This window comes from Pipistrellus hanaki (genome assembly GCF_964339955.1).
Source record: "Pipistrellus hanaki genome assembly, chromosome: 5".
NCBI classification, from domain to species: Eukaryota; Metazoa; Chordata; class Mammalia; order Chiroptera; family Vespertilionidae; genus Pipistrellus; species Pipistrellus hanaki.
The window spans coordinates 88,198,553-88,342,731 of record NC_140507.1 but is presented as its reverse complement, the minus strand read 5'-3'; the positions used below and the strand labels follow the sequence as shown (position 1 = coordinate 88,342,731).

Genomic DNA, 144,179 nt, shown 5'->3' with positions numbered 1-144,179 from the left:
AGGAGTTTCAAAAAATATTGACACCTAAGCTGCATCATCAACAACAATAAAAATGGAGGAACAAGATTGGTCACTTTAGATATATACACTGAGTGGCCAGATTGTTATGATCTCTGAACACATAATAATCTGGCCACTCAGTGTATATCCTATATAATAAAAGGCTAATATGCAAATTGTCCCCTCAACCAGGAGTTCAACCAACAGGCATATCCCCTCCGCCTGGGAAGGCTGGCTGGCCCCCATAGTGAGAGGGATAGATAGTTAGAAACATCAATTAAATAAGAAATTCTGGGGGTAAGGCCAGGCATCAGTGTCTTTATTTATTTATTAAAAAATTAAAAAATATATTTTTATTGATTTCAGAGAGGAAGGGAGAGGGAGATAGATATAGAAACATCAATGATGAGAGAGAATCACTAATTGGTTGCCTCCTGCACACCCCCTACTGGAGATTGAGCCCACAACCTGGACATGTGCCCTGACTGGGAATCAAACCTTAACTTCCTGGTTGATACATTGAGAGACTCTGGGTGGAATTAATTTTTATTTTTAAAAAATTTATCTTTATTGTTGAAAGTATTACAGATGCTCCCCCCCCCCCGCCCCGTTTCTTTCCCCCATTGACCCTCTCCACCCTACACCTGCCTTTCCCAAACCTTCACCACACTACTGTCTGTGTCCATGGGCTATGCATATATGTTCCCAGTTAATCTCTCTCCACCCGCCTCCTCCCCAATCTGCCCTCTGAGATTTGTTAGTCTGTTTTATGCTCCAATGACTCTGGATCTGTTTTGTTCATCATTTCATTTTGCTCATTAGATTCCATATATGAGTGTGATCATGTGATGTTTATCTTTCTCTGACTGGCTTATTTCACTTAGCACAATACTCTCTAGGTTCCTCAATGCTGTCTCAAAGGGTAAGAAATCCTTTTTTTTTTTTTTTTTTTTTTTAGCAATAAACTTTCCTGGTAATTTTAATGTGCAGCTGAGTTTGAAAACCAGTACATTACCCTGTCCTTTCTGGAACACTGATGTCTGTCAAATTCACCTTCTTCTGCATTCACCTTTTAAAGTGACTTTTACTGTAGTTTAAAGGGGAAGATGACCCTCTTGGGAACCACTTTCTTGCGACATAGATGTCAACCAAAAAAAATGGAGGAACAAGATCAGTCACTTTAGATATATACACTGAGTGGCCATAATAATCTGGCAACTCATTGTATATCCTATATAATAAAAGGCTAATATGCAAATTGTCCCCTCGATCAGGAGTTCGATCAACAGACAGACCGGCCAATTGCCTATGTCCCCTCCCCCGGCCAGGCTGGCCAGTCCCCACCCATGCACCCATCCATGCACAAATTCATGCATTGGGCCTCTAATATCTATACATATATACTTAGTGGCCAAATTATTATGCGTTCAGAGATCATAATAATCTGGCCACTCAGTTTAATTTTCTCCCAAGCTTCTAATTGAAATTTCTATATATGTAATGATCAAAAGATAAAAGTTATCCAAAAGGTATATAGTGTTATTTGTAGGAAGTATAAAAATGTTTGTACCTAACTCATAGGTTTTCACACACCATATAGATATTACATTCAAATTTACATGCAAATATCTCATGTATATCACCATCTTCTTATTCTTTCTAAAGGAATGACAAATGTGGCTCTGAGTATTGGACTGGCCGTTTCTTTACTAATAGCTGGGGATAGCATTAGAATGGTTTGAAAAGGAGCTGAAGTAACACTTGTTCTAGAAAAGTACCCTACATATATAAGGCCGGAGAAACCTCGGTTGTGAAATAACTTTTACATTTCTCCACTTGGCTCTGAGGCTAAATCGGATAATGACAATTATTCTGCTGTGACAATGAAATGGCTCTTCTCCCAAGCATGCACTGGGGAGGGGCAATGGTGACAAAATGTAAACTGGTGGCACACTGCAGTTCTTCAGTTTTTAAAAGAGCATTTTCTTGCGAAATTGGGCTACAAATAAAAAATAAATAAAAGAGAAATATTCCCATAGTACAAGTATATTCCAAGACTGGTAGAATATTGAAAAAATATAACAATGGAATTAGAAAGGATGATTCTTACATCAGTTCTTAATACCATATGATTACATTCTTATATTATCATATCCTGAAATCATTGCCTCTGTTTGTTGAATGAAAGAATGGGAATATACTTCTGAAATTCACATAAAGCCTGGAGAGTTTGCTTCTTAATTTTATCAGCACACCATGAGCAGAACAAAATAATTTTTTGTTAATATTGAATTAGTTTCCATTGCTATACTGCAGTGAAATATAATTATGATTGTTTAGGTGACTAATTATATGGGAGCCATTGAACAAATAAACAACTTTTCCTAGAATGCCATTTTCATTCGATAAATGCTCAGCTCAAGACCTTGGTTTCCTGTTAATATTGCATGAAGTCTAAGTCCTTCACCTTATTTCTAAGGTGCTAGCTACATCTACCTATCTTGTTTCTTCCTGTTTCCCAGCATGCATTCTCTTGCAGTTAGATTGTTTTCTCCTGTCACCCCACCTACTTCCTCATGCAAATCTCCAGACGTGTGTCTCTGTTCTTGCTGCTCTCCCCATCGGATTACCTCCTCTCTCTTGTCAACTCAGAAAAGCACAGATTTTCAAGGCACCACTAGTTCATATCACTTCCACCTACTCAGAACCATACTGATCTTGCCATTCTCTAAGCTATTCCCCATAGGTAATGAAGAAGTACTGTATAAGAGATCTGATTTTTCCATATCCTAGCACTTGTTATTATATGACTTGGTGATTCTCGTTGCCCTAGTGCAGTGATCGGCAAACTCATTAGTCAACAGAGCCAAATATCAACAGTACAACGATTGAAATTTCTTTTGAGAGCCAAGTTTTTTAAACTTAAACTTCTTCTAATGCAACTTCTTCAAAATAGACTCACCCAGGCCGTGATATTTCGTGGAAGAGCCACACTCAAGGTGCCAAAGAGCCTCATGTGGCTCACGAGCCGCAGTTTGCTGCTGATCATGGCCCTAGTGAATGGGAAGTTTCTCATTTTGATTAGCAATCTGGTGGCTAATGATATTGAGCATATCTTTTTTGTGTGCTTATTGGCCACATGCTTAGCTTATTTGCAGAAGTGTCTATTCAGGTCATTTGCCAATTTTTTTATTTAGTTATTTGTCTTTTTATTATTGTATTATAAAAATTGCAAAAAATCTTTAACATATTCTAGATACAAGTCCCTAAGTGGGTATATGATTTGCCAAATATTTTCTCCCATTAAATATCATTAAGAGTTTTAATGATATTAAAACCTGTGCCTACTCCTGAAGATTTAGATTTATTTGACCTGCTGGCTACTTTCACTAATATTTTTCTCAGTGTGCCAGGTAGAGAACTAATACTACATCGAGATACATGCCACCTCAGAGCCCCAGAACTGACCTCTTTTAGCTCCAGAGCAAGGGCCAGCCCACTGGTAACAACTATTTCCAGACCCAAAGTCATTTCATTTAGGGATTTTCTTGCCCTTTGCTGCCCTGGAGTTTTAATCAGGGTTTCTCAAGTTCTACCAATTGGTTGATTTAACTTTGAATCTGAGAAGAGGAGGTTAGGAGAATTTCATGCCCTTTTCTCCCTCTGACTCTTTTATGCAAAATATTTGATGATACCCCCACCCTAACCCTCATCCAGTTTTCTGTATCTCAAGCAGTTTGGGGAGAAACATAATTTGCCAAATCTGAGAGAGAAAGACAAAAGCAGAGGGTCCTCTAACACCCTTCCTCAGAGAGTAAAACGCCTTGCCGCGTATTTATAAACTTACAAAAACAAACCTATTGACATTTATCATATTAAAGAATGTGCCCCCAGACGACTTGCTGTTATTACCTATGGATAGACATCGAGTTGAAAATTTTTAATTGGCAGTTTCCCTTACCTATAGCATTGCTAGACAGACAGGTAATAAATAGAGACAGATAGATAGAGCAAGCTCATGTCCATCTTCTTGCCCAGGCCCTTCGACTTCATCGCTCCTATGCCTTCGCTGGTCTACGCCAACTCCAGTCACTTGGATGACAATGTTGCTGCGCTGTGGTCAACAACAGTTCTGACATGTGCAAACCTGTCTTCTTATGATGATGCTCCCAGGGCTATTATTACATCCATGGAGGGCACCCCCAGAGCTAGGGTGTGAGGGCAGGCATGGGCCAGAAGGACTCCTATGTGGGCAATGAGGCCCAGAGTAAGTACCCCACTGAGCATGGCACCATCACCAACTGGAACAACATGAAAAGGTTTGGCATCACACTTTTTACAATGAGCTGTGTGTGGCCCTTGAGAAGCACCCCAGCCTGCTCACCTAGGCCCCCTGAATTCCATGGCCAACCATGAGAAAATTGCCCACGTTCCTTTCCCAGACTTACAAAGGTTTCAGCATTCTGGAGAAAGGGGCTGCACATAGATGATTAAAGAGTCCAGAGATGAAAGATAATTTTGAAAGGCATCGGAAGTCAGAGGGCTTCAGCTAAAGGGAGTTGAAGACTCTACCTTGTCTAAGGACCCCGTGGTATTTATTAAACACAATTTGTCCCAAGGAAAGTTGGAAATATACTCTTCAAAGGGTAAGGTTTCAGAGGATATATAGAAACCTTGTCAGTTTGGGGAATAGCCTACAGCTGTTCAGGTGTTTGGCCAACAGGAGGCAATAAAATGCCCTGAGCTTTCTGGCAGTTAACAATTATTCTATTCAGGTTTGGGGGAAGTGCCGTTTAGCTGTTTCCAACAGGTAAACTACATGTGTGGCTCACCCTTGTTGAGCCGCCCAAGTCCCATCAACCTTTTGATGGAACTCTTGTAATTATTATATGCTGGATTGGTTCAATGTAGAAGATAATCCAGATCATGTTTGAGACCTTTAACACCCAGGCCATCCAGGCTGTACTGTTCCTGTACACCTCTGGCCATACCACTGGCATTGCGATGGTCTCCAGTGAAGGTGACAGCAATCTGTTGGAGTGAGCATACCCAAAGTTCTACAATGTGGCCAAGGACTTTGATTGTACATTTTTCTTTTTAAATGGCCATTCCAAATAGCATGAATTGCATTGTTAAAGAAGTCCCTTACCTGCCCCAAAGCTACCCCCTTCTCCCTAAGAAAGGCCAGTCCTTGCCCAAATTCATATCAAGTAGGGTATTAGCATTGTTTTTATGTAAATTATATAATATAAAATTTTAATCTTCTCTTAATATTTGCTCTTTTTGTTTTGTTTTATTTTGAGTTGTCAGCCATCATGAACCCCGATTTTGTCCCCAACTTGAGGTGTGTGAGGGCTTTTGGTAGCCCTGGGCATGGGTTGAGGTGTGCAAGCAGCCAGGGCTTACCTGTACACTGACTTGAAACTAGTACAATAAGGTGTACACCTTAAATAAAAAAATAGGTAGATAGAGTTCGTATATTTCTACACAGGTTTATGGTTTCGTCCACCACATTCAGTTTTTCAAGGGAGTCCTAATTGCTATTTAGATGTTTAATACCTCATCTTTTGCTTTATAAGTTAGTCTAGCCCAGTTGGTGTGGCTCAGTGGTTGAGCATTGACCTATGAACCAGGAGGTCACGGTTTGATGCCCGGTCAGAGCATATGCCCAGGTTTCAGTCTCAATTCCCAGTGTGGGCATGTAGGAGGCAGCCAATCAATGATTCTCTTTCCTCATTGATGCTTCTATTTTTTTTCTATCTCTCTCTCTTTTCCTCTCTGCAGGCTTTCCTTTACCAGAAAACTTACAGAAAGTTTATTTATTTTAGGCCACAAGATGGGATATTGAATTCATCTAGTCCTCAATTATCCATTCAGCAAATATTTAGAGTACTATTATGTTACAGACCCTTAGCGACAATGCTAGCAAGTAGCTCCTTCCCACATAAAGTGTAGACTTTAATAGGGGAAAAAAGAGCAAAAACTAAGCAATAACATCCAATGAACTAAGTAATTATGAATTGTTGTAAATATTAGGTAAGTGTCACTATCAGCCTATCTGAGAAGATGACATTTGAGCTGAGACCTGTAGAGTAAGAAGCAAAACCAGAAAGGGAAACCTTTTATATCAATAGCCCTGAGGGAAGGTAAGCTTGGAGGATCTGTGGAAGTGACAGGTGACCTGTCACTGGAGTGTAGGGAGGCATGGTGAGGAAGGCAGCCAAGATAAGCTTAGGATGGTAAGAAAGGCCCTGTGTGAGTCATGGTGAAAGGTTTTGATTTTTAAAAAATAATAAAATGGAAAAAAATAGCCTAAGTGTTTTAAGCAACTGATTCAATTTACATCTTAAAAATATAAATCTAGAGAATTCTACTTTCAGTATAGAGGAGTAAGCTCCTCATAATCCAATCTCCCTCAAATAAAAATACCATATTGGCCAAAACAGAATAGGCAACTACTTGAGGTCTGTGTAAACTTAAAAGCAGACAAATTCAGGGCCCCACATGATCTGGTTCCCACCACCTTTCTGATTTTATTTCTTTTCACTCTTCTCTGGTTCATTCTTCTCCATCTACTCTAAGCACACTCCAGGCACTTACTGCCCTGTCCACCTGGAAGCCGCTTTGCTAATCATGGTTGGCTCGTTCACCTCCCCTGCACACCTGCACAAACCCCTTTCATGACCCTCTTATGGAAAATAACCCTCTAGTCCTCTATCCTGCTGGGACATCATATCTACCCCCTTATCCCACTTTATTCTTCTCCATAGCACCTATCACATTTGACACACCATATATTGGTTTGTTTATTTGTTGTCTCTTTTGTTCATGCACTAGAGGTCCAATGCATGAAGATTTGTGCAAGAATGGGCCTTCCTTCCCCTGGCTGCTGGCACCACCTTTGCTTGGCCAGAGCCACCTTTCTGCCTTCCCAAGCTGCCCAGAGGACTAGAGCTACTGGGGCAGTGCTGACCACCTGCATCGTTGCCATGGCTATGATGCAAGCATCCCATCCCTCTCCTGGCTGTTCAGCATTTGTGTATGCAAATTAACCCACCATCTTTGTTGGGTTAATTTGCATACTCACTCCTGATTGGCTGGTGGGCATTGTGAAGGTACGGTCAATTTGAATCTTTCTCTTGTATTAGTGTAGATTCCCACTAGGATGCAAGCTTCATCACAGCAGGGACAACCCCACACCTACTATGCCTGGCATAAAGCAGTTAAGGACAAAAATATACAGCATAATTGAATGGATTGACACATGCAAGGTATTCCGATGGGAGGGACCTTGTTTGACAGTGTGATAACAGGAAGTTCTCTTAGACACAGTGATGTCCATGGGCAGAGGAACTATGGCTGAACAAGGGTAGCATGCCTACAGGGTGATAGGTCACGGACCTGCCTTGACAGGCTGGAACATGTCTGATGGTGGTGGGAACCATAAAACCCTGGAGGGTCAGGCTGGCAGGAGCCTTGTGATTTCCTCATGCAGGTCCCTCAGATGAGATAATTAAGACTCAGAAAGTGAAATGACTTGTTGGATTCCCATAGCAACCAGGGGAAATAAGGAGTTTTCTGATTCCTGGTCCAAATTTCTCCACATCTACCTTCGTGCCCCAGTTTACCTACCATGGATTAAATTGTGTCCCCACCCCAAATTCACATGTGGAAGCTCTAATCCCCAAATGTAATGGAAAGTAGGGCCTTCCGCAAAGGAGTTAAGAGTAAATGAGGTCCTCAGGGTGCGGCTCGGTTCTGACGATATTAGTGCCTCTCTTGCTCTCTTTCCGACACACACACTGAGAAAAGGCCACATGACGACACCATGTAAAGGCCAGGAGGAGGGCCTTCCCCGAGAGCTGAACCTTGCCAGCACTTGTGCAGAACAGGGAGAAAATAGATCTGTTGTGTAAGCCGCCCAGTCTAGGGAACATCATTATAGCAGCCTGAGCTGACTGCCCTTCTCCTTCCGACTGCTTCTATGGATAACACAGGATTCATAGCCACTAATCTGTGTGACCAGGTGGTCGTGTCTATCACTAAGAAGAGAATAAGGAATAAAACGGAAAAGTGGATTATAAATATCTTCCGTGTGCCTAGCCATCGTCAGCCAGCTCACATTTTCAGACGTAGCCTTCACAGGTGACTCACTCCTCTAATCCAGTGGCTCAGTCTTGACCTTTATAACAGCTATTAGAGCTGCGTTTATGTGAACATTTCAGAGGAGATTTAAAGTGTCCTCCTGTTGTCTTGTTCTTTGGGTACAAACTGAATATGAAGGTGGGGGCAGGAGGCGTCTGAGGGAGACAAGCTGCTGTTTTCGTTTTCAGTCTGTTGGCTTCCATGGGCAACTCTCTCAGCGTGAAAGCAACGAAGCATCGGATCTCACTTGTAACGAGGCAGACCCTGCCTTATTAATCCATTTATTTTATTAAACAGCTCACAGAAAATTTGTCTTATCTGCTGGGCTCCTATTACCTTTTTATTCCCGACACTGAAAAAGAAAATTGGAGACTCAATTCTTATTTTAGAAGAATCCTTTGCAGCAAACATATTGATATGTAAAGCCTGGGTGTGGGAGTGAAAAAAAATGGGTGGAATTTATTGGAATTCAATTCAATTTCCCCAGTGTTTAGAAAATTTAACTGATATACAAAGCATTGGTTACGCTGTGGAAAACGTAAGAAAATCTATAGCCTGCTCGGTGCTGTGTTGTGAGAGGTAGGTATGAAGCTCAATAGAAAGCATTCAGAAGCAATGTTGGAGACCAGGCAAGATGATATGTGTACAAACATCAAATTGCTCCTCCCCAATTCCTACGGAAATGATTATAAATGTTATGAAAAAATATTCAGTGCTGCAATTCAAGGAAAGAGCAAGTATATGCCAGAAGCAATGAAGAAATCATTTAGAGCCCAGCCTGGCTGCCTGACCTGTGTGGCTCAGTAGTTGAGCGTCAACCTATGGGCCAGGAGGTCACGATTCTCGGTCAGGGCACATGTCGGGATGTGGGCTGGATCTCCAGTAGGGGGCGTGCAGGAGGCAGCTGATTAATGATTATCTCTCATCATTGATGTTTTTATCTCTTTCTCCCTCTCATATATATATATATATATATATATATATATATATATATATATATCAATTTACATACAGTGGAATGGGATTAAATGAAAAGGAAGAACCATTTACTACTGTGCTATCTGCTCAGAAAGTAAGTGGAAGAGAAACCAGCAAAACTGCATTAAAATCCTAGGATGCAAAGGAGTAAGGATAAGGATTGCTGGGATGTGGGGTCAAGTGCAGAGAGATGGAGGTGAATTACCTCCAATATCTAATATTCAGTGTAAAGCTGAATAGCTGGGTGAAACATTTTCACTCCATCAGCTCCAATGGGACATTCTACCAAGCTGGAGCCGAACAGAAGCTACACATCAAGGACAAATATCAGGGGAAGTGTGCCCCTGGGGATCAGCACAGGGAAGAAGGGCCCCTGCTGAGATACCTTGTAGCCCTGGCTCAGGCTTCCAGATGCTGTACAAGGATTGGCGTTGAAGAGGGGCTGGAGTCCTGGTAGCAAGGAACTGCCATGAGGCAGACCAGAGAAAAGCTGATCTGTTCTGTCTCCCTCCCCCTAGAGAAAGATTGAGAAAGAGATAGAGCCACCAACTCTTAGATAAAGCACACACACACAGAAAGAGAGAGAGAGAGAGAGAGAGAGAGAGAGAGAGAGAGAGAGAGAGAGAGAGAGACCCACAAAACCGTAACTCTAGAAGCCAATCTGGAGAAAACCCAGATCTTCCTCTGGAAGGGAGAATAAGCAGAAAGCCATTGAAACCATTGTATTTCATAAGAAGAGGAAGAAACATCATTTTCTGAAATCCACAGTTATTATCAGAAACAGTGGCATTTTAAAGAAATTGTGTAATTTTGTTCTCAATTTCCAAAGGGCACTGCAAATATGAGATTAAAGTGTGTGCTAATAAAAATTATTTGAGATCAGGAAAGAGAATTGTGTTGAAAGTTAAAATTTCTGAATTCAAAGATTCAGTGTAATAGCTGAGTAGATACTAACAGGGGTCTTCAAACTACGGCCCGCGGGCCACATGCGGCCCGCAGAGGAGTCTGATCCAGCCCGCCAGGTTTTTTGGGCAGTGAGCGCAGCCGAGGTGTTACAGTAGGAATTAGTAGTTCATATAGTCCGGCCCTCCAGCTCTCTGAGGGACCGTGATCTGGCCCCCACTTTAAAAAGTTTGAGGACCCTTGCTATAAGAGATCTAATCAGTAAATGACAAGCTTGAGAAAAAATGCAAAGACAGAGGGATAGAAATTTTATAGTTTACAATCTCCAACTATAAAATAACACAATTTAACTTAATAACAAAAAAAAAATCATACAAACAAAAATATTCTCAAATGTCTCCTGGACATTAAAAGGCAGTGTTCTAAATAATCCTGGGCTGATTGAAGAGATCAATACCACCATTACACACTACTGCATGACAATAAAAACAGTATCTACTCGTATATCCCAACTTTTATGGGATGCTGCTAAAGATGTACTCAAATGTGTGTTCTCCAAAAATTTTAAAGAACAAATTATTTCCATGTGGTATAAATTGTTCCAGAACATGGCGAAGCATAGCAAGCTTCCCTGTTTGTTTATAAAGCTAGCATACTCTGACATCCAGTTCTGGAAATGATAGCACTGGAAAAAAGCTCAGTAAATGCAAGTAAAATATATGCAGCAGTCACTCAAAAGAATAATAGAGCATTACCAAGAAAGGCTCAACCAAAAAGCAAAGCTAAACCCATTAGGGAACCTATTCACATAAATCACATCAATAAAACAAAAGAGAAAATTTATATGGTGGTCCCATTAGAGGCAAAAACAAAAATTGATAATATTCAACATTTGTCCCTGATATGAACTTTAAATAAAAAGGCACAGAAATATTCATTAACATAATAAAAATATTTATCTCAAACTAACTGTTATTATAAAACCATTCAAAACTGTAAAGAATTTTTGTGAGTTTATTTGAGCCAAACTCTAAGACAATTGCTGGAAAGCAGAATCTCAATGGATTAGAATAATGGTCCAGAGAATGGCAGTTTTTCACCTGTTTTTATACATTACAATCAAAGGAGAAGATATAAGTGGGTTACTCGGGCTCTAGGATTGGATAAGAAGTAAAATGATAGACACATACTTCTTTTACTTAGGTAGGTATAGGATAGTTAACAGTTAACAATTCACATGATAACAATAACAATGAAGGGATTTATGGTCTCTGTCCTGGCACCAGGTGCATTTGGTTGTGCCCTCAGGAGTCCAGAAAAAAAAGGGAAGTTATAAGTTAACCAGACATTTCAATGATATGTTAGCACAGATGCCAAAAGACAATAAGCTCAGTTAAGGTAAAGATTGAGCTTGTCAGGGAAAATACCGGCCTGGGAAGTGACTACCCACCATAACTGCTCTTAGTCCAAGTTTATTTTCAGACCATCCTTTGTGGTTACTTTAGGTCTTTGAATTTGCAAGACCGCCATGCAGGCCTCCCCTGAGCTTGTCAGGGTAGCATGTGGCCCCTTTTGTCCACATGGCTTATATAAATTTATTGGGATACACTTGTTGTTTTATTTAATATATTTTTATTGATTTCAAAGAGAAAGGGAGAGGGAGAGAGAGAGAGAGAAACATCAATGATGAGAGGGAATAATTGATTGGCTGCCTCCTGCATGCCCCTTACTGGGAATCGAGCCTGCAACCCAGGCATATGCCCTGACTGGGAATCGAACCGTAACCTCCTGGTTCATGAGTTGACATTCAACCACTGAACCACACCAGCTGGGCCACTACTTTTAAAGAGAAAAAAAAAATGTAAATGTGAAACTTATACCATAAGATTACATTTTTGTGTTTTTATATACCACATGTTAATACCTACACTATGTATTACTGTATTACTCTACGGGTTAAAAGCTCCAAACTCTGCAAACATATGTTCTGAGTACTTTAAAGAATTTTCAAGGTTTAATTTTGTTTTATTTTTGTCTTGTGTGTCCAATTTTAGCACTTACTGTCTCCACCCCCATTATAAGTGATTCCTCTTGTATTTTTGCTTCTTCTAGTAATCCATCTGTTCATCTTTCACTGGTTTCCCAGGAAACTTTCCCCAGAGACTCAGCTCCTAGTAGTAGTATAATAGTAGTAGTAGTAGTAGTAGTAGCAGTAACCCTTTATATTTACACCAAAACAACAAGCAAAACAATAGAAACCTTTAACCAAAACATTCCATCAAAGTAGAGCATCACAAGCATGCACCTCTTGGGGGTCTGTTATTCTACTTCAAAGGACAGATGCTGCAGGACTCCTTTTCAAGAAGTTTAACCAGGGCTGGATTACATACCTAGGGTGGTGCCACCAAGGTGGGCCCAATGCCCTCATAAAAAGGGGAAGAGAAACAAGATTTCTCTCCATGTGAAGATTCAGCAAGAAGACAGCCATCTGCAAACCAGAAAGCAGGCCACCATATCTGCCTGCACCTTGACCTTGGACCTCCCAGCCTCCTGAACAGTGAAAAGTAATGAATGATGTTATTTAAGAAGTAAATGTATGTATGTGGAATTTGTTATTGCAGCCTGGATGGGCTAAGACCACGTCTAACACACAGTAAGTGCTGAATAAATGCTGGCAGCTACTCATATGCAAATGTTCTATTTCAGCACCTTAGAGAATGTCTCCAAGATCCACTGATTATCTTTTCTCCTGCACTTGGTTTGTCTCACCAAGTCCATTTGTAGCTCCTCTGGTTTTACTTCTCCTCAACCTTTTTGGCAACCTATTTGGTTCTTGGTTCCTGTTTGCCCTTGGCAGCAGTCTCCTGACGCCAGGACCAGGGGCTGTAAGACTTGCTCTATTCCCACTTTCACCCGCTGGCTCCTGAAACCTGAGCCTTAGTCACATCCAACCTCCCAGGAGAAAGTTCAGGCAAAATATTTTGTACAAACTGTTTGTTACAACATTCATTTTCTAAGAGGACATTGGAAAAATGTAAATGCCACACATTGGAGAATATATGAAAAAATCATGAAGCATTTACATGGTAGAATATTCTACAATGTATAAAAATACGTTTAAAGCTTTTTAAAAATAAAATTGAAAAAAAAGCTACAGTTATGGTATATTAATAGCAGGTGTGCGTGTGAGTGTGTGTGTGTGTGTGTGTGTGTGTGTGTGACAAAGACCTGTGTGTAATTCTGGATCCACCATTCATTCACTATGTGACATACAGAGACTGTTTAACCTTTGTGAGCCTCAATTTCCTTATCTGTTAAATAGAGATAGTAACAGCCACTTTTTAGGGTCACTCTGATGATTAGACTAGATAATATATGTAAAAACTTTAGCAATTAATATATTCCAGTGAAAAACAGCCTCAAATTCTCAGTGGCCTGAAACAGCAAAATTTTATGTTTTGCTCACATTACAGGTCCATCAGGGGCTGGCTGGGTCCTTCACTAGACACTCTGGCTGCTGGAGCTGCTGGAACATCACCAGCCATCATGGGAAGGAACTTAGCAAATCACATATCTGATTCTAAGTTTCTTTCTGGAATGTCTCATGGCTACACCTAATTTCAAAGGACAAAGAATTGCAATCCTACCACATGTGCAAAAGAAGAAAACCAGAAATATTGGAAAGCTAGAGTCCCGGTGCATAAATTCATGCACAGGTGGGGTCTAGCCAGCTTGCCCCGATGGGGGCCAATTGAGCCCTGCCAGGATTGGGGGAGGGGCTGCTGGTTGTTGGCCAGCCAGCCCTGCCCCCAATTGGGGTATTGGGGCCAATCAGGGGCCAGGTCAGCAGGAGTGTGTGTGTGTGTGTGTGTGTGTGTGTGTGTGTGTGTGGGCGGGGGGGGGGGGGGGGAGGGGGGGCCTGACTGGAGCCCAGATCAGGCTGGTTGGCTGCCACAGTGCATGTCATAGCCACTGGTCGTTCTGGTCATTCTGGTCGTTCCACCATTCCAGTCGCTGGGATTTTATATATAGAGATATCACAAGTCACTATCACAAATACCTATTACAGTGCAGGCACCTAGAGGCTTTCAATAATAAATGTATGTATATAACATGCATTTTTACATATAAGCATTTTCAACACACAAAAATTAGAACAAATATGTTACTATTTTAACAGCAATAACTTTAGACGATCAGATTGTTTTGTTGTTGTGTTGTTTTTTGTTAATCCTCACTCAAGGATATTTTTTCCATTGATTTTCAGAGAGAGTGGAAGGGACTGGGAGAGACAGAGAGAGAAACATCAAGGTGAGAGAGACATATTGATTGGTTGCCTCCTGCTCATACCCTGACCAGGTTTAAGGTCAAGCCTGTAACCAAAGTGCATACCCTTCACTGGAATCAAATTCGAGACCCTTTGAGATAAATGGGCTGAAGTTCTAACCACTAAGCCAAACTGCCTGGGCAGTAATCGGATTATTGATGGTCCTTTTCTGCATCTATACTTGTGCTGTAGCTATTAACTGTACATAATGTGTCTATATTACTTTTTAAATAAAGATAAACAAATAAGACTAATAGGTATCACTGTTTATATTTAGCTGTTTTCATCAAGTTTTTAAAGGCATAACTGAATTTAAAAATCATCCTGCTCTCTTGGTTAATCACAACTCTGGGAGGTCAGCTGTTTGGAGGATGAAATCATAACCAGGTCACTACCTGTGGAGATAAAGGATATACAAATTGTAGGAAGAAGAGCAAAGAAGGATGTAAGCTACACTAACAATTCAAATGTTTAATAGCAAAAGCCAAAATAAGGGAGTTACAAACTGTGTGGCAAATAGCATTGTCATAAGGTATCATTAATCTTGGAAATGAGCAGCTTCATTCCAAATTGTTTGATCAACATTTGAAATTCTCCCAAATCTCATCTTATTTGTGGTCAATTAAATAAAAAAAAACATGTAGTCTTTGGTTAAAATATCTTAAAGAAGCATATTAAAAATTATAGCTTTTGCCATGAAAAAAAGTAGCCAAATGGTTTTAAGAATTCTCCTAGGACTGAAGAAACTCAAAGCTTTCATCTAATAACACAGAAACTACTTTAAGTGATATTGCAGATTTTAATGTCCATTAAATTTTTCCCTATTCAGCAAGGAAAATATTTTCTTTCTGTCTCCTTTTACAGTTATCAGCCACTAACTCTGCACCCCAGTCTGACTCCCTGAAGAATGGTGACCCCAGAATCTGAGGGTTGAACTGAGTTACAGCTGCCTGAGCCAAAGATGTCAGTTTTGCTCTCTTTCTTACTGAGAATAGAGTTATTGGAACGGGGACTTTGAGTTAAATGGTGCTTACAAACCAATCCAAAGCAACATCATATTACACCTATACTAATGAAGAGAATGCAGGCTAATGGCTTATTTGTCATTAAAAACTACATTTTCTTCAAAAAGTTAATGTCATGGAAAAAAAGGTAAAAGATTGCTTTGTATTATAAGAGCATTGGAAAGCATAAAAACCCAATGAAATGTATGGACCTTAATTGGTTCAACCAAACCAAAGGTTGTAGAATATCTTGGGGACAATTGAGGGAAATTTAACCGAATACTAGGTATTAGGCAATGTCACAGGTTTTTTAAAAAAATTATTTGTTGTGATAATATTATGTATAGTGTTTATGTAGGCAAGTGCCATTATTGAGAGGTAAATGTCAATTTTCATAATTTTTAAAATTAAGAAAAAATAAAGGAAATGTAGAAAAATGTTAATAGCTATTGAATGTAGGTGAGGAGTATTTAGAGGATTACTATTATACTTTTTCTGCTTTTCACTATGCTTAAAATCTTTTTCATCATAAAAACTTTAAATTTTCTAAGTGTAGGAACAATATAAGGAGGCATGAGAATATGGCTGTCATCCAAGGCCACCAATTCCGCTTCTTTTGGGTTATCGGCTATGGCCTTGGGCACCGTCATCGTAGCTGCCTGTGTAACTGTTATAAAATGACAGAAACTTCAGTAAGATCATCCCTATGCCAAATCATACCTCAGTTGCTACTTCTACTTCTCCCCCCCCCCGCCCCCGCCACTTGCTGCCAAAGGAACCACTTAGTGGCATTTTAGCAGACCTGGATCTGAGCAAGTTGGGTTTGCTCTGGCATGGCCACCAGACCCTTGAGGCCTCCGGCCAGGCACTGCAGAGGTTCCAGGGCAGTGTCAAGATGCTACTTCTTCCCCCAGAAATCCAGCAATGAGAAACTAGTACAGCCTCCTTCCACTTCCAATCCTCACATGTCTTCCTCCTCTCGCTACTTAAGGATGGAAAGGTTCGTTGTCATTTTTAACAAAGGTTTCCATGAAAAAATGCTTTATTCCTAAGAGATTCATTAATTAAGCTATATCTGCATTTCTCTGACCACAATAATTCTACTTTTTATTATTGTTTAAGACATGAATCTTTGAAATGTATTAGCAATGGACAGAAGAAAAGACAAGAATGTGTGTGTGTGTGTGTGTGTGTGTGTGTGTGTGTGTGTATGTGTGTTTAGCAACAAATCCCTTTAAGCATTAAGGCAGGTCATAAAATTACAAAATGCCCAAAATTATAAAATCAGAATTGGTTTCACAATTTATATTGATATAGAGAGTTTAAAGTTGTAAACTCAATTCACATTTATCATTCAAGATTTATGATATGACCTTCCTTCTCCTCTCTTCTCTTCTCTTCTCTTCTCTTCTCTTCTCTTCTCTTCTCTTCTCTTCTCTCCTCAATTCATTCATTTTTATAGTGAGAGTTTCTAAAGGTAAAATAGTTGAAAAATATGCAAGACATTGGAGAGAGAAGAAAGAGAGAGAGAGAGAGAGAGAGGCCCAAACATTACTTTTATGGTGACTTTTTTTCACCAGCCTATGTTGTCTTTTGGCAAGGAATTTTAGCTTCCTTGTCTCTATCAGGCATTGCTTTCCACTGTGGGATTTTTTTGTTTCTAGTTCCATTTAGTTTCTGTCCTCAGACCTGTGACATCCAAAAGGTAGCACTGACTATAAGAAAGAATAAATGGCCCTTGGTCTCATAGTCATTCAACAATGCTGAGGAGTCTTGTTCTGGATTGCTCTCTGAGATGATGTATCTGAGCCCCATTTTCCTGCTCTTTCCTGCCTGAAAGCCTCTTGGGACTTTGTTCCTCAGCTCTCAGAACTTGCACCAGCTTCCAAACTCCCTCCCATCTCCTGAACTTTTCCTGGACTTAAACTTTCTTGAGAAACTCTGTTCTATGGCTCCTCATAGTCCAACATAACAATAACACATCATAGTTGAAAACATGCCCTCCCCCCAAAAAAATTCTAGAACAGAAAAACATAATAATAAAAATTAAAATTTAATCAGTTTTACTGTTATTTTAGTGGTTACCTTAGAAATTGACTCATTTAAATTAATATGTTTAACAGTAGATTATATGCTGTTGAGAAAAGAGAATTAGTAAGTAGCATATAAGCCAGAAAAGCCTTTCAAGGAAAAGCATAAGGTGACAAAGGGATGAAATGAATGAAGAGTGGATTAAAGATGAGTGAAATTCAGTAACAAGATCTAATATATAGTTGATTAAAGCCCCAGAATGAGAATGAGAAGATGATGCTGACACAATAATTGAAAAGATAATGACTGAGAATTTTTCACAACCAATAAAAGAGATCTACAGATTTAAGAAGCCCAGTAACAACAAATATTTGTTTCCTCTTGGGAATTTGGGTGTAGCTCAGTTGGAAATAAATAAAAAAGAAACCCAAATCTAGATGCATCATAGTATAATTGCAGAAAACTAAAGATAAAGAGAAAATCTTAAAGGAGTGACAATATATCCTATCTTTCAGGAGTAACAACAGAAATCAGAACACCTTCAAAATACTGAAAGAAAATAACTTCCAATCTAGAATTTTACGTGTCTTGAAGGTCCATCAAAGACTAAGTTGCATTAGTGATATTTTGAGATAAATAAAAATGAGACTATTTGTCCCTAGTAGATTATACTAAAAGAAATCCAAAAAGATGGTCTTCAAGCAGAAATAAAATAATCTCAAACAGAAGGTGGGAGATACAGAAAGAAAGGAGGAACAAGAAAAAAGATAAATATAAGGGTAAATCTAAATGAATATTGATGGTACACAATAATAATGCCTCATTTGAATTTATATGTATGTTTAAAATAAACGGTAACAATAATATAAAAATAAAGAGAAAGTAAAAAGAAATCAAAGTGTTGTGAAGTCTTTTGTTTCAGAGGAAGATACAGCAATCAATATTAGACTTTGAAAGGTCAAGTATAGATGCTGAATTTCTGGCGTACCTTTTGGCTGATTACCAACCTGAGTGGCCTGATCAAGCTCTGGAATTTCAGTGTAAGAAAACTTTTCATGACTCACTTTTGGTTGCCATTCTCTGAGATTATTAAGGAACCTTGTGGGAGGGAAAGAACCAAAACCATCAAGGTTCCTCAAGATTTGAACTTAGGGGCCCTCCTATGTAACTACTTCCTAGAGACAGGGAAAGACACGAAGTCTCTGAAATACAAGTTCATTGGAAAAGTGGGAGTCCATGCTGAAGAGGATTCAGCATAAGGACCTAAGCTTCCATGTAAAAAGATTGGTTTTTTTAAGTGAGGCTGCTAGTGAAAGCTCCTCCATACCAAACCCCTTGCCACAGTGCTAAGTGGGAAAATACTAGTAGCTGAGCATGACAGCATCAATGAGCCAGAAGCCCAAGTGGGCACATCTTGGGATGAGCCTGGCACTCATGTATCCTTAAAGGACTATGTATTAGTTATTTATTGCTTCTTAACAAATTACCCCCCCTCTCCCAAATTAGTGGCTGAAAACAGCATACATTATTGTCTCTTGATATCTTTGAGTGAGGAATCTGGGTGTAGCTCAGCTGGATATCCCTGGTTCAAGGTCTCTCATGAGGTTGTAGTCAAGATGTCATCGGGGCTTTGGTGTCATCCTAAAGCTCCACTGAAGGGCAGAGAGAACTGTTTCCAAGCCAGTTCACATGGATCTTAGCAGCCCCCAGTTCCTTGTTGTCTGTTGTCTAAAGGCCTGGCTCAGTTTCCTGATCTGTGGGTCAGTGCACAACATGGCAGCCCAAGACCTAAGCCACAGTTATTTTACACTTTAATCTCAAAAGCACCATGCCATCACTTACCATATTGGAATCATTAGAATGGAGTCACTAGATCCCATCTCACACTCAAGTGAAGGGATTTCAGCAGGGGGTAGATACCAGGAAGCAGGAATCATTATGAACCTTCTTACAGACTTTTCACCACAGGGCTAGGCCAATAAAATCTCTCTACAGAGAGAACAGCAGCCTCTGACTGTAGCGAACAGACTCTCAAAGTGATACCATGACACTGTGTGTCAGAGAGAAGCAAAGAAAATGGTAATAATAAGAATCACTGTTTATTGAACACGTACTCTAAACAAATACTGATCTAATTAATTTGCAAGTTATGAGCTGAATGTTTGCATGCCTTCCCCAAAATTTATGTTTAAGTCTTAACTGCCAATGTGATGGTATAAGGTAGTGGATCTTTGGGAAGTAATTAGGTTTAGAAGAGGCCATGGAATGAAGCCTCCATGATGGGATTAGTGCTCTTACAAGAAGAGAAAGATAGACCAGAGCTCTTCCCCTCTATCATGTGGAGAATCAGCAAGTAGGGGGCTGTCTGCAAACCCAAAACAGGTTTTTTTTGTTTTGTTTTGTTTTTGTTTTACCAGAGAGCAGATCTGCTGGCACCTTAATCTTGGACTTTCCTGCCTCCAGAATTGTGAAAATAAAGCCTGTTGCTTAAGGCACCCAACCTACAGTATTTTGTTATAGCAACCAGAGCAGACTAAAATATATGTATTAACTTTAGTCCTCACAATGACCTAATCACAATGTGTTGTTAGTATCTATATTTCACCATTGAGGAAAATAAGGCACAGAGAAGTTAAATAACTTGTCCAAGATCACATAGCTAGTAAATGGTGGAGCTTGCATCAAAACCCAGGCAGTCTGATCTCAGAGCCCATGCTTTCATCCACTACATTCCACTGAGTGGATGTCAGTGTGAGCACATTGGATGGATGATAAAGTCCTCCCTTAAGACTTGGGTTCTGTAAAAATTGGAGGGGGAATAAAGGAAAAGTTATCTGATGGAAGCTTGAGCAAGTGTTAACCAGAAAAATTGACATGTCTGCATCTTTGACTTTTAAAATTTTCATTTTATTGATTTTTTACAGAGAGGAAGGGAGAGGGACAGAGAGTCAGAAACATCAATGAGAGAAAAACATTGATCAGTTGCCTCCTTCACACCTCCTACTGGGGATGTGCCCACAACCAAGGTACATGCCAAGGTACATGGAATCAAACCTGGGACCTTTCAGTCTGCAGGCCAACGCTCTATCCACTGAGCCAAACCGGTTAGAGCTGCATCTTTGATTTTTTTTTTTTTTTTTTTTTAAGTTCAGAAGCTGACTCTGGGAGTATTTATCTTCTTTGGATTGACCTTCAGATCCCTCAGCTATTGACTACTGTGGTTTATCTCAAGTGGTAGAGATTTTGAAAACTCCAGGAAAGGCATCTATGGAACTCCACAAAGAGTGACCCAAAGAAAGTCCTCAGAAGACAGCCAACTTTCCTCAATAGCTTTTGGTGGCCCATAATCACCAGGATTTCTTACATTAAAAACTTTCCTTACATTAAAAACTGCCATGAAATGAGTTAGAAAAACTTGACTTGAGTCAGATCTAATCTAAAAGCAAAGGAGGCTTTTCACTTAGTACCTTCCAATTTCTCCCTCTTCAAAGAACATTCTCTTCCAGATGTCTCCACAGCTAAAGTCATGGTCCATCTATCAGCTGTCTCCCCACAATGCAAACCATTTGCAACACAGCATGGCATAAGCTTTCTCACAAACGGGGACTGACTGGAACCTATTTGCATTTCTTCCTAAAAATATGAAAATTCCAAAATGTCATAAATTCATTTTGCTTTTACCTTCGAAACAGAATCTACTTACTTTTCTAACTTCCTTAGTACTGTGTGGTCCTTCTTGCATGGAGGATATTCTTAGTGGGTACCTGCTGCACCCAGGTATGCATCCATACCTGGGTGATAAATACCCCTTGGGTGATACAGTGAAGAAAGGCTTCCTTTGAATGCTTTGCACAAACCCAAGATTTCATTAGCCTAAAAAGAGAATGACTATTTCCATTTGAACTTGGCCTGGCATCTACACTTTTCTGCTTTTGGTACCACTGCTCCCTCTGCCAATTTCTCATAATTCATCTGGAGGCCTGCTACCACTCAAAGTAACTCCAGCCAAAGTAACTCCAGAGCGTGAGAGAGTAAGTCTGTGAGCACCAGGCAGCAACATCCAGGGACTTGAGCCAGTTTAGATTCAAGCAAAGGTTCCTTTTGGAACCATTGCTCACAGAGGAAAACAAATCACAATGGGTACATTTGTTTTTGGTGTTGACTATTTTGCTCCGGTATAAAGTGGAAGCTGTGCCGAAACCGGTTTGGCTCAATGGATAGAGTGTCGGCTTGGGGACTGAAGGGTCCCGGGTTCGATTCCAATCAAGGGCATGTGCCTTGGTTGCGGGCACATCCCCAGTAGGGGCTGTGCAAGAGGCAGCTGATCGATGACTCTCTCTCATCGATGTTTCTAACTCTCTATCTCTCTCCCTTCCTCTCTGTACAAAATCAATAAAAATATATTTAAAAAATAAAAATAATAAAAGTAATGACTTGATTTCATTTAAATTATCTTAAAAAATAAATAAATAAAAATAAAGTGGAAGCTGTGACTCCTGAAACTGGCCAGTGAAAAAGCAGAACCATTCTGCCATGGCTGGAGGTAAAGTTTGCATTTGCATGTTATTTGAAACATTAAGGACAGAGTCACCCCAGGCAGCTGCCAGATAAATGAATCAATGTGCCAGTGTCCCCATGACTTTCCTCTACCAAACTCTCCCACCTTTCCAAACTCACTTTGATGGCTTCATGTGGGTTACCCACTGGGATCCTTGAAACTTCTCAGGATGACACAGCAAAGATTCGATGGCTGCCTGCTCCCGAGTTGCCATTAGGCAGTGGTGGTATTATTGGTTCAACACTTAATTGGAGACTTACGTGATTCTTGGTGTTGGTGAGGCTTGCCATTTTATTTGCAGAACTTTCTTGGGTGGGAGGAAAGAAGCCTACTTCATACTCACTATGTTTCAAGTAAATGTTTGTAGAATTTTCTGGACCTCCATTGACCAGTCATTAATAAAGGGCTACTTCTAAAATCCATTTTAGCAGTAAGCAGTTGTAGATGTTATCAAGATCTAGGCATATTCAGCACCAAAAATGCATTTACATATTCCCATTAAATTTCTCTTTACTGCTATGATAACATACTCATGCAATTAACATGTCTACTTCTCTGGCTAGTCCAAGATGTCCTGAGGTCTAGTGTTATTCATCTTTATATTCCTAGCTTCAGCACAATGTCTCTCACATAGTACGTATTCAATAAAATTCTGTGGAAAAGCCATGTTTAGCAGCTACACCTTTCAATGAGTCCCATATTAAATCTTCTAATTGACAGATATAATGAGCTCCATAAATATTTCAAAAAGAATGAAACCCATTCAACTTCCTGATCCCCTCTACATTCTCGAAAACCCTTGCTCTGAATGAGAAAGTGAGAATGTGAAAGCCACCCTCTTCTTGTGGTCATTATATATAAAAAAAAAAATGTTCCTTAGACTACCACCTTAATGTAGAGTTCTAAGCCAAACATCCCAAACATTATTAGGGGAGTTTGAATATATAGAATGTCTCCAAACTTGCTCACATATACACTGTACAAAAGACAGAAGCCTAGTGGAAACTGGGACTGAACAAAGTACTCTTTTCTGCTGGGGTCTAGCTCTCCAGCTTTAGAAACTACATGGGCCAATTCTTAGCAATGTTCTGGGAGACATGGGCCAGAGGTGTCCTGAAAACAGCTAAGATGATTCTCTTCTCAAATGCTTTAGCCACGGGAGCATTTGCCATCAGAGCAAATACCTCCATGTGTTCCACAAAGCAGGTATCAGCAAAATTGGTCTGTAAAAAAACAAATTTTAAGTATTTTTAGGCTTTGCAGGTCACGTATATATCAGCTGCATGTTCTTCTTTGTTTTTTGTCTTGTGTTTTCAAACCTTAAAAATAAAACTAAAAACTAAAACTAAAAATTTCTTCATAAGAAATTAGGCAGGGCAGCTGGATCTGGACCACAGCGAATAGTTCACCAACCCCTGCAAAAGATCATTAATATGATCATTAATATGACAGGCATTAATATGATTCTTTCCTCCAACCCACCATACATTTATTTTATTTTGTTCATTTCTTATTGAAAAGAGTAAAGGACTTAGGGTCAGAAAACCTAGGTTTCTACCTCTAAGTCACTGTGTGATTTAGGCCAGCTCATTTGATTTCTCTAGGCTTCAGTTTTGGCATCTTAAAAATGTGGGCAATAAACAAATATCTTATATATTTGTTCTAAGACTCCAATGAGATAACATATGTGTAAGTTCTTCGTAAACTATAAACTCTACTTAAGTGTTGTCTGTTATTAATGTTATTTAATTCCTAGGGAATAGAATTACTCTGATAACATTATGGTTTACTTTGTATATATACAGTTCCAATGATAGAGTGTGGGAAAATCCCAAAGAAATATTTGGTTTGAATCATAAATTATTAGAAATCTCCAATCTTTTCTTAGAACCTTTTTTTGCTTGTATGGGAAATTACTTGTAAGAAAAAGAAATTGTGGTTTTCTGACTTTCCACATTCTCAGAAGAAAAAAAAACTACAAAAGAAAAAAATTATTTTTGTAAAAAATATTTGTAGAAATCCATTTTTAAATGCCAAAGATTTTGTCCAGAAGTTAAAACAAGTGAGGACTCATTTCTTTAGAAAAAGAGAAATTGAGATTAAGCCAAAAATTAATATAACATTCTTTGGTGAGAAAAAAAAGGCGTGTTCAATTAAATACTTTTGACTGATTGTGATCACCTTATCTAATACATTTAGGAATTGAACAGATATTAAATATTGCCCAACTTTGGTGACAAACAAAACAAAAAATGAATTTACATTTTACCCATTAGATTCTTAAGGTATTTCTTTTAAAAAAAGTTATTTAAGGATGTCAAATTGTGGTAAACGATGATAGCAAATAGTGTCCACTTCTACAATGTGCATGACAAATCATCTCTAGTTCCTCAATCTTTCTTTTTTTAATTCTTTACACTTGATATCAGCCCATACACTTCTTTTTAAAAGCTTTGAAAATTTTTTTTTATTGATTTTTCACAGAGAGGAAGGGAGAGGTATAGATAGTTAGAAACATCGATGAGAGAGAATCATCAACCAGCTGCCTCCTGCACACCCCCTACTGGGAATGTGCTGGCAACCAATGTACATGCCCTTGACTGGAATCGAACCTGGGACCCTTCAGTCCGCAGACCGACGTTCTATCCACTGAGCCAAACCGGTTTCGGCTAAAAGCTTTGAAATTTTTGACATTTTCACGTTGCTAGTTCTTTGGCTCCTCTTCCCTGAAAACATGAGTATTTCTACCATTTTCTTCATCAACCTCAATTTCCCTCTCAGCTCCATCTCTCAGACAACAAAATCATTCAGACTTATAAATAGTTGTCTGATGTACCTATTCCCTTTCAAGTCTAAGTTCCATGAGAGAAGGCATTTTGTCTTGTTTCCTGTTAAATCCCTATTTAAGGAATATATAACCTGGTTCACATGAACTAATTCCCAGGGCTTTAATCACCAACATTCTGTATATGACTCTGTATCTGGCCACACAGCACACTAACAACCTCAAATTCAACATATATCCAACCCACACTTACCACACTTACCAGTCACCTCACAAATCTCCTCCTCCTCCTGTCTATTACTTTTCTTGGAGGTACCTCAGTCCATCAAACATCAATTTAATTGCTAAGTAATTGCCATCCATTCTGTTAAATAATGTTAAGATAAAAAGGCATAAATAGCTATAGACTAAATATATATATATTATTGATTTTCTACAAAGAGGAAGGGAGAAGGATAGAGAGCCAGAAACATTGATGAGAGAGAAACATCTATCAGCTGCCTCCTGCACACACACACACCCGCCCCCCCCCACCCCCCCACTGTGAAAGCACTCGGAACCTGACTGGAATCGAACCCTGGACCCTTCAGTCCACAGGCCGATGCTCTATCCACTGAGCCAAACTAGTTTCAGCTAGAGTAAATATTTTTAAAATTATAAGACAATATCATGAAAATTTATATGCTATTAAATATAAAAATAGATTAAAATACTGGAGTGGACTATAAGCAATCAAAGAAATAGAACTGATAGATAATACTTTCCCTTCTAAAATGACATTAAGTCAAATATTTTACACTTGAGTTTATACAACTTTAAAATAAAAGACATTCACTTATTTAAACTGTCCCACCCAGGGAACAGAAAGAGAACTAGACATCATTTCCCCCAGCTAGTACAATTATAATTTTAGAGCAGAACAAAGACCATATAAGAAAATAAAATAATAGTCCAATCTTACTAGTAAATATTGTAAGGGGCAGAAATAGAATATTGGGGACCAGCTACAATTATAAGAAATGTTAATCATGCTCTGTTAAGCGTGATGGTTCTGCTCTGATTAGAGAAAGGACACTCTAACCTGCTGGGAGTTGTATTTCCCTGGAGCATGGGAGCTAACAGTGGAATGCCGTTCATCCTCCTGTCCTGAGAACTGCCTGTCATTATGGAAGGATTTACAAGCTCGGAACTCTTAGCCCCCATTGCCTGTAATCCGGTCCCAGAGCACCAGGAGGTCCCGGCCCTCTGTGACACCCGACACCCGCTCCCCAACCCGCACAACTTGTAACCTGTAATGATTATTCCGTGTCTATTTTCCCATGCTGTAATTCCTACTTTCCCATGTAATCTTTGACCTTCGATATAAACATCTGGTTTATGGGGAGAGGCAGAGCAGTGGATGACCTGCTGCTCTCCCACACTGCTGGCATTATTGGGACAAACACTCAGATGTAATTCAAACCTGTCTCTGCTTCATTGGCTCAAGTAGTGACTGGTGGCTTGGACCCTTCGTTGTCTGGTTACAATAGCACTAGAAAAAAATAATTTAAATAAATGCAAAAACTAAAACTAAAAGTATGTAAACTGATATTATATTAAGACCAAGTAGTGTTTATAGCAAGACTGGAAAAAGTATTTAATATAAAAAAATCATTTCTTATCATTTATCATATTAATAATCATTTTAAGATATTATAAGAATAAAAAAATCCTGTCAAAAAACTGGAAATATAAAGAAACCATTTAACTAAGATTATTATCAAGTAAATACAAAAATCATAGTAAATATTGGCAACCTAGAAACATTAATATGAAGGTTAGGGCAAAAATGCCTATCATCCCTAAAATCTACCAGTATAATGGAGCTAAAAAAAAAAAAAATACAAAAAGAACAGGAAATAAGAGGTATCAGTATTTGAAAGAAAGACATAGAACTGTCATTGAATATAGATGTTGTCTTTGTGGATTATCCAAGGTAAACAAATTTAGAAATCAGTATTAACTTCTAAAAAAGAAACAGGAGTAAACGAAATTCAGCAAATACGATCAGCATACAAATAAATACCATTTGTGTATGTCAACAAAAGAATTTTTCAAAATTTAATAGGAGAAAGACACCATATATAACAGGAATAAAAACTATAGGGTATCTAAAAATAAATCTAACCAAATTCATGCAAGATGCTGATAAAATTGTTTAAATATTATAGAGTATATATTATGAGTAAAAGGAGAAATATATTAAAATATATTGTTGTAGCTGATAGGACTATCATACAGATGTTAATTCTCTACACATTAACTTTGCAATTACAATTAAAATTCTGAAAAGGTTTTTGTTGAAAACTGAGAAGCTCATTAAACATTCAAATGGGATTTCTAGCTTCTGGTATTTTTCTCATAGCAATCCTTCGGAACATAACAATTATAAATCCTGGATTACGTGTGTGTGTATGTGTCTGTGTGTGTGACAAATAGTTTATTCTCATTCATGATAGTTATGTTCTAAGAAGTCACTGCAAACACTGAGTTTGCAAATATTGAACCATTACTCCTACAGGAAAAAATGGGGTTAGATCTCTGAAATCATCTGGTCACAACATTTTCATCAACTGCTCAATGCATAACTTTGTTGTATGTGTATTTCTGTGTAAAATCATCTTATTTATTATATACCACTATTAATATTCATTAATGTTGAACTCCTGGTCAACAGTATTCATGACTTACAAAAATTTATCTAGCACATGTTTGTTCTCTATAAGCCACGTCACAGTTTTTTTGAGTTTAGAAGCGCTAGACAGCACTTTAACACTGCTTTGAGGACATTTTAAATCATAAAATCAACAGAAAGCACAGATATATGGAAGTTGTGACATTATATAGACCACATATTTACTGTATGAGAGCCGAGACAAGAGGGCAGACCTCAACTGAGAGTGTGCATAGAACAACTCAAATTTTTGTCTGTGCAAGTTAGTGAATGACTGCAAAATCATAATGAATATTCATTCATTTAAGGGCTATAAATAAATTTTAACAAGTAGATGAATCTGTAAATATGAGGACTGACTGTACATGTATACTCTATTTGAAGGTATATAGAGACAAGTAAAGGACTGAAACTGTTGAAAAGTTCATCTTTGAAAGATGAAAAGTGTACCAGGTGAAATTGTATATCTTTGCTGTTTGCCTCGGGCACTTCCTAGTCCTAGTCCTTGATATAGGAAGACAGAAATCTCCAACTTTACTTGTTGGAGATGTCAGAGAACAGAATTCAAAGCTGACAGAGCAACTGAAAAATTACATGGGGAAATCACCAAAAAGAGGTAGTTACAAAGAGCATGAGAATAGAAATCTGCATATAAAACCTGCTCAACTCCTTGACTGAATGCTGAATTCTTGTACCCAGGGGAGATTCCAGGGAACTCTGAAAACTAAGATGGAACCTAAAATACCTGAGCGGAAATTTCAGCTGCCACATGCCACAACAGAAACAGAGCTTAGAGTTGGAATCCTGGCAACTTATGGTAATCGTCTGCTGGAACAAAATTCAACTCCTGCCCTAACCAGTTTTGCTCAGTAGTTAGAGCATCAGCCCAATGATGGAGGGTCATGAGTTCAATTCCAGTAAAGGGCATGAACCTGAGTTGCAGGCTTGATCCTTGGTTCTGGCCTGGGCATGTGGGGGAGGCAACCAATCAATGTGTCTCTCCCACACAGATTCTTTCTTTGTCTGTCTCTTTCTTAGCCTGTCTGTTTCTTTCTGTCTGTCTCTCCCCTTCCTTCCACTCTGTCTAAAAATCAATGGCAAAAATATCCTCAGGTGAGGATTAACAACAAAAAACAACAAGATTCAACACGTTTCAGAAAAGTCTTTAGAAATGTGGCAGCACAATGTCCAGTATATAATAAAAATCACCAGGCATATGAAGAAATATGAAAATGTGACCCGTATTCAAAGGAAAAACGGAAGTGTTATTTCAACACTTGGGTCAGTGAATAATGACCCAAGTGTTGAAATAAGCAGAAAAGATTTAAGACAACTATAGTAAATATATTCAAGCACTTAAAGGAAAATATAGTCACCATGGATGAATAAGTAAAAAATCTTAAAGAATTTAAGACTACACAAAATATACAAATGGGATTCTAGAAATGAAAAAAAAATACACTAACAAATTAGAAATTTTTGTATGGTCTAACAACATACTGGAGATGGCAATAAAGAAGAGTCAGTTAACATACAGGAAAGGATTGAAGAAAATAAATGTAACCTTGGAGATTAGTGAAACAACACAAAATGAAGTGGTCTAACCTACATGCAATCGGAATCCTAGAAAGGAAGAGAAAGAGAATGAATCAGGAAAATATCTTTGAAGAAATTTTCCCAAAAGTAGTGACAACTGTAAGTTTACAGATCCAAGAGGCTCAGAAGGATAAATACAAACAAAGCCATACCTAGACACATCATAATCAAACTGCTAAAATCCAAAAAGAAAGAGTGAATCTTAAAATCAGCAAGAGAAAAATTATACATTATCTACAATGAAACAATGATATAAATTTGACTGACTTCTTATAAACAGTGGAGGTTAGAAAACAACAGAACATACATATTCTGGAAAGTAATCTTGATCTATTATACATTTTACAATATTTGCTCCCAATTAAAGTTATAATGTAACCTTATTTTCTGATCCCTTTTGTCATACTGAAAAGTATTGAATGTTTATGTAGCTAAATTGTTCTCAAAAATTATATTTTTGTGTCTTAAAAAACCCATTTCTGGAATCCCAGTATGAAAATATGTTATCACATATTTCTTTTTATTTGTTTAAATTTTTATTTTTATATTAGATCTTTATTTTAACTTTATTTAATTTTGAGTGAGATGGAGAACTCAAATTTCTAATTTTGTTTTTCTTTTTCCATATGGAGAACCAAATGTCCAAGCACCACCAAGAGAGCTTTCATTAATCATTCTTTGTTAAACCCTTTTTGTTGTGCAATCTTTTCCTTACTTAGATTTTGACCAATACAGGAAGTAACAAACTGAGTATATCCCTAAGAAAGTTAATCAATATCAACAGTCATTTTGATTTCCCAAATGCTCCCATTGTAAATTTATTATACATTTTGCTTTTTCTGTCATAGATGGTAGTTACATAATTTCTATATGTGGGAACTGGGAAATGTAAATCTAGTTGGAAAAGAAGGCTAGCGTTCTTTGCCTTGAACTTGAGTTTGCATAGCAAGTACATTTTAAAATTAAGATTTCCTGTTTTGAGGAGAAGCATAGAAAGAAGGCTAAAGGGGATTAAACCCTATACACTGGTCTATTTGGTATTTAGTTTGCTTCATTAGAAATTTACTTGCTTTCTCATATTTGAAAACTAATTTGTCACTGAAAATATCAAATAGATATTCAGGATTCTCAGCATGCCAATCCCCTCTACCCTCCAAAATTTTATTTTTCTGTTGATAATTTAACTCTTCTTGACTAAGTGAGGATGCAAGGTTGGTATAATATTCACAATCAATAAATGTGATATATCACATAAACTGAAAGACAAAAATCACATAATCATATCAATATATGCAGAAAAGGCATTCAATAAAATCCAACACCCATATTTGATAAAAACTCTCAGCAAAGTGGGAATAAAGGGAACATACCTCAACACAATTAAGGCCATATATGACAAACCCACAGCTAACATCATACTCTATGGCCAAAAACCAAGTATTTCCCTTAAGGTCAGGAACAAGACAGGGATGTCCACTTTCACCACTCTTATTCAACACTAGAGGCCCAGCGCACAAAATTCAGGCATGGGTATGGTCTGTAGGCTTGGCCTGCGATCAGGGCCAGCTTCCCTGGCTGTGCACAGATGGCACTGCCACCCACCCCCGGTTCCCCATTTGCCATTGGGTGACTGCAGCCTGACAGCCAGGCGATAGGTCTGAGAGGTCGGCCATTCCTGCCCTCATGCTGGCCCTGCCCCCACTATGTGGGGCAACTGGTGGGGTGGGGGCCTTGGCCTTGTGTCACTCACATCCCCTGCCACCCACCTCCGGTTCCCCATTCACCATTGGGCGATCGGAGTCTGCTTGCTGGGGAAAAGGACTGAGAGGTGGTCAGTAAGCCTCATAGTGAGTGGTCAAGTGGTCATCTAGTTGTTCCACTGTTACGGTCAATTTGCATATTACCCTTTTATTATATAGGATAATACTGGAAGTGCTACAGTGATCAGACAAGAAGAAAAAACAAGATATCCAAATTGGAAAGGAGGAAGTAAAACCGTTATTATTTGCAGATGACATGATATTGTACATAGAAATCCCTAAGGACTTCCCTAAAAAACTACTATATTTAATAAGTAAATTTGGCAATGTAGCAGGATACAAAATTAATACCCAGAAAATGATGGTATTTTTTATACACCAATAACGATCTTTCAGAAAGAGGAAGTAAAGAAACACTTGCATTTACCATTGCAACAAAAAATTAAAATACTTAGGAATAAACTTAACCAAGGAGGTAAAAGACCTGTACTCAGAAAACTATAAGACATTGAAAAAAGAGATAGAAAATATATATACAAGAAAAGAATATACTGTATGCATGGATTGGTGGAATTAAAATGTCCAAACTACCCAAAGCAATCTATAATTCAATGCAATTCCCATTGAAATACTGACAGCATATTGAAATACTGACTGGAACAAAAACTCCAAAAATTTATATGGAAGCAAAATAATACTCCACATAGTTGCAGCAATCTTGAGAAAGAAGAACATTGAGGGAATCACAATACCAGATACAAATTATACTGCAAAGCCACTGTAATCAAACAGCTTGTTCCTTGCACTAGAATAGGCATATAAATCAATGGAACAGAACAGAGAACCCAAAAGTCTACCCAAGCCATTATGTTCAATTAATATTTGACAAAGGAGGCAAGAACATACAATGGAGTCAAGACAGTCTCTTTAATAAACGGTGTTGGGAAAATTGGACATGTACCTGCAAAACAGTCAAATTAGACCACCAACTTATACCATACACAAGAATAAACTCAAAATGGATAAAAAAGACTTAAGTTTAACCTGTGAAACTACAAAAGTAATAGAAAAAAATGTAGGTAGCAAAATATTAGACATCTCATGTAGCGGAATGATCACAGATACATCACGTAGGGCAAGAGAAACAAAGGAAAAATAAACAAATTGGAGCACATGAAACTAAAACACTTCTGCACAGTAAAGAAAACCAGGATCAAAACAGAGCTCACTGTATGGGAGAACATATTTGCCAATGATACACCTGAGGAGTGGTTAATTTCCAAAATATATAAAGTGAAAGAAGAGGAACAATCCCATTAAAAAATGGGCAGAAGCCGGGACCGGTTTGGCTCAATGGATAGAGCGTCCGTCGGCTTGGGGACTGAAGGGTCCCGGGTTTGATTCCGGTCAAGGGCATGTACCTTGGTTGCGGGCACATCCCCAGTAGGGGGTGCGCAAGAGGCAGCTGATCGATGACTCTCTCTCATCAATGTTTCTAACTCTCTATCTCTCTCCCTTCCTCTCTGTACAAAATCAATAAAATATATTAAAAAAAAAATGGGCAGAAGACCTGAATATACACTTATCCAAAGAGAACACATAGAAGGCCAAGAGACGTATGAAAAAATGCTCAGTCACTAATTATCAGAGAGATACAAATTAAAATGATAATAAAGTACCACCTTACACTTGCCAGAATGGCTATCATCAATAAGTTAACAAGCAAGTGCTGGTGAGGATGTGAAGAGAAAGGTAACTTAGTTCACTGCTGGTGGGAAGGCAGACTGATTCAGCCACTGTGGAAAACATTGTGGAGTGTCCTCAAAAAATAAAAAATGGAGCTGCCATTTACCCAGTGTTCTCACTTTTAGGAATATATCTTAAGGAGCCTGAAATACAAATCAGAAAGAATATATGCACCTCCATGTTCATAGCTAAGATCTGGAAACAGCCCAATTGCCCATTAGTAGATGAATAGATTAAAAACAACAACCTGTGGTACATTTACACCATGGAGTACAGTGTGGCTGTAAAACAGAAGGATCTCTTACCCTTTGTGACAGCATGGAGGGACCTGGAGAGTATCATGCTAAGTGAAATAAGCCAGTCAGAGAAAGACAAGTATCACATGATCTCACTTATATGTGGAATCTAAGTAACAAAATAAACTGACAAAAAATAGATCCAGAGACATTGAAGCATGCAACAAACTAACGTATTTCAGAGGATATGGGGTGGCAGGCGCAGGAAGATATTAACCAAAGAACATATATGCATATATGCATAACCCAGACAATAATGAGCTGAATGCCTGGAGAGCGGGGAAGAGTCGGGTTGTGGGGATCTATTGGGATGGGTGAGTAGGGGACATCTATAATACTTTCAAGCAGTGGTTGGCAAACTCATTAGTCAACAGAGCAGCAAACCTTGGCTCACATGCCACAATTTGCCGACCAGTGCTTTCAAGAATAAAGGTAAGTTTTTAAAAAAGTAAAACTCAAACAAACAAAAACAATTTCTACATTTGGTATAGATATTGATTCAGGTGTCAAAGATAATCTTTGACAAAGGTATAGAGAGAATTTGATTGCTATGCCTCAACTGATATTTGCAACAAGAAGCAAAGTTTTATTGTTTTAAAGGAATAATTTATCTGACCCAGTTATAGGATGACTTGAACCCACATTCCCACCATAATATACATTGTAAGGATGGAATGCCACAACTCATGAGATTTGATTATTTTCTCAGAGAGATAAGAATGAGCAGGAAGAATAACGCTGAAGATAGAATGATCTCATCCAAAGCTTCCTTCAGCAGCATCTGTGCACTGAGCAGTTTTCTGAAAAAGAATTAGAACACAGCGGCTGTTTGGAGAAGTGTGATGAGACTGCATCAATATTGTCCTGAGCCCTGTTTTCATTTTTCTCCCACTTTAACTTTTTAAGCCCAAGCGAATTTGTTGAAAAGCTAGGTCTTTTGGTGGATAGTAACATTAAGCCCTCTACTCTGTCATTATAAGTCCCAGAAATAGCTCTTGATTCCATTGTGTGTTGTCTTCCAAGATAATAATTAATTGATTCTGAGTATTTTTTCCTCAACGCCTTCTACACTTGCTGACTTTCTCACTAATCACAGTCTTGCCAATCGAAGGCATTGAGTGTATGATTATTACAAGCCTTTCTTCTCCAATTAAACTGGTACACACACACACACACACACACACACACACACACACACACACATATTCACACTCACACCACTCTACTGTACAGCAGTTGCTGGTTTGCCTTCCTCACTTTCGTCTGGCAATCTAAATTGCTCAGTGCATAGAGCATTGGCTCTTGGACTAAAACGTCCCAGGTACAATTCCAGTTGAGGCACATACCTTGGCTGTAGGTTCTATCTCAGCCGAGTTGGGGCATAGGCTGAGGCAAACAATCGATATGCCTCTCCCCTCCCTTCTACTTTCTCTAAAAAATTCAAAGGGAAAAATATCCTTGAGTGAGGATTAGCAACAACAACAACAACAAAGCCGCTATACAGATATACAACAGGGCTCCATGGAATGTGCTACTCAGAAGTTGGGGAAATATAACATACATATAAAACGTGGCCCATATTAAGGAGTTTGACAAGTACAATCACACCTGGCACTGCATCATGGGGAGAAATTTCAGTAGTTATGTGACACATGAAACCAAACACTTCATCTACTTCTGCCTGGACCAAGAGGCCATTCTTCTGTTCAAATCTGGTGCATGAATTTGTGCAAGAATGGGGTTCGGCCAGCCCTTCCTGATCATGCAGGGCCAGCTGGGGGGAGGGGTCATGGGTAGTTGGTTAGCCAGCCCCATCCCCAATCGGGATGGAGGGAGGCAATTGGGGCTATGGCCAGCCAGAGGGAGGGGCCTTGGGCAGTTGGCCGGCTGGCCCTGCCCCCTGGTCTAACTCCCAGTTGAACTCCCAGTTGGGACATGATCGATGGGACAATTTGCATATTAGCCTTTTATTATACAGGATTTTCTACAGGGCATTCTCTGTACTCATTTGTTGAGATTGTAAAAACAATTAGCAAAACAGCTTACATTTGTATTTACTTTCTATTCCATATCTCTCTGCCCTTTGTTTTTCCTCCTCAAAATCCATTCCTTTCTCAAAAGAAAGAAAATTTGTTGAACTGAAAACAACAACAACAAAACCCCTTTCAGGACCTTTAGACTTTTTTCCTGGGCTCATCAATGTTTCTCTCTGTGTCTCTCCCCTCCTTCTCAGGGAAGACCACATCATAGTATGTGCACCTGCAGGCCAAAGGTCAAAAGGCAGCTGCCAGGATGATCTGACTGCAGTGTTCACACATATATGCATGGCCTTTCAAGATGTGGGACAAGGGGGAGTAGGGAGAAAAGGAGGAGGAGGTAGTGGCCAGGACCAGCTCACCCACTCCAAATGTAATTCTCGGGTCATTTTGCATATTTTCTCCAACTGAATACATTGTGCTTATGTCAGGTGTGGAATTTGAACCACTCTGGATTAGAAGTGTGTTAATGAGCAGAAAGGGAAATGGCTAATATTTAAAACGAGAGTTTTAATAAGCTTCACATAATATTGTATAATCTCACTCAGTCCTAATAACCACTCTGGGGGTTTTTATTGTCTCCCTTTAAAAATTATGAAACCAAGGTTCAGAGAAGCTGAGTTTTGCCCTGGTCTTATAGGATATCAGGGTGAGCATCTTTAAGATTCTACAGCCAACTCTTTCTTTACTCCACCTCCCCCTGGGTCTAACTCAACATCTTCTGGAACATCCATGTCAACTGTTGACAAACAAAAAGTCAGCCAGATATTTCTCCAGCAAATGGGTTAATTCTGGAACAACAATGAATTGCATTCCAGAACATGCAACCATGGCAGGCCATATGCAAATCTACTATAACAAAAGAAAGGAAACTTTTATGGGGAGAGGGAGAAATTGGGAGGGCTATTACAAAGGGTTCTCCCTGCCCTAGCCAGTTTGGCTCAATGGATAGAGTGTAGGCCTGTGGGATGAAGGTCTCGGGTTCTAGTCCCATCAAGGGCATGTACTTTGGTTGCAGTTTTGATCCCTGGCCCTGGTTGGGGCACATGTGGGAGGAAACCAATCATTGTGTCCCACTCACATCGATGTTTCTCTCTCTGTCTCTCACCTCTCTTCCACTCCCTTTGAAAATCAATGGGAAAAATATCCTCGGTTGAGGTTTAACAAAAAAAAGACAGGACTACTCCAACCATGAAGACAGAAGAGAACCAGCCCAGAGATGGAAGACGCTGCCAACACCTTGCCATATTAGCAGACAGCAGCTGTGTATCACTGCAGGTTGCCCAGGACCAAACCAGAGAGGGTTGGACCTGTATCACCACCATTTGCTCACCATCCAGAGCTGAAATATCATTGCTGACATGTACACAGAAGGAACTGTTTGACATTGAAATTGGGTCTCAAAAGAACTGTTGGGCCAGAAAGAAACTCACCACTGACTGATTCATATGCCTTTCAGCATAACCATTATTGCTTATCTCATTTTTTATTCTTATATTTCCAGTAGGACATGATCTCACCCATCCAGGGGAAATGGTGAACAACATAGACTGATGAACAAGAACAGACCCAGAGATAAGGAGCCATGGGTCAGACTACTGGACCTCAGAGGAAGGGTGGGGATAAAAGGGAGAGATCAACCAAAGGACTTATGTGCATACATATGAGCCTAACCAGTGGTCAAGGACAATAGGAGGATGGGGGCATGAGTGGGGAGAGGTGGGGGATTGGAATGGGGGGTTGAGGACAAATATGTGATACCTTAATCAATAAAGAAATTTAAAAAAAATAAAATAAAGAAATTTAAACAAACAAAAAATAAAATAAATAAAAAGAGTTCTCCCTGTTGTGCTTGGCAATGATGGTAGGACATGAGAGCTCCCCCTCCTGGCCTGCTTACTTTATTTTAAATGTGGTTTTTGTTTACTATTTATTTTTATTTTTTTACTCAACTAATCCCCAATAAATGGATAGTTTCCTGTTTATGGGTCTATGATTATTGAGGGGAAAATGGTTAATTTTGACTTAATTTCTCAAAGATTGATGTTTATAGGCTGAGAACTAACTTAAAAGACTTGCTTGCTAGCATTTAGGCTAGAATTAAGGAGCCACTCCTCCCAGTCTTGGCACTAGCTAGTTAGTTGCCACAGCAGGAGAGGATTTGTGAGCATGCTTGTTCATTGCGATGGGGACTGGGAGTTCCAGAGACTTTTGTACATACTGACCTTGCAGAGCTGAGCAATTTTCAGTCGCTTTTCTTGTCAATAACACTATTTCCCTTGTGTGCCATGGAACAGATATTAATAGGGCACACAAATTCATGGTAGAAGGCTAATGAATATGAAACGAAACCATAATATATCCCTCTGATGGATGAGGTTTCTGAACAACAGACATTATATGCACATTTGATGAAAAAAAAATGTAAGCGTCACACAGCATTGTAGCCCAGCCTTCTCCAACAGAGGGGACTGAATCCCAGAGAGACAGCACGTGATGTGGTAATGAGAGTGAACCTGGGTTTACTGGCTCCTCACCCAGTGTACTTCCTGCACAATACAAAGTCCAGTTTATGGACGACCTAGCTATTTGTGTATATGTTTTAAAATAGCATTAAAGAAATAAAATAATATTCAATCTAAATATTAGGTCTTCAGTGAAGCAGAGCCCCCTGATCCTCCTATGACATTTTGAGGTAAATGGCTAAAAAAGAGGGAGCCTTCCAAATATCTCCTTTGGAAAAGGTAATCATATTAATAAACTTCCGTTCAAGGGAAAGAATGCAAGTGCATAACAAAGTTGTCTATTTGTTATAGGTTTAAGGGAACATAGTAAATCTTTTGAAAACAGTGTCTTATCTGATGAAAATGAAAGATGACATAGGGGGTGGGAATCAGAATGCAGAAAACGTTAGCATTTTTCCATCGTTACAAAACTTATATAGCTTTATTCAGTTGTAAGGTAAGCAGAACATGGAATTTACCAGAAAAAAGGTAAACAAGTCTGGTGATGCCAGCTTTTTATGCTCCAACTATTAATAAATCCAAGAGAATTAAAGGGAAGTAACTCTCCTTTAAAGGATTTATTTTATGAAAACTGGAAATTATTACGTATGTGGCACTTCAAAAACACTAACCTATGTAAGAAACTACAGTGAAACTATACTGCTTTCATTTTTTATTTTTAAATATGTTTTTATTGATTTCAGAGAGGAAGGGCGAGGGGGAGAGAGATAGAAACATACCGCCTACTGAGGTTAGAGCCCAGAGCCCAGGCATGTGCCCTGACTGGGAATCCAACCTGGTTCAGGGTTCATGGCTCCATGCTCAATCGCTGAGCCACAACGCCAGACTATACTGTTTTTTAAAATCTATAGATATGCCAACTTTATCTTCCTGGGATTAGAATTTTATTACAGGTTTATTTAATTTTATCTGATTTTACTTGCATCTTAAAACATCTTCAGAGAATATAATTTGCTTGCCTGTTTGGCATAACTACATGCTTCTTCCTGATTTTAACAGACCTCAACCCAAGTGTCAATCAAATCATATACGTTCCCAGTGTACAATGTTATCATGCATCATCTGTATATTACATTGTGTCCTCATCGCCCAAAAAGCAAGAACCCACGCCACGCGAGGCAAGATTTTAAAAAACACGGCTGTGCGCATGTGCCTGGGCTGCAGAGGACCGGGAACCGGGAACAGCAGGAGATCGCTCCTCGCTGGGGCTACTGCCTTGTTACGTCAGCGAGATCCGCAAAGTTCCTGGCCAGCTCTTTGGCTGGCTTCTGGGAGCTTAATAGTAAAAGGGTGAATGTGCAGCTATCGATCGGCTGTATTTTTTTTTTCTTTGCTATTTTCACTCTTTATTTTAATAAAGTCCCCAGGTAAAGGACAGCGAGTCGGGCGCTGAAAGACATCAGCGGTGGAGGGGTGAGACAGCGGGGACAGAAAGACCGGGAACTGGTTCCTGGAAGAGCGGGTCCCTCCTCCCCAAGAGGAGGCGGCAGGGCTGCTCCCGGACAGAAACCCCGTCCGCTCGCGGCTGGGCCAAGGCGGCTCGGCGGGGGCTCCAGGTGAGCGAGGAGGGAGGGAGGTGGGGGGAGCGGGGCGCTGGCGTCCGGCGGGCCGGGAGGGTGAAGGCAATGGCCCTCGGCCTGGCCTCAGCGGGAGCGGATCTCCCGCTTTCCCGCGCGCCCCCGGCATCTCCCACCGGCTCTGACACCTGTATCCCCACCCGCCCCGCTTTCCGCATGGACACCGGGAAGTCACCTCCTGGTTCCTAAGTGTGTTGGAAACCCCGCATTGAGGACCCCGAGGTGTGCATGGGGGGAAGGGTTTCTGCTGCTGCTTGTTTTTATTGCCACCTGTGAGCTCTTCAACTTGGGATTTCACAGTGGCCTTTGCCTGGGGTCCCGCCTCAGCGCCAGATCCCAGAATCCTTAGAAGCCGAGATGGGTCCCCCCTCCCCGCACCCCTGCCTGATGCCCGCGGTGGGCTGGTGGCTGTGGGAACCTGGGGTTCCTACCCTGACCCCGCCCCGCCCCCAGAATGTCCAGGACGTCCTCTGTCCGCTGGTGTGCGGGCTTGGTTTTCACGCCTCTTGCAAAGCCTCTTCACCCCTATCCCCCCACCCCTCCCCGCTGCACCCCAGCAGCCCCCCTGGGTGTGGCTCGAGGCTCGGCTCTGGTCCCCCGGGGCCGCTGACCCTGCGGATTGGAAAGGGATCCTGGACTGACCTAGGTCGCGTTCAGCCCTGGGGACACATCCAGCTTTGCTCGTGACCGGACTCCCAGGCCGGCTCGGCTGGTGGACAGACCCGGGCGGCTGCTCCGCACGTCCGAGTGCGAATTCCTCCGGCGCGAGTGCGCGCGCGGCACTGCGGGCCCCGGGACGCAGCGTCCCCCTCCCCGCCCCCCCAGGTGGCTGCGGAGCAACCTGTTCAGGGGCAGCCGGGTGGATGCTCCGTTTGGGGAGACGCACTCGCCAGCTGCAGTAGCGCCTCGCGGGCTCCGGGGGTTTTAATGCCGCCGGAGCTGCAGTTTGGGGTGCATTCGCTTCGGATGTGAGCCCCGCGGTGGCGCGGAGGAGCGCGGCGGGGCGGGCTCCCGGCGGCGGGGGCCCTGCGCGCGGAGCCCCTCCCGCGGGTCCTCCGGTGCCGCAGAGTCCGCCGCGCTCCCAGCTCCCAGTCGGGTCCTCCTCGTGGAGCCCGGCACGACCTCGATCCGCCGGGACCCCGATCCCCTCGATCCCCGCGCGCCGGGCTCACTCCGCCTGTCTCTCTGCGCTCTTCCAGGAGGACGCCGGCCGGCGACCCGGGGCTCGGCTGACCGTGCGCCTCCGCGTCCCCGCCCGCCCGGGAGCCGGGTCTGCACCGCGGGGAACTGCGTGTCCAGATGTCACCGGTCCCCGCCTTTCAGAGTCGACGGCAGACCGCTCCTTGCCGGTGGGCGGCGGGGGAGACTGGCGCCGGATTTTAGAATCCCACACGGTGTGCAGGATGCGGAATCGTCTCGCCAGGACGCACCAGACCGAGCAGAACCGAGGACTCGCCTAATCCCGGGACCGCGTTTTGCAACTTGTCTCCCCCCGGAGCTTGGCGCCCAGCCTCCTTCCTGTGGGTAGGGAGCTGGGGGGCCTGGGTCCGAAGCAGCGGGCGGAGGGCGTCCGCGGACAGCCCCGCGCGCCCCGGCCATGCCGCCTCTGATGCCCTGCCCCTCGGCGCGGCCTTCCGAGCGTCTGCAGGGCGGGCTGGGGCCGCTTCCCATCGCCGCTGGTCTCCCGGGCACCTCCGGCCAAGCCCGGCGGGTAAGGCTCCCCGAAGCCCAGACCTTCTGACTCCCGGCGCCCTCGATCCCGCCTCCTCTGCCCCCGCCCCCGCCCGGGGGTGGCCGTCGAGAGCCGGACCTCGCCCGCCCGGCCGGCCGGCCAGGACCATGGTGTTTCTCTCTGGGAATGCCTCCGACAGCTCCAACGGCACCCACCCGCCGCCGGCGGCCCAGGTGAACGTTTCCAAGGCCATTCTGCTCGGGGTGATCCTCGGGAGCCTCATCCTCTTCGGGGTGCTGGGGAACATCCTGGTGATCCTCTCCGTGGCCTGCCACCGGCACCTGCACTCGGTCACGCACTACTACATCGTCAACCTAGCCGTGGCCGACCTCCTGCTCACGTCCACCGTGCTGCCCTTCTCGGCCATCTTCGAGGTGCTGGGCTACTGGGCCTTTGGCAGGGTCTTCTGCAGCATCTGGGCGGCGGTGGACGTGCTGTGCTGCACGGCGTCCATCCTGGGGCTCTGCATCATCTCCATCGACCGCTACATCGGTGTGAGCTACCCGCTGCGCTACCCGACCATCGTCACCCAGAAGAGGGGGCTCCTGGCGCTGCTGTGCGTCTGGGCGCTCTCCCTGGTCATCTCCGTGGGGCCCCTGTTCGGCTGGCGGCAGCCGGCCCCGGAGGACGAGACCATCTGCCAGATCACCGAGGAGCCGGGCTACGTGCTCTTCTCGGCGCTGGGCTCCTTCTACGTGCCGCTCGCCATCATCCTGGTCATGTACTGCCGCGTCTACGTGGTGGCCCGCAGGGAGAGCCGCGGCCTCAAGGCCGGCCTCAAGACCGACAAGTCGGACTCGGAGCAGGTGACGCTCCGCATCCACCGGAAAAATGCCGCGGTGGGAGGAGGCAGGGGCATGCCCAGCGCCAGGAACAAAGCGCACTTCTCCGTGAGGCTCCTCAAGTTTTCCCGGGAGAAGAAGGCCGCCAAGACGTTGGGCATCGTGGTGGGCTGCTTCGTCCTCTGCTGGCTGCCCTTTTTCTTGGTGATGCCCATAGGTAAGTCTAATTCGCCACATCTCATCTTAGTGAGGTAGGGTCTGCGCCCTCTTCTTGCTCTGCTACCTCCCTCAGCCTCACAGCGGGGCTGGGCCAGAGGGATCCGCATTTCAAACAGCAAAGCCAGGGGTGCAGTTTGGGAAGGCTTCCTCCTTCCTGGAAAAGTGCATTTCCATTCCCTTTCTACTCCAGTCTCATTCATATTATGTCCCAGGGCACTTTTTCAAGGAAGGGGAAGTGGTTTCCGAGTGATTAACTGGCCTCTTTAATAAGAATGTCAACTCTTCTCTGCACCTTGAGGCCCTCATTCAACCTGAGTACCCCCCAGCCAGTAGGCAGTATCTGTGAAATGCCGTGTCCACGTCTGCTGCGAAGGTCTGCACATTCTCTTCACCTAAACATATGCCCATGCTTATCTCGAACAAGTGTGTAATTTTATTATTAGGTTAGACTATTCCTAAGGGTTCATTATAATGGTCTGCTTATACTACATATCTTGTGTTAATTTTGTATTCTGGATTCAGTATGGAAGAGTGTATGGTGAGTCTCTGACAAGGAAAAAAAATAGTTTTATATCTAAATCAATTTAAGCTTTAAAGAGTTCCTCATAATGTTTCCGGTGATAAAATACTTGTCCCTTTATTTTAATAGTAAGTATTTAAGCTACCATCACTCTTATCCAAAGCATTCGGGAAGTTACAGGAGACAGTGTTTGAAAATAATAACAGTATTGTGACAAATCCAGTTTTTGCAAATGCTAAATTGGCTGTTGTTAAAGCTAATTAGCTCGTTAGAAGTATCAGCAAGTGGGTCCACTTGGAATAGTCACTTATCACTGAAAAGGCCTTCCTGAGATCCCAAAATGGTTGTTTGCTATTTTTAGTTTGTGAGCTCAAATATAGACAGACCTACACATTGGTTATCCACTAACTCTAGCAAACAAAAAAATGACAATAACAATTATTAAAAGCCTGTTTCCAGCGCGTTAGAGCCAAATTTAAATGGTGTGAACTTGAAAGTACTTTAATTTGCAATGCTGTAATAATAGCACCTATAAATTTTTTGAGGTCCACGTCTGTCTTAGACACTTAACAAGGCTTTTTATTGCATCAATCCTCTCAACAATTCACAGTGTGAACTATGCGTAGTTACCCTGAAGTTACCCTGGGGGGAAAGGATTCTTCAGGTTCTGGAGCTTCACTCTCTAATACCATGGCCACCAGTCACATGTGACTACTTAATGCAAATTAAAATGAAAGAAAATTAATATTCAGTTCCTCAGTCCCACTGACCACATTTTAAGTGCTCGGTAGTCACCTGTGGCCAGTAGCTATTGTTTTAGGACAGCAGAAATAGAGACTATTTCATCATGGCAGAAATTTCCTCCCAACAGAGGCCCTTCTGAGTCCTCTGCCTCGTCTTCCTTTGTGTCTGTCCATCATTATTGCTTACTCTGCTCCTGGAAGTACTTCCCAGCTTTGAATTTATTTAAATAACACTCATTACCTGAGCCTCTGCCAGCTTGCCTACCTTTCTTTTCTTTTTTTAAATTTCTTTATTGATTAAGGTATTACATAAGGGTCCTCATCCCTCCATTATTGCCTACCTTTCTACATCTCATCTCTTACTTCCTCCAGAAGTTTGCGCACTTACTCTTGCATCCGTTCACTCAGCAAAGTATTTATTGAGCACTAGTTCTAGATGCTTAGAATGAACAAGGAGGAAAAGTCCTTGCCAGTAAGATGCTTGCATCTTTTGGGGGGGAGTTAGACATGAACATATAAATATAGGCTAAGAATTCAGGAATATACACCTGAAATTAATATAAAATACTATTGGAAATTATCTGTAATTGAAAAATTATAAAACAGAAAGCAAGCAAGAGTAGAGATATTAATATCAGACAGATCAGACTTCAGAACAAGGAAAGCCATCAGCGGTTTCCAGGGGTTCAAGTGGAAAGGGGGAGGGATGAGTCGGTGGGGCACAGGGGATTCTAGGGGCACTGGTCTGTATGACAATGTAATGTGGATACATGACATTATTCATTTGTCAGAGCTCTCAGAACTATGAGGCACAAAGGACGAACTCTAATGTAGACTATGGGCTTTTGTTGATAATGATATGATAATATTGGTTCATCAATTGCCACTCAGATGTACCACATTAATGCAAGGTATTAGTCGTAAGGGGCACTTTATGGGGGAGTCAAAGGCTCTGTGCTCCAGACTGCAATCGGCTCCCCACCTGCCCCAGTGCCTGCAGACATGAGGTCACTTTCTGTTTCAGAGCAGTTAGGGGAAACTGTTTTCTAGAACCCTTAGAAATCTTCCCCTCCCCCAGCCCAACTGGTCTTCCCGGGTTGCTGGGTATCTGTTTACCTTAGTGACGGAACCCTTGGAGGGTTCTGAGTGGCCAATTGTGGCCCACAAGACACTGGCACTTGGAGGCAGAGCTGTGAGCGCTACCAGCCCTGGAGACCTGCTGTCTGCCACGCATCCACCTCCCAGCAGGTCCTGGAGCTCCTGTGCGATGCTCTGCTGGAGACTTCTGAGAGCTGGAGACATGTCCCGGGTCTCCGTTTCTTTCCCGGGGAGATCCCGGTCTGAGCTGTGTGCAGGTGTCTTTGGTCTTAAGGAGATGGCACACTTCAGGAATGTGAGGGCACTAGGCTAAAGGTGTTCTGCCCCAATGAAGTCTGTGGGAGACGTCGTGAGAATATTGAACCCATGACATGTGCCCAGGACTCCCTCAGGCTGCCTGCGTGGAGGCCAGGCCTTGTGCTCCTTAGCACTGAACACAGACCTGAGCAGGTTGTCACTTCAAGACAAGGTCCACTCTGCAAATGCATGGAAGAGCCGGTCTCCTAAACTTTCCCAGCTGACCTGAAAAGCCATCTCAAAAGCATCAGAAATCCATGGAGAGCAACTTCGGAAGAAAATACTTATTTAATGAAAACATCCATTTTTTCAGAAAGTCCACAACTGCTCCACCAATATGAGGTGGAGTTAGTGAGTCCAGTAAAAGGAGCAGGAGAAAGACAGGCTGAGGCAGCCGAACACAGAAACAGAGCAGGTTCTGAAGGATAAAATCAGCCAATTAATATCAAAGGCTGAAAAACTGCCACAGGCCGTCTCTTTGCCTGATTTCCTTAGAGGTCGCCTAAGTCACATGAAATGGCAGGTCCAACAAAAAAGGGAAGTGGAAAACCATGATCACCCTGTTCTTTGGTCGCAAGTTGATCTGCAGGGTGTCCCTGGTAATGCCGTCTTCAATGTGTCCCTTCAAAGTCCCGAAGAGGAACAACACAAAGTAGCCAGGCAATTGTGGGAAGAAAAGCAAGTGAATGAAGAGCTCCGGGACAGATGGGACAGATAACCAATCTCCAATTTGAGAAAGCTTCTTTGCAGCATGAAAATTCAAACCTAGAAAGTGACATTCAGCAGCAGAAGCTGAAGCTTCAAATTCTGCCCAAGTCATATGAAGATCACTTAACACAACTTTAGAAAAAAATGAGGAGGAAATGGGCTGCTTAGCAATGGACAAGAAACTTCTCAACGTGTCTGTAGATACATGGACTCCGCATATCAGATTTGCAACCTACAGGAAGATGGCTGAAGACCTGGGCAAAGAACTGGAGAGAAGCACTTTTTACCAAGGGAAGAAAGATGGTCTTCTATGCAAAAGGGCTGAAGAAAACTGGAACACAGCCATGTGGGTTGGGAGAAAGCTCATGGAGGTGAGGAAAGAAAATGATCGCAACAGGCAAATGCTGGCCAAGGTCAAGTCCAAGGTTCAGCCTTTCCCAAGTGGCCCTGTTGCTCCACACACAGCCCATAGAGACCCAGAAGAGTCAGGGGATCCCATGGGTCATTAGGCCACCCACTAAGGAGGAGGGTATTGCAGTAAGACCTCAAGAATCCAGGGTCACCTGCAGGTTTGCCTCAGTCTCCACAGCAGCTGGGTCCTGGACATCCACAACCACTCCGAACATCTATTGATATATTGTTTTCTCTTTAAGGTTATTTTGATGATTTCATTTTTGTGTAGCTACTGTTATTTAATTGATGCTACAATTCCTCTTATTCAAGTAGATACAACATAATTTTAAGTTAATATTTTAAAATACGTATTCATTAAAAAATAAAGATAACAAACTTCATTCAATATTAAAAAAAGAATTCAGGATTAATATGTACTATTTAAAATGTGAACAGAATAAGAGGCTAGGGAGTAGCAGGACAACGTGGGGGTTGTCTGGGAGATCAGGGAAGTCCTCTCTGAAGCGGTGATGCTTGAGCACACACCTGATTGAAGTGAGGAGCAAGACTGGCAAAGTCTGGAGGAAGAGCTTTCCGGGCAGAGCTAACAGCCAGTGCAGAAACTGGAAAGAACCTGACCTGTTCAAGGCAGAACAAAGAGGCCAGTGAGGCTGAACTACAGAGAATGTCGGGGAAGACAAGTTCAAACAGAGGCTGAAGAGATAGATGAGGTCAGAGTACTGTAAATTTGTGAGAAACAAAGTAGAATTTGCATATCATTCCAATTATGATGGGAAGCCGTTCTATTGGAGGGACTTTTAGCAGGTGAGTGGCTGGTCTCGTATTGAAAAGATCACTGGGTGGAGAGAGAACTGTTTGGAGTGAGAGTGGGAGCCAGGAGATCAGTTAGGAGGCTGTTGGAGAAGTCAAGGGGAGGGAGGTCTTGATGCCTTCACTCAGGTGAAACAAGTGGAGGTGGTGAGAAGTGATCACGTTCAGTGCTCATTTCAAAGTAGAGCTGACAAGTTTGCACATATGTACACGAGGAAAATAGAGGTCTTAAAGATAGCTTCCAGGTCTAGGGCCTTCATAACTGGGTATATAGTGCATTTTACTGAGATTGAGAAAACTGGAGAATGACAGGGTTGTGCGGGGCTGGTAGGAGTATGGAGAATGAATGCTTATCTTGTTAAGACCATGTTGAGGATGGTCCATTAGACATAGAAGTAGAGTTGCCCAGTAGGCATTAGATATATGAATTGTAGTTAATAGGAGAAGCTGTGCTGCTATATAAACCTAAGACATATCAATATATTTAAAGTCACAGAAATGGAAGGATCTACAAGAGAGAAAGTATGAAGAGAAAAGGCAGATGAGGTCTGAGCTGAGCCTTGGGACATTCTGAGGTCTGAGGGTTAGAAAAAGGAGGAGAACCTACCAGCAAAAGAAACTGAAGAGTGGCCAGGGAGGAGAGACTGTGATGTTCCCCAACACTGAATGGAAATGTTTCAAGAAGACAAGAGTAATAAGCTGTGTCCCATGCAGCTGCCAAACCAAGTCAGAGGAGGACTGGGAATCAACACTGGGCTTGGCCAAGTGCAAGTTTAAGTAGATATGAAGAGGTCCTTTGAGGGCAATAGTCTCAGTGGAGTGATGGAAACAAGCCTGATTGTGTGCTTTCTAGGGAGAATGGAAAGTGAAGAAGTGGTGACAGTGAAATACACAACTCTTTGGAAAGATTTTGCTAGACAGTGGAACTGGGAAATAGAGTGTAGCTGAAAGGCTCTAGAGAGAATTTTCAAAGGTCGGAAATGAAATATGTCTATACTCTGATGGGAAGGATGGAATAGAAAGATGCCGATGGTACATGCAAGGGAGGAGATGGGATTCAATGCCCAAATGGGTTTAGAAGTGATGTACCCAGAAACCACAGGGAGGAAGAAATAGAAAATGATGGTTGTTTGAGGAGCAAAAGAAGATGTGAAATATTAACCTTTGAAGTGAGAAAGTGAGTAGATTATAGAAATTTAGTAGAGTCCTGATTTAAAGCCCAGTCAAGAAAGTTGTATGTTGCTAAACAGCTAAGTGGCTATTAATAGGGACTGTTGCTGATGACTAGATCTAGGGATCACAGCGAAGAGGAGGTGGTAGTGAAGGGACATAAACTGGATCGGATTAGGGGTCATACAGAGTCAGATGGTGGAAAAGGCTCAGGTGATGATAGGTGACTGGGAGCTTGGGGCTTCTAGTGGTGACCATGCTCAGCACGATGGGCTGGGTCCTGAGGTGCCCTAGGGGAAGGGGGAATCTGGTCTAAGCAGAGTCTCCCTCTTGTATCTGAAGTCTTGGGGAGTTAGTAATGTTAAAGTGAAGATGCTATGATGGAAGGGAATTATAGTAAGAGAGGAGTCCCCGGAATCACTGGGCTTCCTTTGAATCCTAATAATGTGGTGTGACAGGAGGAAATTGAAAATATATAGTTAACAGTATTCAACTAAGTCGCTCAGTAGGGTGAAAGAGTCCTAAACCCACCAAGTCTGTGGAGCACAGTTTCTTTTTGACACCAAATAAGTAAAATACTGTATCTTCCAGGATTTATTGACTGAATAGTAAATAGCAGGCACGGAGTTAAACAGAATAAAAAGATAAATAAAGCACATTCCTGGCCATCAAGGGCCTCACAATCTATTTAAGGAGACAAATTAGGAACAAATATCACAAGACTGTGAAAGTGATCCTCAAAGCACTATTACCAGGGCTGAGAAATATAACAGTTAACCATGACTGAAGGTTGCTGTGGAAGCTTCTAGAAATATTGCTGTTGATTAAGCAGGAATTTGAAGGCTAATTACTTCTGTTGGGCCACCAATGAGATGTTATTGTTTTGTTTTGTTTTTTAGTACATTTTTCATGCAAAATGTGTACAGAAGAATAACTATGTCATTACTGTATATTATCACACACAAGGGACATAAGCTCTTAAAAACAAGTATTCTCTTGGGAAGAAGAGTTTATCGGTCTATGCTAGGCTGTCAGAGAACAGTGAGATAGAAATTAAAACCAGGGCACAGTTGAATGTGATATATAAAGCTGAAAAGTGAAGCACCCACGTGCAGAGGACCATAAAGGGTGAGTGAGGACTCTCCATTTCATCACCGAAGGTCTCTATATTGAAAAGCTCTGTATCCTCACTGACCCCATACTCCCACCACAGCTGTCCTCCACCCCGCCCCCCTCGTCTCTTCCCTCTACCACCTCCCTCCCCTCCCCAGGGCTGGGCTGGTTGCTGGACTGAACAGTGTGATTACAGCAAGGAATCTGACTTGCCTGCTCTCAAGTCTAAGTGTTACTAGTCTTGTTTTCTTTTTGCATGCTAAGTGTTTGGTTGAAATTCAGAACCCCTTCATGGGAGGGGAATCATGTTTGAAGTTTCTACCCATCACCGATACCTTAGAATGAATGTTTTTTAAAAAACAAATTTGGCCACGGAAGCGAATACAGAGAATATGAAGGAAGAAAGGGTGAACAACGTGCCTCATAGGGAAGATCAGGCCCCAGGAGTGTGTGTATCATCTCTGCCTATTTCATCCTCTGTCTGGAGACCACTGGTCCCAGGGGAAGTATACCAGGTGGAGAAAGTGTTAGCTTGGGATTTAAACTGCAGCCTTCTTTTTCATGAAATAGGTGATGCTACACAGGTAGCTGGTAATCTTATCAGAATTCATAAGTGTGCTGCGCCAGCACCGCCAAGGGTTTGGTGAGCCTGAGGGAGGGCGGTGAAGGATGGAGAAAAGACAGACAGAGAGAAAAAGCTGGGTCTACGTGGATCTTCTGTGCCTGGCTGAGGCCACAGAAAGGATCCAGACTGCAAAGCTGATGCTTTATTTATAGTCAGGGGCTAACAAGGTAATTTACAATGTTCTTGTAAGTTCCACTTGTTTTGGCAGCACTTGCTGCCCCTCCCACAACCCACTAGCCACCCAGGAGAGATCTAGGGAGCAGTTACAAGATCAAGATTAATTATCCTTAGAGAACTGTACCTCCAAGCTGGGACTTGTTTGTGACTTTGCCAGCAGGTCAGTCTGAGGCTTAACCCTATAACCACTTCCTACACATATGGTTCACAGGCCATTACTGACATATGTCAATAGAAGGATATCACCGTGAGCAGTGGGTGCACCTGGCGGTCTGAGAAAGAGAGAGCATCAGGGAGAAAGGGATGAAGGGGCCACAATTATTGAATGCATAGTTATGTGTCTGAACTCGACACACATTAGATACAAATAGGCACTATTATTGTACCTGGCCATTGCAATTATGTCAGAAATCAAAGGAGGCGGTGTTGGGCTGAGCTGTGGTCCATGTGGACCTAGAATGTTGGAGAACTATGTTAAAAAGGAGGGAAGACAGCACAGTGTGAACACGGAGATTATGTTTAAAGTGGTTGGTTGGGGCCTGACTGGGTGGTTTGGGGCCCTGACAGGGTGGCTCAGTTGGTTGGCCAGTCGATCCGTGCGTGTGCGCACACACAAAAAGGTTTGGGTTCAGTTCCTGGTCAGGGCACATAAAAAGGCTGTGGGTTCTTTGGTCTCCAGTTGGGGTGCATACAGGAGGCAGCTGATCAGTGTTTTCCCCTCCCTCTCTTCCTCCCTCCTTCCTCCCTCCTTCTCTCTTACCCTCCCTTCTTCTCTTTCTCTCCCTTCCTCTCTGTCTCTAAAATCAATAAACATATATATCCCCAGTGAGGTTTAAAAAAAAGGGACATTTGGAGGAAGGAGAGCTGGCAAGTGGCTTATCAAGTGGAGGCAGCGAATGATTCATTTATTTAGCAAAATTTTATTGAGCATCTACTATATGCCAGGCAACTAGAGAATCACCGAAGATAAAGACCAACAAATCCCTGCCCGAATGGAGCTGAAAAGCTGCACAAATTTATAGGAAAGTTTCAGATGGTGATAAGTGAGAAACAAGTACATATAATGACATGTAAATGATATATCGATATAAGGATGCTGACTCAAGTGGATGTCCAAGATAGGCAGAGATTGTGTTGCTTTACAGCAGGTACAAAGGGACCAGGCCACCGATTCTTATGGAAAAGGTTGATCTTTTGGAAATAATGATGTGGAGAGAATCTAAGAACCATTATAATTTTAAGATCAGAGACCAGTTTTTCAGTTACTCTTGCTGTACCACAAATCATCCCCAAATGTAGAAGCTTAAAGCAATCCCATTTTACGGTTGGTGATTCTGTGAGGAGGGGACGAGTCAAGGCCCGATCTATCCAGGTGTTGGGGCTGGCTGTCAGAACTAGCGGCCTGTCTTGCTCCAGCGGTCTAGACCAGCTTTCTTACAACGTGGCAGTTCTCTCAAGGAGAGTCAGGGCAGATGCTGCCAGACTTCCGAAGAGCTAGACCTGGCGTTACTGCTCCTCATTCTGCAGTGAAAGCAAGTTACCAGGCCAACACATCAGTAGGTTTAAGGAAATATGAATGCATAATAATCTGGCCACTCAGTGTATATCCCATGTAATAAAAGGCTAATATGCAAATTATCCCCTCGACCAAGAGTTTGGCCAGGCTGGCCAAACAGCCCATGTCCCTTCCCCTGGCCAGGCTGGCCAAACCCCACCCATGCATGAATTCATGCACCAGTGGCCAGATTATTATGCGTTCAGAGATCATAGTAATCTGGCCACTCAGTGTATACTGTGGATAAGCCTGATCCTGGGCAGGGAGGCAGAAAAGGCTTGTATGGAAGGAAGGCTTGGCCTATGAGCTGAGATCTGTAGAATGAAGCGGTGTTCGGTGGCTTATAGGAGGAAGGCGGGAACAGAGTTGGCAAAGACTCTGACCTGGCTGGCTGATAGTCCTGAGATTTTCCAGAAGGTAAGAGATAACTGGTGTCCAGGGAAGCTGGAGAGAGAGAGGGTCCAGGCCAAATGAGCCTTGAGAGCCATTCTGTGAGTTTTTATTTTTATCTGAAGATGACCAGGAACAGGGATGACATGACCAAGCCTATATTTCAAAAAATCAGACACTTAGTGAAAAGAAGACTGTGGCTAGACCAATTGGGAGACCTTTACCTGGACAGGGAAGAGACATCCTGCCAAGACAACCCTCACGTGCGGTTGAAAATATGTATTTCCGTGAGCTGCCGCGGACTTCTGGGCTTTCGCTGATAAGTCGTACAACCAGACGAGGCTTTAAATCAACTGTGGCTCTTTCCACAAGACAAATCTGTCAATGAAGATTTACTATCGTATCCAAAAGAACGTGCTGCAGGCTCCGTAGACATCTACAATGAGTCTTAACAGCGGCTGCAGCAATAGCCAACTCTCTCAAGCCAGGCTGCAGGCAGGCAGGTCATGACTTTGAAGACAATGCTTAGTGGCTAAGGTATTGCTATGCTTTGTTACTTCAAGTTTCAGTTCAGATGAGGACATTTTTCTAAGGCCTTTTCCTGGTCTAGCGGGTTCTCTGTCTTTCAGCCCTGCTGTTTGGCACTTGCATAAACCCCCTTCCATATTTTATTAGTCATTTATATGTTGACTTTGGGGATGTGAAATTGCTTGTCTGGGCTTCTTGGCCACGTTTTATAAAGTGGTATGTTTTTAAAAATTCCTTTTCTATTTGCAAGTCCATTTTCCCCCCTCCCATATTTTTCTTTATTGATTAAGGTGTTACACATGTGTCCTTATCCCTCTTTACCGCCCTCCTCCCCATGCCCTCATCCCCTTGGTGACTGTATCCTTTGGTTAGGATTATATGCATGCATACAAATCCTTTGGTCAATCTATTCCCCTTACCCCCACTCTCCCCTACCTACCTCCTGAGGTTTAACCCATTTTATAGTGAAGATATTAATCATAATCTATCATATATATACTGTATTGCCAGTTTTCTCATACTACATTCAGATGTAAGAAAAACGTAGCTTGTTTATTTTCCAAAAACCAATGTAATCTTTTTCATGAAATTCCACAGAAAAACACACATGCGCGCGCGCGCACACACACACACACACACACACACACACACACACACACACACTCTCTCTAGCTAAATCCGAGAAGCTCAGTCAGATCCGATTATTCAGCCTCTCTGGGCTACTCAGCTTGCAGATTTGCCTGCTAGGTTGTTGACCAGGCCCAGGGGTTCACATTGCCTCGTGGTAGTTGGGAGGGGGCAGGAAATTAGGACCCTTGGCTGACCCTTCACTGTGGTTTTTAGTGCCCGGCACTGGGGACTTAGGTTCGGTCTCTCTGGCGCTGGTCCCAGCCATCATGCTCTTGTTCCATAATGAGTCTGAGGATGCTCCATGGGGACTGTGGTCAGTCTGATGACCCGGCTCCCTCAGTCCTCACTGTGAGAACAGACCCTCTGGGTTTGTCTGTGTCTCCATGTGTTTCCTGGCTGGGGTGCCCCCTGTTCTGTTGCCATTGGTCAGGGAGCCACTCTATCCCACGATCACCTTTCCCAAGCTCCTGAGTCAAATCCTCAGCAACATTCCCTCTCTGTCTCACGGTCTGGAGAGCCCCTGGGCTCCTTTCACACTGTGTCCCCCCCTCCCCCACACCATGCAGACGTGCCAGCCCAGGCTTGCTCTCTGCCCGGCCACAATGGCTGCCACGTTAAGAGATACAGTAAACCTTCTGTGTCATCTCCCAGAGTGGAGAATGGGAAAAAGCATGTTCACTCTCACCTTCATCTTCTTAAATGCCGCTATAGTCCTTGTGCTGTTTTTGTGGCTTTTACCAATATGTGGACATTTACATTTTTTTGGTATGTAGTCACATATTTTAATGCCTTTTTCGTGGGTTGGCCTTTTTCAGGGATTCTTAGAGAAATCTTCCATGATGTAAGTCAGATAACCTCTATCTTCTAGTTCTCTCTCTTTAAAACAAAACAAAACAAAACAAAACATATTTTATTGATTTTTTACAGAGAGGAAGGGAGAGGGATAGAAAGTTAGAAGCATCAATGAGAGAGAAATATCGATTCAGCTGCTTCCTGCACACCCCCTACTGGGGATGTGATTGCAACCAAGGTACATGACCTTGACCGGAATCGAAGCCAGGACCCTTGAGTCAACCCTTGAGTTTGACTCTATCCACTGAGCCAAACTGGCTAGGGCATATCTTCTAGTTCTCTTATAGCACCATTTGCTATATCCACCTGTAATTTATTTTTGTATATTGGTAGGCGATGTCTAACTATATTTATTTTGAAATTGTTAATTATTCTTAAAAGACTTATTGAATATCTTTTATTTCCTGTCTTATTTGAAAATAATAGATTACTATGTTAGAATCTTGACTCTATTTTAGGACTCAATTTTTTTTTTTTTTTTGTTCCCATTTATCTGTCTCTCTAGTATTGGTGCCACATTATTTTAATTACTGTGATTTCATTGCACATTTGAATATTTTCTCACTTAAGTTCCTGGATGAATATTCTTTTTCAAAATTGTCTTGTCCGTCCTGCACATTCATTCTTCCAGGAAAATTCTGAGCTCATGCTGTTAAGTTATACCTCTGCCCCCACCAATGCACCACACACACACACACACACACACACACACACACGATAATCATGTTTTGGAATGTGTAGATTAATTTGAAAAGTGACATCTTTATCACACTGAAACCTCCTGTTAAGAAATATGACATATTTCTCCATGTGGTTTTCAAACTACTTTTTTTTTAAACTTTATTTTTATTGTTGACACTATTATAGGGTCTCCATTCTCCTCTCCATTGTCCACCTCCACCTGCCCCTGCCCCTTTTCCTTCTTTTGAAGATTGTTTACACTTTTAATCACACATACTACCACCCGCTGGAAAACTGATTATGATAATGAAATTGGGAAATACTGTTTGGTATTTTGACATTAGATATGACACTGATGATTCAAGACACTTCCTCATATCAAGGAAGTATCTTTCTATAGTTTATAGGACAATTTAATAAAAAATGAATTTTTAGTTTTATCAAATGCTGCTTTTTTATATCAATTAATATTAAGTTTTTGTTGACATTAATTTGATAAATGTGATTTTGTAATATTATTCTATACATTATTGAATAAAATCCTACCTGTTAAGTGGCATTATTCCTTTTTATGTTATACTAAATATTTTATTTCTGGTTTACATCTATATTTTCTTTTTGCTATTATTTTTTATATTTATTCTTATGAATATATTTCTATGTGAAATGACTATATTTTATTGTATTGTGCTATTTTTGTCACATTTTGGTATCAAGTTTATTTTAACTTTATGAAGCGAACTGTGACACTTTTTTCCCCCTACAATCTGGAACAGTTTAAATAACTTGAGAATTATGTGTTCCTTGAAGGTTTGAAAGAACTTGCCCATAAAACATTTGGGCATAGCTCCTTTTATGGATGCAATTTTTGGAGACTGGTTTCTATTTCTTCCATGGATAGTGGGTTATTCTGATTGTCAGATTTGATAATCTTTGTTTTCTTATTTTTCCATTTTCCCTTTCAATGAGGTTTAACAGTTTAGCTTAGAATCTACATGAAACTCTGAAACATTTTCTTTTCTATCGTTTGCATTTGCTACATCATATATTCGTGCACTGGTGGGGTCCAGCCTGCCCACCCCTGATGAGGATCATTGGGGGCAGGGCTGGCCAGGGCAAGAGGCCACAGGTGTTCTGGTCGTTCTGCAGTTCAGTCTGTTTGCATATTACCCTTGTATTATATAGGGTTGATTTTAGAGAGAGATAAAGAAGAAGGGGCGGGGGGAGATAAACATCAGTTTGTTGTTGCACGTATTTATGCATTCATTGGTTGCCTCTTGTATGTGCCCTGACTGGGGATCAGACCTGCCACTTTGGAGTATCAGGACAGTGTTCTAACCAATTAGCTACCCGGCAGGGCTATTTTATTGGCTTTTTGTTTTTTTCCAAAGAACCTATGTCTCAGATTTATTAATTATTTTCATCTGTTTTCTAGTGTACTAATTTAATCTCTAGATTTTTTTGAATTATATTTTGTCCTTTTATATTAGCCTGAGCAGAATGTATGGTTGGTGTATTCTAATTCTTTCTTGTCTAAGATTAACAAGAAAGAATTAGAATACATCAATTGTACATGCCTCTCTAAGCAAACTTGAGTTCCTACCCTTATTGTTTTGCTAGGTAATGCTCTCATCCAGTTGATCTGTGTTTCTACTCTGAATATCTCTTTTGTTTTGTTGTAGACAGGAGAGAATTTGTTATTTTGTTGTTGTTTGTTCATTTGAAATAGTTGGTAATTTCAAATTTACTGCATTGTGGTCAGAGAATGTGGAATTTGTTGAGATTTTTCTTTATGACCTAACATATGATCAATAAATACCATATTTAATGTATTTCATGTTTAATATATACATGTTAACTAAATTTTAAATGGTGGTGTTTTTAAGATCTTCCTTTTCATTATTCTTTACCTTTATCCATCATCTACTTTATTGTCAAATATTGAAGGAGGTATGGTAACTCTTCCCATTGCTATTAGAAATTACTCTCTTAAACATTTCTAATCATTTTAACAGGTTTTGTTTTATGTTTATGTTGTTGCTTGATACTTAAAATATTGAGTAGTATTATCTTTATTTATCTTTTTGTTCTATTTTTCCTTAATAGCACATTTAAAAATATATTATTGTAATTGCTAATATATTTTTTATTTGAATTTGTCAACATGCCTTTGCCCATATTTTTATATATCTGCTTGTGTATTTTGCATCAAATAGATTTTTCATAGTCTGTGTATCTAATCTGGCTATTTGTCTCTCTCCCTTTTTAAATTTATTCATTGTCTAAAGTTTTACATATGTCTTTTTTTCCCTGCTTGACCCTCCCCTCACCAAGCCACTTCTACCCAGGGCAAGCCCCCATCCCCCACCGCCCAGTGTCTTTGTCCATCGGTTATGCTAATATGCATGCATATAAGTCCTTTGGTTGCTCTCTAACCCCCTACCCCCCCCCCTCCATTTGTCTCTGGATCTATTCTTGTTCATCAAATTATGTTGATCATGGCTATTTGTCTCTTAATAAGGATTTAATTAATTCCCAATGACAGATACATTTGGTTTGATTTCTGTCTTCTTGTTTTATGCTTTTAGTCTTTTGCAAAATGGATCATTTTTCTTTGTCTTTAAATATTGTAACATTTTGAAAAGATTATCTCCTATTTTTAATTCTACTAGAGGTGTCCTTTGAGCTTTTCAAATGCATTTTTTTTTTAACCTTCATTTATCTCTTACCACTAGCTTACCACCCACCCACCATTGCCCATGTAAACTTCTATTTTCTCTTCTCTCTGAAACTTACATCTTTTGGTTAACAGCATTTTGCACTATATATATATATATATATATATATATATATATATGTAAAATTATCATTAAATGTTTATAGTATCCTATCTTTTGTATCTTTCTATAATTTAGTTTATTGTAATACTAATTGCCCTGTTATTACATTCTGTGATTTACTCACTCATGAGCTCTGGATTTCATTTTATCTCCTATGTGAACTGGGGCCAGCAAACTGTCACCTGTTTTTGTAAATAAAGTTTTATTGAAACACAGCCATGCCCCTTTGTTTACAAATCATCCATGGCTGCCTCCATGCTCCAGTGGCAGCGTTGAGTAGTTGCTGCAGAGACTGCATAACCCACAAGGTTTAAAATATTTACTATTATAGAAGTTACTGTATAATGCCAAATAAAAATTTACCAATAAAGGCATAAGCAAAACACATTTTCTAAGCCTTACATGCCCGAGCTTAAGCACATGAAAGATAACTTCTCTGAGCATAGAGGTTGAGTTAGGCTTTGTAAAAATATTTTTGAAATACTGCTGTTACTCCTTTCTCTCTTGGTATTTCACGCTTTATAAATGATTGAGGCCAATTTGCTTATTGTTGTGTGTGTGTTTTTTGTTTTTTTTTTTTTTTTTTTTTTGGTCAAGTATTATTTATGTATTTATTTTCTAGCCAATATGCTTATAGAATGGTTTCCCTAATCAAATTAAAAAAATGTCTCCTGGAAACTTCTAGTTTGGGGTATTATGTTTTCAGGGCTACGTCCTGGGAACCCAGTGCACATCTTAGCACCCAATGCTAAAGCTAATCCTACAGGAATACCCTTCTCAGCTCACTCCCTCTTGGAATTCATACTACTTATATATTGGATCTCTTATACCTGCCCTCATTTTCTTTTGCTTTTATCTTATATCATTCATCATTTTCTTATTTTCTTTTGACTTCCATTTGAATTTCTTGCTTGTGTTGTATTTTACTTGTTATTCACAGTACTAGAGGCCCAGTGCATAAAACTCATGCACTGGGAAAGGGAGGTGTCCCTCAGCTCAGCCTGCACCCTCTCCAATCTGGGACCCCTCAGAAGATGTACAACTGCCAGTTTGGTTCGATCCCTGTGGCAGTTGAACATCCCTCTCACAATCCGGGACTGCTGGCTCTCAAACATTCATCTGCCTGCCAGCCTGATCACCCCCTAACCACTCCACTGTCAGCCTGATCAGCACCTAACTGTTCCCCTGCCTGCTTGATTGTCCCCAACTGCCCTCTCCTGTCCTGGGAACCCCCAATTGCCCTCCCTTGCCAGCCTGGTTGCCCCAGCTGCCCTCCACTTCCAGCCTGGTTGCTCCCAATTGCCCTCCCCTGTAGGCCTGGTCCCCCTCTTCCACAACTATCCTTCCCTGCCAGCCCAGTCACCCCTAACTGCCCTCCTTTGCTGGCCTGGTCGCCCCCCCCAACTGGCCTCCCCTGTTGGCCTGATCGTCCACAATTGCCCTTCCCTGCCAGCCATCTTGTGGTGGCCATCTTTGACTACATGGGGGTGGCCATCTTGTGCAATGGTGTGAGGGTCAATTTGCATATTACCTCTTTATTATAGAAGATTCTTCACATTCCCTCCATTTCTCTCCAATTCTATAGCACATTGTAAGTCTTCATTATTGCTGATGCTTGTTTTATAAACCCAATAGCTCCTTGAGTCTTATTTCACCTTAGAGATTTTCTTCCCTATCACTCCTTTAAAGATGGGGCTTTTGCTCTGATTACTCAGATTGATATCCTCTACTGAACAGCTGAATCTTTTCATGTGAACAGTAATTCTCTTTTTGTTCAACCTCACAGAGGACAAACTAGTTATAATATTTTTAATGGGCTCTCTTTGGTCCCTGTCCAAATCTGCCAGAGTCAAATTAGGAGAGAAGAAAATAATTGTCATTGTTGTGGTTGAGTAGAGATCTATTTATCCATAGGGGCAAAGAAGGAGATGGAAGAAAAAGGGCTCACTTCTGCACAGCAGCTTCTTTGTGTGTTTGCTTGGCACAGAGGGCACAGTAAGAAACCTGCTGCTTACAAGTTGATTGTGTAGTTTGATCCATTATAATGAAAAATGTTTTTGAAATTTTCCTTACAATCTGCCATATGAGTTTAAAAATGACTTTGCTGTCATTAGGAAATAACTAAAGGACAATCTCAGAAATCTATTTACTTTTAAAATATTTTTATTGATTTCAGAGAGGAAGGGAGATGGAGATAGAGGCAGAAACATCAATGATGAGAATCATTGATTGGCTGCCTACTGCACGCCCCCTACTAGGGATGGAGCCCACAACCTGAGCAGGTGCCCTTGACTGGAATTGAACCCTGGACCCTCCAGTCTGTAAGCTGACACTTTATCCACTGAGCCAAACCAGCCAGGGCAGAAATTGATTTTTTAAAGGACATTCTAGAATGGATGAAATCCCAGAAGAACAAACTATTCCTAAAGAAATCATTGCAGTAGTTCTCAACCAGGGGCTAGTCTGCCCCTTAAGGGACACTTGTCTTGTGTGGAGACATTTTTGGCTGTCACAATTCCACAGTTGGGGTGACAGGTGTTGTTGGCATCTAGTGGGAAGAGGCTAGGGATACTGCTAAAATGCTGTAATTCACAGGACTACCCCACCACAAAAAATTATCCACCTCAAATGACAGTAGTGCCCAAGATTGATACCCTCTGTCTTATATGATATGAATTATAAAATCTATCAAAATCTTTAGAAATACTACATTTAAAGCAGAACACCAATTTTTATTATTCATATTTTTACTGTGTTTCCAACATCTTGGCTAGTGATTACAAATAAACTGAGGTTTACAGATGCCCTCAGGCCCTTAAAAAAGTAATAGTTGTCTATCTACTATTTTTTTTGTAAAATGTATATAACAAAAAAATTCACTATTTTAACCATTTGAACATGAATAATTCAGTAGCTTTTAGTACGTTTACAATGTTGTGCAACTATCATGACTATCTACTTCCAAAACATTTTCATCATCCCAAAAATATAACCCCATACCTTTTAGCAGTCACTTTCCATTTCCCCCATCCCATGCCTCCGGCAACATCAGTCTGCTTTCCATTGTATGGATTTGCCTATTTTTGATAGTACATATAAATGAAATCGTACAATATGTGACCTGTTATGTCTGTCTTCTTTCATTTAGCATAATGTTTGCAAGCTTCATTCACCTTGAAGCATATGTGAATATGTCATTGCTTTTTATGACTAAATAATATTTCATTGTATGGATACCATATTTTATTAATGTATTCATCAGTTGATGGGCATTTTAGTTGTTTCTTTTGGCTCTTGTAATATTTATGTAAATGGTTTTGTTCAAATACCTGTTTTAAAATCTTTTAAAAATATATTTTTATTGATTTCAGAGAGGAAAAGAGAGGGAGAGAGAGAGAAGCATCAATGATAAGAGAGAATCATTGATTGGCTGCCTCCTGCACACCCCTCACTGGGGATCTGCCTTCACCAGGAATCGAACCGTGACCTCCTGGTTCATAGGTTGATGCTCAACCACTGAGCCATGTTGGCTGGGCACCGTTTTAAAATCTTTTTGGCGTATATCTAGGAGTAGAATTACTAGGTCATGTAGTACTTATATGTCTAATTATTGAGGAACTAACAAACTGTTTTTTACAGTAGCTGCCCCAACTTACATACCTCCCAGTAATGTATGACAATTTTAGTTTCTCCATATTTTCACCAATACTTATTTTCGTTTTAATTATAGCCATCATATGGATATTAAGTAATATCTCATTTATGATTTTGCTTTACTTTTTCCTAATGCCTAATGATATTGAGCATATTTTCATGTACCTCTTGGCCATTTATATATCTTTTTTGGAGTAACATCTATTCAAATTCTTTGTTTGTTTGTTTGTTTTTTTATCCCACATCACATGGACTAAAACACTTAAAATTTCACTCTAAACACTTGATTGATATACTTTTTGATATATTTAGTTATACTATACAAAATATACAAATCAAAGCTCTATGAATAATTCACAGGATTTTCAAAAATTATGTTTCATAAAGAATACAGAAAAAGGAAAAATAACCACACATCCAATAGCTCAGAACCATTTTAAAATTAAAATTTACATCTTTTTAAAAATTTTTTTTTTTTTTTTTTACAGAGAGGAATGGAGAGGAATAGAGAGTTAGAAACATCGATGAGAGAGAAACATCAATCAGCTGCCTCCTGCACATACCTTACTGGGGATGTGCCTGCAACCAAGGTACATGCCCTTGACCAGAATCAAACCTGGGACCTTTGAGTCTGCAGGCTAATGCTCTATCCACTGAGTCAAACCAATTAGGGCTTAAATTGTCTTTTGCTATTGAATTCTTTATATAGTATTTGAGATACTAGATCCTTATCAGATATATGATTTGTACATATTTTCTCACATTCTGTGGGTGGTTCTTTCACTTTCTTGACAGTATCCTTGATGTACAAATGTGTTCAATTTTTATGAAGTCCTATTTATCTACTTTTTCTTTTGTTGTTTGTGCTTTTGATATCATATCTAAGTAATCATCATCTAATCCAAGATCACAAAGACTATCACTCTGCTTCCTTCTAAGAGTTTTTCAGTTTTAGCTCTTACAGTTAGGCCTTTGCTCCATTTTGAGGTAATTTTTATATATGGTGAGAGGTAAGGTTTCAACTTCATTCTTTTGCACATGGAAATCCAATTGTCCAAGTGCCATTTGTTGAAGACACTGTTCTGTCCCTCATTGAAAGTTCTTGGCAATCTGTCCAAATCCCACTCACTATAGATAGAGGAGACATTTCTGGACTCTCAATACGCTCTTATATTCTATATATATATTATTTCTATACCAGTTTCATAGTTTTGATTACTGTAGCTTTGTAATAAGTTTTGATATTGATACCCACTATTTTCTTTTACATTTTCAAAAGTTTAATAGAAACTTCAAAAAAGACTGTCTCTTGTTAAGAAACTATGTATCAGTACACAATTCCGTTGGAATTCCTAAGTTCAAAAGCTCTGTAGATAGAAAGTTCTACATTCCTAATTTGAAGCCAAAACCTGACTTCATCAGAACTCATTTGACACCAAACCCAAACTGAACTCACATGAATCTATACATATCGTGACATCTATAAGAATATGCATTTCAGAATATACAAAATATAGAATCTATAATTCATATAATACACTGAGTTGCAGAAAGGTTTATGTTTGCTTGTGAGGTGCTGCCCCACACCCTTCTGGGGCTGCCCCTCCGGTGGTGGTGTGCACTGTACAATATGTGACCTGCATTACCGTCAAAACATTGGAAAGTCCTGAATTCCAAAGCACGCCTGACTCCAATGGTTTGGAAACAAAATGGCACACCTGCATAATTCTATTAGGACCACACTGGTGTCTCCTGATGCTCAACACTCTGGATGATTTTTTATCTTTAATTAGAAAAACGAGAGGAGAAACAAATCACCACAATGCGCTCTGTGTAACTCTCGGCACAAGTGATCGGGGGTTGGCCAATGGGCGAGGCACTTGATGTCATTTTAATCTTTCAAAACACAGATTCTGTAGGAAAAACGAATGAAGTGACCCTTGGCAGTGAAAAGTTCTGAGTAGCTTTTCTGACCAATTTTTATTAAATCAGAAGACTGTAAAGGAAAGCTGTGCCCTAAGCTCAGGTCTGGCTTAACTCGTGTAGGTGGTAAACCAAAGAAAGTTTTCCTTCTCCTGTTGGGTAGCTGATGTCTGGCCTGGCTTCGGTGTGAGGACTACTTCTTTGCCTCATCATTCCTGAGAGAAAGTAGACCTGCCCAGATTCCCTCTCACCTCCGTGTGGCCCTCTGTAGCCAACATGGACTATTTGTGATTTCCAGATGATTCTCCTCCTGCAGATAGTTTACACAGTCTAGAATTTTGAATTTTCCTCAGTTTCTTTGGTCTGAACATTGCCCTTCTGGATCATTCTTCAAAACAAAATACTAGGTTCCCGTTGAGGTGCATACATTTATCTCTCTGGTTCATCCAATCCTATATCCTTAGCCTGTTGTTTAACTGTCATTTTACTTAACTCCATAGTTCCCCTATAAAATTATCAGGAGGTATTCTTTTACCCTTGTTTTACCTGCCTGAGAAATGAGGCTCATAGAGGTTAGTTTATCCAGTGTCACCAGGAACAGAAGGTCCATCATGATTTTTTCCTCTTTGGCACATTAACTTCCTCAATAGAACCATGTTGACTGAATAGAAAACAAGGCAATAGTCATGCCACCATTTCCACAAGAAAATAGGAAATCCTACACTCTCACCTGGCCGGTGTGGCTCAGTGGTTAAGCATTGACCTATGAACCAGAATGTCACAGTTTGATTCCTGGTCAGGGCAGATGGCTGGGTTTCAGGCTCAGTCTCCAATAGGGGGCACGCAGGAGGCAGCCAATTGATGTTTCTTTCTTTGTCTCCCTCTCTATTCCTCTCTGAAATCAATAATATATATTTAAAACAAAATCCTACACTTTCAATACTGACCCTGTCATTGTTAGCTCATATAATTTCTTGGATGAAGTGGATACATAGACATATGAGAGAAATTGAAGCTGGAAAAAAAAATCCAGGACAAATAGAGTCATAAGCAGAAAATAAGGAGAGCAGGGAATTAATTATTAACAATGTGAGTCTAATGTTGACTGAGGTCTCAGATGTTCTCATGTCCTGTTCTTATCCTGAACTTGCTGATTAGTCAAGAATTGCTTATGAACACTCAGCATTTACTATAGGTTCAGTCCTAAACTAAGTCTTCTGAAGGATTCTGGAAGGATAACACCCATGAAACAATAGTTATCAGGACAAGATAACATTCCTTATAAATGCTTAGGAATTCCGAAGTGAGATGTGTCCGGAAAGGCTTAAATAGTCATGGAAACCTCTGTGGAAGAAGGGAGTCTTCAATTGGGTCTTGAAAGGCAGGCTTTAAAAAGCCAAGCTCCAAGGCAGGGGTGAGTACAGGAGGTTCATGAGCCAGTTAGATAATCCTCTGGAGAGAGTAGTTAAGTACAAGTGTGTGAGAGTCTATGCAGGAAGGGCCCTGGGAGACATTGATTAGGATTGGTGGGACAGCATTCTCCGAGGTGTCTTTTTTGAAGAGAACATGGGAAGACATTGTGAGTTTGGAGGGGTGAGTGACATGGTGGATCCGTGTTGAGATAAGAGTAGATCAGCTGTGATGGCAGGATGTGTTGAAGTGAGAAACTCAGGCTGTTTGGTTTGAGGGAGGACCTGAATGGGGGTGTGGCCATGAGACACAGCGAGTGGTGCAGAGAGAGAAGACATTTCAACACAGAGTCAATGAAAATCAGAAGCTGCTTATGAGGAAGCAGAGTAGGCCAAACAAACAAAGGTAGTATTAGAGCTTTGAGGATGCGGTGGAGGGTTGTGGTGCCCTTGATAGAGATGCTAGAAGGCGGAAAACATCCTAGGAGGTCATTTGTTTTTTACTATATTCAGCCTGAAATCATGGTGTTTAAATGAAACTACCCAGAACTGTGTATCCAATACTTAGCCTCCAGCCACATGTGGGGAATTAAATTCACTGAAATTAGATAAAATTAAAACTGCAGTTCCTCATTCAGGTTAACTACATTTCAAGTGTGCATTACATGCTAAAATGGCTACCACGTTGGAAGTCATGTATAAAACAGTTTTCATTGTCTCAGAATGTTCTATCAGACAGGACTGATCTAGAGATCAGTAGGAAATATTAGCATTTGGGGAAGGAGAGCTCTTAAGATGAGAATGAGAAATTAATGATGCTAAGTCAGTGGGTCATCTCTCAAGGAGAAAGGCCTAGGGCTGAATTTTAGGACATGTATAAAGTTGAGAGAAACGGGCAAGAGAACAAACAAAAACTGCCAGAGGTTTAGAAGTGGGAGACTCAGCACAGCATAAAATCCTGGCAACGAAAAGAGAAGAAACTGTCCATGAGGAGAGAGTGGTGCCAATGTCAAATGCTGCAGAGAAATCAAGGATAACGAGAACCAGGAAAAAATGGTATTTAGAATCTGAGGTCACTTGTGACCTATCAAACTCAATGAAGGAGAGAGGAGAGATGTAGTTGAATAGGAACATCATCAACGGAGACCGGGAGAGGAGATCAGGGCCGAGGAATATCTCAGTGGAGTGGTAGGGATTGGATCTGGTTCAGGAGGATGTGGGGGGAAGAAAATAGAGCTGAGGAGCAGAGCCCGCTATTGGTAGAAGGAAGAAGAGGAATGAAGGAGAAAATTATCACGACCAAGGGCTTCGTGGTCAATTATTATTATTTTTTCCCAAAGAATAGGAAGATTGGTTAAGAGAGAGAGAGAGAGAGAGAGAGAGAGAGAGAGAGAGAGAGAGAGAGAGAGAGAGGGAGAGAAGAGGATTAGAAGAAGAGGGTGCCTGTATAATGCCTCATGGTTGGGATGAAATGAGAAAGGGGTCACTAGGAGGGGGTTATACTCTGGGGCTCAGGAGAGAAGGGAGAAAGAGAGCTCGTGGGCTTGTGGCCATTGTCCTCTGAGACTGGAACAGTTGCTTGAAGCTAGAGGCTGTTTTAGCTTGGTCTGCTCGCTTTTGCTCTCTCGTCTTCCCACTTCCCATCGACAAGATTCTTCCTTTTGATCGATTTAATTTTGATTTGTTTTTCTAATGCATTAGACCTTAACATTCGTGCAATGTTACTACCTAGCTTTCTAGATTCCTCTAAAGCCATTGCAAATATACATGTGCCCTGGTTATTTGTCCATGTCATTGTCATCTGTTTTAAAATGTAAGGACAAGGAGAACAAAGTCTGTTTGTGCTCCACAGGGCTCATCATACAACTATGAACATATGGGTAATCAATTCAATACGATTTAATTGTAAAGACCAGTAATTACACTTGTATTTAAAGAGACACCTTTAAAAATAGATGTATATGGTTGAATAGTATGTGGGCATGCCTATGTGTGTGTCTTGCTAACTCCACTGATCATGCCATTATGGTAAAGAGTTATTAGAGATTGATTTCATTTTGGGTTTTAGTTTATAATGGGCTGGTACTAAATGCTTTCTGTGCACTCTTTTATTTGGTTCCTGCAGACATTTTGAGTGATAGGTGTTCTCATTCTTATTTCAGAGGTGAGGAAATTGTGGCAGAGGCTGATTAAGTAAGTTGCTCAAGGTCATGCAGCAAGAACAAGGGGCAGAGAAGAAACTGGAAGCTGGTTCTCTCTGGCACCCAATCTTGTGCCCTTAATGTCCTCTGAGTTCTCAGGCAGTGTGCTAAAGTGACTGCTATCATGACTGGCTTGGCCACAGCTATGATCATGCCCACATAAGGATGTGTTTGCGCTCTGCAGCCATAAATCTTCTCTCGTTACTGAGAGGTGGAAAAAATGGTTTGGGGGAAATAACACAAATAACACCTCCTGGTGTCAACCCAGCCTTGATGGGGGACAAAAACGCTTAGCAACTCTTTATAAGTATCCAAGACAAAACTTGACCTTTAAGCAATTTCTCCATTTAGAGTTAAATTTATCTTCAACAAATATGGTTTGAATAAGTCAAGACCTCCTGTTTTAGCTATTTAACTGGGAAGGTAATATTTCCAATTCAATTTTAAAAACCTCCTTTGCCAAATTCCTCAGAACAAGAAAAAAGAAAGGGGAAAGAAAAGGAATGCTAAAGTTCAGAATAAAAAGAAACTTCCCAGGACGTGCATTGGTGCAAACCATAGCTGCGGTCATCGTAAATATCACTTTTTCCTTTCCAAACCGAAGTCTGGGGTTTCTATAGTAACCACTATTACTCCAGCTGGTTTGCATCATGCTTTTTGATTAGGGGCCAATGGAGCAGAATCCAGCTATGTCACAAAGTTCAGGTGTCACTATCAAATGGACCTTCTGGGCCAAATACCAGGAAGAAAATCATTGCGCACAACACCTTCTCCCACCCAAGCTCTACCTTCCCAACCCCGTGTGCTTTGCTATGATGCTGACCTAGTCCCTAGAGCACCCGGAGTGGGCCTTCCTCTCAAAGTCAGACCATTGGCTGCCCCCAAGTGGGACTTCTCCCTCCGTCTGTGTGCATTGGGAGGGAGTCAGAGCTGTGGCTTTTGATTTACTAATGTTGCAGCCATCAGTGTGCTTGGGCAATAGCGTTTCATAAGCATCCGAGTGTAGATTTGACAGTCCAGGCCAACTGGACTGCAAACTGGAGAAATTGCATTGCCTTCCTGTGACTCACTCAGGCTTTCAGACAAAAGTGATTTCTCAAGGTCACTGCAAAGCTCAGGACAAAGGTGTCCCATATGGAGAACATAGGGTGTGAAGGCGCAAGAGAAGTTGTGTCCAGAGTCAGAGACTTGCGTTCCTCTTCTCACCTTTGATCTTGGCAGAATGAGCCTGACCCTGAGAACTTCTGTCCAATCACGGGACTGTCATAAGAACATATGCCTTTCCTCTCCTCACCCCCTCTCCCCATCCTCATCCCAAGCCCTGCTCCTAGTTTCTAGGTGTAGAGTAGGAACTAAGGGAGAAATATGTCTCCTCCCACCAAAGCATTTCCATTTCTTAAAATAAGTCCCAGCTTTCCTCTTCTAAGAAGCCACACCAGAGTGGACTAGGGTCCCACAATATCTTCTATTTATTTTATGCAAGAAACATATTCAGGACCTCCTGAGTGGCAGACACCAAAGGAAAGCCCACACTTACCTGAGCCAAATAAAGGGCCGTGATAATTACACGGACATGGTCGGAAGAGAGTATTCCAATTTGGGGGACAAGTGGTCAAAAAAGGCTTCGTAGAAGAAGTGACTTGACTAGCATGATCCATAGCTGTCTAATCTAATTAGCGTGCACATAATTATAGCATCAGTTTTAAATACCTCTGCATGGGAATCTGTCTTGATATCTCCTTAGATTAAAAATTTTTTAAAAAATTTATTGATTAAGGTATTACATATGTGTCCTCATCCTTCCATTAACCCTCCAACCCACACCCTCCCCCCTCATGTCCTCACCCCCCTGGTGTTCATGTCCATTGGTTGTGCTGATATTCATGCATACAAATCCTTTGGTTTGATCTCCTTTCTCCCACCCTCCCCTAGCTTCCCTCTGAGGTCTGTCAGTCTGATCGAAGCTTCTCTGCCTCTGGGTCTGTCCCTGTTGTTCAGGGACATATATGTTGTTCATTATATTTCACAAAAGAGTGAGATCATGTGGTATTTGTCTTTTTCTGACTGGCTTATTTCGCTTAGCATGATGCTCTCCAGGTCCATCCATGCTGTTGCAAATGGTAAGAACTCCTTTTTTACTGCAGTGTAGTATTCCATTGTGTGGATGTACCAAAGTTTTTTAATCCACTCATCTGCTGATGGGCACTTAGGCTGTTTCCAAATCTTAGGTGTGATGAATTGTGCTGCTATGAACATAGGGGTGCATATATGTGTAAAGCCTGGTCTGATTATACTGGGTGGAAGATCTGACATACCCAGGACAGAGCTGAGAGCCTAGAGAGGCTGATTGTGGCCTTGACTCTGCCTTCAGAAACAAAAGGACAGATTGGAGGATCCATAGGCAGTTTGTGCGAAGGGATGGCTCTGCTCAACAGTGGGAGACAGCTAAGCAGGCTGCATCCTGGTAGAGAAATGGGTTGACACCTGAGCCCAAAAGCCGAAGAAGTGACTTTGTACACAGTATTTTCTACCATTTTCTTTTCTACTAATGGCACCTACATTTCAAGCATGATTTCAAACTTTTGAATTTCCCTGGATCAGAAGCTTCATAATTGCTTCCTCTGTGACCCTGGGAAAGTTTTTTCTCTCCAGACCTCAATTTTTCATTTGCTGAATGATGGGTTGGCCTAGGTGGTTGTCTCAAGCTCTAAATTGTATTTCACAGGCTTAACCCGAACCGGTCCAAATCAGCTTTGAATCCTCAGGGCCTAAACACAGTAATAAGTCCTGAATAAATATTTGAATTAAATGAAAGAGACTCAAAGCCCAGTTCTCCATGTGAGATGATAAAGCTGGGCTTAATGAAGAGTGTGGAGATCCTGGCAAGCTATGCCATGTTTTGTATGAGTAGCAGAACCATGGGTTGGGTTTCCTACCTGTTGCAGAGACAGGGACAGTGGCTTGGATCTTTAGGCTGGCCCTACTTGGCTTCTTTTGATGTGGGTTCAGGCAAAGACTGGCCTGGGTATTGTGTTGTGAAATATTTAACTACAAAAGAGAGAAAAAAAAATAAATCATTCAGGTTGTTAAATGTGGTCTTATAAACTAAAGAAAGCCTCCAACTTTTTTTGTTTGTTTTGTTTTGTGCCAGAAAAAGGAACATGGTGTGAGACATCTGTGTGACTGGGCACCTGTTCTGGTTTGTTCTCTGTTCTGACTTCACTCTACACAGCCCCAAGAAACAGGAGTCTTGTGTTCAGTAGGGACAGCCAACTGTGACAACTCAAGCCAAAGAAATTGGAGTTGTCCTAATTCTATGTTGTAGAGCTTCCATGACTTAAAGACACTCTGCTCCCCTCTCCTCTGCGTTGCCTTCATAGAGATTCAAGTAATAGTTAGGGAAGGGATTAAAGCCAGCAAAGGTGGGAGCACTTCTTTTTCATCTTCTCCAATAAGTGTTAGGATGTTGGGGTGGACGGAGGAATAGCCATTGCAAGTTTCATAAAGCAAACCCTCCCCCCACTCCGTCCTATAAACATCTCCATTGTGGATGTCAGGCATACCTCAGCCTATCTAGTTGAGTACCCAACGGTTATTGTAGACTTTAATTACTACTTATTTTAGCAGCAGATCCACACCCTACCTGACACTATTTTAATTCTAAATAATCAAGGTGAAGCAAAAATAAAAAATCATTTTAGGTGGGGCTGCAAAGACACAGGTAGATGCCTAGTGGAGGAAGGTGTGCTGTTTTTCTTTTCTATTTGCTTCTTTTCTACTCACAAGACAAGTGTTTTCTAGCCCCTATGTGCTAAGCAATGTTACATCCATCTTCGTTTAGTAATCACAGTTTTGTTAAGTACAGGGAGGTCAAGGACCATTGCCCAATTAGGGAGAGGCAGGGTTGGGGTTCAGACCCGGACCCCCTGACTCTTTTGCCCCACAGCATGCTACCTTCCTGGGCTGGCCACGTGCTTCCATCAGTCCTTTGGAACTATATTTAACTGCAAGAAACCCGAGGTGACCCGAGCATCTGTCATTGCTATCACCCACCCCAAACTGCTGGCCCCTCCGGCAGAAGACAGAGAAAAGTACTTCCTTCTGAATAATGAGCATATATATATATATATATATATATATATATATATATATATATATATATAAGTTTCTGAGGTCTCTTTGTAGTTACTTTGCAAACTTGGTATACGAGAGGCTACTCATTTGCTCTTTCATAATACACCTGCGGTTTTGGGCAACAGCGATGAAGTGAGCAATGCCACGTGAGCTGTGGCCATGAAACCTAAGTAATTTGCTACACTTCTTGCAGAGTTTAATGAGTTTTTAGTAACAGTGCTGCAGTTAGCTATTTGCTAATGTTTTTGAGAACTGTGGATCATTAGGAGTTTTTGTCCTAATGCAGTGATGCCGTCCAACAGTATCATTAGCTCCGTGGCTCTGGGTGATTCGGTGGGCTTTGTTTTTCTCCAAAATAATGGACTCACGAAAGGTAGGAAGGGACTTGAATAGTTTCCATGCTTAAAAAGCTTCATTTTCTGAGGCCATGAGATGACTCACTGAGCAGATCAGTATCCAGCGCGGTATGCTGCTCCTTGAAGGAGCGGGATCCTGAATCAGAGCACTTCCGGTGAGTCCAGCTTCGTCATTGACCACTTTGGGCACGTCGTTGAATGTGCCGTTTAAGGCTCTGCATTTCTTACCTCCTAAATGGGGTTCGTTTGAAAGTTGCCTGGTGACCTCAGAACCATATTATTGGAGAGTCACGTGTGAGAAAAGACTGGAGTGCTGTAAAATGGCGAGTGTTATAAAAATGTAAGATTATCTGGTTACATAGATGACGGTGCTTCAAAGATCCTTAGCTAACATGGTAGCCGGTCTGTCAGTGATGAGGGTAGAACAGTGCCGTCCATGGACAGGTGCCCAGCCACTGCCTGCTTGTCATTGGGCTGTGAAGAGAGTGAGTGTCTGGAGACATTTATGGCAACGTGACCGAATAATTTTATGTCTGCTGAATATAGTAATAAAATGTAGGCCTTGAATTTTCTTGGCATTTTAAAATTTTATATTTAGTATTTATTTTTCTTACATTAAAAAAGTATGGTGCACAACCCGAAGCCGGTTTGGCTCAGTGGTAGAGCGTCGGTCTGCGGACTGAGGGGTCCCGGGTTCGATTCCGGTCAAGGGCATGTACATAGGTTGTGGGCACATCCCCAGTAGGGGATGTGCAGGAGACAGCTGGTCAATGTTTCTCTCTCATCGACGTTTCTAGCTCTCTATCTCTCTCCCTTCCTCTCTGTAAAAAATTAATAAAATACATTAAAAAAAAGTATGGTGCACAATGGATTGGGGGGAAACTAGCCCTTCACACGGATGATACGAGAAACTATGGTATGTGAAATATCAAAAGTTCAGGAGACAATTGGGAAATTAAAAGTCTGTATGTTTTACCTATCCAGAGAAAGGCCAACAGGAAATGGAAAACATGAGTCCATTCCAACTGGGTCGCTTCTCTCCCCCCTGTTTGGTGTCCTGGAGACATGGAAGACATGCTCTGATGTCTGACCTTGGGGACCCACTCAGTATCATCAAAAGGAATAAAAGTCCAAAGCATTGGGCTGCAGCTGCTCTTCCTAAGATGCTACCAAGGACCACAGGGCTCGTGGCTCTATTCCTGGGCTGATGGGGCCAAGGTGAAGACATCCATGATATGAAATCACATCCACAAAAAGCCATGGTCAATTGAGGAGGGAGAGAATGCTAAATGGGCAGAAAGCATGATTTTTATTTTGGTATTGAGATTTATAAGTTAACCGGAGGCCTGGTGCACTAATTCATGCACCAGTAGGGTCCCTTGGCCTGGCCTGTGGGGTCAGGCCAAAACCAGCTCGAGGGGTCCCAGATTGTGAGAGGGTGCAGCCCAGGCCAAGGGACTCCACCAGTGCAGGATCAGGGCCAGAGAGGGACACGGGAGGGCTCCAGGACTTGTCTGGCCTGACTTGCTCAGTTCCAATTGGCCAGACCCCAGCAGCAAACTCACCTACCCATTAGAACATCTGCCCCTTGGTGGTCAGTGAGCAACATAGCGAGCAGTTGAGCGGCCTTAGCATATCATTAGCATATTACATTTTGATTGGTTGAACGGCTTACTGGATGTCTGGACATTTAGCATATTAGGTTTTCATTATATAGGATGTTTTAACATATATTTTAATATCAAATAGGGCACCCCATCTCATTTTAGTTTTTCATCCTTATGTATTCCTCTAGATGAGATTTAGAATTATCTAGTTCTAAAAAGCTTATTTGAAATTCTGTTAACTTGTGTGTTAAAATGAATAACATTTATCTTTGCAATATAAAGACTTCTCACCCATGAATGAATCGTTTTATTCCACTCAGTTAATCTTTATAATTTTCTGTTTGTTCATTCTATACATTTCTTGTTAAATGTATCTATCCCTGGATATTTTATATATTTTTATTGTCACTGTAAATGAAATCTTATATCCTCTTACTTTCTAGCTATTGTTGGTATATAAGAAAACTATGGGTTTTGATATATTTAATGTTTAACTGGCAACCTTTCTGCTCTCATTACAGTTCTAATTCTTTTGGGTTATACAGGCATAAAAAATTGTATATAGATATTTCCTGATGCTGGTTCGCCTTTCCAGCAGGAATAACTTACCTTTTTCCTGGCTGATTGCCTTAGCTATTATTTTCAGAACACTGGTAAGTGAATAAGATACCCTGTTGGAACGTGACACGCTGCTGGACCTTCTATACCAACAGAAACTCGGAAACTAAAGCTCCGTGCTCCCTCCTCTTTCTTCTTCACTGCTTCTCAAACACTTGCTGATAGAAGTAAAATCGCATTCAAATGATGTGAACGATGATCTGGAAAGAAATACGCAAGTTAAATGCTCTGTTTCTGCTTTGCCTTAGTAATGTGGTACAAGAAGGGGATCGTGGGATAGAGGATCTGATTATATGTTTAATGACAAGGTTCCTATGATTTTTCCCTAATTGGTCGCAAGAGGATGCCTGCGTCACGGTTGGGCTTTCTGGTTAGGGCTGGCTCAGAGCAATTGCCTCAACTTCACAGCACCCTGTATCTCTCTGTCTCCCAGGGAGACAGCGGGGCATGCTTCTGAGGTCTTCACTTTGTGTTTTATGCTCGATTTCAATTTGAACCCATATCCAAGCCTCTGACAAGCAAAATGGAGACAAAATAGATCCCTCGGTTCTATTTCCAACCCATTCAAAAATAGAAGGCTGTCAGAGTTCTCAGGAGCGGACGTCAGCTCAGCTCGGAGGCTGGGCGCCTGGTTTCCCCGGGGAGGAGGTCAGGGGAACTCCTTGGGCAGTGGAACTTCTAGAAACTGCCCGGCTGCAGCTGCCTCCGTTTCCCCTTCACATGGAACCAGATTAGGCTTAGAATTGTTGGTGTTAGAGATGCATTTAAAACCTGAGACTTGAAGAAGCCCCTACTTTCTCCTGCTTGCTCTTTTTCTTTGCCCAGCTGCACACACTGTAACTGTCATTCCACAAGTGTGGTCATGCTGCCATGCAGGGTGCTGTGCTGGGCCCTTGGGTCCCTTCTCTCCAGGACGGAAGTGCTCGTCCCCCCAGAGCTGAGAGTATGACGGCTCGCAGGTTAGTCTCACCCCTGGCGATAACCCTCTCCTGGTGGTAGCTGCCTCCCTTCTGGGTGAAGCCCATGCCCAGGGCCTGGTCATCAGCCAAATTTGGCACAACTGTCCAGAGCGCTCCCATCTCCACTGGGATGGGCACAGGCTCAGCTTGCTTCCCAGACCACAGGCATGATGCTGAGGGCTCCTCCCACAAGCCTCCTGTAAGTAAACCCCCATCTTGGAGCCAAGATTCCCAGAGACTATATCTCAGTCCACTTCCTTGGCCAACACAATCTGCTTGAAATTTTAGTGGCATCCTTCTTTCTTTCTTTCTTTCTTTCTTTCTTTCTTTCTTTCTTTCTTTCTTTCTTTCTATTTATTTATTTATTATTAAAAGCCAACTTCTCTTCGTCTCTTGTCCTATTCACCAAGATGAGCCTCCCTGACCTCTCCTAAGAACACACGTGTTCACAACCTGTTCTGTGTCTGCCCTCCTTTTCCCCTCTGTTCCTTTAGTTCTCAAACTGTGGCCTATGGCATTCATAGGTTCCTCTACCAACGGGTATGCCCGGGATTTCCAGGCTCCTGCCTCCAAATGCTGCCGTTGGTTACAGAGGCGCTTATGAACGCAGGTGCTTTAGCTTCTGTGGATGGACTCCTAAGGGGGTTGCCGGTTTAAAGGAATTGCATGCTTTCCATTTTTATTTTTATAAAATATATTTTATTGATTTTTTACAGAGAGGAAGGGAGAGAGATAGAGAGCCAGTAACGTCGATGAGAGAGAAACATCTATCAGCTGCCTCCTGCACACCCCCTACCGGGAATGTGCCCGAAACCAATGTACATGCCCTTGACCGGAATCGAACCCGGGACCTTTCAGTCCGCAGACCGACGCTCTACCGATGAGCCAAACCGGTTTTGGCTATACTTTCCATTTTAAAGGTGTTGCTGCACAACCTTCTTAAGACTCTTAAACCATTTCACCAGCCATGAGGAGAGTTGCCTGCTTCCTATGTCGCCACCTGAGGATCAAAAAACCGATCTTTGATCAGGTCTCTGTTCAGGTCTTAGTCATTTCTCACTGAAGACCCACCTTGACCCTTTGCTGTGGAAAGGAGAGTTTGGTGAAGGGAAGACCAGGCTGATGGGCTTGAGGAAGTCCCTCGGCCTCCAGGTGGCCGCACAGGGTGGAGAACCTGAGCCTGAGGGGTTGGTGCCGTCCCCACCCCAGGGACATGAGGAGGAGCTCTCAGGGCAAAGATGAGGCGAGGGTGGGCCGGGGGAAAGCTGTATGCTATGCGCTCCCCCATGACTCACAGGGTCCTTAGCTGGTTCCTTGCCGGTGGAATATGCTCCTTTCGTCCCTGAAAACAAACAGGAAAAGAATTGGCATGTGATTGGTGTCCCAGGCTGGAAGGGGGGAAAACTGGTGTGACTTCTTAGAATGAGGAAAATCCATCTAGGACAGCGTTTTTCAACCGCTGTTCCGCGGCACACTAGTGTGCCTCGAGATGTTGCCTGGTGTGCCGTAGGTGCAGACAAGACAAGAATTTTATAATTTTTCACTATTTTGTTTACTTAATATTTCATAAAAAAGTAATTATAAAATACTTTCTTTGTGTTTATTTGATTCCTATTCAAGAGAATATATAGTCAATATAGGCACAGAGTTAAATTTTTTAACATTTTCTAATGGTGGTGTGCCTCGTGATTTTTTTCATGAAACAACTGTGCCTTTGCCCAAAAAAGGTTGAAAAACACTGATCTAGGATTTTGGGGCACACAGAGGCACCTCCTCCAATAGCCAGTAAAACATCGGATGTGAACTGGCCACCTCATGATTGCTCCAGCCCTTTCAGACTGTCCGTGACCAGGGATGGGGTATGGTGGGGAGCTCCTTGCCAGGGGGACTCGTCCGTGCCTGCCTGGCTTGGTGCTGGGCATGGTATGTCGGAATGTCGCAGACTGTCTCTCCTGCCTCGGCATCTCCTTGCCTCTTCTCAGCGTGTGAAATCAGGCCACCCTATACCCTGTTATTACAGCACAGAATCGTTATCCCTAATAAACATTTCACAACTCCATCTATTTTTACCAATTGTTTTAAATCTTTCCTATTAGCTATGTTAGGCATGCTCTGATTTTAATCTTCTTAACGTCCATGTGAGAGTTTGACAGGTCAGCAGGGCATCTCGCCTTAGCTGCCAATGATACTTGATTAGGTTAAGCTCCAGGGCCCCCCCGGCCCTAGAGCCTCCCCTCCTCCCGTCCCAGACTCATCTCTGAAGCATTGTAAGAGAACTTGGTCTCCTGCAGTCCACAAAGTAACAGTGAATCAGTGAGGACAATGTCTTATGGTTTCATCTAATCATTTAATTTTGTGAAAATAAGTAAAGGGGGTGAGAGAGAGAGAGAGAAAGAGAGAGAGAGAGAGAGACAGTGCAGCTGATCCCATCTGGGAGGCTATTTCAGCAACCCAGGTCATTTCTGAGAGGCGACAGAATCGTGTTTTAGTATACTGAAAGTGAACACAGGGTCCAGAGGGAGGAGTTGGCACTGTGGCAGACCTTGGACCATTCCTTTTCTAGGATCATCTCAGGGTAGGAAAATAATTGGGGTTTTGGCAGTTGAGATGACTGTTGGCAGAACAGCTTATTTCTCACTTAATTCCTTACGTAAACCAACATCCCTGCAAACTCTCGCCATAGCTGCACTGAGGAAGGCTCGGCCGTGCTGTTCCTCCAGCCAGTCCATCTTTGGTTTCACCTGCTATTAACCGTTTCCCGTTTGTGTTAAAAGGATACAGTCTGGCTCCAGAGCCTCATCCTTTCCTGGCCATTTCCTGATGGTCCAGATGCAGGCCATCCTCACACCCAACAACAAAGGAGTGCTGATGACGAAGGCTGGGGTTCTGGAGATAGCGGAGGAGTGCAAGCTCAGGTCCAGGTTGACAAGTTAGATTGTAGGGAGTGTCACAATTCCATAGCCAGTTTACCCCAGCTCCTCCCCTTTCTTTGGAACAAGGGATCCATGGCTGTCTCCAGGGTTCAAGGGCAGGGGCAAACGGAATAAACTATGAAGCATCTTTTGCTGATAGTTGTCTTGGGTGTCCAACCAGCCTTCCCCTCCCCTCAGGAGACCAACAGGTCCTGCCCAAGAACACCCCTGGATGTCTGGCAGGAGCAACTCTGGGTGCAAAGTGTTAAAGGGGCGATTTTCAAATTGTAGTAGCATCAGAATGACCAGGAAGCTTATTAAATACTAGGTGCCCAGTCGGCGGTTCAAAATCGGGTGGCGCTCCCCACTCTTGAGTCACTGGTCTGGCCCTGCCATCCTCTCCCGCCCTTGAAGCAGCCACAGCCGCTGCTGATCAGGCCCTCTCCCAGTGCAGGCAAACAGAGGCCCAGACTGCCCTGCCCCTGATTCTGCCCACACAACCTCCTCCTATCTGGTTGACCCGTTATGGCATCCTAGTTAATTAGCATATTCTCTATTTTACATATACGTATATAAATTCCCAAGCCTACCCCCAGAAATTCTGCCTCATGTGCACGGGGGTGGGTCCCTGTAGTTCTGACACAGATAGTTGAATTGAGTCTGTTAGGACTTCACCCACTGATGTTCTCTTCAAGCGCCTTCTCCCTGCAATACCCCAACGCCTCCCTCCACAGTCCACGTTTAGTGTGCGGAGCCACTGTTCCCGAACGGATCAGCCTCCCTCAGCTTGCTTGAGCCTTAGCTCAGGATCTTCTCTGAAGACACTGACCAGGTTGTTTATAAGGGGAGTGCTGTGGGATAGGATTACCAGTGTGTTCCTAGGCTTTAATTTTCTGCCAGGCTGCTCTGCTGAGTCCCATTGCTGCCTCTTTGCCCCTGTTTGTAACAAACCCCTAAGGCAGGCTCCCTGTGTTCAGAGGTGGATCAAGAACAATGTGACCTCTGGTTGCATTTCTGTGATGTGTGATCCGGCGTACTATCATAGTGCCTGTTGTTCATTTGTTGTCATTGTTTTCATCCTCCATTTATTGAATCATCTATTTCTTTCCTGGCCATCTTTTCTGATGGGTATTATTTATAACATAATTTTAATTGCCAAGGAAAATTCCGTTAGAATAATATTTATTTAAAATATGGAATAACATGGCCGGTGAGGCTCAGTGGTTGAGCATTGACTTATGAACCAGGAGGTCACAGTTAAATTCCTGGCCAGGGCACATGCTTGGTTGGGGGCTTGGTCCCTTGTAGGGGCTTACAGGAGACAGCCGACCGAAGATTCTTTCTCATCATTGATGTTTCCGTCTCCCTCTTCCTTTCTTTCTAAAATCAATAAAAACATATTTTAAAAATGAGATAAATTGGAATCTTCGCAATATTGTTCTTTGCTTTAAGGGATGTGGATAGCACTTCATTTTCCATTTTTTAGGATGTTTTTCAGAAACTGTCTTGTCTTTCTGTTGTTCTTTGCCCAGGCAGCTCTGTGTTATGAATGCTACTAGCAGCCATTTGAATTTGCCTTGTTTTGTGGTCATTTTTTTTTTTTTTTTTTAATCAGACTGCTGTTTCCTCCTCTTCCCCTGTGGTGTTGAATCCAGCGGGGTTTATCAGGCTCTGGTTGGTAGCGGGTAAGGCAGGAGAGCTGCCTGGAGCTCTACAGGTCAGTGTGGGTGGAGGCTCAGGTGACAGCTGGAAGGCACCACGGCTCTGGTGCGTTTCCCAGCCTCCAGCATTTGTTTCTATAGTGCGGCTCTGCTGTACTGAGATGTGATGCTTTTACAAAATTTTTATGTGCCAGACACCAGGAACTTCACGTGCGCTGCCTTGTGCATGCAGCCTTTTAAGGTGGATACTGTGATTATTCAAATGTAAAGGAAGCAACAGAAATAATGGATTAAGCAATGTGGCTCTCAGAGCTGGTGAGCAGCGAATGCAGGAGGAGGACCAGGTCCTGGGCTCTCTGTACTGTTGTGATATGTCCCCAGCAGATGTGTTCACTAGTGTTCACTAGGCGATAGGCATGGTTAGGTCAACTGACCATTAGCCACTGACTTATAAAGACTTGCAGTGTTGAATTCACATCTTACAACTTCACTTGGTAGAGAAGATTTCTACGGGGAATGTATCAATAGTCACCCTAAAACCAGAGAACCTCATCATACTGAGGCAAGGCCAGTGTCACAGAAAACACACAGAAAGGAAGAGAGGGAGGGAGGGAGGAAAAAGGAAGGAAGGAAGGAAGGAAGGAAGGAAGGAAGGAAGGAAGGAAGGAAGGAAGGAAGGAAGCCTTCAGCATCTCAGCATCCAGGCCTTTCACCCCCCAGTCCTGCGTTCTCAAATCTTCCCTTCTTCTGTCTTCTGGGAGGACTCTGAGCTTTCTTAACCACATGCAAGTGAGAGATATTCATTTAGACCAGTGGTTTCCAACTTTTTTTTTTTTGACATGCATCTCTATAATCCTGATGCCCCCCTGCCTTGACATATAATCCTTATTATTCAAAAGTGAACTCCTATTCACATGAAGGAAGCCTAAAAGGCCATTAACTTGGTCTAAACAAGCTTCCAAAGAACATGGCACCCATGAAAGAGAAAAATAAAAGAACCAAGGGACAGTTGAAGTACTGAGGAAGAAATCACTAAGAAATTATTAAAATAATAGTAATATGAAGTGATATGATAAAATAGCGAATAAAGTTTCAAAACATATAATAGAGAATTAAAATGCATAAATATGTCACAATATATATTTACATACTGAATATGAGGCCTCTAGAATGATAAGAAATACAAAAAATTCATGGTTAATGCCTCATTGCTTGTGGGGCATGTGCCCCACGTTGGGAACCACTGGTTTAGATGCTAATCTTCTTTCTCAACAAAAAAGAAGCAGTTTGGTGACAGAAGACCCAGGACAGTTTTCTGGTACTCTTGAAGTAAGTTTGAGGAGCAAATAGAGTCTCAGAGAGAATAAATATGTGTCACATGTCACCCAGTTGGTGAGTAGCAGAGCAGGATCTAAATCCACATTTGTCCTATTTCAGAACCTTTTTGTTAAACCTCCACGTTTCCCATAAACAAGTGTTGGCTGCAATGAGGCATAAAAACTATAGACATGGTATTATCTTGGGGCAGTTATTTGATAAACCCAAGTAGTCTACCGACACATTAAATCATGATGATAAAAAGTTAACATTTATTTATTTCTTACCATGTGCCATCTGCTATATAAGCCTGAATCCTCTCATTTTATCCTCATAGCAATACCATGAAGGCTGTTCAGATCTTGCACCTCAAGTTACCAATGAGGAAACTGAGGTTTAGTGATTTAAAGAAATTTCCCAATTGTGCACAGCTATGCCACTGGTACGTACAGTGTCCTAACTCTAGGCAAAGCGCTGTGCACGGTGCCAGAGGGCTCCAAAAGGCTGGACACCCTGCTGTCTGTCTGGTGAGGCTGGTGGCTGCATATCAAGTGGGCATAGCAGGTGGCATGAGCTGGGTGCCAAGGCCATGGGGCAGACCAGCACTACAGAGATTCAGAGCAGGAAGACATGAGCACAGACTAGATAAGCACAGTTCCTAAGGATACTTCTAAGGGCTCATGGAAATGTTTTAATTTTATTTAACACCAGAATTAAAAAAATGTACTAATACACAATAGAGCCATCTTTATGCCAATAGAATCATAAATACAATTTTCAATATTTTATATAAAAGAAGGGGCCCATAAAGGCAAAAATAGCTAGATCCGTGAAGGTCATAGGGTGGCCCTGCTATTGCCTCCTGGATGCAGGTCACTCTGAAGCCTTGTTGCAGAGCCCTAGGTGGAAGGAGCCTGGGTCCCTGAATGTGGCATGTAGGAGAGCCGCCTGGCAACCAGACACACCCAACTACCAGCTGGAAATAGATCAAAAGATTATTGCATGAGATGACCACCTTACTCAATTCCGCTAGTATGTCTAATTTTGTTTTCTTAGGAGACTCAGTCTGAGGTTACACAGTTTTAGGGTTATATAGTCTGAGGAAGGTCACAGAAGGAAATTGAACTGGAGCTGAGCTTGACAGCTGAAGTTCTGGCTCAGCTGGAATGCATCCTGTTTGCACGATCTCCATGATGAGAATAAGGCCAGCTTGTAGGTGGGTTGGCCATCTCCTTACAAAGACGAGGTAAAGACCACTCGAGGCAGAATATGCCTCCACCCCCCAGCAAAGAAAGAGGGAGGGCCAGGCCAGCCAAGCCATCGCACCACAGCCTGTCGCCTGAAGAGGCAGGCCACGGATACCAGGAAAAGGGGGGGGGGGGGGCAGCGCTGCACAGATGGCAGCAGTGGCAGTGGTGGGGGTGGGGCCAGCTGCCTGCAGCTGGGGGAAGGAAAGTCCCGATAAGCCCTGATCTCAGGCCAGGCCTAGGGACCCTACCCTAACTACATCAGCCTTTACACAACTCCCATCACTTCTTTAGAAAAAAAAACAACAAAGTTTAGTTAACAATTATTTTTCTAAAGAAGTGTTGGGAGTTGTGTAAAGGCTGATGTAGTTAGAGAAGAACTTTTGAGGTTTCATTTGACCTTGGATTTAGGGAATAAGTAGGACTTAAGTAGGAGGGATTAGGAAAGTTTGATAAGAATGGCTGACTGTTGGCTGATGGGGTGAGCACAGTGTTGGGGGATAAGAGATCCTAGCATCACCAGTGCAAAGTGCTTGTAGTCACTGTGCCAGTAAGGAAGCAGGGCAGAATTAGAAAATGAAGAAAATTAATCTTCCTCTGCCTTCCATCTTTTGTAAAACAACCAAACTCTCTCACTTTGGTGTTGAAGGGGAATATGGTTAAAGGCAGGAAGGAGAAGAGAGGGGAAGGAAAAGAAAGTAAACTGGAAAGTGGAAAACAAGCAACCGGGTGGGGAGTGATGACTCACAGCAGCCCTCGTTGAAGAGATCTTATAAAACCCTCCCGAGAAGGGGCTCTCTGATACAGAACTGGGGGCTGAGGCCCTGGAAGCCAACACATTCAAGACTAGACATTTGGGTGTCTCTGCTTTCTGTGCAGCATGCAGGCTTCACTGTTTTATCCAGTGCTGGAATTCAGTAAAATCAAATGCCAGCAGAATGGAGCTGGTACACTGTCACGCTGGTAATTCAGCTCCACGCTGTAAATCTGCCAGCCAGCTTAAGAAAAACTACTGATGCAATTGAAATCCAAGGTCCAGTTGGAAATGGAAGCCGCCATTCCGTGGAAGATGAAAAAGAAAGCATACTCCTAAGTAGTCCCCCCACCACCACCCCAGGAAATAAAGATGGGCTCCTTTAACACGATTTCTACCTGCTCTCCTGCAATTAGTGTTTAAGTGACTGTCTCTAGGCATTAGGCACTCCCAGGAAGTGAAATGATGCAACGGTAATTGGCCATGTGGGTTTCTTCGCTTCCCTGGGGATTTCACTTGGCTCAGAGAGCATTTTTTTACATGGACCCTGTCTGCACTCTTTATTTAGCTAATTAGAAGGCTTAAGGGAATGAGCTGGCATTGAAACCGAATATCTGGGTTCTAGTCCAAACTAATACATTTTATCTTCTGCTGTGTTTTTATCTTGGACAGCTGTATTACATACATAATCTCATTTAATCTTCACTATGACCCCGTACTGTTGGTATTATGACCCCTTTTACAGAGATGAGAACATTAAAATGCAGAGAGGCTGCCCTGATCCATGTTCCCCAACCAGAAAGCAGCAGAGCTGGGATTAGAGCTGTTGCCCGTTATTAGTATCTGCTGATTAAACAGACCTGTGTTCCCTGTAAAAGTCACTTCAGCTCTCTGTCTTCACTTCCATTTGGTGAGGATTCTGTAAAGATATGGCTGTTCTATGGAAGTGTCTTTTTTTTTTTTTCTGTACAGATTAAGCATACTTCTACTTTTCTCTCCCTTTTTTTATTTTGCTCCCTCCCTGTTTTGCTCTGTTTTCCTGCACATCCAAACCAGAGCTGTTGTTGCAAAGAGCTGGGTGAGAGGGGGATGGGAAGGGGGGAAGGGAAACGGGTCTGTCCATTCTGGCACTCTGTTTTTCCTGCTCCCTGAGCAGTGCTTTTTTCCAAATGAGCTCAGAGCAACATAGTATGGGGCAAGGCCCTAAGGTAGGGGTGTCGAACTCAATCAGAGAAGGGGCCAAAATCTAAAATCCAGCCTAAATTGCGGGCCGAATGGTTTACTGAACAGTCATAAACTGACAATGTCATAAACTGACAGCGGAGTGCAGTGATGACAGCGCGGTGCGGGCCACATTGCAAGGCCTGGCGGGCTGGATTTGGCCCGCGGGCCTTGTGTTTGACACATGTGCCCTAAGGGCTTGGAGTTTGAGGATTTTCCAGTTCTGCCACCATCTTACTGTGAGGCTTTGCCCAATCATGATCTTATCCTTGTTTATAATAAGGTAAGTCTGTGTTGTCTAATGTAATAGCGACTAGCCTTGTGACTATCTCAATTTAAATGATTTGAAATTGAGTAAATGAAAAGCTTCACTTCAATCATATTAACCAATTTCTCTTTCACAGTAGCCACTTGTCTGTGTAATCTCCTTTAGCACTCAAAACAATTTGAGATAAGTACAGCTTTACAGATAAGTAATGTAAGTCTTATAGATATTTGATCACTTGCCAAGATTCTATATGGTAGTAGAGTGGTGGATATTGGCTAGTCTAACTCCAAAATCTGCTCTCTAAATCAATATACTGTAATGCACTCCCAATGGAGAACTAGCAACCCCCCCCCCCAAAAAAAAAAATGCTTACAAAATGTGACTACTGACTTTTACTTCTTGCAGGATAGATATATTTTACCTATTTTTTCCAATAACAAAAAATTCTGAGCATTATATGTAAAATAAACTTAAGAAGATTCTGAAAGGTGAAGAGAAGTCAAACCAGCTGGAGGTCTTCAGACCCAAGGGACCATACAGTGACAAGTTTCCTGAACTAAGTTCTTTCTTTCTTTCTTTCTTTCTTTCTTTCTTTCTTTCTTTCTTTCTTTCTTTCTTTCTTTCTCTCTCTCTCTTTCTCTCTCTCTCTCTCTCCCTCCTTCCCTCCCTCCCTCCCTCCCTCCCCCCTCTCCCTCCCTCCCTCCCTCCTTCCTTCCTTCCTTCCTTCCTTCCTTCCTTCCTTCCTTCCTTCCTTCCTTCCTTCCTTCCTTCCTTCCTTCCTTCCTTCTGACTTGAAAGAGCAAATTAAAAATAATATTATGCCACTATATGATATCTATAAGAAAATCACATCAATATAATGATATACATTAGTTGAAAGCAAAATGATGGAAACAGACCCTACAGACATTAATCAAAAGAAAGCAAAAGTAACTGTATTGATATCACATAAAGTAGATTTCAGAACATGGAAATTACTGAGAAAAAGCTCAATCCACCAAGAAGACAGTAGTTTTAAGTATTTATGCATTAAACAACTTTGAGTCAATATATGTGAAGCAAAAAACTGATAGGCTGAAGGGAGAAATAGACAAATCCACAGTTATACTTGGAGATTTCAACACTCCTCTCTCAACAATTAATAGAACAGCCAGATAGAAAATCCACAGCAGAACTCTATCAATCAGGAGGGTCTAATTGACCTTTATAGAATATGTCTCCCAACAACAGCAGAATACAACTCTCTTCAAGCACCCACAGAATATTTATCACGATAGACCATATTTAAGACCTCAACAAATGTAAAATTAAAATCATACATGTCCATGAGGTCTCCAACCACAATGAAATCAAATAAGAAATCAATAACAGAAAGAGAACAGGAAATATTTGAAACACTTGGAAACTAAATAACACAGTTCAAGGTAATCCATAAGTGAAAAAGGAAGCCTCAAGAGAAATAATTTTAAAAACCAGTTGAACTGAATGAAAATGAAAAGAAAACATTTCAGAATGTGTGGACTACAACTAACGTAGTGCTGAAATAGGAAAATCTTCCATTATAAACACGTTATAAAAGAGGAAAAGTCTCAATTTAATCATCAAGGCTCCCACTTCAAGAAATAAGAGAAAGAAAAGCAAAATCCAAGGCAAGAAGAAGGAAGCAAGTAAAAAGATAAGAGCAGAAATCAATAAAATTTAAAACAGAAAAAGTATAAAATCAATAATACAAGAACTGATTCTACGAAAAACAATGAAATTGACAAACATATAGCAATACTGAGAAAGAGAGATGAGAGAGAGAGGGAGAGAGAGAGAGAGAGACCTAAATTAACAATTATCAGGAATGAAGTGGGCTATCAGTACAGACCCCGCAGTGATAAGGACACACTATGAACAATGCTACATACATCTATTTGACTAACTTAGATGAAATTGACTAATTTTGTGAAAGGTTTGAGCTACCCAACTCAATATAAAATAGATAATTTAAATAGCCCTATAGCTATTAAGGAAATTGAATTCTTAGCTTAAAGCCTCTCAAAAAGAAATAGTCACACACCAATGGTTTCAGTGAAGAATCCTATCAAAAGAAAAATTAATACCAACCTTACACAATCTCTTCAGAAAATAGAAGAGGATGGAACATTTTTCAATTTACTTTGGAGCTAGTATGGAAGGAAGAAAGGAAGAAAGGGAGGGAGGGAGGGAAGGAGGGAGGGAGGGTGGGAGGGAGGGAGGGAGGGAAGGGAAAGGAAGGGAAAGAGAGATAAAGGGGGGAGAGAGGAGAAAGGAAGGGAAGGATAGAAGGAGAAGCTGAAGGAGAGGAGAAAGAACATGGCAATCTAATATCCTTTATAAATATAATTCAATAATCATGAACAAAATAATGGCAAATGGAATTCAGCAAAATATAAAAGGAGTTACATGTCATTACTAAGAGGGATTTATTCTAAGAATGCAAGGTTAGTTTAATGTTTGAAAATCAATAAATGTAATTCATCATATTAACACACTAAAGAATAAAGATTATGTATCATATTAATTGATGCAGAAAGAACATTTGACATAATCCAAGAGATAGTGATGACAAAAACTCTCAGAAAACTAGGAATAGATGGGGGAACTTCCTCAATTTGATTGTTATACAACCAAATGCAGATTACAAGAAACGTACAGGTACCATTAAACATAATAGTGAGAAAGTAAATACTTTCCCCCTAAGATCAGGAACAAAGGCAAGGATGTCTACTCTTGCTGCTCTTACTCAACACGGAGGTTCTAGCCCAGGAAATAAACTGAGAAGAGGAAAGGAAAGACACAGATTAGATAGAAATAGAACTGTCATTATTTGTAGATGACATAATATTCATATTGAAAATTCCAAGGACTATATCTAAACTAATATATATAGAATGAATAAACAAGTTCAGCATGGTCTCAGGGTACAAGAGAAACAAAATGTATATTTATATGCTAGTAATAAGTAAGTAGCTGGACACCAACATTTAATCTGCAATAACCATTTACATTTGCTCATAAAGTACTTAGGTTTAAATCTAACAATGAATATGTAGTATTTGTATGCTGAAAACAACAAAATGCTGATGGGAAAAAAATCAAAGATTTAAATAAATTGGAAACATAGACTTAAAAGAGTAATGACACCAATTCTCCCCAAATTGATATACAGATTTAACACTATCATGGTCAAAACTCTAGCAAGATTTTTTTTTTATACTTATACACAAGAGTCTTCTAAAATTTATATGGAAAAACAAAGGGACAAAAATAGTGAAAAACCACTTGGAGAGAAGTTTATAGTGAGTCACTCTATCCAATTACTATATTACTATACTAGAGGCCCAGTACATGAAATTCATGCAATTGGACGGATCCCTCAGGCCAGCCTGTGCCCTCTTGCAGTCCAGGAGCCCTGAGGGGATGTCTGATTGCCTGCTTAGGCTAAGGTGTTGGTCAGACATCCTTAGCGCTGCTGTGGAGGCGGGAGAGACTCCCACCACTGCCACTGTGCTCATCAGCCGTGAGCCCGGCTTCTGGCTGAGCTGTGCTCCCCCTTTGAGATCTGGCCAAAAACGGCTCTCTGACATCCCTCAAGGGGTCCCAGATTGCGAGAGGGCGCAGACCAAGGGATTCTACCAGTGAATGATTTGAGCTGGGGAGAGATGCAGAATGTTGGCCAGCCGGGAGATGGACCATGGGAGGGCTCCAGGGCATGTCTGGCCCATCTTGCTCAGTCCTAATTGGCTGGACCCAGCAGCAAGCTAACCTACTGGTCAGAGCACCTGCCTCCTGGTGGTCAATGCATGTTATAGCAAGCAGTTGAGGGGCCTTAGTATATCATTAGCATATTACACTTTGATTGGTTGAACAGCCAACCAGTGTACCAGATACTTAGCATATTAGGCTTTTATTATATAGGATAGTGACAGTTATTAAGACTGTGTAGGCTGGCAGAGATCAATGAAACAAAATGGAGAACCCCCAAACAGACCCATACAAATATATCCAACTAATTTTTTACAAAAATGCAAATGAAATCCAATAGAAGAAAGCCTGTTGAACAAATGATACAAGAACAATTGGACATCTATAGGCAAAAATTAAACTTTGACCTAAACTTCACACCTTTACCAAAATTAACTCAAAATGGATCATGGACTTAAATGTAAAACTTAAAACTTTTAGAAAAAACAAATAAGAAAATTTTTGGCATCTAGGTCTAAACAAGACTATGTACTAATAAAAGCTATGTTCATAACAGGAAATAATTATACATTGGACTTTATCAAAATTGAAAAGCTTTTGCTTTGCAAAAGACCCTGTTAAGAGAATGAACAAGGTAATAGTGGTAGGAATTATTTGAAAACATATATCTAATGAAAGACTGCTGTCTAGAATATATAAGGAGTTCTCTTAAAGTTCAACAGTAAAAACAAAACAATACAAAATCAGTCCAAGTAGAACATGAGCAGAAGAGATGATCAAACACTTCACTGAAAAGGATATACAGATGGCAAATAAGTACATGGAAAGATGCTCAACAGCATCATCCATTAGAGAAATGCAAGTTAAGACAACTAGATATCATTACGCAACTATCAGACTGGCTGCGTTTAAAAAATAGTTACAACATTAAATGCTGGCAACAATGCAAAGATACTGGGTCGCTCAAATTGCTAGAGGTAATGCAAAAGGATTAGAAAAGTTTGGCAATTTCACAGAAATATAAACATGCAACTACTATACGACCTAGTAATTGCATTGCTTGGCATCTCTCCCAGAGAAGTGAAAATTTATGTTCACGCAAGAATGTGTACAGGAATATTTATAGCAGCTTTATTTGTAATAGCCCCCAACCAGAAACAACCAGATGTTCTTCTGCGAGTGAATGGTTAAACAAGCTGCGATGCATTCCTATTCAGTAATAAAAAGGAAGGAACTATTGATACATGCAACATTTTTTTAAATGAGTTTCCAAAGAGTTATGCTGAGTGAAAAATGCCAACCCCAAAATAATTACATACTTTATGACTTGATTTACATAACTTTTTTGAAATGACAACATTATAGAAATGGAAAACAGATGGGTGGTAGCCAGAGGTTAAGGAGGAGGTGGAGTTTGGAGGTGTCCTGGGAGTGATGGAAGCGGTCTGTATATTGACTGTATCAATGTCAATATTCTGTCTCTAGTATTGCCTTACAGTTTTAAAAGATGTTACCCTTGGAGGAAACCTGGTAACAAACTATCTCTCTGTATGATTTCTTACAACTGTATGTGAATCTACAATTATCTCAAAATAAATTTTAATTTTTAAAAATTTGACTAGTTTCTGTTTTGTTTATTTTTTATTAGACTTACTTAATAACATATCAATTTTATTATATAAATTACAACTTATAATATGACATCTGTACACAGTATATTGTGCTCACCACCTGAAGTTCAGTCTTCATTCATCACCATGTATTTGACCCTGTTTACTTTCTTAACTCTCCACCCTTTCTTCTTCCCCTCCAGGAACTAACATTCTGTTGTCTCTGTATCTATGAGTTTGTTTTTGTTTGTTTTGTTGTTCACTTGTTGCTTTTTTTATACACCCATTACTTACACAAGTTTCATCTTTTCAGAATCTCAGTGTAAGGAAGCCATTTGGCTTTTGTAACAATGCTCATTGCTGTGTGCATGTGGGCATCATGGTGTGGGCATGGTTTAGTAAGGTGGTAGTGGAGAAGCAGAAAATGGTTGGTATGCACTTTGGGTAAGATGGTGAAAAGTCTCCCAGAGAAAGGAATGTTGTCCTGCCCAGTTGCATGGACATAAAGTTGTAGGCCAAAGAAGATCAAGGATATTTAATCAAGAAGTTACCCTTAAAAAGGAGATTTAAATTTTTTTTAAAAAAAATTTAACCAACTTTGCAGAATAAAAGAAACTGCTAAATGATTCCATCTCTCCTAATCTTTTTTGCTTAAATAATTGTAGCCTTTGTTTCATACAATGATTATGGGAAAATTAAATGAAAGGATGCATGTAGAAATGCTAATCACAGTGCCTGGCACACACTAAAAGATTACTAATGATGAGTTATTTTTAATAGCAAAGTTCCCTGTGGACATTATATTGAGGTATAATTTATGTATACTAACTTTCATTCTTTTTTTTATTATTGAAAGAGGACTTTATTTTTTTAACATTACAAATTCTCCTTTTCTGATAAGATAGATCTTACACTCTAAGACAAGCTTCAACAATTAAAAAAAAAATTAAAGGAGAAATCCATTGTCCATGACAAAAAAGATTTTATAGTAATGATGGCAGGAAACCAATATATTTCATAATCTAGTGGTTCAAACTAAGTATCTACAGCAGATTATAAAATCTGAAAGATGACATGAATTGGACAATTATGAAAACGCCTCATAGTGCAGAACCGGGCTCTGACAGTATGGAACAAATGCTTGCTTTGCATTGTGCCTCAGAAGGCATTTTCTTTAGGTTCACTAGGACATGGCAGCTCCCCCTCCTCCCAGTCTTTTGTACAAATCATGAAGTTAATCCCTTTTTTGCTGTTCAGTTTTATGAGTTTTAACAAACACATACCAGCACAATAAAGGTACTGAAAAGTTCCACCTTCTCCAAAACTTTCCTCATGCTTTTTGGCAGTCAGATCTCTCTCCTCACTCCCAGCCCCTGCCACCATTGATCTATTTTCTATATCTATAATTCTGCCATTGCAAAAATCCTACTAATAAAAGAGAAACATGCAAATTGACTGCACTTTTGCTATGCTCACCAACCAATTAGGGAGAATATGCAAATTAACCCAACCAAGATGACAGTTAATTTGCATATCTAGGCCAGAGCAAAGACTTAAGACAGTGTAGAAAGAAGCCAAGGGCTGCAGAAGGGAGCGAAGCTACGGAGAAGCAAGCAAGCAGGGTCGGGGAGAAAGAAGGGAAGCAGGTGGGGCAAGGAGAAGGGGGAGAAGCAGGTGGGGCAGCAACTGCAGCAGGAAGCCCTATTGCAGGAATCTTCCTGCAATGTGCCTCTAGTCTATATATATAAAAGCCTAAGTGACTGTCCTGTAGCTATGACATGCAATGACCACCAGGTGGCAGATGCTCTGACCAGTAGCTATGATGTTCACTGACCACCGGGGGGCAGATGCTCAAAGCAGGAGCTGCTGAACTATGGTGAGTTGGCAGCTGTGGTTCTCGGATGACACACCCGGAACCAGAGAGGAAGGAGCCTGATTCCAGAGTATGTCACCCGAGAACTGCCCTTTTGCAATCTGGGACCCCTCAGGGGATGTAGGAGAGTTGGTTTGGCCTGATCCCCACAGGCCAGGCTGAAGAACCCCACTGTTGCATGAATCTGTGCACTGGGCCTCTAGTGTCATATAAATGGAATTATATCTAGTACAGTATGTAGCTTTTTAAATACAGCTTCTTTCACTTAGTATAATACACTTGAGATTCATTCATTTTATTGTATGATTCAGTAATATGTGAATATAAAACAGTGTCTTTAACCCATCTGGAATTGATTTTTATATACAATATGAGATTTGAATCCAAAATAATTTTTTTCTCCATTTGGATAACTATACCAGGAACATTAATTGAAGCATCTGTCTTTTCCCCTCTAATCTGCAGTGCTAACTTGGTCATACATAGGACTGTCCCTGAGCTCTCCATTCTTTTCTCTTGATCTACACTGAGTGGCAGATTATTATGATCTCTGAACACATAATAATCTGGCCACTCAGAGGCCCAGCGCATAAATTCATGCATGGGTGGGGTCTGGCCAGCTTGGCCAGGGGGAGGGGACATGGGTGGTTGGCCGGCCTGCTCGCTGGTCGAGGGGACAATTTGCATATTATTAGCCTTTTATTATAAAAGATATACACTGAGTGGCCAGAGTATTATGCATTCAAAGATTATAATAATCTGGCCACTCAGTGTATTTGTCCATTCCTAAACCAATATAGCACTATCTTATTTTATAAAAAAATTTATAACATCTTTATATTTAAGAAGTTAAGTTTCTTCCTCCACCTTCTCCTCTTTCAAATATTTCTGGCAATTCTTGGCTCTCTACTTGACTCTGAAATAGTCTATTTATTTCCATTATAAATTAATTTGGAGAGAATTATACCTTTTTAATAATGAGTTTTTCCATATAAAACCATGGTATATTGACCTATGATGGTTAATTTTATGATGCAGCTTAACAAAATTAAGGGATACTCAGATAGCTAGTAAAACATCTGAGTGTATCTGTGAGAGTGTCTCTGGAAAAGATGAGCATTTGAATTGATAAACTGAGTAAAGAATATCAACCTCACCAATATTTTTCAAGGAATTTGTCCAGGTCATCTAAATTGTTGAAGTTATGATCACAAGGTTGTTTGTAGAATTTCCTCGCTATCTATTTTTAATAGCTGTAGAGTTTATAGTTCTAAGGATTGCTTTAGCTTCAGACCACATATTTTGATGTTATGTTTAATTAAGCTAAAAGAGTTTCTCTTTTCTGTGATTTATTCTTTGACTCATGAATTATATATGAGTTACTTTCTTAGATTTGTAGATTTTTCCATTATCTTCCTGTAACTGATTTTTTTAAAAATTATATTGTGAGCTATAAATATGTGTACTATATTTTCAATTCTTATAAATTTGTTAAGATTTATTTAATTACCGGAATACAGTCTATCTTTAGTAATGTTCCATGTTCATTTGAAAACAATGTGTATTCCAACTTGGTTGGGTGGAGAATTCTGTAAATTAAGTCAAGTTATTTAAAAGTTTTATCTAGACATTTTATTGTATATTCTTTTAAAAAATATTTATTGAAGGTATTACATATATCCCCATTCTCCCCATTGCTCCACTCCAGCCAGTAAAGCCTGGCCCCAGGCTTTCACCACCCTATTGTCATTAGGAGGAATTGACCTCCAGGCCAATTGTTACTCATAGGTAATGCATATACTGGTGTGTATAAAAGATCTTTGGCTAATCTCCTCCCACCCTACCCACTCTTTCCTCTGAGATTCATCAGTCTTTGATTTTAGATTCAATTGTTGATAAATTTAAATTTATTGCCATCTTATTTTTATTGACCTCCTCCTCTTCCTCTTTCTCTTCCTTCCTCCACCTCCTTCTTCTCCTCCTTTTTCCCCTTCTTAAAGAATATCATTCAACATTTCACGTAATACTGGTTTGGTGGTGATGGACTCCTTTAGCTTTTCCTTGATTGTGAAGCTCTTTATCTAACCTTCAATTCTAAGTGCTAGCTTTGCTGGGTAGAGTAATTTTGGTTGTGGGTCCTTGCTGTCCATCACTTTGGCTATTTCTTGCTTCTCCTTTCTGGCCTGAAAAAGTTTCTTTTGGGAAATCAGCTGACAGTCATATAGGTGTTCCCTTGTAGGTAACTAACTGATTTTCTCTTGCTGCTTTTAAGATCCTCTCTTTGTCTTTAACCCTTGGCATTTTAATTCTGATATGTCTTAGTGTGAGCCTCTTTGGGTTCCTCTTGTTTGGAACTCTCTGCACTTCCTGGACTTATAAGTCTATTTCTTTCACCAGGTAGGGGAAATTTTCTGTCATTATTCCTTCAAATAGATTTTCAATATCTTGCTCTTTCTCTTCTCCTTCTGGCACCCTCATCATGTGAATGTTGGTAGGCTTGAAGATGTCCCAGAGGTTCCTTACACCATCTTCATATTTTGGATTTCTTTTTCTTTTTCATCTTCTGATCAGGTGGTTTTGCTTCCTCATATTCCAAATCATTGATTTGATGCTTGGAATCCTCTATTCTACAGTTGAAACTCTGTAAATTATTCTTTATTTCAGTAAGTATATGCTTAATTTCTGACTGGTTCTTTTTCATGTCTTTACCATTCTCACTAAGATCCTTGAAACCCTCACTAAGTCCCTTGAAGCTCTCATGAAGATCTTTGAGTAACTTTAATGCCATGGTTTTGAATTCTGCATCCAGTATTTTGCTTGCTTCCATTTCTTTCATTTGTAACATGTTTCTTTGTCTCCTCATTTTGACTGCTTCCCTGTGTTTGTTTCTATGTATTAGGAAGAGCTATAATGTAGAGTGGCCTCATGTATTAGGTATCCTGTAGGTCCCAGTGTCTCAACCTCCCCATTCACCTGAGCTAGGCACTCTAGCTGTGTCCCTGGGTGGGCTGTGTGCAAAGTCTTGTTGTAGTTGAGTCTTGATTGCTTTTGGTGTCATTGGGAGGAACTGACCTCCAGGCCAATTGGCTGTGAAGACCAGATGCATTTACAAAGGAAGAGCTGCTATGCAGGAGATACTCCTAAGAACAGGACTTGCTTCAGTTGGGTTTTGGTGCTCACTGAGTCTGTCCCTTGAGTATATTGCTTGTGGGTATGTAGAGTTGAAATCTGATATGGACTTAAACTGTTCACTGGATGTACTGCCTCTGGGGCCTCCTAGGAGTTACAAATTCAGTTACTGCCTGGGACCTCCCAGCAGGAGTTACAAAGAGATCTGTAGATGGTGCTATTTGTATTGGGCTAGAAAGTGCCTAGGTGAGGCCCAGCTGTGAAGCAAGACAGACTGGTGCTAGTGCCAGTCTTGGGGTTTTTATTGATAAATTTGAGGCATGCTGACTCCAACTGCTGCTTGTTTAAGAGATTTTAGCAAAGTCTGAAGCCTGAGCCAGGACAGGCCATTCATATGGAAAAGGAACTGCAAACAGCTTGGATGGTGTCATACTTGTTTTTGTATTTTAAAATATTTAATTTATTTAGCAGAAGAAAAAACATGTGAAAGTTAATCTAAGGAATCATTTTTATCTCAAGTAGTGTTTTTCACTGCACCAGAGAGTAATCACTAAAGATATTCTTTTAAAGTTAAGAAAAAAGATCACAAAAATCACTAAACACACTTTTTTTTTTTTTTTAAAGATAGGTCATACTCAATTTTTATGTAAAAGAGTCTAATGTCAAAATTTAGCAACTGATTTATTATTTTAGAAATATGGTGTTGGCCAAACAAAATACACCTGTAGCCCTCAGGCAGTAAAACTTGACATAATGAAAATCAGGAACATGCCACTTATAGAGAAATTATTGTTTGCTTAGAAAATTTCAGCTCTCAGAATTGCCTTTCATTTTGTCTAGGTTTCATAGTCCAGTCTTACAAAACCTTTACATATAAAATTACCTTTTATTTTTAATGTCCTACTGCCCAATGAAATAACTGTAATAGTAACAGGAAATAAAACGAGAAAAAGAAAAGATTGATAATGTATCAAAGCTACTTGTTGATGTTGTTACAGGAATGAGCTGGCTGCTTGGCTTATGTGAATTCCACATCAATGGAAAGAATTAAACATAGACTAAATGTCTTCAGTGTGAAATACTGGTCTTGGATCCAAGCATTGGATGGAAGGATGGGTGGATGGGTGGCTGCATGGATGGATGGATAGATGATGGCTGGGTGGGTGGGTGGATGGGTGGATGGGTGGATGGGTGGATAGATGATGAATGGGTGCGTGGATGAATAGATGCAGGGATATTTAAGATCTCATTTAGTCACAGATTCCCTTCCAATACGTAGTAGGATCAGTGATGCAGAAAGTTTGGGTTTGGGAAACCAAAGACAAAAGGGAGCCAAATATTTGTTTTACCTTTTTTATAATCTTGCCTTGAAAAACCTCACCATAGTCATGTCACTGAAAACCACTTTACCTGCTCCTTTGGCGGCCTCAAGTACATTACCTATCATGACTATGAAGGAAGGAAGCAAACTTCAAACTTTGATTAAAAAAAAAAAATTATCAGTTCTTACTCTTTCAGAACTGGACAGCTTCCACTACTCTAATAGAAAAACCTCCCTCTAGCGTGTTTTACTATTAAAGCGAGTATAATCTTTCAATACCTGCCCCTTTTCTGGCAATATCTAGTAAAGACATGGCTGTAACTAATGCTTAAATAATAGACTGTTTCCTGTTATTGTGCAGATATCATCAGGAAAGTGGTGTCATTGTTATTTAAACCTAAGTATTCGTTACTTGATTATAATTTTTGTCTCAGTAGATATAAGTTGAAGGAGTATAGAGAACTCCCTAAAGAACAAAAATGGATGAGTAGAAGTTGCCATCACTAAGAATGGAGGCTGAACAGGAGGAAGAGGCAGGAGTGTGAGCATCAAAGACAGAATAATATAATTTTTCAAAGGTTTCATTTGATCAGAGCCCAGTTTCTTAACATCCCATTTCAATAAACCACATTTTCTTCTTCCGAAAAGAAAATACATAAAACATATTTAATTTATCAAATCAGATATTTTTTCTTAAAGTCTTATATCTGCCAAAATATATTTATAAGAATGTTCATAGCCCTAGCTGGTTTGGCTCAGTGGATAGAGAGCATCAGCCAGTAGACTGAAGGTCCTGGGTTCGATTCCAGTCAAGGGCACATACCTGGATTGTGGGCTCAATCCTCAGTGAGGTGGGGGGAGGGGCATGCAGGAAGCAGCCAATCAATGATTCTCTTTCATCATTCAATGTTTCTGTCTCACCTTCTCCCTTCCTCTCTGAAATCAATAAAAATATTTTTAAAAAGAATGTTCATAACTGTTTAATTTGTAATAGCCCAACAATAAGAAATCATCCAAATGTCAGACACCTATTAAATAGATGAGTACTTGTGTTATAGTTGTATAGTGGAATACTATACAGTAATAAAAAACCCTGCATGTTATGGATTCACACATGTAACAATATGAATGAATCACACAGACATGATGTTGGGGGAACAAAGTCAGATACAGAAGAGTGCAAACTGCATAATTTCATTTCTGTGAAGTTAAAAAGGAGGCTAGGCCATAGTGTTAGAGTTGGAATAGTTGTTGCTTTGTGGGGAGTATTTGACTGGGAGCATACAGAGGGAGTCTTCAGAGGTGCTGGGAACATTCTGTATCTGAATTGGGGTAGAAGTTTCCTAAGCTTATGCATATGTATAGAACCATTGCACTGGATCAGGAAGATTTAAACACTAAAATCTTGTTACATTTCATTTTTTTTAATACAAGAAAGTTGAGAGTCAATTCGCACTTACATGGGTTGATGAAAAGTTTTACAAATGGGCTCTGAGCAGACTGGAGTTTAGTGGCAGTGATTAAAAAGAGTTTGGTGTAAGGACCAGTTTGTCTTTGGACAGCAAGATGGTAAGCTTGCTGTAGGCAGAATCCAACCTTATGTAAGTGATTCTCCCTCAAGGGCCTGACACAAAATGCTGATGAACAAGTAAATGCACCCAGGGTTTGTCTGCTTGTTAGCAGACTTGGTGTTTGATATAAAATGTCCTGCATGGACTTAGAAATTTTCCTTTAAAGTCATGTTTTCAATTAGCTACTAGTAACTTCAAAAATCGGTTGAGCATAGAAGCATATTTGGAGGAAATGATGAAAGAATAAAATGATAAGCTAGGTGAGTTTTTTCTGTTACTTTTTCAAATAATTGGTTAATAAAGGTTTAAATTTATTTGACTTTCAGACTATTCAGGATCAGAGAAGTAAGAAACAGTAGTTTAAAATAATTGCACATTCTGCTAAGAAACAAAGATGTGTTGGCCATGTGTGATGTTATAGGAGTGAGTATGTTGGGTTTCTGAGGTGGATTCTGGTCTCTACTAACGTGTCCATATAAAATATCTAATGAACTCATTGGTTTCCTGCAAGAAAAAAATCAATGGGCATATTTCAGGTTACACCATACCAGGTCTACCTTGCCAAGGTGACTTAGGAATGGGTGTTAATAAGGGCTTGCCTTCTTATTTGAAATTCTTCAGATCATCCCATAAACACTCAGTTACCTTTAACTGAGCTTCTTGAAAGCTTCTCCACTATTTCCTTCCTTAGCACACTACTAGAAGATTCTAGCAGATGGTTTCATTTAGGGTACCCATGCAGCCTCTCTCCATAGTGACACAGAGTGGCTGTTTTAAGCCTGCTGCCTGTCACCAACTCTTACAATGGAGCTGCAGTGGGAATTCAGAAATCCAGCATGAAATTAACCCAGCATGGAATTTGCCTGGATTGCTAGAACTTGCTTGACTATTCTTTTGTAAACATTTTTTTGGTCTTTGAGATGACCACATCTCAAGTTGAGCAATATCTTGGCTTTATTGACTTGACCTCTGAGTTTAAAGTATTAAGAGTTAACAAAAAGGATGTGTGCATGCCAGTGGAGCTTGGGTAAGGGAAGGGCAGCCATTTACAAGGGAAGAGCTCCCTCTAAGACTCAGTTTTGCTGTGATAAAAGTTGCAAGATAAGACACAGAATAGAGTGTCATTATTTAGGAAAAACAGTTCACTAACTAGTACATCTGAGGACCAAATTACTTAAGACACTGAAAAAATTATACAGCAAATCATTTTCAGATGTTGGCCATGTCCAGGATTGCTACCCTTTTATCATTGTTTGAGTAGATGACATCATTTTGTATTTTACCAGGACAAATCTGCAGTAATGTCTGTCTCTCAGCATTTTGAGGGAAGAGACCATCCCTGCTCTCTATGTATAGTGCAGTATAATTAGTAATAAAGGTAGGACTTGAACATGTTTATTTATTTGAATTTAACTGTATTATATTGCTTCACTAAGGTAGATAAGATTTTGTGTTTTACAAATGATTACTATTACTGCATGGGATTGTCCCTATTCTTTGATAAAAGTTGAAAGGCAAGTATCAACCTAGCAGCATTCCAGGGCAGGATGACATGGCTCACTGGAAAATAAAAATCAGTAGTTCCCAATCTTAGAATCTACCATTTCTTGGTTCATGGAAGCCGAGACACCAGAATTTTGGTTCAGTGTTCTCTAAAGAGTGAATTGCTTCGTTTGGGGCCTTGGTGTTTTTAGGGAAATCAGATAACGGTTTTTAGAGATGCTGGGTTCTGGAAGCCAGTGGGCTTTCAATATGTGGCCAAAGTGGCATATGAGGGAAGCAGGAAGAATATTCCCGGCGGAGAGAATGCCATAATTCAAGTCTTGAAAGCAAAAAGGTGTATTTCTCAGTGGTTCAAGGTGGCTTTGGTATAAAGTAAATTTAAAAACAATATGTATTTGTTATTGATTTCAGAGGGAGGAAAGGAGGGGGAGAGAGAGAAACATCAATGATGAGAGAGAATCATTGATTGACTGCCTCCTGCACACCTCCCATTGGGAAATCAAGCCCACAGCCCAGGCATGTGCCCTGACTGGGAATCAAACCATGATCTGGTTCATAAGTTAATGTTCAACCACTGAGCCAAGCTGGCTGGGCTGGTTTGAAGTCAATTTGATGTAAATTCCATTTAGGGAATTAGTGGAAATGCTTACTGAAATTATATTGTAGAGACAAATTTAACAGTTATTTACTTAGCCATATACCCTGCCTCATATAAGATGTTGGGGATAAGACAATGAACAGGCGGGCAGGTCCCTACTTCTACAGAGCTCACAGATCAAAAGAGAGACATCCGAGTCTTTGATGTAAACTGTCTTCACAAGGCGGTGGGATGTGCCTGGAGGCAGGAAATAATCCCATCAAAATTATGGGATGTACCTCCCAAAGTTGTCCCAGTGGTTATAGTGGGAAAACTAATTATGTACTATTTTTTAAAATGTCCAGATATTTGTGAGATAACAACATTGTAATATTACACAAGAAGCTGGAGCAGGGGAGGGCCATGCGTTGGCTGGAAGACTTTGTCAGCAGGGTGAACATTATCTGTGGACTCCCAAGATCTATAAGGGCCAATTAAAAGACCAAATTCAAAACTCTTCAAAATTACTAGGTTTCCATTTTCATAGTGTATGTAGTAGAAAAAAGTAGGTGCCAACTATTCAGCAATAGGGGACCAGTTAAATAAATTATGCTAAATACAATGGGGGGGGGGCGAGGGGGATGAAAAGATATTCACTCATTGATAGAGAAGTGAGTACCAGGATGTATTAAGTTAAAAAAGCAAGGTGTAGAAGTATATACTAGTACAGTAGGCCTTCAAGTTACGTCGGAGATCCCTTCCTATAGCGCAACATAAGATTTTCTCTGTAAGTTGGAATCCACCTACATAAGCACCTACGTCACTCACATGGAGCACATACACAGCAATAATGAAGTGAAACAGTAAAAGAAAATTTTAAAGAGAGATAACAATTCCTGACCTTTACTTGTGGCAAATACATTAAATAATAAAAAACATAAAGCACATATGTACATACATCGAAATGACGGAACTTTTTTTTTATTTTATAAATAAATGGGAAATGGCAACATAACCATGAAATGATGTATGTCGAGTCTGATGTAACCTGAGGACTGTCTGTATGTTGTCTTTTATGTATGAAATGTAAGCAAATAAGGCTATATAGACATTCCTATCCTATATAATAAAAGTCTACTGTGCTAAGTGTCTGGTCCAATGGTCAGCCGTTCAATCAAAGTGTAATATGCTAAGGCTGTTCAACCACTCGCTATGATATGCAATGACTACCAGGGGGCAGTCACTCTGACCAGTAGGTTAGCTTGCTGCTGGGGTCCAGCCAATCAGGACTGAGTGAGGTGGGCTGGACATGCCCTGGAGCCCTCCCCTGGTCCCTCCCTGGCTGGCTAACCTCCCATGTCCCTCCCTAGCTCTGATTGTGTATCAGTGGGGTCCCTCAGTCTGGCCTTCACCCTCTCACAATCCAGGACCCCTCGGGGAATGTCGAAGAGCCAGTTTTGGTCCTATCCCACAGGCCAGGCCAAGGGACCTTAATGGTGCACGAATTTGTGCACTGGGCCTCTAGTATTTACATAAAATAAAATACTGGAAGAGTAAACAACAAACTAATAAAATGGTTACCTGTAAGTGATGAGGGGAAACTGAGTAGATGGAGTCTAGGGATATGACTTTTCAGTGCAAAGCTTGTTATAGTGTTCTAATATTTTCTAATCAAATGAATAGGCTATTCAATTAATGGACTTAAAAAATAAGGATGTGCAAAGTGCATAACCCTATGTCTGGCACAAAGGGCTCAGGAAGTGGTTCTGTTTCCAGAGGAGAGTAGGAGGTGTTTCTGGAGAGAGAATTGGCCATCCTATTAGGCCTTAAAAGGGCAGGAGGGAGCGGAATTTACAATTTCAGAGCAAAAGTGGATGGGTCTTGGCCTCTTTGGTGGATATTTTTCTCAGTTCTGTCCAACATCTGTGCTCTAGCCAGGCTGGCCCTCCCCTGTCTTTTCCTGAATATTCTAAGTATGTTTCTACTTTTGTTCATGCCACATTCCCATCAAAAGGGAATATCAAAAGGAACACATTTCCCAATGTTGCCTACCAACACAAATCTTCATTCATTCCTTTGTTTAGTAAATAGCAAGCAACTCCATTCATTAGACACAGTGGCTGACCCAGACCCGAATGAGGCACAGTCACTCTCCTGAATGGGTTCACTGTCTGTGAAGATGGACAGACACTGAGAACAACAACGTAGCATGGCATTCCAGAACAGCTTCTCAGGCAGGTGACAGTCACTCTAAATAGTAAAAATTAGTAAGAATGGATCCTGGACAAGATTCCCTCCAATCAAGTCAGAAGAAATCAGAGTGAAACCAGTCATTCTAACCACTCATGTCAATCATTTGTGTTACTTTCATTTCTTAAATTAATATTTTAGCCACCTATGTGCTTAGTCGCCCTTTTTAATTCTTGCACATACATTGTTTTTTAATTGCCAAAAGAAGCCCTGCTAAAGTAACTGTGGTCATGTCATCCTCCTTATATTGATAGGAAGGGAAACTTGTAGGGGTAAGTGGCTTGCCCAAGGCCAAAGCTAATTCTTCTTAGGAGGCTACACTTAAACTGAGGGAGTTACTAGTAAGTCTGTGATTTTTATTAAGAAAAATAATAATTGTTGGGAAAACTGTTATAAGGCTCTCCTTTTATTGGTTCCACCTGGTTAGAGGGAATTGAGGAACCAAGGATTTCTGGAATATTAAACTCATTCATTGAACATATTTATTTTTGTAGCATTTTCCCTACACTAGTTTCACATCATGAACAAGACCAAAGTCAAGCTCTGTAGGAAGAAGCAGATAGTGGGTCACATGTCTGAGCCTTGGCCCTCCTCTCTCATTCATCTTCTCTCCATGCTCACAAATGTCTGCTCCCTCCCCATCCACTCTGGTGACCTGAGCCGGTGGCCTGCACCTGTTCCTCCCTTTACTTCTCTTACGTGGAGTTCAGAATCTCACTTTCCTGTCTGAGGATTTATGACCAGTTCTTTCTCTGTTTCTTGGACTTTCCCTCAGGCCATATCTAACCAGGGCCAACTGCACCTGCTCTTTACTGCATGCTCTCTCAATGTCATCGTTCCAGGCCTGTGGCAGATTTAGGTAATGTCAGAGCAAAGAGAATCAGGGGCAACCCGGGATTCTTTGGCAATATCAGTGGTTCCATTTAGACGTGACATGTCCTCACCAATTACTAGTGCCTTCTCAGCGATGGATTCCCAACCATCTTCTACACAAGAGCTGGGCCCCTCGGAGTTCCTATATTTTTCAGAGTTGGCATTGCACTTACATTCAGTTAAAACTGAGCCAGAGGCCACAGAAAACTTGAATTGTGCTTTTTTTTTTTTTTTTTTTTTTTTTTTTTAATACACCTAGGGCCACTCTATAAACTTGATAAAGAGCTTTCCACCCTCATATCTATCATACTGCAAGGGAAGTGCAAAACAAATCCTGCTTTCAATTTAAAAATAAACTCTTTAGAGTAAACATTCAGCTTCTGGGGCCAGTTGTACCCTGTGGTATCCGAGGGAAGGGTGTAGGGAAATTATTTTGAGACAAAAACAGGAGGCTGAATGAATTGCAGCCCAGTTCAAAATAGGACAGTATGACCCTGACCAGGTAGCTCAGTTGGTTAAAGTGTCTCCCCATAAACAGAAGTTGCGAGTTTGTTCCCGTCAGGGCACATACAAGAATCAACTAATAACTGCATAAATAAGTGGAACAACAAATCAATGTTTCCCTTTCTCTTCCTTCTTCTCTCTCTAAAACCAATCAATAAAAAATAGGACAGTGATAATTCTCCACCGCAGGTCATTAGGTAGGAGGTGGCAAAGTAGGGGCGTAGTAGATATTTTCTTTCTTCCTTCAGAGGAAGAAGGATGTTTAGAATGATGTGCCAGCTCATTCTCTGAACAAAGACATGGTCGCAGGTGGCAAGGCCAAGGGTATAGATTCTTACTATAGAGGCTAAGAGCTTGGGCCTTGGAGCTGGGTTGTAGGAATCCAATCCACTTCTTCCATTTCCTCCTTATATGATGTAATCGGACAAGTTAGATTCTTGTGCTGTTTCCTCTTCTGTAATAGTATTTTCCCACATAAGAGTTTGGTACATCTACAAAATGGAATACTATGCTGTTGTAAAAAATAGGGAATTCTACCATTTGCAACAGCATGGATGGAACTGAAGAGCATTATGCTAAGCCAGTGCTCATGAGCCACAGTTTGCTGCTCTGTTGACTAATGAGTTTGCCTACCACTGCGAAAGGCTTTACCCTTACCCAGAAGTTTTAACTTCAGGTTAAAGACATTAGTACATTATTAAAATGTTTTTTAAGTGTTTTTCCCTAAGGCAGTGGTCGGCAAACTCATTATTCAACAGAGCCACAGTTTGCCAATCACTGTCCTAAGCAAAATAAGCCAGTAAGAGAAAGATAAATATCACATGACCTCAGTCATTTGTGGAATGTATAAGCTGATGAACCAAAAGCGAACCAGAGACATAGAAACATCGAACACACTGTCCAACCTATGAGGGGAGGACGGGGGTGAGGGAATAAGAGATCAACCAAAGGACTTGTACACATGCTTATGAGCATAACCAATGGACACAGACAGCAGAAGGGTGAGGGCATGTGCTATGGGATGGGAGCGGCCGGGAGAGGCCAATGTGGGGGAAAAGGGGGCCTCATATAATACTTTAAACAATAAAGAATTTAACTTAATAACAATATTTTGGGAGAATTAAATGAGATAATACCCAGAAAACATTTAGAAAGTACCAGGCACATAGTAAGCAAACAGTAAATGTTAGGTCTTTGTTGGCCTAGAACAGTGGTTGAAAAACTGCAGTTCATGTGGCTCGCAAGCCGCATTTTGCCGCTCTGTTGACTAATGAGTTTGCCGACCACTGACCTAGACTCTTGATTCCAATAATTACAGGCTGTTGTTGTTCCTTGTGATTAAGCCCCTATCCCAGTGGTTGGCAAACTCATTAGTCAACAGACGTTAAACCGCGGCTCGTGAGCCACATGTGGCTCCCAAGCCGCAGTTTGCCGACTACTGACCTAGAGTCTTGGTTTTCCTTCTCTACAGCAATTTATTTTATCTTTAAAGTGTATTTGTATTTTCCTTGTGGATCCTAACCAGTACATATTAATTCAATGTTAATTTGTTGTTCATCCCATGATACTTTCCAGAACAAAAGTACTATGAATAATTCTGCCCAGACCACAGGCATGAACTGATACTGCTCTGGGAAAATTAGGAAAGTGACTTTAAGGAAGAAAATAGGCAAAAATTAGGATGCGATTCCCAGCCTAAAATGAGAATCCCAGTCACCAGTGGCATTAGAAAAATATTTCAGAGCTATGCCCCAGATCTTTAGAATCAACATCCATGGAACCCAGTGGTGTGTGTGTGTGTGTGTGTGTGTGTGTGTGTGTGTGTGTGTGTGTGACACAGAGTCAGAGAGAGAGAGAGAGAGAGAGAGAGGGATTTCCAAAGCTGATTTTAAAGCCTATCCAGGGTTGATGCTCCCAGATGATTTATGAAATCCAAATTTCATGGCTTCTGTCTACATGTTAACAACAACTAATAAGAATAAATTAAAATTCTATCAGACAGTGTAATGGCTATTATTGTTCACACATGTCATCTGATATGGTGTCTAATATCGCCAGCCTATAAGACATCAGATATTCTTTTGATGGGACACGCAGAGTTACTTGACTTGTTAATGGTGATTCTGAAACTAACTCCCAACTATTAGTTTAGAGGCGTTCCACCTTGTATGATCATTTGTTCATTAAGGAAACAGTGATAAACGTTAGAGTAATTCAGAGCATGGCTCTGGCACCCCAGGCAAATACTAATGTGTTTGCTGTCACTATATATTAGCCTGCAATTGCTAGAATCTTGCATGAATAGAATCATACAGTATTTACTTTTTTGGCCTTTTTCCTTTAATTCATCATGATTTTGAGACTCATCTATGTCGTGCTTATTAATATTTTTCCTTTTTAGTAACAAATAATATGTAAATAGTAAAACCTCGATATAATGGACTAATTTTGTGAGGGAGTGTCTGTTAAAGCCAAAAGTCCGTTATACAACAAAGTAAGCTTTCTGAATGCCTATGCTAAAAACTTGACAAATTAATTTACCTGTTTTTACTTATGATAGACACATTTGTACATTTGTGTAATTAAAATTTTGCATGAAAAGTTTAATTTCACAGAAACATTTTTTTATCTGTATGACAGTACTTTTAAATTTATACTGAATTGGTCTAGTAAATGCATGCATTCACCAGTCACCACGAGTAAACACATGCCCACGGCTCGGGCTCAGCACATGTGGGAACATTGACCGCAAGTGTTAAAACGGCTGCAGAAAGTCAGGCCATGTGACAACAGAACCAGTTACCCTGAGATGCAGTCTGGTTACGTGCTGATCATTCCCAGGACATTGTTTCCAAGTGACTCTTGGATTTAAATATGAGACACTAGTTATATATATGTAATATTTATTTATGTCAGTGAAATTACTACAGTGCTTCTTTCAACGTATGGCCTATTTCCTAAAATTTGTTAAAAATAACAGTAGATTAATAATTAAAAAAAACCACTTGTTTATTTAATTATAATCAAATCTTGGTTAAAAGCATTTTTAAATTAACAAGGTATTAATTTTTACATATGACATACAGACCAGAAGATTTGTCTGTTAAATCTGAAGTTCGTTATATTGAGGTTCATAAAATCGATAGTTTATTGTACTATAATTTATTTATACTTTCGCCTCCTGATGAACAATTGCACTTTTTCTGGTTTGCAGCTATTATAATTAACGTTGCTTTGCTTATTCATATATAAGCCTTTGTGTGGACACATATTTTTATTTCTCCTGGGTAAATATCTAGGAAAGAAATGACTGGCTCATATGGTAGGTGTTTTAAATTTTTAACTCTCATAATATACTTTTGCAAAGTGATTAGACCATTCTGCATTCTCACCAACAGTGCTGGCAAAGCAATTTCCAGTTGCTTCACCAGCACATGCTATGGTCAGTTTTGTTTTGTTTTTAGTTTATCTGTTGTAATGGGTGTGCAGTGGTACCTCATTGTGATTCTATTTAGTGTTTTCCTGTTAACTAATAATGTGTATTATCTTTTAATATGCTTATTGGCCATTTCTTTTGTGGTGAACTATATCTTCAAATCTTTTGCACATTTTTTGTGTGACATATATTATCTTATTGCTGAGTTACAAGACTTCTTTGCATATTTTAGATACATATATTTTTTCTGGCACATATATATTAGAAGCCCAGTACATGAAAATTCATGCACTGGAGTGTGGGGTCCCTCAGCCTGGCCTGCCCCCTCTCACAGTCCGGGAGCCCTCAGGGATGGGAGGCAACCCAGTTATCAGGGGAAGGCGATGCCCCATCACACCTCTTCTGCTGCCACTGCTGGAAGTGCAAGCCTCAGCTGGCCCTGGTTACCTGAGCCTCGGGTGGCCCTGGGTGGCTAGGCAGCTACCATCTGAGACTTGCCTGTGCCTCTGGGTTGGCCCTGGGTTGATGGGGGGCTGAGGGCGGGTCCAGCCACACTGTGCACCTGCTGCCCCCCAGCTAGCTGAAAGAACTATAGTACTCCAGTAGGGCTGAGAGGACTGGGTGCTGCATCTTGTGGTTACAGGCACTGCCATCTTTGTGACAGCATGATGGTCAATTTGCATATTCCCTTTTTATTAGCTAGGAGATTATATATATTTATGTTTGCAAGTATTTTCTCCTAGTCTGTGTCCTGTCTTTTTATTTTTAACTAGTGGCCCAGTGTATGGATTCCTGAACATTAAATGGGAATTAATTAGAAGGTGGCTGGTGGGGCAGGACTGGGTGAGATAGCCAGACATGCCATGAAGCCAACGTCCCACCGTTCCTCCCCAGCCGATGGCACCTGGGGGGGAAGGGGTGTGCTGCAGCTTGGGCATCTATGGAGTGAGCAGGGTCCCTCCAGCAGATGGGGTCACTCGGCTTGGCCTGAGGGGATCAGGCCAGAACCTCCTCTCCAACATTCCCTGCAGGGTCTTGGAGTGCAAGAGGACGCTTTGCAAAGTTGCTGTCACAGGGTGTGGAATGCAAATGCAAGTGTGCTGGAAACCAGATTTGGGGCCAACAGTGCCCCAGCAACAACATAACCCACAGCTGAGGGTGGAATCACACGTCCCCTCCAGGAATCAGGTTCCCTCTTCTCTGGATCCAGGGTGCATCACTGGAGAACCCCACTGCCTTGTCACTGTTGCTCTGCAGCTTCTGCATTGAGCATCTGCCCCCTGGTGGTCAGTACGTGTCATACCTACCAGCCAGTTGCTTAGTCTTTTATATATATAGAGAGAGAGACTGTGTATTATAAAATCCCAACATTTTAAAATTTTGATAAAGTCCAATTTATCCATTTTTTAAATTATGTCTCATACTTTTTTATTATGATGATTTTTAAACATATTTTTATTGATTTCAGAGAGGAAGTGAGAGGGAGAGAGAGAAAGAAACATCAATGATGAGAGAGATTCATTGATCGGCTGCCTCCTGCACACCCCACACTGGGTATTGAGCCCCTAGCCCAGGCATATGTCCTGACTGTGAATTGAACCGTGACCTCCTGGTCCATAGGTAGGTGCCCAACCATTGAGCCACACTAACCTAGCATATGTCTCCTACTTTTAATGTCCTATTTAAGTAACCTTGGCCTACCTCAAAGTCACCAATATTTGTTTCTGCTTTCTTCTAGAAATTTCATAGGCTTAGTTTTTACACTTACACCTATGATCTGTTTTTGAGTTAATTTTTGTGTCTGGTATAAGATAAGGAATAATGTACATTTTTTTCCCCCATATGGATCACCAGGATCCAGAAACATTATTGAAACATTCTTCATTGGATGTGTATTAGTTTCCCATTGCTGCTATAAGAAATTACTGCACACTGAGTATCTTGAAACAATATGGATTTATGGTCTTACAGTTCTGGGGATCAGGAGTTTAAAACGGATCTTATAGCCCTAAAATTAAGGTGTCAGCAGGGATGTCTATGTTCTTGAAGGGATGCCTTCAAGAGGTGAAGCCTTCCCTTGCCTTTTAGAGACTAGTACCGACTGCTTGCCTGCCTTGCCTCATGGCCCCTTTCCACTCACATTATTCTGGCCTCTACTTCAATTGTCACAGCTTCCTCTCTGACCTGCCTGCCTCTCTCTTTCACTTATCAGGACTCCTCTGGTTATATTGGATAATCTTCCCATCTCAAAGTTCTTAACTGCAAAGATTTTTGTTTGTTTTTTCCCCCTGTAAGGTAGCATATTTTACAGGTTCCTGAAATTAGGACATAGAGCTCTTTGGGGGACTAATGTTCTGCCTACCACATAATGCCTTGGCATCTTTGTTAAAAGTCATATAACAACATATATTAAGGTCTTTTTCTGGACTTCCATGTGTCATTAATATACATACCTAATATTTTGCTAACATCAAATTATCTTAATTCTTCTAACTTTCTACAGTCTTAAATTCAGGTAAGATGAATCTTCATCCTTTTTTTTAAAAAAGATTGCTTCATTTATTCTAGATCCTTTTTATTCCCACATAAATTTAGAAATAGCTTGTTGATTTCAACAAACAAACAAAAAAAAACTGATGAAATGAGTTTGAAAGTGTTTCCTCCGCAGTTTTTTTTTTAATTTAAGTATAGTCACTATACCACATCTTATTAGTTTCAGATGTACAAAATAGTGACTCAACATTTATATACCTTACAATGTGATCACCTTACTAAATCTAGTAATCCTGTTATTGTGCAAACTATTCACAATATTTTATCTTTTTTTAAAGTTATCTTTATTGTTGAAAGTATTATAGATGTTTCATTTTCCATACTCCTGCCCCTTCCCCAAGTCTTCACCACACTATTGTCTATGTGCATGGATTATGCATATCTATAATAAGAAAAGTGTAATATGCTAATTAGACCAGATGTCCTTCCAGATGAAGCCAGGGCTGCAAGTTAAGCCTGGGTCTCGGGGGCCTTTCTTCACTGTAAATAAAGAAAAAACTGGACAAAGTCTATGAAACATCTGTTTGCAAACATTGGACAACTGGCAATGCAGAATTTTGATCACAGAGAGAAGGGAAATAAAGGGGGAAAGCCCTAATATGTATGACCCTGATTTTCTGCCTGGAGAAATTTCTGGATCATACATAGTACATGGAAGGAGATTCTAAACAGAGCATGATGATCTCACAGAGTTGGGGAAACAGATCAGGGATCAGGGAGGCTGCAGGGGCTGGTCTTTGTGGGCCAGTGTATTAGAGAGAAGACATTATCCAGATAAAGAGCCCCGAACATCTGCATGGGGTCTCATTGAGTCTCTAGCCGAATACTGTGCCCTACATACTAAGAATGAGATTTCAAGTGGTTGGTCAAAGAATAATTATTGACAACAGAACAAACCACTAGGAAGCTATAGGAGAAACAAGTCCCAGCACTAACAAAGAATTGAGAGATGACAGAGTTCTGATCCCACACAGTAATGAGACCTTTTTGAACATCTGGTACAGTTAATAGATACCGCAGAAGGGCCATGCCTTGATATTAAGGCTAAATAGCCCTAGATTGAAGGCCACCATAAGTCCACACCAACAGCTTACATTCAAGTCTTGAAAGCTGGCCTGCAGGCAGTGTAACTGTCTTCCAAGTAAAGCTGCTCTTTAAAAGAAGAACAAAAAATTTAGACACTTGCAAAGTGGGTGAAGCAGGAAAGTGGGAATCAAAATTAGGAAATATACTAAATAGACTAAAAATCCTCAATAATGATCAAAAGCAGGTAAGAACTTTAGACAGCTATTATAAATACTAGAGGCCCAGTGCACAACATTCGTGCACTGGGGGAAGAGGAGGGTTTCCCTCAGCTCGGCCTGTACTCTCTAGCAGTTTGGGATACCTTGGGGGTATCCACCTGCCAGCTTAGGCCCACTCCCCATGGCAGTTGGACGTCCCCTGAGGGGTCTTTAGTGCTGCCATGGAGGCGGGAGGGTTCTGACCATCTCCACTGTGCTCGCCAGCCATAAGCCTGGCTTCTGGCTGAGCAGTGCTCCCTCTGTGGAAGCACTGACCACCAGGGGGTAGCTCCTGTGTTGAGTGTCTGCCCCCTGGTGGTCAGTGCACATCATAGCAACCGGTTGTTTCATCGTTAGGTCGATTTGTATATTAGCCTTTTACTATATAGATGTTGAGGAACTTAAAGGAAAGCGTGAACGTAATAGGAGATAAATAAAAGATACAGAAAAGTGCTAAGTGTGCCCTAGCTGGTTTGGCTCAGTGGATAGATATATCCAAACATCCTGTTTCTCTTTATGAACCAGGTTTGAAAATTTGTGTATAATATTTCAAGGAATTTATCCATTTCACCCAGGTTATTGAATTTATTGGCATAAAGTTCAAAATATCCACTAACTATCCCTAGGCTCACCAGAGATTCAGATTTTTACCTTTAATGTGTTTGCACACACCAGAGATCACATGTGTGCAAACACATCAAAGGTAAAAAACCAGCTAGAATGGAGACCTTCTCCATATTCTAGGCTCAGGCGAGATCTCAGAGAAACATAATTTGGGAGCAGGGCTACTCTAGCCCTAGAAGCAATGACAAATCCCAAAAGCAACCTCAGCAGAATCAAATTGTTCTGAATACACTGCCAGGTCTTCTTATAGGTGCCTGCTCTCTGCTTCCACAGCTAAATATTTGGCCATAGATTCAAGGAACCCATCTGCTGTTCCTGGGACTTCCCTGCACAGCTTTCTCCTCCCTGGACCCTGCCTCGCAGATTTATTCATCTCAGTGTCCCCGAGCAACAGCATCTGTTTTCTCCATCTAGAGAGATGCTCTCAGTGTGAGCTTCACTTCCCTGTGTCACAGCTTAGCAGATGCTTTAAGGGAGAAAGCCAGGGTAAATGTGAGCACATCTGTATCTTCTTCTCTCAAGGATGAAAACATAAATGCCTAAAAGCAGGTCCTCCATATATTGTGTCCAGTTCTACCATTTTTCATGCTAGGATACTATGCTGATATGTATTACTATGTCTGGTTGGGACCCAGTAATAAACTTTTGAACAACTACATACATTAAATTAACAAAATTCAATGTAGATAACTCTCGGGAATTTTTTTTTAACTAATTGAATTCAATAATTAAGACTTGGTGTCATGTCAGGCATTGTCAGGAACCAAATATGACTAAAATACCTTCTCTGAAGGATCTTCTTGGGCAGGGAGGTAAAGCAGAAAGAAGCATAACAAACTTCATATGCCATGGGTTTATAAATTCCATTAGATGAAAATCAGAGTGCTCAGAGGAGTGCAAGGGGAGGTCTCATTTTGACATGAGAGTGGTGGTTGGTAAGTAGTGTTTTGGAAAAGTTTCTTCAAGAAGTAACTTTTCATTTGACTATTGAAGAATGGTACCTACACAACCCCCAAAATATCTTATTTTCGTAAAGTTTAAAATATTTTATAAGCTTTGTGCCTTTTTTTTTTTTCAGGCAGATACTGTCCTGGCTTTAATTTTCATTAGACTCCAGGTAGTCAAGTGAGTTGGTTTTCTCTATACATGCATTAAATGGTATGTCAAGATAACTGAATTGTTAGCTCTATCTGGAGAAATAATCTGGAATGAAAAATGCCCTTAGATCAGAAGTAAATTAGAGTAAGCAGAAGCTAGGTCAGAGTTGGCAGTGTTTATAACTTGTATAAGCAAAGGATTTTTGGATCTGCTTCATATATGAGGAGTCGTTCTTGCTACATGAATTAATAAAGCTATGCTTTTCTGAGGGTTGAGAGGTTCAAAACTTTGCCCACCCACTCAGCTAGAAGAATAGATCATTTGGAGCACCACTAGAAGGTATTCAAAACCGACTCTCTCATCAGTGCGGACAATAATGTGTGTCTGGCTTTGAATCAAACAGCAGCCAGCTTGACAGCCTGGAAATAGGTTTGATCCCTCCTGCTTCCTTCCAGCACCTTGGACACAGAGAGTGCTTAGTGATTATTTATTGACATAATCATGGTGTCTGACCACTTCCTCCTTGAAATTCCCCTTGAATCCCTTTTCCTCCATATTCTTTTTAAAAAAATGTGTTTTATTGAGTTTTTACAGAGAGGATGAGAGAGGGATAGAGAGTTAGAAACATCTTGACCGGAATCAAACCTGGGATGAACCTGGGACCTTTCAGCCTGCAGGCTGATACTCTATCTGCTGAGCCAAACCGGTTTTGGCTTTTTCCATAATCTTAATGAACATTCAAACACAGCATTTCTCAGGGTTTTTTTTTGTTTTGTTTTGTTTTTTTGTTTTTTTGTTACCGGCCTCCCTTACACTCTTAAAAATTATTGAAACCCTTAAAGAGCTTTTCATAATGTAAATTAGATCTGTTGATGTTACCATGTTAGAAGTGAAAACTGGCGTATTTTTAAAATACTTAATTCCTTTAAAATAACAAAATAAACCCATTCCATTTACCTAAATAGTATATTTTTTGTGGAAAAAAAAAAACCTATATTTTTCAAACTAAAAATAAATAGTAAAAAGGGTAATATTGTTTACATTTTTACAATCTCTTTTATTTCGGCTATAAAAGACAGCTGGGTCCTCATAGCTGCTTCTGCATTCAGTCTGTCACGTGGCATCTCTGGGAACTTACAAAAGGAAGAGAGTGAAAAGGCAAATAATGGCCTGATATTATTATGGATGTATTTTCCACCCAGGAGGCCCTTTGGAAGAGAGCTGATGCTCTACTGTGGCTCTATTTCACACTTGATTCTTGTCTCATCTCTAAATATTTTTCCGTGAGTGAATACATTTCTCCAATATATCCTGAACATATCTGCCTTAAAATATGACTGTGTCCACTAATTTTCGTGATCGTAAGTGCAGAGGCTGCTGGATTATCGTTGTATCAAATTAAATGCCTTTGCCTGCTCTCCAAGGCGTCTGTCATTTCAGCCCACCCTTTCTCACTGAGTCATTGTGATCTTCCACCAGGTTCATTGTGATCTTCCTTTGCCTGGTTCCCTTCTCTCCAAAGGTCCTTCCCCCCCTCCCTCCCCCCACTCTTGTCCTTGTCACATAGGTCCATGTGTTATCTACTCTCTGAGGCCACGGTGGGGGGGGGGGCATATTCGTCCTCAAGTCTGTCCTCCATGAATGCTTCCCTGCCTCGCTGACCGTCTCCTCAGACATTCCTGTGGCGTTCCATGCTGTGACTCACTGGTTCATCTCTACAGTTTTGTTCCAAATGGACCCAGGAGGTCAGGACAAAGTCTCACCTCTTTGTTCCGCCATAGTCCCAAATGCATTCAGTCTTCCAGTCAGATGAATCAAAGCGCAAACTCCCCTAAAAGAGTTTTAAGAAACTTAGGAATACAAATAAAAGCACAAATAAATCATGTAACAAGGAATTATTTTTAGTTATATACTTTTTAAAATATATACTTTATTGATTTTTTACAGAGAAGAAGGGAGAGGGATAGAGAGCTAGAAACATTGATGAGAGAGAAACATCGATCAGCTCCCTCCTGCACACCCCCTACTGCGGATGTGCCCCCAACCAATGTACATGTCCTTGACTGGAATCGAACCTGGGACCCTTCAGTCTGCAGGCCGATGCTCTATCCACTGAGTCAAATCGAATTTGGCTAGTTATATACTTTCATTTTTTTTAAATTCAAAAATTTTATTATGAAAATTATCAGATACACAGGAATATAGTATAATGAGGCTTCTGAAGCTATACCCAATTTGAATAATTAGAGATATGTGAGCTGTTTTTTCTCATTCAATTTCTTCACTCCACCCAGAGCCTTTGGATGCTTATTCTAGACATCACTTCATTGTAACTACGTCACTATGTGCCTCTAAACAATACCCTTTTTTGAAAATCATCACCATAACACCATTATTATCTTAAAGGCTAAAGCCGGCAGTAATTTCTTATTATCAAATATCCAGTGTCCACATTTCTCCGTTGTTTTTTTAAATAATACTTTAGAAACGTTTTGTTTGAACTGAAATCTATGGTTAGTCCTAAGTATTTCTTATGCTACAGCTTCTCCTTTCATCTCTCTCTTTCTCTCTCTCTCTTTTTTCCTTTTTCTTGAATTTTTTCTTTTTCTTTTATTTGAACAGTTTTCCATAGTCTGGATTTTGCTGACTTCATCCCTTGGGTGTCATTTTATATGCTCCTTTCCTCTTTGTATTTTCTGGAAATTGATCATCAGATCCAGAAGACTTTATCATGGTGTGTTTGTTTTCTGCAATAAACAGGAAACAGGAAACAAGACATGCAGAACAATCAATCCTTTCACCACCAATACTGTTTGCTTTTTCAGGAATGTCAAAGTTACATGGACTTTCAAGAATATTTTTAATAGGATGTTTTATGTTGCTGGAATCCCCAGTGTGAAACCTCAGTGAGTGGTTATCCATCCTTTCCCAGGATCCTTTCATTTATGGGAAGACCAACTTTCAGGGCAGCACAACCTGTCTTCCTCCAGCTTTTAATCTTTGGCCAGAATTCTAAACTGGACCAATATGCCAGTCTCCTAGCTGGTCTTCCCGCCCCTAGCAGCCTCCCTCTTCAGTTATTCTTGATAAATGTAAGCCTTCTAAAAATTAGAATAGAAACTTGTCGGAAACCCCAGGTTTGAACATGTTCCTAAGTCAGCCACCTACGGACACTGATACCTATCTTGAGAATTGGAATAGACAAAAAAAAAAAAAAAAAACTTTCTTTAGAAAAACACAAAATCACACCGTGCACCAGGGATTAGTTCTTTTCAAGCAGCCTGCAATGCACTTGCCTCTGTCTTCGGTTTTTCTTTACCACTTTCCATGTTTATCCTTCAGGTATCTTTATTCCTTCCTGACTCAGGCCTTTCAGGTTTGGCAAAACTTTCTGAACCATTGTCATCACTACCACTAGAACAGTAGGAAATTCATGAGTGGCTCCAATTTGCCCTTGGGAGGGCTTTAGAGTGGACATATGCTGCCTTCTGGAAACCATATGTTTATTCTTTAAGATTAAACTATGATTCATCAAACACTATAACCCTAAACCACGTCCTAGTGAACTAAAGATACTGTACAGTTAATAATTATACAAATGTTCAATTCCTAGGGCTTAGAATTTTCTACTTTCCTATAATACTAACCAGCCTTTGCATGAGCACTTGCATCTCCCTACTCTACTAACTAGTTACTTATCAAAGTGCATTGTAAGTCTCCCAGACCTGTAGACCTAATAAGTCCTAGGGCGGAATGTGTACTTGATCTTGAATTCAGTGAAGAGACGTTGAAATGATTTAATTAAGGATGATATGATCAGGTTTGTTTTCTCAGAATCTCTTTGACTACAGTGTGGGCACGAGGTTGGAAAGCCTAGAAGCAGGAAGCTCAGTTAGTAAGCTGTTACATGATCTTAGTTAGAGATGATGGAGACCTGAACGAGGATGGATGGTGACAAAGAGAATGAAGGTTTAGTGATCTTGACTGAGTGAGTGGATGTAGTGGGAGAGTGAGGGTTGAGGACCATGGTTTTCTGGCTGAGACAACGTAGAGGAAGGGGTTACATCAACTGACGATGAAGTAGAGAAGAAAGAGTAAGTTTGTGGGAGATGATGCGTTCAGATTGATTATGTTAAGGATGAAATGATTTGGTAATAGTTGTGTATGTGGACCAAAGCTCAGGAGCCAGACATGGTCTAGGGATAGAGATTTGAGAGTCATCAAGGCAAAAAAGAAATTGAAGCTGTGGAAATGGATGAGCTTCCCTGACCTCAGGCCAGATTAGTTGGCATCTTCTTGCCAAGATTCCCCCTTAGAGTATCATTCAGTTCTCAGTTAAAACAGCTGAAGGTTTGGTTAATTTTGAAAAGAATAAAGAATAAAGATGTCTCCTGAGGTAAAACTGAGATTTATCAATATTGCATTTATTATGAAAGATGGAGGCATGATCAGTTCTTCTTAAAAAAAAAAATGTCTATAATATAAACAGTGTCATACTCTGTTGCCCTTTAAAATTAGAGAGTAAATTTTCCCAATCCCTTTTTGCATCTTAAAATGGATTTTCCCAATTGTATTTAGAAGCCATATTATAACTTTCAAAATGACACCTTTTAGTTTGAAAATAATCTATAAAATGTCTGTGTACATGTGTTATGTCATTTTGAATACTACTTACTTTGGATGGTGGTCAGGCACTCTGCTGCTCTGGTCCAGCTTGAGCTTAAGGCTGTGGAGAAGTAGAAAGGGACCATAGACAGTCTCTGTCCCTGGCATAATCCAGACAGGGAAGAGCTATGTGCTGCAGTGTACACAACGGGTTCTTCATAGTCTACCTTAACCAGAGCTAGATGATGGGTGGTTACAATGCCAAGGGACATGCGTCTGGTGACCTGGTGGCCAATGAAAGACCTGGTATGTTATTGCCAAGGAGGGATTGTCCAGGAAACTCAGATTTGGCATCTTCACAGAAGTATAGAACTAAAAGTTCATCTGCCTGCTCCCTGTTCACTTCTCCCTACAAAGCCTCAGACAACTCACCCATGTCCTTGCCAGCAAGTCTGTGGAATGGAACTTGCCTTACCCTTTATGCTGAATGTGAAGGGACATCATCCTGAAAACTTCCTCTGCTTCTTCCCAGGGTGGCCGATTTTGGTTGTTTATTTCATTGCTTCGAGTCTGTGGTGTTTGGCCTTGAATTCACATCCCACAAATATGAGAGGAGGCTGATGACTACCGTGTCTTAATTACAGGCGACAGCCTTTCCTACAAGACCCTATAAAATGTCTTTATAAGTACTGGAAGGAATACTTTCACAAAGTGCCTCTGACTTAGCTATAAAAAGTTATTGGTATAATTATTTTGTTTTTATGTAAATAAGAATGTCTTGAAGAGTGGGAAGATAAAATGTTGGAATGTGAGTCAAGACAGGCTCTCATTCTCCATTTAAGAGTGTATTTCCAGCTGCAAGTAGTTGAAGCAGGAGTTTTATTCAAAATATCTTTTTCTTCCCTCTACAAATGTCATCTATTGGCTCAACAAACATTTATTGAGAATTGTTCATCACTGAAGGAGATGGGAATAAAGGATAAGAAATGGATTGTCTTTAAAAACACTAAAATCATAAGGATTGAATGTATTATTCATTTAACAGTAACTGTTGTAGGTGTTGAGGATACATCAGTGAAACAAAAATACAAAAATCTCTGACTTAAAAGAGTTTACATTCAAGAAAAAAAAACACAAGCATAGAAGATGGTGATGTATTCTACCAAAAAAAGTAACTAAGGTTAAATGCTTAGGGTAAATGGTATAAAAACAGACTGTCATGAAGGAAGGGGTTCATGGATGAGCTGGATTTTGAACACAACTCTGCAGACTGAGAACTTGAATGGATTTAAGTTTGAATTGATACAAGGAAAAGGGACAGGTCACTGGGAGAGGAGCAGGAGAGTAAAGCAGAGAACCACGGGAGCTGAGGCCATGGTCACCTTTAGTGGATTAACAAAGTTACAGTGAAAAGTCTGCCATGACAAGAAGAAAGCCTTGGTGTTGGAAACTTACAATTCAGTTTAATAGGAATTTCTTGGAAATACAGAATGAAAACTCCAAGGCCGGGAATCTTATGCATTTTCCTGGCCATCCTATCTCTAGTATTTACAACAGTGCCTAGCTCAGAGAAGGTGCTGAGCAGATTACTTGTCAGGTGAGTGACAAGTTTGTGTAAGGCTGGTGAAACCAAGTGATGGAGGGCCTTGAATGACAAGGTGATGTGCTTGACCTTGATCTTATCAGCAACAAAAAGTCAATGGACAGCACACATCTTGGCAAGTCTCACTATGATGAGGTTCCCTTAATATATTACTGGCTTCAATTGCTTTCCCTCATGGCTTCAATCACTTTTTTGACTTTCTGTTTCTTCCCCTTAGAGATGACAAGATGACCACTGCCATTGTCTCTCAGGGCCTAGATGTGCATATGTGCAGCTCTCATGTCACCAAGGAGCATGGGAGTGCTCTATGCACAAATAGAACAAATGCCATTCCTACCCAGTGTAACTCACTGTCAGTGGGCAGCAGAGTATTCCATGTGTACCTGTGCCTCAGGACAACAGCCCTTGGCTATGTCCTCCCAGCCCTTCTCTTCCTCCAGCTCAGATATTAATCTCCAGGATGGACATTAGGATGTCTTCCCCGAACCTAACCCCAAACCACGTGCTCCTTCCCTTCTAGCTGCCCTCTTCCCTCCTGGCCATCTCCCAGGGTCCCTCAATCATCCTGCCTGAAGTGAGCCTGTTTTTTTCTTTTGACTGTTTCTGTTTACCTAAAAGTATATGTTTTTAAAGAGGGAAAGAATGGTAATGATTACATTTCACTTTACAGATTAGGAAACTGCGAGTCAGGAAGGGAAAGTGACTCACTCAGCTTTCAGTAGCCAATCCAAGCCTTCCCGAGTCCTCGTCCTAAAGTCTCTGATTTCTGAGCCGGAAAGTAGAGCCACCCTCAAAAAGCTGCAGGGTGATGAGTTGAGCACCATTGGCTCAGCAATGAACAAGGCTAGAAGTGGAGAGAGCCGTCCAGCTCTGCGGCCACAGTGCATGGGTCCTGTGAATGGGAGAGGAGGGAAAGGCCAAGTCTGAAGGATGTTCCAAAGGAAAACATCAGTGGGGCTCAGTGACTGATTGAAATGTGAGAGACAAAGAGGAGGAAGAGTCAAAAACACATTATTTTTTTCAGGAACTGAGGTAGGCCCTGGGCTTGCTATACAGCAAGGGAGACAACCTGAGCCTTTGCTATTGTACATGCTGGGGGATGAGAAAGATAATCAAAGAAAACAACTAAACAAGAAAACTTGCAAGAGGGTGGGCAAAATGGGTGAAGGTGTTCAAAAGGTATAAAATTCCAGTAATAAAACAAGTAAGCCCCGGAATATAATGTATAACATGGTGACTATAGTTAACAATACTGTAGTGAATATTTGAAAGATGCTAAGAGAGTAGATCTTAAAAGTATTCATGGGGAGAGAAACCAAGATGGCGGCATAGGGTAGACACCCGAATGCAGCCTACCACAACAAATTTGAATTTAGAACTGAAAAACGGGAAACATCACCCTGAAGCGCTGGACGGCTGGCTGAGAGGAGGCTCTACCATCTGGGAAGGAAAAAGAAGGCGCGCTGAACCTCAGAAACTGTGAAGGTGCGGAGAACTGTGCCCTCTAAAAGGCAGCCGCAGAGTTTGCTGCCGGCTTGCTTGCGGAGTGCGGAGAGTGCGGGCCGAGTTCGCTACCGGCTTACTCCCTGCACGCGGAGAGGGCGGACAGCTAATGTGCAGCTGGCTTTCTTGTTTGGGAGGAAAACAGAACCACCCTATTGCTCTGATAGACGGCCCCAGATAGGGAAAGGCCAGACTGTTAGGCAGTGGGCAGAGATCTCTCGGAGGTGTGTGAAGCCAGCGGCCATTACTGCGAGACTCAGAAACCAGACCCTTGTAGGGAGGGGCTGAATAAAGCTTGTCTGCACCACCCGAGACTCTGCCCCATCCAAGCAGAGCACAGAAGCCCTTCCAGTAGCTAGCTTCCTTGTTTGCTGCCAATAGGACTCTCCTAGGGAGGGGCAGACAGGAATCTAAAGCTTGTCTGCGCCTATACCAAAGAGGTGTGCGTGTCTACAACCGATTGTGCGGGATTCAACAAAGCTTGTCTGTGCCACCCCAAGACTCCTCCCCATTCAAGCTGAATACAGAAACCCTCATAGCCAATTGGCTTGGAGATCAATGCTTCCCAGTGATACCAACAACAAGCAAGGCTTAACAACAAGACTGCACACACAGCCCACAAAGGGCTACACCAAGACTGTCCACCTCAGGTAACTGGGAGGCTGACTCACTGAACCATATAGGACACCTTAGCACACAAAGCCACCCTACCAACTCAGGGAAGCTCTGAAAATGCCGAGACAAGGAAATAGATCACAAACAAAAGAAATGGAGGAAAAGAAGAGACTGGATATAGAGTTCAAAATCACGCTTATAAGGTTTTTCAAGAATTTCCTAGAAAAGGTCAATAAGACCTATGAGGAGATAAAAAGGGATCAACAAGAAATAATAAGGGATCAACAAGAAATAAAGAATACATTGTCTGAAATAAAATAAAAAAAATATTATACAGAGTCCTAAAAACAGAATGGAAGATCGCAAGAATCAAGTCAAAGATTTGGAACATAAAGAGCCAGAAGACATTCCTCCGCAGAAGCAAGAAGACAAGAGAATCCAGAAAGTTGAAGATAATGTAAGAAATCTCTGGGACAACTTCAAATGAACCAACATCAGAATTATGGGGGTCCCAGAAGATGAGAAAGAGCAAGATATCGAAAACATACTGAAAGAAATAGTGACAGAAAACTTCCCACACCTGGTGAAAGAATTAGACTTACAAGTCCAGGAAGCGCACAGAACTCCAAACAAAAGGAATTCAAAGAAGACCACACCAAGACACATCATAATTAAAATTCCAAGAGCAAAAGACAGAATATTAAAAGCAGCAAGAGAAAAGCAGGTAGTTACCTATAAAGGAGCACCCATACGATTGACAGCTGATTTCTCAACAGAAACTATGCAGGCCAGACAGGAATGGCAAGAAATATTCAAGGTGATGAATAGCAAGAACCTACAGCCCAAAATTCTCTACCCAGCAAAGCTATCACTCAAAATTGAAGGCCAGATAAACAAATTCACTAAAAAAAAAAAAGCTAAAGGAGTTCATCACTGCCAAACCAGAATTATATGAATTGCTGAAGGGGGTTCTTTCAGAAGAGAAAGTAAATAAAGATAAAAACTATGAACAGCAAATACGTAACTATCAACAAGTGAATCTAAAAACCAAGGGAATTAAAAAAAATCTGATGAACAATATTAACTGGTGAATATAATAGAGTCAGAGGTATTTTAGGGGAGTGAACTGATGATTCTTGGGGAAAAGGGGAGAGGGGGGTGTGGGAAGAGACTGAACATAAACTGTGCACCTATGGATGAGGACAATGGGGAGTGGGGAAAGGGCAGAGGGTGGGGTGGGAACCTGGTGGAGGGGAGCAATGGAGGGGGGTGGGAAATGAGGAACATTTGTAATAATATGAGCAATAAAGATTTATTTAAAAAATTAAAATTAAAAAAAAAGTATTCATGACTGATGACTGGGGGGTAGGGGGGTAAGGGGAAGGGAATATTCTTTTGAAAAAAAGAAAACGTACAAACCATGATTTGTGCCATGGAAGAAATACACCACACTAACGTGTGTGTTTGTAGACTACTCTTCTTTAAACTGGGTGATTGGAGAAAGCTTTTTGTAGTGATTATAAGATTCATCAAGTGTGAGACTCATGAAGCAATGGTGACTTTCATGAAAGCAGCAAAGTTTGGAAAATAAGTTAGTTTATGAAAGGAGGTTGCTTTTAAGGAAACAACCTCTAAAAGAACATGGTGACTTATTTGCCGACAAATACCAAAATTTTGTAACCAAAGGGGGGCGGGAAATTGTGCTATCTTTTGAAAGTGTTTGAATTACTTATTTCAAAAAGAAGCATATGACACCACGAGTTCTTCCAAGGAAATGTGCACAATGAGTCAACCAGTTACTGTGGGGTTTGGGTTGAACATGCATGTACTGGGAGCCATGGTCCCCTTTTCAAAAAAAGGAGAAATATGGTTTGGGGCTTTGGTAACTCCTGAGAAAAAACATTTTGTAGTGCTTTATTTTGAGAGCTTGGACTCATCCAGGGTAAATCCCTAATTCTGTAGAGCTACGCTTGGCCAGATAGAATGATACCATAGAGTCTCCCCCTTAGAGTCTCAAGCCTGAGGTGTGAGAGAGTATCTCCCCAAGTGATCTCATTCCTGGCCTAGCCTGGAACAAGCGGTGGTTCTTGATAATAATAATCATGGCCAGTGTATGCCAGTCCCTGGATAAAGGGAAAAGGGACAGCACATACCCCACACTGGGCAGTCCGCATAATGCTCTGGGTTTGTTCTGTTCAGTATTGTATACCCAGAACACAGTATGTATCTTTCCCCCTACTCACTGCACCCTCTAACACTTCCTTCTTTGACTTGACTACTGTTCAAGCTTCCTGGCAGAAACTTCAGAAAAGACTCAACATATTACTTCTCACAAGAGAGCAACCATATCACTTCCTTAAGAGACACAAGAAAACTGCTATTTTAAGCCCCAGTTAAATAGAAGAAAAGAGAACGTCATTCTAATGAGGTGTTGAACTAACATCCTCTTGCCCAGTTTGTAAGCTTGACACTGTCATCAGGACATAAGGGCTAAGTAAGGTCTGCCAACCAGAAAGAGATCTTGTTCTCAGGAGCTGGGAGGTACAGTTGGCCATCTTTTATGTCCCCCAAGGCCAATCAAGGGGCCAATAGAACTGAAATCCTCTTCTCAAGAAAATGAATGTGTATACATACACAGACTTGTATTTCATTTCATGGGAAGTCTATCCATGAGTATTAGATTGAGTGCCTAGGGCTTTAGTCCACAGCTAATCTGGCCAGCATTCTTAGAGATCCCTGACTGCCATTCTAGGTACATAACCTAAAGACTCCTATCTGGCTGAGCTGAACAAGGCAAGTCACTGTGACAGCCAAACCAGAAGCCCAGCACAAAGGCATCTGGTAGACTCTGGGATAATAAGAAACTTGGGTCTGTGCTTACACTGTGAATCCTACAGCTTTTCTCGGGGGTTTAGTTCAATGGGTTTTCTTTCTGGCAAGAAGATGCCAACTAATCTGGCCTGAATAGTGCTGGGCACTGGAATTCCTTGGCCTGGGGAACCGGCTTTCTATGTGTGTGACAGCTTGTGTCTCTCATCTGTTCATTGGATGCCTACCAGTCACATTGGACTGATACCCACACCCATGGAGAGACTACTGGTTGAACAAGGAGAAACAATTAAGGGTTCTTTTCTTTCATGGTTATGTAACATCAGCTTCTCCTTTGGAGTTTGCATTGTTTTAATTGGAGTCATTTGACTCCAATTTTCTTAATGTGATACCCTACAGATGAGCCCTTCCAAGCTCATCACCGACTGTTCTTTTTTCCAGTGTCTGAACATTATGACTTTATGAATGATGTAGTTATTTATGATGTTACTATCCTCCCCCTTCTTTCTCATTATCTCTGAAAAACTTGTTGTCATCCTATGCTAACATCTAGACATATTGCCATTAACACTTTCTGTGGGGTTACTAAACGGTACAGAAGATTAGGAGCATCAATGGGTGAAGTGGATCAGAGTCTGGGTATAGTCCTAACTGGGCCACAAATGAGCCAGGTGATTTTTTGGGGCCCCCCTTTCTTTCTCAGCCTTTCTATCTTCATCTATGAAGGAAGGGTTGACAGTCCTTGCTAGTCTCTATGATTCTGCCAGTCTTCACATTCTAGCATTCTGTGACTCCAGCTAATTAGGGTTCATCATAATCCAATGTCTCAAAGTTGTCTTGAAGATGTCACATTTCCAGGGAGGTGAAATGAAGCATAGAAGCTGGGAGGCTAGGAACATAGAGAATTGACTCACAGGTTTATGCTTCCATACCAAGTCACCCTCACTCTTAAAGAGTTGAATTAAAGAGAAAACTTCTAATTCCCAGTACTGGATTGGAACTTGAGAACTCTACTTTAGTCTCTACTGTCTTACAGAGTGAACTAGAAGCACTGCTGGGGAAAAAAAGAAAAAAGAAAACCAAAATTGGCAGAAAAATATATTGAGAGCAAAAATTATTTGAAATCATAATTTTCAATTTCCCTGTGGAATCTAGATGCTTCAACAGTGGAGACAACAATTCTGCATCTCCAACATGTTGATGGTGCTCAGGGATAAACTCATGTTCTGTCCACCTCGGTCTGGCCAAGTTTTAGTTGACCAGGATTTAGAAGATCTTGAAGAGAAGAGAGTGAGAGATTCTACAGTAGACCAAATAGTGGACGGAAACTCAGTGAAGGGAAGAGTCCTGAGGACTTGGGGGGGTTACAAAGCTCAAGAATTAAAAGACAGATTCACATAAAGGGATAACCTGACCTTCAGGGTGATGGGTTCAAGGGGTTAAGCTGGGAGCTATATGGTCTTCTTGAAGCAAAGTCTGAGCAGAGATTGTTGCTGTAGTGGGGAGATCCAGTATTTAGCTATCAAGCTGTAGACCAAGCAGGAAGGCCACAGTAGAGAGAACCCAAGAGCTCAGCTCTGAGTCAGCCAGACTGAAAGTAAGGGGGGCTCGAGGAGGGACTAAAAGGACATTTGAGATTTATATTTACGCATGCAGATCAGGACTCTGTAAGCAGAAAGAGTGTCCTTGAAGGAATTGGGGGAAATTCCAAGGATCCAAAATAAATTTATTAGAATTTCCATTCATAATTCATGTATTTTTCCTTTTCTTTTAATTAAAATTCTTAAAATAATAGAAACGTATTCCCCTTCTAATTGATTTATAGAATAGTGAAATTCTCAGACAAAGTAGTTCTTGGTATACCCTGCTCATATATTCTCATTAAGGCCAGATCAAGGCATGCATTTGTGAAGCAGGTTCCCTTAATCATGTCACTATTGTATTAGGAAAACATATTGGACAATATATTGGCATCATAATGTAACAATAATTTTTTCTAAAATTGATCATATTCAAGTAAAACCACCACTCCTGTTGGCCTTGGCCACTTTCTTCACATCTCAAATGAAGTTTGAAAAAGCATAAACAACCAAAATTGAAATAGACTCATAGACACAGACTCATAGACTGGTGGCTGCCAGAGGAGTGGGAGATTAGGGGACTGGGTGAAAGACATGAAGAGATTAAGAAGTACAAATTGGTAGTTATAGAATAGTCACGAGGCTGTAAAGTACAGCATAGGGAATATAATCAATAATATTGTAATTAGGCATGGGGTCAGGTGGGAACTTGAAATATTGGGGGGATCACTTTGTAAAGTATATTATTGTCTAACCGTTACACTGTACACCTGAAACCAATACAAATTAAAAGAAAAAGAAAGAGAAAAAATATCTTTCCAGCCGGCACCGGTTTGGCTCAGTGGATAGAGTGTCGGCCTACGGACTGAAGGGTCCTGGGTTCGATTCTGGTCAAGGGCATGTACCTTGGTTGCGGGCACATCCCCAGTGGGGAGTGTGCAAGAGGCAGCTGGTCGATGATTCTCTCTCATCGATGTTTCTAACTCTCTATCCCTCTCTCTTCCACTCTGTGAAAAATCAATAAAATATATTTTTAAAAAATATATCTTTCCACTTTAGCTTCCTGCAACTATACACTTCATCACTCTCTATTCAACATCTTCTTTCCCAATAGATATATCATTCAAATCTATTTTGAGATTCCATACAGGAACATAGGCCCAAAACCCAGCTGTCCAATTTTAAATCCCACCTCTACCAGCAACTATCTGCCAGTGTGACATTAAGCTATTCAACCTCATTAAACCACTGTTTCCTCATTTGTAAGGTGGGGATGTTGCTACTGATGACGAAATTGTATGTAAAGTGTTTAGCACAGGTCTGGCGCAAACCAGGCATTCAATATAAATAAGTCCTATTATAATTATAAGAAAATATTAAAAAGCTTTGGAGCTAAAGAATAATACTTTACAACCATTCTGGGTTTGTGTGTATGTGTGTGTGTGTGTGTGTGTGTGTGTGTGTGTGTGTGTGTGTTTTAATTGAGACACACTGAACTTAGCAGGGAATGTGTCTCAGAGATAATACATGCTCTCATTGACCTCTGTATCATTTTGGGGTTTTTTGTTTGTTTGTTTGTTTTGCAATATTTAACTGTACTCTTTGTTTATATTGATGAAATCCTCTACTAAATTTTAGGGCATTGTTTGCTAGAATAAGGACACCCATCAGTTTGTCATGCCTTTAATGGGTCCATAGAGTTCAGAGAAAAAGAAAGGCATAAAAGCAAGGCCTTGCCCAGCTGGTGTGGATCAGTGGTTGAGCATTGGCCCATGAATCAGGAGGTCACCTATTCGATTCCTAATCAAGGCATGTGCCTTGGTTGCAGGCTTGATCCCCAGTTGGGCATGTGCAGAAGGCAGCCAACCAGTGATTCTCTTTTATCATTGACTAGGGGCCCAATGCACAAATTCATGCACCTTGAAAGGAACTGTGGGCTGTGAGGCTGATGTGGGCACAGGGGTGGGTCTCAGCCCCTCCTGCTGTGGCCCCCGGTCCCCTGTCTGCAGGCAGCCCCACTCCAGCTGCCACTGCTCCCATGTGCTGATGGTGCTGGCCCCACCTGTACCTGATGATGGTGCAGAGCGATTGGGGCCAGCACCAGCAGTGGGTGTGAGCAGGGATGGCACCATCAGTGCGTGTGAGTGGTGGCTGCTGTCCCCGATCACCCCTCAGGAGCAGGGTGAGGTAGAGAGGCAGTGGGTGCGAGCGGGACCGGCTCTGGCAGCAGGTATGAGTACCAGGTGCATAGGAGGAAAGAATTTTCAGTAACCATCAGAAGTTCACCCCAATGACAGAGACTGGTACCCTGCTTTGGTTGGCACCCCTGCTCACCTGCTCCACCATCCCGCTATGGCCAATGCCTACCATGTTTTTGTGGGTGCTCCCTGGTGGTCTGCGTACGTCATAGTGGCCGGTTGTTCAGTTATTCAGTCTATTTACATATTAGCCTTTTATTATATAGGATGCTTCTCCCTTTCTCTCTGAAATTAATAAAATATATTTAAAAATAAAGGCTTTAAGCTGGAGCAAAAGATAAAAAGTTGTGCAGAGAATAAAGAACACTGGACTGGGAGTTCTAGATCCCTTTATCCATCATTATATTATTACCATAGCTATCAAGTGGGTGACAATCATCATGCTTTTAACTTGGAAATTGAATAATTGAATTAGATAATGCCTTAGATTGTTCCCACTCTAAGGTTCCGTGGTTTTGTTATTCTGCTCCCAACGGCTATGTGATAGTTATGGTACAATATTTAAAGAGGTCTGAAACTTGATTCCTGCTTTGTTGACTAATGAACAAGACCTGAGTAGCTAAAGAGGATGGGAAAGGGCATTTTAGACATGGGGATCCAACTCAAGAGGACAAAAAAAAAGTGAGCAACCAGACTCGGTACAAACTTGGAGACAAGTTCATAGTGCCTGGTTAGAGTGGAAGTATTAATGTTAGGAAGCTAATTAGGTCGAGTTCTGTGGAGAACCCTGAATGTCAAGTTGTTGACAAGCATTTTACAAGAATTTTGGCAGCCATTGGCGTGAGTTGAGCAGGGAAGCATATTGTAACATCAAAAGGCATCATCAAAGAAAAAATACAGACACTCCTCATAGAGTTATATCCCAATAAACGTATTGTGAGTTGAAAAGATCTTAAGTTAAAAAAATGCATTTAACACACTTAACCTGCCTAGTTTACCTTAAATGGGTTCAGCACACTTACATTAGCCTACACTTAGGCAAAATCATCTTGCTGCCACTGCCCAGCATCATGAGAGTATCCTACCACATATTACTAGCCCAGGAAAAGACCACAACTCAAAATTCAAAGTGCAGTTTCTGATGAATTTGCATCAAAGTAAAAGTGTAAGTCTAAGCATAGTAGGTAGGCGACTGCACTTACAGTGTAATTGGAAATCACTGGCCAAAAGTTGACACAGCTAATATTTTATAAATTTTGAATTCTTATTTAAAATATACAATTCCAATATTCAGGAGAGAAGGAATTCATAACTATTTAGGCTGTGTCTGTATAACATTGCTTTAAAGAACAAAAGGAATGCTAAAATAACCCCATTTTGATATGGATTATTTGAATGAATTCCAAGTTATTTTAAAATTCAGGCAAAAAAGGATTTGCATATGTAGCCTAGCCTAAGTTCCGAGTTTTCATTATCTAAAGCTTTCAAGCAGACAAGAGGGGATGTTTGTCACTGAGAACCCTGAGAATGTTTATCAGTGTGACCATACCCACCGGGCTTGCATTAGTGATGTTGTGCATGTGGTCCAAAGAGAATGAATGGTCTTGGGGATAGTGCAAAGAATTACATTCATCAGGGCTAGTCAGTCAAATGTGAAAGACTCAAATGCATTTGGAATCATTTGAAACTTTGAAAAAATAATGTAAAAAAAGTTTGTTGGCTTGTTTGCTTGTTTTCTTAGACCATTGACCTGTTGGCTTGCAAATAATATGTACAAACTCTATGTGTTTCCTTCCAGGGTCTTTCTTCCCTGACTTCAAGCCCTCTGAAACAGTTTTTAAAATAGCATTTTGGCTCGGATACCTAAACAGCTGCATCAACCCTATTATATACCCATGCTCCAGTCAAGAGTTTAAAAAGGCCTTTCAGAATGTCTTGAAAATCCAGTGTCTCCGCAAAAGGCAGTCTTCCAAACGGGCCCTGGGATACACCCTGCACCCGCCCAGCAACGCATCAGAGGGGCAGCACAAGGACCTGGTGCGCATCCCCGTGAGCTCAGGAGAGACCTTCTATAAGATCTCCAAGACAGATGGGGTCTGTGAATGGAAGTATTTCTCTTCCCTGCCTCGTGGATCTGCCAAGATTACAGTGTCCAAAGACCAATCAGCCTGCACCACAGCCCGGGTGAGAAGTAAAAGCTTTTTGCAGGTCTGCTGCTGCATGGGGCCCTCGACCCCCAGCCATGGAGAGAACCATCAAATTCCAACCATTAAGATCCACACCATCTCCCTCAGTGAAAATGGGGAGGAAGTCTAGAGGACAGGAAAGGTCAGAAGGAAGGGGGGGATAATCTTAGGCATGTTCACTCTTCCTGGATGTCAAGACAGAGCCCTCCTACCGGGGACCATCTGGGAATGGGTGGGGGAGGAGACCAACTCTGGGCTGTGGGGTAAGGCTCAGGGAGGAGGGAGGATGTCACACAGCCACCCAGCTCAGAATGAGGAAAAACAGCACGTCCTTGAGGCTAATGCTCTCTGGGGCATCCTCTGGGCCCGCTCTCCACGTCTGGCCCCTTCATTGAAAAACACCATGGGAAACAGAATTTCATGCACAATCCAAAAGTCTATAAATATAGGATTATGATTTCATCATGAACATTTTCAGCACACACTAAGTTTGGAGCTAGTTCTCGATGGAGTGAGGGGATTTTATTTTCAGGCTAAGCTTTCTGACAGCAGTGTTGGAGATTTACAGTGGAGAGGAAGAGCCTTAAGATGGTGGGTGATACTCATTCATTTTAGAGAAAGTTTTGAACTTCATTTCTGACACATCCAGTATCTTAGCGTGGGTTAAACAGTGAGATTTACCTTTTTCGGCGATTTGACCAGCTACTTCTCCTGATTCCCAAGGATGAGGGTGAGGGGCACTCATATCTCTGCACTAAAGGAGGCACATCCTTTAGGCTTAGGTCTAGACTCTAGAGTATGTTGAAAGAACCAGCCAGGCCCTAACCAGTTTGACTCAGTGGATAGAGCACCGGTCTTCGGATTCAAGGGCTCCAGGTTAGATTCCGGTCAAGGGCATGTACCTTGGTTTCGGACACATCCCCAATGGGGAGTGTGCAGGAGGCAGCTGATCAATGTTTCTAACTCTCTATCCCTCTCCCTTCCTCTCTGTAAAAAAAAATCAATCAAATATTTTTTTTAAAAAGGAAGGAGGAAAAGGAGGGAGGGAGGGAGGGAGGGAGGGAGGGAGGGAGGGAGGGAGGGAGGGAAGGAGGGTAGGAGGGAGAGAGGAAGGGAGGGAGGGAGGGAGGACCAGTGAAAGGATGGTTTTTCCTATTGGAAGACAGTAGAGATGAGGGTAATTTTTTCAACTTAACTACTGTGGACAAAATTCCATTAAGCAGTTCCTAGATCACATGGAGGAAGTCTTCTTATGTCACATATTTAAAGATCAAAAGGTTGGGGTGGGATGGGTGCTAATTCCATGCTAACCTAGAGGATGCAAAGTTACTCTACAGCCTCTTTGACAGGGCCTAGAAAGATCTTTCTTGAAAACTCACTTACCTTTTTCAGAACTCTATCATGAAAAGCCACAGGTGATAATATTTTGAAAGGCACATCCATTTCTTCTGAGCTGCTTCACTAGTGCATAATGGATGAGAGCCAAGGTCTCCATGCACCTGGAGAATGGTGGAATGAGCCGTGTGATCTAAGGATATCCTTCCTGAAATTTGAGTGACACACACTTATCTTGGGAGATACTGACTAAAAGCCCATCAATAGCAGGAGTTTGCAAAGAGTTTTTGACAAATGTCCATTTAGTCTGGTAAAAAGATCCAGTATCCCATTCACTTCATCTATTTCTACTTTCTTTAGGCAACATGCTGGTTTTTATTTTGTTTTTGTCTACCAAATTTTGGTAAACCTTAATAACTCAGTATGCCTACTAAATATGAAGATGGTTATATGAAAAAATTGAAATATTTTTCATATTTTACAGTAAGAATTATAAAATGAGATTTATGGTTTTAAAATAATTATAGACTAGAATCACTGGTCTAAAACAACTTGTCATTTCAGTGGCCTCTTTCCCCATATTTGGGTAATTCCCTCTAAAAATTTTGAAGTAGAATGTAGCCATTATTTAAACCTTCATGGCAAAACAGTAGACAACATCATCTATTTCTTCTTCCCTTACAGCAAAATGATAATTTCCTTAAATCCTTCTGAAAGGCTAATACCTGTGCATACTGCCATGGAGGGAATGTTTGTATGTGGACTGGATTTGGTTGTTGGTTGTGTTTGGACATAGAATATTGACACTTTCTCATCTCTTTCCGGAGAGAGTCTTCCTTCTGACCTGATAGACATTCTGCCTTGTGCTCATAAATTGGGTTCTGGCGCTAGATGTTGGCTGGATTTTTAGACTCTTCTAGACTTTCTGCCTGTCGCATAACAGCTCTACCAGATGTGGGTGTCCTATTATGGATGTAGGCACCAGGGAAGGATGTGAATATGCAAACCTCGCTCCTCTTCTGCCTTAATAGGAAAAATCAGTTTCATTATTGAGAAGAACTTCCTTCCGAATCTGAACTTAAAAAAAAAAACACTCTGGCCAGGCTTCTCCTTCCGGGAAGAGCATCCCCATGAAAGAATGGTAACCGTTTTTCTTCAGCAAAATGTGCCTCCATGTTTGAGATGATCTTTAAACATCATTACAGACACATCTAAATATTAGACATTAGGAAGTTTAAGATCACCAGAAAGCCAGCATTAATGCCAGTGCTAATCAAAATAAACAACTAGAGAATCTTTCCATCGTCAGACAAAAGCCGTGACAATTGTGTTCATTCAAAGTGACCCATAAATAATTGTCTGCTACACTCTTCTCCAACCCCACTCTCTCCAGGGAGGCAAACTTTAATATTTTTTGTCCTTTCCCATAATGTGGTATTATGTGTAAACACGCCAATTTTACAAGAAATTAATAATGTCACCCAAGACTTAGCCAAAGTGGGATAACAATATCCAAGATATTTTTTATTCACCCACAAAAAAATCTCTGTACCTTTGAGCATGCCAAAACTATCTAAAATTGTCACAGTTAAACAAATGGTGGTCATATTTATACTTACATGTTTACTGCATCTATTTGGAGTTTGAAAATTTTGCCCAGAGCAGCAGGGGTCAGAACGTCTTCTCTAATGTGTTGTGAAAAGCATTTGCTTTGGGATTGTCTCAGCAGCACAAGTCAGCTTGACATGATGGGATAGGCAAAAGCCAATTTCTTCTGCAATTCAAATCACATGCATTAAGAGAGGCCTTGAATCTCTTTATCCAGAAATGTCCCCAAATGTTTGCAAGGGTTTCAGGAAACATTTTGCTTGTCACAGTTTTCTTCCTTTTGCCTCTGTTGTGTCTCATCCCAGATCCCTCCTCAATCACTCAGTGTATGCTAAAGTCTCCAAAATACTGAGTCTTGTAACTCTCACCACATACTTGAGTTGGTCCATCCATGGCAGACAATGGTATTTGGGTAAATAAATATTTTCTTAAGGCTTTTTTGTTAAGTGCTACTGCGGGCTAGGCATTACCAGGGCATTTTTGTACCCTTGTCTCTATACCTTGTAGCAGTTTTACCATTTCAAAAATATTTACATTTTTTGAGATTAAAACCTGATAGTTGAGAGTGATTAAGGATGGCTCAAAGCCAAGGAGGACCCATGATTCAATCCTGATTCTCCCGGAACTAAGGTCTTCATGTTGTTCTTTTTTCTCCACAGCACCCCTTTTTCATAAATAGCCAAGTCAGGACTGGGTATGCTAAAGATACTAAACCATACCCAAACTTTTTTTTAAATATATTTTTTATTGATTTTTTACAGAGAGGAAGGGAGAGAGATAGAGAGTTACAAACATCGATGAGAGAGAAACATCGATTAGCTGCCTCCTGCACAACCCCCACTGGGGATGTGCCCGCAACCAAGATACATGCCCTTGACCGGAATCGAACCTGGGAACTTTCAGTCCGCAGGCTGACACTCTATCCACTGAGCCAAACTGGTTTCAGCCATACCCAAACTTTTTAATGTTTTGTTCCCTTGGGATTTGCTTGCCAATTAACCTCAGTAAATATGCTGCCAAATACTCATTCCAGCCAAAACCAACAAATAGCAGGTCATAACTGAAAGGGTTTGGCGTCCATAATTCTAACTATCAGACTGCACCACTTTCCTAGGGATCATTGCCCAGAATGTTACGCAGGCCTTGCAAGGAGGACAAACTGTATCAAATTGGGAGAAGGTGGGCATATAAAAGAATGCAGAAGAGGCTGCTGCATTGGCCTAGAATAGCAAAAACACACGTGTGGGTAAGAAATACATTACATAAGGTACCAGCGTTATTGACTACCAACCACAGTTAATTGGCACACTTTCGGGAAATGTATCATTTTATAAACTAAATAAAAACAAATATGACATCATTTTTATCAACTATATTCCAACAATTTTTTTAGTTTGAAAAAGAAAAAGGAAATTATAGGTATTTCAGCAGGATTACACAGAGCTCAGAGAATGTGTCAAATATGTGAATGTCATATCTGTCACGATGGGGTCATGGTTCAGAATGCTGATCTCCAGGTAGCCAGAGCCTGGGCAATTTTTGAAGATGGAGATTCGGTCGGCAGCTGTGACTACTTATTAGATGACCTTTCCTTGGTCCTGGGTTTCCTTTCTTAAATGAACACTTTATGTCCTGAGTGTCTCGACCTCCCTGCTCCTTCCTAGTGAGCCATCGTGCAGGCCCAGTAGGTTTCATGCTTGTAGCCTGAGAGAACATTTTAAGACCTATTTGCTTGGGAGCGTAATTATTGAGTCTTTAATCACAGCTACTTAATCACAGCTTGACACACATTCTCACTTGCTTCTGGGGCTGGTTCTGCTCAGGTCCTCTTGCCAAAAGAGATGCTGCCCCTGCCTACGTGTAGACTTAATTAGGAAAGGGCTCTGCTTATCAGCAAAGGGAGAAGGGAACGCAAGTGCACAGAAGGTAAACTCTGCAAGCTAGACAGGGTGATGGAATAGAAGGCAGAGGTGGTAACTATGGAGACAACATCAGATGTATACGCACCTGTTACTCTGATATCTTTTTACACTATGAGGACTTTTAACTATGAAACCACCCGCACACAGCTCCAGGTAAGCTGGTTGGAACACTGTTGGCAACTGCTCCCTGTCTACAAAGTGTGCTGTGGAGCAGGCCACTGTCTTCTAAGAGCAATGGCAGTAGTGACCTTCTGGCCTCCAGAGTCCCTGCAAGATGACTGTGGTCGGGCTGGGCTGGCAAAAGCAAGTCAGGATTTCAGCAGAGGACACCTGGCCCCTGGCCAGTGCTCCCATCAGCATTACCTCATTCCTGCTCCCCAGACCCAAATGTCACGGGGGCTGAGGATGGACCTTATCTGCCCTGTGCAGGAAAATGCCATCTCTCCTTTGCTCCTGCCACACAGATTACTGAGTGTCCCTTCCAAAAGGAAGGTTATGGCACCGGGGAGGGGGCTGATGGGGAGAAAAAGGATTTACCATGGAGAATGCTCAAAGTGGGAAGGATGGCTCAGGAATACGTTACTGCAAGTGATAAGCAAGGAACTGCCCTAAAGCTACGCATATTCATTTACTCTTTCCTTTTTGCGTAACTGCGGAGTTAGTACGTTACTCTCCCTCCGTGCCATAGTCCACATTGCCACCTTATCAGCTGGAAATAATTATTACTAAACTATGAAAAATTCAGACTTAACTGGATCCAAAAAAATCTAAGAGCAAGTGTATACTGTATCTGGAGAAAAGAAAAAAACACATAATAAAGATGCTGACCTATTAAAAAGCCTGAATAATAGAAGGTACGTTCAGATGCAATATTAAATAAGTGAAGATAGAAAATCCCAATATCAATTTAATATTTCCTCCCATTTGTACACTACTGCACACCTTTTATAGTCCTTCTGCCTAACTCAAGTCACTCCTGAGTATTATTCCATAGATTATCTGCACTTAACATGTGAAGGAATGAGGGTATGGGGAGTAGGGAGAGATTTAAGGATTTCTTTGAACCAAATCCAGCCTCTGGCTCCTTTTCGCATGAGCCTTCACTATCTCCAAGGCCCACTATGTTTCTTGAGACCCTGACTTTGATATTAATGCATCTCTGGGATGCATTTTCAGCTGTTTGTACCTTCTCTCCTGGTTCTGCTCAGTAGCTGTGCAGTACAAGATTGTTCTAGGGTCTGAGTGCATATTTGTCTATGCTTCTCTCATTGGCTAACAGGCAAGCTGATGCAATTCTGCTCTTTCTCCCTAGATAGTCAACAGCAAAGCTAAGGAAATCAGAGGGCAGGGAGCTCTTGTCTTGCTCAATGGGGTGACACATAAGGTAAAGCCAGCAGTGACTGACACCTTAAGGACCTCAGGAACGCTAAGGTCCCAAAGGGAATTCCTTTCCCAGGGAGCCCGAGAGTCATCGTATACACCCCGATGACCACTGTCAGCAAACTGCTCACTTCCTCTCCTGCACTAAATGCACTTGGCATGAAAACACAGAGAGGCACAGACGGTCCCTAGCTAATGAGCTGGGTGTGTTCCCAGCTCATCTATTACAAGTCAAGAGTACATTCTTCCGAGAGGCATTGTTAGAAATAGGGGAGAGGAAGAATGTTCTCAGATGAACTAAAGAATAAAGATCTATTTAAAGGCTACCTGAGGTTGGAACACTTTTTCTGTAAATAGCTAGGCATTCGGGCATTGTGGAGCCATACCATCTCTGTGACACATTCTGCTTTGCTTAATTTCCTTTTCTGGGGTGGGGGCACAATCCTCTAAAAATGTAGAAACCAGTCTTAGTTCACAGGCATGGACCAGGTTTAACCCATAGACCATAACTTGCCATCCCTGATCTATACAATTGCTAGCTTACACTTTTATGAATATAATGCTAAGCAGTAGATTTTGGTGTTCAGCAAACATTTTTTTTTTAATATGCCATTGATACGTTTCCACTTGACTAGCTTAATGTCCCCAACCTGCAGGAGTTGCTAGGTATAAAGTGACAAGCTCATCATCAGGGGTGGGACTGGCTCTATATCACCCGTCCACCCAAAAAATACACTTAGTCTCTCATTGTGTCTTTCTGCATAGGCGACGGGATAAGAGGGAAGCGCTCACCACCACCACCACCCCCCCCCACTGTTGTATTTTGTAGAACAGCAAGCAAGTCAGCAGAATCCCAAGGGAGTCCATGGAGATCTCTCAACTCTTCACCTGGTTGGCAAAATCCCCCAGCACATCCTGAGGGTAGCAATAACCAGTAGGTGCCATTTGACCAGGGCTGATATGAAGTCCCTCCCAGACTGTGAACTCTGCTGAAGCGATTCCCAGAAGCCTTCAGGCTCCTGGGGAAGGCCTCCTGACCACAGCCCTCTGCTCCCGGGCTTTGGAGAGTGTGCCCTGGAGCTCATTACAAAGTGGGCACAGAAAGAGGTGCTGCGAGAGGGGTGTCTTCCCAAAGACTACTAGGAACTAGCTCTAGCAGGTCTCTTCTCCTCCTTGTTTTCCTTCTTTTTCTATTTTTCCTTCTGATTTAAGGCTGAAATTGCTTAACTTGACTTGACATGGCATTCCTCTGGGGTGATGAAGCCATATTTCTCTGAGCTAGTGCTTTGTTGGAGGGACCTGTTCCCTGTTCTCTCTCCAGTGCTAATGGGCGATGAAGGAGAGGAAGACATTCCAGGTTAGAGACAATGTGTTCCATTCCCAGACCCAGGACAGGGTGTCTGCAGCGTGAGGAGATGCGACTCTCCCGCAGGGCTCAGGGTGAGGCCTGGAGCAGTGACGGGTGCAGGACTGACGTGGAAGAACATGGAAGGATCGAGGCCAGCAATAGCACCGCTGTCCACGCAGGACACAGAAAGGAAGGCTTGGGCCACCTCGGTGGCAGCTTCCCTTCTCCTGCCCCCTCTCTGACTTGCTTCTTTCCCTCCTGTCTATCTCCCTTTCTTATCTTTTCCTCTCTCCCAATAATTCCAGCATCCACTTCCTGCCAAACTTATAGACAGTGACTGACATTGCGGTGGGGTGCCCTGACTCCTGTGGGTGCCGGTTCCCGTGGGATAGAGCACAACCCTGGGTGATAAGATGGGGTTTCCCTAAGACCCTTCATTCCCTCCTCACATCAGGCATAAGGCCTCATGCTGCAAGCTGGCCCTTTTGCCCCTCCTCCCCGACCCCCAGCCTCCAGGGACCCAGGTACCATGAAAGCAGCTCAAGGTCCTTCCCAAGGGCTTTCACCCTCTACCCACATTGCTGTCTTTCTGCTTTTTACTGTTAGTTCCAAATGAAAGATACAAACACATGAGCAGCCACATACTAGAAAGAGCTGGTAGTCAGGAGTGGTGTCTGGCCCCTCCCCAGAGTGCACCTCTTCTTACCAGTCAACTCTCACTCCCTGGCAACTTACAGAACTTGCCACGCCCCACAAAGTCACCTTCTCTTTCTCTTCCTCTTCATCCTTCGTCTCTCGTCTTTGTGGTTTTTCCCTTTCATGTCCCCGTAGGTCCTTCAAAGCCTGGATCAACCTCATAGAGTCAAGTTGGTTTCGGGTCAGCATTAAGCGGTGCTAACCCGAGTGCGCAGAATTCATCCTGGTGAAAGGTTCCTTCTTGCTGGTGCTCCCGCTGTCTCCGGCCCACCGGTCTGCCTGCTTCTGGGACTCATTCACGGACTCTCTCTAGTCCCTCATCATATCCAGGAGCCTCGCTACTCCAAGCAAAGGGTTGTCTCTTCCCACTTGCGCTCCTGCTTTTTCTGCCACAGCCCCAGGCCTTTGGAATCCCTGGTATCAGTGTGCTTGGGCTGTCCTCACAGGTCTGGAGGCTGGAAGCCTGAAATCCAGGTGTCAGCACGTTGCTCCTCCTGAGGCCTCTCTCCTTGGCTCGCACTTGGCTGTCTTCTCCCTGTGTCCTCACATGGCCTTCCCTCTGTGTGTCTGTGTCCTAATCTCCTCCTCTTATAAGGACGCCGATCAGATTGGCTCACGGCCCATCCTGATGACCTTATTTTAACCTTCGTTACCTCTAGAAAGGTCCTATCTCCAAATACAGTCACATTCTGAGGCAGGAGGTGTTAGGATAGCAACATATAATTTGGGGAGTCGGAGAATCACAATTCAGACCATAACAATTTCCTCCCCACTCTCCTTTTAGCTCATAAAAATGTATCCACAATTCCTTTTCCAGGTCAGATGTTTAAATTCAGTGCTTCCTGAATCCTGTCTCCAAATAGCCACAGCAATTGTCTGTAAAATGCATCTAGCACCCAGTGGTGCATTTTGCTGTGATCTTTCTGTCGTTTTTAAAAATCTATAGTTTCTCCCTTTAAAATATACTTTATACTGTAGCTACATAGGGTCTATCTTCTCAACTAGATTAAAACTCGAGAGGGCAGAAACAGTCATACTGTTTTGTATGATCATAACAATCCTCAGCACCTGGGTGGTCATATCCGAGACCCAGGACCCTCAGCGCAGGCAAAAAGAGAGGGGGAAAAGAGGGACAAGATCCAAGCACTAGCTACAGGAAGGGGCTGGGAGAGCAGGTCCATGGGAGTTGGTAATACCAGGTGACCCACCAGGAAGGCTCAGGTAGATAACACCGGGCTTCTTAAAAGTCACAGTGAGATTCTCATCAGGGGCGCAGAGCACAGCAGTAGGAAATCTCATGTTAGTGCCATCTAGAGTCAGGCAGGCGTGGGACCTCACAGGAGACATCTACATCCAGGAAAACAGAATTCCATCACTGAATGAGGCAAACCCTATCCCATGAGAGCCAGGTGAGACAGAGCAAAATGGGATCAGTAACCAATGTCAGAACCTAGGCCTGGGAGATAGATGGGAGGCTGTGATCACCACAAGTCCACAATCTGGCGATGGGTGAGTGGTCTAGAGCCGTGGTCGGCAAACTGCAGCTCGTGAGCCACATGCAGCTCTTTGGCCCCTTGAGGGTGGCTCTTCCACAAAATACCACGGCCTGGGCGAGTCTAGTTTGAAGAAGTGGTGTTAGAAGAAGTTGAAGTTTAAAAAATTTGGCTCTCAAAAAGAATTGTACTATTGGTATTTGGCTCTGTTGACTAATGAGTTTGCCGACCACTGGTCTAGAGTAAGATGGTACATCAGCTTCAGTCCAATCTAGAAATTGAAAGGAGAAATCATGTGACAAGGCAGGGCCTACAAAAGTATTAAGTGTATTGAGGCCAAAGCCATCCAAAAACAGGTTTGAATGAGTGTAGCAATGGTTTATTGATTTATAAAAAAATAAATAAATAAAAAATACACACACACACACACACACACACACACACACACACAACAAAACTTGCCTTTCTTCCTCACTCTGGTCCTTTTGCTAAACCCAGCATTAGCTTTCATAATGAAAAGATTTCAGCTCGGCAGCTTGGCTAATTAATGTCTCAAGGGTTGGGAGACCTTGACTTGGCCCATTGATCAAACGCTGACCATCGGGTTGAATGCTTCTCATCCAGTGCCTCTCCCACCCAGGCCCTGTGTCAGAGCCGAGGGACTGTCATCGTAAAGAGCAGGGAAAGAGGGAGCACTGACAGATGGGGAGGTGAGTGAGCAGCTTTAATCAAAAACAAAAATGCCCAAATCTAGTATGCTAAGTAACAAGACTATTAAAAAATAACCCATAAAGTACTTTGAAGAGTAAACAAGCAAGTATGATACGTATTTAAGTAACAACTTATTGTTAGCTTTCTACCTTCATTTTTAAAGAGGGTAAACATTTATTAGGGAGCAATTACATTTTAAAAAATGGGGTCCCATGCTTGCTTTTGTCACCAGACCCCCAGCCTCCCACTTCTGAGCATCCCACTAAACCCTGTCACCTGAACTTCAGCATGCGAGTGCTGACATTCTGCAACAGAAATTTTGTTCCAGCTTTTCAAGCCTGAATCCAAACACATGCTAAATGCATCAGAGGTACAGAAAGGACAATGGCTCATTTTTGTCTCCAGGGAATAAAGTCCCCAAAGCCCACTCTCCAGTATTGCCACACCTCTTTCACCCAGTGTGGCAGAGGAGGAAGCAGCGTGCTCCAGACAATGCCCTGTGATGACGGGTCAAGTCCAAAGAAGGAAAATGAGTAGTTAGAGCATCTACTGTGTGTCAAGCCCTTTGCACATTTTATAAGGGGAAATGGGAGATTGTACAGTCACCAGTTGCATTACAAAGGAAAGATTTGCACAGGGAACCCATACAGTGATATAGTGTGAGAAGAAGGAAGACAGGAACATCTGGAGGGAGTTAAGGGGAAAGTTGAGCCTTTGGCGTACCTAGTCTGGGAGTTCACCTGTACTGGTCACCTGGCCTGCTGAACCCTTGGCATGACCTTAACCAGCTCCACCCAGAGCCAGTGAGCAGAAGGGAACGTGAGAGATCTTGTTCATGGTGCTGTGGGAAGAGCAGTGGCCTAGAAGCCACATGGCCTGGGCCTCATTTCAGCCCCATCTTTGTGCCTAACTAAGTGACCCGGACAAGTCACCTGACTTCTCTTGGCCCCACTTTTCTCACCTTTGAAATACGGTAGGCAAATGTAATGTGGTTAAACATATGTAATCATAGCAGACCTCAATCTGAATTATAAGTCAAACATTATTCTAAATGAATTACCTTTGAGGTATCTTAAAGCACTGAAAATTCCACATACAGGAATGACAGAATAAGTCTGTTTGTTTCCTTTGTTCATTTTTCTAGTTCAGGTTGATAAATTTCCAAAAGTTGGTCAAGACACAAATTACTTTTTCATTTGAAAGGAATTACTAAATGGATGTTGTGCCATTGCTTGGATGCTATTATTTTTAAATTTGGGATGCTAGGCACCAAATTTTAATTCTCAGTTATTCCTTCCTTCCCTCCCCCAACTCTGCTATTTTCTTTGGGTGGCAAATATCTCTGCCTGAACATTTGTTTTAATTCTTAAAAATCAAACTCACTGTGATACTTAGAAGCTTTCCACCAAGCTCTCTCTCTCATAGAGCCCAGAACAAGGGTTCCCAGTGGTGGTGGTGGTTGACTTGACTACTCACTTGGCATAGGAAGTATTTTGTTATCATGGTTGTCCTATAAAAGACTGCATAGAATGCTGTCATAAAGGTGTGTGTGTGTGTGTGTGTGTGTGTGTGTGTGTGTGTAGAAAAGTAATTCTGACCATTGAAAAACACGAGAGCATCTGAAACAAAGCTTGGGTCTAAAATCATCTCAGGAAGTAGGCCTGGGTAACTGTAGAAGTCAGTGTTTACAAGCTAAAACAGCAAATTCCTAGTCACGACCCATAGGCAGTTTTAATTTTAGCTGCAATTGAAACCCACATCATGAGAGCACCCGCTTCCAGTCTCAGCTCTAGTTTCTAGTGCTGTCGGTGAGAGCCCCAACATTTCGGTGGATCCCTTGAAATGACCTCCAGGACTCTTCTGGGCTGGTGGCTTGATAGGAAAGCCCATTGTGTGAGCTCTGCCCACCAGGACTCAGTCTGCCTTAGGCTGTCAGCCATACAGGGATCTGCCAAATGGTCTCTCGTGACTCAGAATCTCAAACTTGTTTTAAGTGGAGGGGGAAAGTTACTTTCAGGGATGGGGTTCTTGGCCCAACTCTGCTTTGTATAAACACAGCCAATGTCTATTTCAGTCTTCTGGGTTTTGAGAAGCAACTGCTGAGTTGTGGCAAAGGGTGAACTGGTTGGTGTTGGCCCAAATTAAAACAAAGAGTTTTCCTTTCTTGCAGCGCTGGAAGAAGGGAGACAGCATCATCGCCTAGGGAACAGAATGTGACTGGCCTGGCAATCAGGGAAGTGAGTGTGGGCCTCGATTTGCAAAGAACCAGCTCTACCAAAGTCTAAACTTGTAGAAATGGAGACGTTGTGCTTGGAGTAAGGATTTTTACTCTACGGAAGGATAACATTTGGGTCATGTTGATGCATGATGCTGTGTATATGAAAACTATTGATGTGATTCATTACAGGTCATTCTGCCTTGATTTTTAAGGGACAGACAACCATTACATGAAGCCTGGTGTATGCCCACGGGTGCTGTCCTTACCACCCATCAAGGGGGGGTGTCCAGCCCAGCCCCTTTCCTGCTACCCACTGTCAGCAGCCTATATGTCCACGTGGATGTACTTGTTTATCAAGCAATTCATCTAAGACACAGATCTAACATATTACTATTGTCAATGCTGGGACAACGGTGATTTAAGGAGTAACTGTGAATACAAATTATTTTGAGAGCTCCCCCCAATTGCATCTTTTGTGTCCCTCAAGTTCTAGCATATTCACAGAAGTTGGAAAAAAAAATCATGCTGCAAAACAAAATTACCTTTTGCCAAGGGTGGCCACCATCACACATAGCGGGTCTTTCACTCATTTATCCATCTGTGTGATCAGTCAGGGCCCCTGGCATGGGTCCCAAGAGTGGAGGACAATGGTGGACACATGATCTTCATGACCAAGGCTCCTGTGGTCTGTGGAGAATGCAGACAAATCAACAGTAACAGCAGAGAGTGGGATGTGTGTCCCGTAGGAGTTTGGTGGAAGGCACCCACCAGCCTTGGAGTTAGCCTTCGCAAAAATGGTGACCTCTGAGCTGGATCCTGAAGGACAGAGTGGAGTGGACAGAAGTAACTATTCCAATCAAGGAAGGAGTGACCCTCGGGCATGTGCTAGTTTTGCCTCTTCCTCCTCCTCCGTTCTGTTAGGACACGTGGAAATCAGTATTGCTTAACGTGATGGCCACTTGGCTTTGCAAACCTCATCCCTCAAGTTCCCTTCAGACCAACCACACCTGCTTTCCTCTTCACTCTTTTGTCTTGTTTTATTTCGTTTTGTTTTATTGTGTTGTGTTTTTGTTTTGTTTCGATTTGTTTTGTTTTGTTTTCCAATGAAGAATCAAGGATGAGCCAATAAATATAAGTCCAGGGATTTTCCTGATAAAGCTCCCATGTTCAGCTTGGCTGAACACAGAAATGTCTATTTCTTTCTCATCGGGCAAAAAACATTTGCTTCAACAAAAAATGGCTGACTCATAAGAACAAACAAATGTTTTGGAAGTCTTAATACTCAAATCTTATGTGATACCATTGAACGTTTTTTAAAATTGAGAAATTGTTTTTAGCGAGAAATCATTGTACAGTAAGCTTTAAAAATAAATAAGCAAATAAAATAAGGGGGAAGGGAAGTCTTGAGGCCTCTGAAGTCTTGAGACTAAAAGACACAGAATATTTAACGAATAAGACAAAGGCCATTCCTGAAAAAAAAAGTCAAGAGATCCAGTTTGAAAGTCAGAGGGGAGGGGGGAAGAAAGGAAAGAGAGAGAGAGAGAGAGAGAGAGAGAGAGAGAGAGAGAGAGAGAGAGAGAGAGAGAGAGAGAGAGAGAGAGAGAATTTTCCCTACAAAAAATCTAGAAAGTAATTGGATCGTTCCAGTACCCCAAAGGCTAACTGGCACATCGTCCATCACTGAAGGGTCAGAATCTTTGCTGTTAGGATGCAGTATGAGCAAAGGCTGCCTGGGAGTTTATCACAGCTCCAATGCAGCAGAGTTGGTGGGAGAAACAGAAACAAAAGTGAGGACCTTGGTGTTGCTCCTTATATTATATAGCAATCAACCAGCAGTTAGGAAGGATGTGGCTTGCTGGGGCTAATAAAAACAAATTTGGAAGCTTGTTTGGTCTTTGAAATTAAAACCGTATTTTAGTAAATACAGCTGATGCCATTTGAACACAAACCCTGTGACATTGCCTGGCTTACTGCAGCTTTTCTGTTTGTCTCTCCATTAGATCTGTTCAAAATTGGAACGTGGCATTTCCACGTTTGCAGAAAAGCAAATGTGAGCTGACTGGCCAAGTTTAGCTGTTATGGTTTTCCTAGAACCCTTACGATTGCTGTGACAAATAAGATCCTTGTAACGTACAATTTCTAACTATACCGTGTTTGTGATCTATGCCCTCCTCCAGGTTCTGGTACTTGGTCAGTTGAGTTGATCTTACCCCTGTTCCTTCCATGTTACAGAGTTTAACTGTATCATGCTGAGAGTTTGGTATGTGCTCCATGCTGAAAGAAGAATATTCTCCTGTGTTAGATAAATATTTTCATGTATGAGAATTGCTATACTTGAATTTGCTGCAGCATTTTGCATTGACGCATATATATGACATCCAGGCTGACTCAATGGCTTCTAAAACATTTAATGTCTCTTACATGGACTCAATATCCTTGGAATGTGCTGTTTAAACATTTCTGAATTTTCTACATGCCATTTTTACAGGTCCATTTGTTTTATGATGTGATGTGGTAAAGAATCAATCACTTTCGTTGTGTGTGTGTGTCTGAAGAAAATAAATGTATATATTACTAAGAAGAAGAATAAATTATTGAAAAATATACTTGATGGATCATGCAGCCCACTGTTGAAAAGGAATTTATTTTATTTCTTTAATAAAGTGATTGTTCAAATTATAAGCATTTATATTGTCCTTCTAAATATGGATGCTGTAATATTTAAGTGTTGTTCAATCTTGATGTATGTTCAACATTGATGTATGTTCAACATTGATGTATGTTCTCTAATAAAATATTTTAAACCTCTTTCTTTAAACACATATTGCCCAGTTCTTTAATCACAACCTATTGTTAATATATGTCTGTTAAAAGTGGAGTGGCAGCTAAATGGGGTAGGTTGTACATAAGATATTCAAGTTGGCAGCATTCAGGTTTCAGGTAAGAGCCAAAATACTATTGCATTGTGCCTGATTTCTAGTTAGCACTCAGCAATTACAGGTTGTTCATTTTCTTATTGATCTTGCTGGTTTGGTTGTGGCTGTCATTTTAGGTACTCCCAAAGATAACCATTACTTTTATGGTGATGAAGAATCATTACTTTTTACCCAAAGCCCTTAGTATTCTAAGTCAAATAATAACATCACATCTATACTGATTTGGGTTTTGACAAATGATGTCATGTCCTGTATGTTCTCTAATACAGTGCTCAGCTGGTCATAATCCAGGATCCCCATGGAGTGGCAGGCAGATGGAGGATGGGAGGGAATCCTAAGATACAAAGAAGTTTGTAATTGTCCAGCCTTTGTTT

At 41.4% G+C, this 144,179-nt stretch overlaps 1 protein-coding gene across 2 annotated transcripts; it reads left to right on the top strand.

Moving 5' to 3' along the window:
- The first annotated feature begins 37,928 nt into the window (after positions 1-37,928).
- On the top strand, positions 37,929-143,691 carry ADRA1A (adrenoceptor alpha 1A). Of its 2 annotated transcripts, none has more exons than XM_084884831.1 (4): positions 37,929-38,959; positions 40,180-41,711; positions 127,771-128,156; positions 140,822-143,691. In XM_084884831.1, exons 2-4 carry the CDS (start codon positions 40,820-40,822, stop codon positions 140,852-140,854), a joined length of 1,311 nt encoding a protein of 436 aa, XP_084740957.1. In that variant the 5' UTR covers positions 37,929-38,959; positions 40,180-40,819; the 3' UTR covers positions 140,855-143,691. The 2 variants fall into 2 exon arrangements, with proteins under 2 accessions (XP_084740957.1, XP_084740956.1); XM_084884830.1 differs by having other exon boundaries at positions 127,771-128,300.
- Positions 143,692-144,179: the final 488 nt, after the last annotated feature.

Coding starts and splice junctions, on each gene's coding strand:
- ADRA1A (XM_084884830.1), top strand. CDS start 40,820: ATGGTGTTTCTCTCTGGGAATGCCTCCGACAGCTCCAACGGCACCCAC. Junction 41,712..127,770: donor TTTCTTGGTGATGCCCATAG/GTAAGTCTAATT, acceptor GTTTCCTTCCAG/GGTCTTTCTTCCCTGACTTC.